General features: G+C 44.9%; 1 protein-coding gene across 2 annotated transcripts; it reads left to right on the top strand.

Annotated features, from left to right (window-relative positions):
- The first annotated feature begins 33,485 nt into the window (after window positions 1–33,485).
- LOC137541592 (tyrosine-protein kinase Src-2) lies at window positions 33,486–133,001 on the top strand. 2 transcript variants are annotated; one of them, XM_068262975.1, is made up of 13 exons: window positions 33,486–33,683; window positions 78,036–78,273; window positions 85,700–85,799; window positions 98,921–98,935; window positions 99,031–99,129; window positions 103,130–103,233; window positions 109,189–109,338; window positions 112,711–112,866; window positions 113,521–113,700; window positions 119,911–119,987; window positions 123,104–123,257; window positions 127,547–127,678; window positions 132,503–133,001. In XM_068262975.1, exons 2-13 carry the CDS (start codon window positions 78,036–78,038, stop codon window positions 132,709–132,711), a joined length of 1,614 nt encoding a protein of 537 aa, XP_068119076.1. In that variant the 5' UTR covers window positions 33,486–33,683; the 3' UTR covers window positions 132,712–133,001. The 2 variants fall into 2 exon arrangements, with proteins under 2 accessions (XP_068119076.1, XP_068119077.1); XM_068262976.1 differs by lacking the exon at window positions 98,921–98,935.
- Window positions 133,002–144,179: the final 11,178 nt, after the last annotated feature.

Below are 144,179 nucleotides of genomic sequence, written 5' to 3'. Positions count from 1 at the left end.
AACTGTCAGGTTAGTTGAACTCACGTACCTGAATCTTCGGATACCGAAACGTGGAGGACAGCTTCCCTTGCAGGTCACTGTCAATTGCCCCTGAGGTTGGAACAGGAGGCGCAAGGCAGCGAAGGGCAGGAGAGCCGGAGATGCAGATAATGATCCGTGTACTTCAGTGGCTGATGAAGTATATCTCTGATGAAGGAACGGTAGGCAGACTGAACCAGCACCAGGGAGTCTGTATGAATAAACGAATGGTCTCCGGAACAGCTCTTGGTCGGTGGGCGTAGCTGAGGTCTGCAACAGATCAGGAACTCAGACACAGCAAGGGTTGACAGGGAATCGAATCCTCAGACAAGCCAGAGTCGGTACCAGAGCAGGAAGTCGGACGGAGCAGAGGTCGGCAACAGGTCGGGTTCTCAGACGAGCCGGGGTCAACACCAGAGCGGGAAGTCGGACAAGGCAGAGGTCGGCAACAGATCGGATAGTCATACAAGCCAGGGTCATCAACAGGATTCAGGAATCAGGGCAGAGAATGATCAGGTCACGTAACAACACAAGCTGCAATACTACAGCAAGTTGTAAGTGCTGCTTCCTGGTTTATATAGGCCTCTAGGCGCCAAAATGGTGTACGCATGCGCATACGTGCTTACGCGTCACGCCAGCGCACGCGCACAAAGAATCCGCGTCCAACGCGTACCTCCATACGCATGCGCCAACAGACGCGACGTGCTTACGCGCCACGCCAGCGCATGCGCACAAAGAATCCGCGCCCAACGTGGACCTCCACACGCATGCGCCAGCGGACGCGATGTGCATCAACACACCCCCCGAAAAGAGAGCATGTCAACACACACACACGCACGCGCTGGACCCCCATGTGTACCTGCCGCCAGACCAGGTTAGTGACTGTGACAAAAACCTTTAGAACTAATTTTTGGGACTTGGGAAGCTCAGTAACCCCTGACCTACATATTCGGGTGAATCCAGTTATGAGAAAGAGTATTTAAGGTGAATTGTAAGTTTTCCGCCTCTCTTAATTTTCTCTGAAGAGTGGCAACATGGGGGCAACATCTCAAAACAACTCTCAAATGACCTGAAGACAGAGATTGTTCACCATCATGGTTTAGGGGAAGGATGCAGAAAGCTGTCTCAGAGATTTCTGCTGTCTGTTTCCACAGTTAGGAACATATTGAGGAAATGGAAGACCACAGGCTCAGTACAAGTTAAGGCTTGAAGTGGCAGACAAAGAAAAATCTTGGCTAGACAGAAGCAACGAATGGTGAGAACAGTCGGAGTCAACCCACAGACCAGCACCAAAGACCTACAACATTATCTTGCTGCAGATGAAGTCACTGTGCATTGTTCAACTAGTTGGCGCACTTTACACAAGGAGATGCTGTATGCGAGAGTGATGCAGAGGAAGCCTTCTCTCCGCCCACAGCACAAACAGAGCCGCTTGAGGTATGCTAAAGCACATTTGGACAAGCCAGCTTCATTTTGGAATAAGGTGCTGTGGACTGGTAAAACTAAAATGTAATTATTTGGGTAAAACAAGGGGTGTTATGCATGGAGAAAAAAGAACACAGAATTCCAAGAAAAACACCTGCTACCTACAGTAAAATATGGTAGTGGTTCCATCATGCTTGGGGGCTGTGTGGCCAGAGCCAGTGGCGTACCTAGGGCATTTGACACCCGGTGCTGGGTATTAAAAGACACCCCCCCCCCCCTCCAAAAAAAGTGGGTGTGGCTATAACCTGCGGCGAGTGCTATGGGAAAATGGCGCCTGAAGCCCTGCACTGCAGACTCAAAGTCTCCAGAGCAGGGCTTCAGACGCCATTTTACTGTAGCCCTGCTCTGCCGCAGCTGTGGGCTGCTGCTGTCAGTGAACTGACACGGCGTCTATTAGACGCCGAAAGTCAGTTCACGCTGGGGGGTGCTTTAGGGGTGCTTGGAGAATGGCGCTGCCATTGCCCCAGTATAGTTGCCCCCAATATAGCTAGTATAGTTGCCCTTAGTGTAGGTAATATAGTTGCCCCCAGTATAGCTAGTACAGTTGCCCACAGTATAGCTAGTATAGTTGCCCCCAATGAAGTTAGTATAGTTGCCCCAGTATAGCTAGTATAGTTGCCCCCAGACAGTATAGCTAGTATAGTTGCCCCCAGCCAGTACAGTTAGTATAGTTGCCCCCAGCCAGTATAGCTAGTATAGTTGCCCCCAGCCAGGATAGCTGCCCCCAGTATAGCTAGTATAGTTGCCCCCAGTATAGTTTCCCCCAGTATGACTAGAATAGTTGCCCCCAGTATGGCTAGTATAGTTGCCCCCAGTAAGGTAGTATAGATGCCCCCAGTAAGGTAGTATAGTTGCCCCCAGTGTAGTTGCCCCCAGTATGGCTAGTATAGTTGCCCCCAGTAAGCTAGTATAGTTGCCCCCAGTATGGCTAGTATAGTTTCCCCCAGTATGGCTAGTATAGTTGCCCCCAGTAAGGTAGTATAGATGCCCCCAGTAAACTAGTATAGTTGCCCCCAGTGTAGGTGCCCCCAGTATGGCTAGTATAGTTGCCCCCAGTATGGCTAGTACAGTTGCCCCCAGTAAATTAGTATAGTTGCCCCCAGTAAGCTAGTATAGTTGCCCCCAATGTAGGTGCCCCAGGAGTGGGAAGCAAGGCTAGATGGAGGGGCTGTGGAGGGGTCCCTCACCTGGGACCCCTCCTTCTGCCTCTCTCTCCCCTCTCCAGCATAGCGGCTACAAGTGCAGGGCGGCTGGAGGCGTACAGATAATTACTCACCTAATCTCCGCGATCCAAGCGTCATGACGTTACAGGTCTCCGCCTCCAATGCCGCCCACTGTGCTTCCGCTAATCAGGAAGCACAGTGGGCGGCATTGAAGACGGAGACCTGTAACGTCATGACGCTGCGCTCCACGCTTGGAATGCGGAAATCAGGTGAGTAATTGTCCATACGCCTCCGGCCGCCCCGCACTTGTCGCCGCTAATTTTTGGAGGGGGAGAGAGAGGCAGAAGGAGAGGTCCCAGGTGAGGGAGGGGGGGATATTTCCCCCCTCCCCACCGCTGCCTCCACAGCCCCTCCTTCTAGCCCTGCTTCCCCCTCCTGCTGTGCTGCTGTGGGGGGTCGTGGCGACACCCCCCTGGGTGTCTGTCACCCGGTGCGCCCCGCCCCCCTGCGCTCTATGGTAGGGACGCCACAGGCCAGAGCAGGGACTGGGAATCTTGTCAAAGTTGAGGGACGCATGGATTCCACTCAGTATCAGCAGATTCTGGAGACCAATGTCCAATAATCAGTGACAAGGCTGAAGCTGCGCCGGGGCTGGATCTTTCAAGACAATGACCCTAAACACTGCTCAAAATCCACTAAGGCATTCATGCAGAGGAACAAGTACAACGTTCTGGAATGGTAATCTCAGTCCCCAGACCTGAATATAATTGAAAATCTGTGGTGTGAGTTAAAGAGAGCTGACCATGCTTGGAAGCCATCAAACCTGAATGAACTAGAGATGTTTTGTAAGGGAGGAATGGTCCAAAATACCTTCAACCAGAATCCCGACTCTCATTGGAACCTACAGGAAGTGTTTAGAGGCTGTAATTTCTGGAAATGGAGGATCATATTGATTTCATTTATATTTTGTGGTGCCCACAAATGAACTAGAGCCTCTGACTTGGGCTATACTATGGGGGGAATTATGTAATATTGTATATTGGTGCAATGTGTAAGTTGTATAGCACTATGTAAATATGTATAGCACCTACTGAAGAAGCCGTCTAAATGAAATGTGATCATATAAAGGTTTATGTACAGCACTATGCACTCTAGTTAGCACCTCTTTTCTTGTTTTGCCACTCATACTATGTCAGTTGTTTGTGGGATAGTACTCTGAGGTGTCTGTATAGGAGTAACCACCAGTTTATAATACAGGCACATTCCGTCCCCCCAAACATCCAGTGAATCACAACCCACCTGTGGGATAGCTACACCACACGTGACAGACTCTCTCATGTGTAGGGGGATAAGCCAGGCCCCCATAAGTTCCATTAGGGGTTGTAGTCCTTATTAAGGACATTCACAGGAGATGTTTCACGATCAGTGACCTTTTTTAGTCATTATATTTTTAATAACAGTATATACAACTTTTTAATGTACCCATAGGGCATGTCGGTCTGACAAGTGTTTAATTTTATATGTAAAAAATGTCTTTTAATGAAAAAAAGTTTGTAGATGTAATTGTATTATTTGGCCACAAGATGACCTCATGAATAACTTTCCTGTGTGTACTATTAGTATGCAAACAGGAAGTAATGCATGGACGTGTAAGTATTGGTTCTTGTGAATGACGGCGCCATCTCATTGATGGCGGCAGTCATTCTCACGGGGGCTTAGATCAATGAATGAGAACTATGGACTGGATGCACATGTGTAACGATTGGTGTCAGCACACTGAATCTGATTATTGGTGATCTGCAGTATCACCAACAATACAGATATATACCCAAATATTGATGATCTGCATAATCACCAATAATACAAGTATGACTAACCTCTGGACACCTGATAAAGTGTAAGTGTTTTGGTGCAACAGTAGGCTGTCTCCCGTGGGGCGGGAGACGCAGATAACAATGAGCATGGACCACCTGAGGAGCAGGTGGCCCTTGGCTGTGTGTGAACTATCTCCTAGGAAAGGGGATAGAGATAACCTGCGAGACAGTGATTCCCTGCAATACTGGGAATCAGACTATACTGCAGCCAAAGGACTCCTAAGGGATAGAGCCCCTGACTGGACTGCAGAGAGACCTCTCTGAGGAACAGGAGGTCTCTGCAGCTACCTGACACTTGGCGGGGTAGTGTCACAGGTAGTACAAACAGACTGAACACTCAAGGTATGAGTGACAGCCAGAAGGGTCGGCCAGGCCAGGTCGGCAACACACGAGCAGATAAGGTACAGAGACAGAAGGCTGATTCGGTAACCAGGTACAGGCAGGGTTTGGCAACAGGTAGGCAGATAGGCATAGGTACCGAATCAGAAAGCAGGAGAGAGGTCGAGAGAGCAATTGGTCATAACAGATAAAGCAGAGGCCTAGTCTAGAGTGTGAGGTCCGTGGTCTCAACACCCTGGAACTGGTCTAAAGTATAACACAGCAATGACACAGTATTCCTAAGCTTGGGTGTGAGGTCCTTGGTCACAACACCCTGGAACTGGTCTAAAGTATAACACAGAAATGACACAGTATTCCTAAGCTTGGGTGTGAGGTCCTTGGTCACAACACCCTGGAACTGGTCTAAAGTATAACACAGTAATGACACAAGCGTAATCTGGCTAAGTGTGAATTCCCAGGTCCACCTGGTTCTAACACACTGTGGGATCTGACTATGGTCTGAGTGCTCACACGTATGTATTCGCAACGGCAGACAACCTGAGACTGACCAGCGAGATCTATATATAGTGCAGCGCTCCTCAGCGCCAACCAGCGCTACTCAGCCAATGACAGTCTGCGCTGGGATCAGCTGACCAACCTGATCAGCTGATCCCTCTCCTCCTGGCATAAAGATCCTGTCTCCCAGCGAGCGCGCGCAGCTCTCCATCTGTGTGCACTAGAAGGCTCAGACAAACCAGACGCATGCTGCTGTGCGGAAACCGCCGGTCTGAACGCGGAGACAGCCGCCCCGCCGCCAGACCGCGCGGCGGCATCTCCGCAATCCTTTACAAAATGCAGAAGGAGTTTGATTTCTTAGTGTCAAGGTCAGAGTGATCAACTTGGCTGAGGGGTGATGTTCAGTTCTCTATTGTCATGTCTTATGCTGAAGGTGTTTCTGGACACAGGCCATCCAGGCAAAGGCATGGGGCACCCTGTATGTGCTCTAGGTATAATGCTTCTACCTCTGTATGAATGACATTCTGTTTGGGGCAGTCGGCCATGCATAGCATAGTATATTCCAGCTTTTCCAGTGTCCATCCATCAAATTTTTGTGTGAGTTTGTGTGTGAATTCCTATTGATAAATCTTCCCTGCATGTTCTCCCCAAGCTTTACAGAAATTGCAGTCATGCTGTACTCACATTTTGAAAGCATGCTGATTGCGCCCACAATCGGGTTGGAATGTAAGTAGCAAAAATCGTGATCACATCGCACCATGTTCGTGATCTTCAGTGTGTACCAGCCCCCAAGAAATTGGGCTGTTATCTTTTCATAAATGCCAGCTTCATGAATCCAAAAAACCTTCTCCCATTCACGAATCAATCAGTTTAACTAAGTATTCATAATCAACTGTGACTGGGCGGACTTCTGCCGCAGTCAGCTTTCCTCCACCTTCACCACTCCACGCCGCAGATAGTATTGGAGATTAATTGCACATGATCACACAGTGCTACAGTTATGTGCAATTAATCTCAATTATTGCTGCTGTTTTAACTTGTACCATAGGGAAGGCATTGCTCCGTCTGTTAGTGATCAATCACAGTCCACCTACACTAAAAGGGATGTTACAATGTCTGCTTCACCTCTTAAATCTAAACTAGTTTTCACAATTCACACAGTGCTGTAACCCACAATAAAATTAACATTACTAATCAATGTCCTGAGTTCATTGTGGTGATTTCCATTAAAAGTATTTAAAGGAACTGCAGTGAAAATAATGTAATGAAAAAAAATGCTTAATTTTTACAATAATTATTTAAAAATGATTTAGTCAATGTTTGTCCATTGTAAAATCTTTCCTCTCCCTGATTTACATTCTAAAATTTGTCACATGGCGACATTTTTACTGCTGGCAGGTGATGTCTGTGGAAGGAGCTGTTGCTTTTGTTTGCAGTTGGAAACAGCTGTTATTTCCCACAATGCAGCAAGGCTCCCAAGAGTGTGATGTCAGTAGCTCGGTGCTGACATCACACTGTGGGAGGAGTTTTGCCACAATATCAGCCATACAGAGCCCCCTGATGATCCCTTTGAGAAAAGGTAATTATTTCTCGTGGAAAAGGGAGGATTAGCTACTGATTGGGATGAAGTTCAATCCTTGGTTACAGTTCCTCTCTAAATCTTTAAAATGTCCACTGCGCTCTGCTGGTCATCATTGTAGTAAAACATGAAAAACAGTGTTATACGTAGTGTGATATTGACTTCAAAACTTTCAACGTACACATTCCCACAGTGCAGTGCTCACACTTGTGAGCAGACCTGATCAGGCTTAGCTATTTCCACCAAAGCCCATTGAAAAGCCCCTACTGCACCTGTGGACAGCGTTGACAAGGATTGTTTTTGTCCCTGCCGCAGCTATCCTGTACCTAGCCACCCTTCACCCAAACCCAGCCACCCTTCATCCAGCCACATTGCACCCAGAACCAGCCTGCAACCTGCAACCACCCCCAAGCAAGCACCCTGCACCCAGCCAGCAATTGGGGGTCAGCTTTGGCTACCTAATATATAGGGGCTAATCTTTCTACCTAATACTGGTATATATGGGCACATGGTTACTTTATTATTTTATCTGGGGAGCATGGCTACTTAAATTATATTATGCATGGCAGACTTTGCTACTTGTTCTATGTTGACGCACCTGGCTATTTAATTTATTTATTGTGAGGCAACTGGCTACTTAATTATTTTATCTGGAGGTGTGTGTGACTGCTTAATTATTTTATCTGGATGATTGTGACAAACTTTATTTGTATTGGGCGGCATGTGAATACTTAATGAATTATCTGATGGCATGTGTCTAATTTTATCTGGAGGCATGAAACTATTTGAGTCTTTTATCTGGAAGCATGTGACTACTATATTTTATCTGGAAGCATGTGACCAGAGCCAGATCATCCACAAGGCAACTTGGGCAGTTGCCTAGAGCCTGGAGAGACACTAGGGGCCTAGTTAACACTAGCCTCCCTTCAAATCCTATTAAAAAAGCCAGGTGGCGATCAAGGGTAGGCCCAAAGGTGATACTTGTCTAGGGCCCCATTTAACCTTAAAGGAGTTATCAGGGAAAATAGCAAAAATGAGCTTTACTCACCTGGGGCTTTCTCCAGCCCCTTGCAGCCGACTGTCCCACGCCGACCGCTCCCCGCCGCTATCCCGGTCTCCGTGCTCTGTATTCAGGCTGACCGTGGGCTCGGCCTTACTGTGGCTGCGCAAAGTGGCGCTGTCAATCATGGGCACGTGGGCCGCGGCCTGCGTAGTTCGCCGCAGCCCACGTGGCCATGATTAACAGCGGCGCTTTGCGCAGCCGTATAGGCGCCATATTACCCAGATAAGCCTCTGCCCTCCAGAGGTAAGTACCCCTAGGGTAAATTTTATCGCTACAAGTGCGCTTTAAAAGAGAGAGAGATTGAGATTTGGTCAGTGTTTGCTCATTGTAAAATCCTTCCTCTCCCTGATTTACATTCAGACATTTATTACATGGTGACATTGTTACTGTTGGCAGGTGATGTCACTGGAAGGAGATGCTGCTTGCTTTTTTGGCAGTTGGAAACGGCTGTTATTTCCCACAATGCAACAAGGCTCCCTCAGTGTGATCCAAGCCAACAATATGCCATACAGGACTTGACCCAAATAGAGGATATTTATCCAAAGACTTACTTTATTCCATGATGCGGAGGTATCTCTAGTAAGTCTTTGGATAAATATCCTCTTTTTTGGTCGAGTCCTGAATGGCATATTGTTGGCTTGGAATGTATTCTGGAGGAATGATGGACCTCTCGCCTAACTAGGACTCCCCATAATATATTCCTACACATCCCTGAGGCTAGTGGACTAATTAGTGTGTGTTGACTGCATCCCTCAGTGTGATGTGAGGACCTCAGAGCTGCGAGGCGCCGACATCACCATGTGGGAGGGGTTTCACTACAAAATCAACCATACAGAGCCCCCTGATGATCCGTTTGAGAAAAGGAATATATTTCTCATGGGAAAGGGGGTATCAGCTACTGATTGGGATGAAGTTCAATTCTTGGTTACGGTTTCTCTTTAAAGATGAAACACCGCCCCCCCTTCCCCCTACATTGAGGCTAGGTTCCCAGTGGTCAGTTGCACAATGCACGCGTTATTATAATAAATATGCAACAGAGACCGGAGATAGATTTTAATATAAAGCCTGCATGCAGCGAGTTCGAATAATGATAAGTTACAACGCAGTACTGTGAACAAGTCCATAGAATTGTATAGGCAGTGAGCTAACAGGCAGAATTATTCTGCAACGCAACTGATGCTGCACTGTGAACTAGGCCTCAAACTTCCTTTATTTGTGTGTAGTCTGAGTTAAAAAAAAAAAAAGTCTATGCATATCTATGTGCATTAGGCCTATTACACACAGGTTGTTGTTCACATCCCATTGAATCCATGACCTGAAAAGATGATTGGATTGTTAGAGAATTAAACATGAATTTTTCTGCATCTTGATTGGAAACAACCAATAACTGAGTTTTCGATTCGTTACTGAGTGATCTCACATGCTAGTAGATATTGTTAAATCATACAGATGTTGTTCAGTTATACAGATGTTGTGCTGAGTGTATGAATGAACTGAGTGTATGTATGTGTGCTGAGTGTATGTATGAACAATTGACTGTCAATGAATAAGCACAATGTGACAGGAATAAAAAATCAGAAATAATTTATCAGATCTCCAGATTTCTAAATGTGTCAGTTAGTTTAAATGAATGTCACTGATGGACAGTTTTCTAAGATTAGCCCTTCACCACTATTTAACCTTTTGGGCACCAGGCAGAGAGGGGTTAAGATGAAACGGGGCCCTAGGCAAGGTGGTAGATTTGGGGCCCCCTTGTGGCACATTTGGTAAGCTGAAGTGTAGAAAGGCTAAAGAAGGTGGCAGGTGGGCCCCTTGACACCTATTAGGCCCCAAGCACCCGCCTAGGTTGCCTGGTGGATGATCCTGCTCTGGCTCCAGGCACAAGTTATAAGATAACATGGTGCAGCACCCCGCTTTTACCCAAGTATACTCGGAATGCTGTATGACCATGTGACTTTGGGCTATACAGGAATTTATAGCAGAAGTCTTCTGCTACCTCTCCTGCCTTCCTATACTACCCTCTAGTGGGGGATAAACAGTGCTACAGTGCCTACTTCTTTCTGATTTATTACTACAGTCCTTGTACTGTAGCTTGAGCCTTTTTTGTTGTTCCATCACAATGCAATCATGTGTTTATTAGTGATTTCCTTGCACGATCTTCCATTTTTCTTAAGATTCTGTAACTGTGGCAAACTACAATACAATTAGCAACGCATGTAATATGCAGGAAATAAAACAAAAGTTGTCCAATTTGCATTTATTTTTTATTGTGGAGAAAAGGCAAATACGCGAATGAATGGAAAAAAAATACTGAATCGCAACACATGGTTGGTGTGTTTGCACAGCAATCCTATTCATTACAAATTAATGAAACCGCAAGCGCATCTGGGAGAATTGCAATGCATTGCAGAGTGAGAGTGGAAACGAGGCCTCAATTGGAGTGAATGGAGTTTCTGATCACTGGTTTTACCCTGTCCTTAGCCCTGATCACCAGGGCACAAACCCTCATTGCCTATTCATAGATATGATTATAAAACAGGAAATCAGGTTTCTAAATTAGGAGAAGAACAAGTGCGACCCAATCTATTTTCACATCAGTCACCACTTTGTATTTGCAGTTAATTTTCTCCAGGTTCTGAACAAACAATCCGTTTTTATTGTGGCCTGCCATAGCGTTAACCACATGACCCCGAATACCGTCATGTTGAATTGTGAGCAGCGTGTATTTGCAGATGCCTGTGTGTGTGTGCCTACCAGGCGGATGTGTGACCCTCCATGAATCAGCCCTTGTATTCACCAGGAAAGAATGAGAGAATGAGGAACAGAGGCTGGGCAGCAGAAGAGATGAGAGAGGGAGGGGGTACACATAGGGAGGAGGAAGATGAGGGAAGGATGCAGACATAGAGAAATCCTGGCAAAGGAGGGGCACCACACATAAAGAAGGAATACAAACAAGCAGATTTGATAGTAATAGACAAGACACTGGCAGAGGAAATGGCTAGGGGAGGGTCAGACTGGGAAAGTGAGGAATATATTGGATGACAGGTGATGAAGTTGTTTGAGATCTCGTATAACAGAGGTGCCAGCCGACCAGAAATTTACAGGCAGTCTGTAAAAAGTGCCAGCCAAGGACATGTCTCTGTGCAGTCTATGAGGGATATAGTGGATGACAGATGATGAGGCTGACTGAGATCTCATATAGGCAGACTTGCCAGCCGTCTACAAATCTACAAGCAGTCTGCAAAAAGTGCCAGCCTAGATGTCTTCAAAGTCCTTCAAAAGCTAAATGTTACAGTTGTGGACTGTTGTTCACAATGCTGCTGTTGCATGTTGTTCTAGACTTGAAGAGGTTGTTATGTGCGTATGCCGGTGAGATGGGTGTCGGGAGACCCGAATGATGGCTCTCCCTGCATGCCGCTTCATGTTATATTGATGAATGTGGCCACATAGCCAAGGGCAGGTTCATAATTGTTGTCCCTCCCCCCTCCATGTGCAACCGCCTTATATGCAGACCAGTTTCGATTGACCGTGTGTGGCAATCCTCTCCTTTGATGTACAGTAACCTCCCTAATTTATGTGCAGGACCCCTTGTGTAGCAGCCCCCCTCAGGTTTGGATTTACCATAAGGCACTGTAGGCATGTGCCTGATGATGGAAAGGTTGCTCATTCCCCTTTCTAAGTGCCTCCCTCCCGCCTTCCCTATGCAGGGTCCTGAGCAGAGTGTAATTGAGGTTACTCACCTGGGTCTCGGCATTCCACTGACCTGATCTCCTTTCAGTTGGGGCCCTAGATGCGCAAAACTTGGGGGCACCTGGTGCTACTTAATACTGAGGATATCTCTGGCTACCTAATACTAAGGGGAACCTTAACTATGACAGCCAAGGGAAGTAAAGGAGGAGTGACAGCTGGGCCAACCATCACACTTGTGGTGTGTTCTGCGGGTCTTTGTAGGTTTATGTAGGGTGAAGTCTAGTGAGCCAGGACATCTGTGCCTATAGGCTCCTGTGCTGTAACTGTGCTGTAAATCCATGCCTGGACCCCTCGTCCATGTGTTTTAGCCCCCAGTTCATGTGGCGTGCACACTTCACACTAGGGTTTCAACTTCTAACCACATCATGCAAACTGGGCACATGTAAACATCCTATTTGTCTTCCTTATTTGCAAATGAACATTATTACAGCCAGAAATAAAGCAAACCTGTAAACAAAACAACTAAACTTTTTTTATACTTACCAGAGGCTTCCCTAATCCTCCATGACCCCTCTTCATCTTAGCAGCCCATTCATCTCTATGAACAAGCGTGGCCGCATTGCACAGGTGTCAAAAGGGTTCACGCCTGCGGAGTAGAACAAAGTGGCTCCATGCTGTTGCACAGGTGTGAACCATACTTTGCACCTGTGCAGTGCGGCTCTGCTTCTATTCTGAGGGAAGCACTGCGGCAAGAAATCAGCATTAACCTTTAACCACTTGCTGACCGCCTAACGCAGATTGGTGGTGGCAGAGTAGCTCTGTTGTTGCTCCACAATGCCATATGGCGTCATCTCGCAATGAGCGCGATTGATGGGAGCTCGCGATCGCACAAGCTCACGTCATTGTAAACTGGGCTACAGTCAGCCGAAAAACAAAAAAACCCCACTCATATAGCACTGACATCTTGCGCAGTACAGAGGATTGCCTTGTCACTTAACGGTCCCTCGGAGGGGCTCACAATCTATTCCCTATCATAGGCATATGTTTATGTATGTCTCCTGTAGTGTATGGAAGGGGGGGGGATAAAAAAAACATATTTTTGTTTCAAATATTTCATTTTTTTATGAATTTTTGAAAAAACTCGCAATTGCAGCAGCAAAAGAAAAAAGCTCTATTTGTGAGAAGAAAAGGGGGTAAATTTCAATTGGGTGCTAAGTTGTATGACGGAGCAATAAACTGTTAAATTTGTGAAGTGCCAAATTGAAAAGAATGGCCTGGTCACTAGGGGGGTATAAACCTCTGGTCCTCAAGTGGTTAAGCAGCCCCACCCGAGTTATCTTATTTTAGATAATTTAGTGCAGGGCAGCTGCAGCCGCCTAAACTCGGGCTGCCTAATGCAGAGCGGCAGAAAGCGCTTCATATTTACCTGTTACACTGAATTGGCTCTCCTCTTCCTCCAACGAGTGGCGCTGTAATGCTGACATCCTCTTCTGGGTCCCGATCACATGAAATGACGTGATCGGGACTTAGGGAATGATTTCAGCATTACAGCGCCGCTCGGTAGTGAAAGAGGGGTGATGGAAGAGACTCTTTCACTGCTGAGCAGTGCTGTAACACTGACATCATCCTGTAATTAATGAAAAAAAACACCCACAAAAAGGCTTATTTGTCTAGAAAAGAACAATATATAGATAATTTAGGTGTGATAAGTAATGATAAAGATATTGCTGAACAAATGAGAGCAGCAATAACAGGTGAAAATTGCTCTTGGTGGTAAGGGTAAAACAGCCTGTGGCATAACGAGGATACATTTGAAAATATTAATGTGAGAGTCTAGTGAAGTTCTATTTACCATTCGTACTACAAATACAATTATCTCAGACATATTTTCAGTTGGCTACCAAAGATCTCTGACATGCTAAGGGAATGCTGCCTAGATTGTGTGGATTCCAAAACTGCGTAATATCTCCCAGCTCTATGAGATTAGAAAATAAAACACTTTTTGCTATAAAAATATTCACGGAAAGACAAAACCGGCTCCCCTGTCCCAGGAGTCCAGGACAGTCATACCTTTATAGATGAACTCATTTAGGGGCTGTGTGTAAGTGTAAGTGGAAGCACTTGTAGCATTACATATAATATATTAATTTATACAAACATAAGAAGTAAAAGGGGTGGGGGACTGATGAGCAACAATTTGGTTAAAAAAACGTTATTAACCATTTGAGGACCCACCCTTTACCCCCCCCCCCCCCCCCTTAAGGACCAGCGCTGTTTGTTGGGATCTGTGCTGGGTGGGCTCTGCAGCCCCCAGCACAGATCAGCGGGCACGCAGAGCGATCAGATCGCCCCCCTTTTTTCCCCCCTATGGGGATGATGTGCAGGGGGGGTCTGATCGCTCCTGCCTCCAGGCATGTTGCGGGGGGGGCACCTCAAAGCCCCCCTCCGCGGCGACATTCTCCCCCTCCCTCTCCTATCTGTCTCCTCTGGGGATCGGGGCTGCACAGGACGCTATCCGTCCTGTGCAGCCAGTGACAGGACGTCCCCTGTCACATGGCGGCGATCCCCGGCCGCTGATTGGCCGGGGATCGCCGATCTGCCTTACGGCGCTGCTGCGCAGCAGCGCCGTACAATGTAAACAAAGCGGATTATTTCCGCTTGTGTTTACATTTAGCCTGCGAGCCGCCATCGGCGGCCCGCAGGCTATTCACGGAGCCCCCCCGCCGTGAATTGACAGGAAGCAGCCGCTCGCGCGAGTGGCTGCTTCCTGATTAATCAGCCTGCAGCTGGCGACGCAGTACTGCGTCGCTGGTCCTGCAGCTGCCACTTTGCCGACGCACGGTATAAGCGTGCGGTCGGCAAGTGGTTAACCACTTAAAGTGTACCTGTCATGGGAGAGAAAGTTCTAATTTACTTACCTGGGGCTTCTTCCAGGTCCTTACAGGCCCCTTGGTTTACTCCTGTTGTGCTCCGTGGTGAGTGCTGGCTCATCACCTAGGGCTCTTTCACACTAGAGGCTAATTTCGGCGTTTTAAAGCTAAGACCATAGTTTGCGTTTTCCAAGATAAAATAAAAGTCCATAGACTTTCATTTTACCTTTCACACCTAAAGCAGCTTTTTTGGGTGTTGCGTTTTGAAGCTCCCCGGAGCTTTTTCAAAGCTGTTTACAGCCGAAGTTGGCTTTTCGCGTTTCAATGATAGTCAATGGAAAACGCCAACTACAGCGTTTTCAAAGCATTTACAGCTGATTTGTTTACTTATTTTTAAAGGGAAAAAAAGGAAGTTTTCATATGAGCTGTAAAACGCTTTGAAAACGCTATATATTGGCATTAAGCAAAAGGCAGAGTTTCAGCCTTTTCTACCGCAGACTCTAGTGTGAAAGAGCCCTCAGGAGTTACTGAGCATGTGCGGACCCTTGCTTGTGCTCCTGTGGCCAGGAGCTTTCTGCAGAACATTTCCAGGCCATAGGAGTTCTTACTAGGAGGCTCACAGCCCGGGCCACGCATGCAATGTGTTCAAACCTTGCATGCAAAAGCTGTTACCTAGCATGTTGTATTCACTTATATTAAAGTGGATCCGAGATGAAAGACTAACTATGACAAGTAACTTGTCTTATTATCTTATCTAAAGTTTAGATAGTTTACACAGCAAATCTAGCTGCAAACAGATTCAACAGTCTTATGTTTATTTATTCCTGTGATACAATGAGAGTGGCTATGTTTTGTTTGTCACATTACACACAGGCAAGCTGCAACTGCATCTCCAGCCCTCAGCTCACTCCCCTCTCCTGCTCCCTCCTCCCCTTTGCCTCTGAAATCTCTGGCTAGTAACCTCCTCCTCCTCCTCCTGCCCAGACTGAGCTCCCACAAGTCCTTTCTACATGGAGTGCCAAGGCACTTTGAGCTGTGGGTGAGGCTTGTTTCGTTTATAGGGAATAAGTGTATTAAAACAAAAAAAAAAAAGTAGTATTTGGCTTGACGAATGCCCTATAAACTATATGTACTGAACACAATTATGCAATGAGTAAAAGTTTATCTCTGATCCACTTTAAAGAGGCACTGTAGTGACATAGTGGCCTTGATTCACAAAGCCGTGCTAACTGTTTAGCACTGGCGTGCTAAACAGTTAGCACGGCTTTGTGAATCAAAGCCATAGACAGGTAGAAGGCAGTAAATTATTCAGGATACCCACTTATACAGTATTTTTTTCTGATTTCAGCATCAGAAACACTTCCCAAACTATAACTGCCCTCCTAGTGATCTATGGCTATGGCTATGTCAAATTTTTCTCCCAGAGCATTCTGGGAGACCAGGCATTATTTGTACTGGCTTTGGAATTCTCATTAACAAGCATTCCATGGAGCTGCACCTGAAACTGAAAGGACTGAAGATGTCACCATCTGCGATAAATTTTAAAAAGTAAGTCAGGGAGAGGAAAGATTTTACAATGCTCAAACAGTTACTAAATACTATATAGATCGATATTGTAAAAATAAGCAATTTTATTAATTACATTATTTTCACTACAGTTCCTGTTTAATTAGAGAAACTAGAAAACATGTTTATGAGATGATATAGAAAATGTTGTGACAGTTGATGGTGATGCTTTTTTCACTGTTATGAAAATACATTAAAAGTTATAAAAAAAACCCTGTTTTAACCACTTGAGGACCTAGGGCTTTCTACCCCTTAAGGACCGGCCACTTTTTTTCCATTCAGACCACTGCAGCTTTCACGGTTTATTGCTCGCTCATACAACCTACCACCTAAATGAATTTTGGCTCCTTTTCTTGTCACTAATAAAGCTTTCTTTTGGTGCTATTTGATTGCTCCTGCGATTTTTACTTTTTATTATATTCATCAAAAAAGACATGAATTTTGGCAAAAAAATGATTTTTTTAACTTTCTGTGCTGACATTTTTCAAATAAAGTAAAATTTCTGTATACATGCAGCGCGAAAAATGTGGACAAACATGTTTTGGATAAAAAAAACCCCATTCAGTGTATATTTATTGGTTTGGGTAAAAGTTATAGCGTTTACAAACTATGGTGCAAAAAGTGAATTTTCCCATTTTCAAGCATCTATGACTTTTCTGACCCCCTGTCATGTTTCATGAGGGGCTAGAATTCCAGGATAGTATAAATACCCCCCAAATGAACCCATTTTGGAAAGAAGACATCCCAAAGTATTCACTGAGAGGCATAGTGAGTTCATAGAAGATATTATTTTTTGTCACAAGTAAGCGGAAAATGACACTTTGTGAGAAAAAAAAAAAAAGTTTCCATTTCTTCTAACTTGCGACAAAAAAAAATGAAATCTGCCACGGACTCACCATGCCCCTCTCTGAATACTTTGAAGGGTCTACTTTCCAAAATGGGGTCATTTGTGGGGTGTGTTTACTGTCCTGACATTTTGGGGGGTGCTAAATTGTAAGCACCCCTGTAAAGCCTAAAGGTGCTCATTGGACTTTGGACCCCTTAGCGCAGTTAGGCTGCAAAAAAGTGCCACACATGTGGTATTGCCGTACTCCGGGGAAGTAGTATAATGTGTTTTGGGGTGTATTTTTACACATACCCATGCTGGGTGGGAGAAATATCTCTGTAAATGACAATTTGTTAATTTTTTTTACACACAATTGTCCATTTACAGAGAGATTTCTCCCACTCAGCATGGGTATGTGTAAAAATACACCCCAAAACACATTATACTACTTCTCCTGAGTACGGCGATACCACATGTGTGGCACTTTTTTGCACCCTAACCGCGCTAAGGGGCCCAAAGTCCAATGAGTACTTTTAGGATTTCACAGGTCATTTTGCGACATTTGCTTTCAAGACGACTCCTCACGGTTTAGGGCCCCTAAAATGCCAGGGCAGTATAGGAACCCCACAAATGACCCCATTTTAGAAAGAAGACACCCCAAGGTATTCCGTTAGGAGTATGGTGAGTTCATAGAAGATTTTATTTTTTTGTCACAAGTTAGCGGAAATTGATTTGTATTGTTTTTTTTCACAAAGTGTCATTTTCCGCTAACTTGTGACAAAAAATAAAATCTTCTATGAACTCACCATAGTCCTAACAGAATACCTTGGGGGGCCTTCTTTCTAAAATGGGGTCATTTGTGGGGTTCCTATACTGCCCTGGCATTTTAGGGGCCCTAAACCGTGAGGAGTAGTCTTGAAAGCAAATGTCGCAAAATGACCTGTGAAATCCTAAAGGTACTCATTGGACTTTGGGCCCCTTAGCGCACTTAGGGTGTAAAAAAGTGCCACATGTGGTACCGCCGTACTCAGGAGAAGTAGTATAATGTGTTTTGGGGTGTATTTTTACACATACCCATGCTGGGTGGAAGAAATATCTCTGTAAATGACAATCTTTTGATTTTTTTTTACACACAATTGTCCATTTACAGAGAGATTTCTCCCACCCAGCATGGGTATGTGTAAAAATACACCCCAAAACACATTATACTACTTCTCCTGAGTACGGCAATACCACATGTGTGACACTTTTTTGCAGCCTAGGTGCGCTAAGGGGCCCAACGTCCTATTCACAGGTCATTTTGAGGCATTTGTTTTCTTTTTGCTTTCAAGACTACTCCTCGCGGTTTAGGGCCCCTAAAATGCCAGGGCAGTATAGGAACCCCACAAGTGACCCCATTTTAAAAAGAAGACACCCCAAGGTATTCTGTTAGGTGTATGACGAGTTCATAGAAGATTTTATTTTTTGTCAAAAGTTAGCGGAAAGTGACACTTTGTGGAAAAAAACCAATAAAAATCAATTTCCGCTAACTTTTGACAAAAAATAAAATCTTCTATGAACTCGTCATACACCTAACAGAATACCTTGGGGTGTCTTTTTTTTCCAAAATGGGGACACTTGTGGGGTTCCTATACCGCCCTGGCATTTTACGGGCCCAAAACCGTGAGTAGTCTGGAAACCAAATGTCTCAAAATGACTGTTCAGGGGTATAAGCATCTGCAAATTTTGATGACAGGTGGTCTATGAGGGGGCGAATTTTGTGGAACCGGTCATAAGCAGGGTGGCCTTTTAGATGACAGGTTGTATTGGGCCTGATCTGATGGATAGGAGTGCTAGGGGGGTGACAGGAGGTGATTGATGGGTGTCTCAGGGGGTGGTTAGAGGGGAAAATAGATGCAATCAATGCACTGGGGAGGTGATCGGAAGGGGGTCTGAGGGGGATCTGAGGGTTTGGCCGAGTGATCAGGAGCCCACACGGGGCAAATTAGGGCCTGATCTGATGGGTAGGTGTGCTAGGGGGTGACAGGAGGTGATTGATGGGTGTCTCAAGGTGTGATTAGAGGGGGGAATAGATGCAAGCAATGCACTGGCGAGGTGATCAGGGCTGGGGTCTGAGGGCATTCTGAGGGTGTGGGCGGGTGATTGAGTGCCCTAGGGGCAGATAGGGGTCTAATCTGATAGGTAGCAGTGACAGGGGGTGATTGATGGGTAATTAGTGGGTGTTTAGGGTAGAGAACAGATGTAAACACTGCACTTGGGAGGTGATCGGACGTCGGATCTGCGGGCGATCTATTGGTGTGGGTGGGTGATCAGATTGCCCGCAAGGGGCAGGTTAGGGGCTGATTGATGGGTGGCAGTGACAGCGGGTGATTGATGGGTGGCAGTGACAGGGGGTGATTGATGGGTGATTGATAGGTGATTGACAGGTGATTGACAGGTAATCAGTGGGTTATTACAGGGGAGAACAGATGTAAATATTGCACTGGCGAATTGATAAGGGGGGGTCTGAGGGCAATCTGAGCGTGTAGGCGGGTGATTGGGTGCCCGCAAGGGGCAGATTAGGGTCTGATCTGATGGGTAACAGTGACAGGTGGTGATAGGGGGTGATTGATGGGTGATTGATGGGTAATTAGTGGGTGTTTAGAGGAGAGAATAGATGTAAACGCTGCGCTTGGGTGGTGATCTGATGTCGGATCTGCGGGCGATCTATTGGTGTGGGTGGGTAATCAGATTGCCCGCAAGGGGCAGGTTAGGGGCTGATTGTTGGGTGGCAGTGACAGGGGGTGACAGGGGGTGATTGATGGGTGATAGGTGATTGGCAGGAGATTGACAGGTGATCAGTGGGTTATTACAGGGAAGGATAGATGTAAATAATGCCCTGGCGAATTGATAAGGGGGGGTCTGAGGGTAATCTGAGCGTGTAGGCGGGTGATTGGGTGCCCGCAAGGGGCAGATTAGGGTCTCATCTGATAGGTAACAGTGATAGGGGGTGATTGATGGGTGATTGATGGGTAATTAGTGGGTGTTTAGAGAAGATAACAGATGTAAACAATACATTTGGGAGGTAATCTGACGGCGGGTTTGCGGGCGATCTAATGGTGTGGGTGGGTGATCAGATTGCCCGCAAGGGGCAGGTTAGGGGCTGATTGATGGGTGGCAGTGACAGGGGGTGACAGGGGGTGATTGATGGGTGATAGGTGATTGGCAGGTGATTGACAGGTGATCAGTGGGTTATTACAGGGAAGAACAGATGTAATGAATGCACTGGTGAATTGATAAGGGGGGTCTGAGGGCAATCCGAGCGTGTGGGCGGGTGATTGGGTGCCCGCAAGGGGCAGATTAGGGTCTGATCTGATAGGTAAAAGTGACAGGTGGTGATAGGGGGTGATTGATGGGTAATTGATGGGTAATTAGTGGGTGTTTAGAGGAGAGAATAGATGTAAACAATGGATTTGGGAGGTGATCTGATGTCGGATCTGCGGGCGATCTATTGGTGTGGTGGGGGTGATCAGATTGCCCGCAAGGGGCAGGTTAGGGGCTGATTGATGGGTGGCAGTGACAGGGGGTGATTGACAGGTGATTGACAGGTGATCAGGGGGGATAGATGCATACAGTACATGGGGGGGGGGGTCTGGGGAGAATCTGAGGGGTGGGGGGGTGATCAGGAGGGAGCAGGGGGCGGGGGGGGGTATAAAAAAAAAATAGCGTTGACAGATAGTGACAGGGAGTGATTGATGGGTGATTAGGGGGGTGATTGGGTGCAAACAGGGGTCTGGGGGGTGAGCAGGGGGGGTCTGATGGGTGCTGTGGGCGATCTGGGGTGGGGGGGGGGAGAAAATCAGTGTGCTTGGTGCAGACTAGGGTGGCTGCAGCCTGCCCTGGTGGTCCCTCGGACACTGGGACCACCAGGGCAGGAGGCAGCCTGTATAATACACTTTGTAAACATTACAAAGTGTATTATACACTTTGTATGCGGCGATCGTCGGGTTAACATCCCGCCGGCGCTTCCGTATGGCCGGCGGGATGTTGCGGCGAGTGAGCGGCGACAGGCGGAGGCGGAGGATCGCGTCACGGATGACGCGATCGCTCCGCCCATGCCCAAACAAGGACCGCCGCATTTTGTCAATACGGCGGTCCTTGCGGCGTCTACTTCCCGGCCGCCATTTGTCTATACGGCGGTCGGGAAGTAGTTAAAGTGATGCTGAGCAGGTTCCAAAAACCAGAATTTGTACTTACCTGGGGCTTCCTCCAGCCCACCGTAGGCTGCGTGGTCCCCGGCATCCTTCTGGCTCCTCTCCCTGTCCCACCGGCTGCTCTGTTAATTGGCACCTCCCGCCTGAAGTCGCTAGTAGGAGTCCCTGCTACGCACATTACGCATCTACACGTCCTGCGCATGTGCGGTTCAGAGTTAGAGAACCGCGCTTGCGCAGGACTCTCACGCCAGCGGGTGTGTGATGAAGTGTAGTGGGCGGCATGATGATGCGTAGCGTGCGTGATGGGGACTCGTACTGGCGACTTCAGGCGGAAGTCGTCAATTAACGGAGCTGCCAGCGTGACCGGGAGAGGAGCCAGGATGCCGGGGGACTTCACGGCCTACGGTGGGCTGGAGGAAGCCCCAGGCAAGTACCAAATTCTGCTTTTTGGAACCTGCTCAGCATCACTTTAACCTTAATCACACACCTGAAACAAGCACGTGGCAAATGAAGTCAAACTTAAGTAAAATACCTGACCTACATTCTAGTTCAGGGTCTATGGATAAAAGTGGCTGTTAATGATCCAATCTTTTTCATCCATTTTTACCCAATTGTATGCAGCATAAGGGTAAATTGAATAAATATATGGCTAATGGCTAATTTACGGTTTCACAAAATTTCATTTTCTCGGCTCTAATGCATACTTAAAGTTAATGAGAATCGATAAAAAACAACCAAACAGCCAGATATCTAAGGAGAGGGAAGGCTCTAAGTCCTATAGAGCCTTCCTGCTCCTTTCCTGTTCCCTTCCATTAAGTGCTGGCTTCCCTGTTGGTAACCCCTGTCATGGGGGACTTCGGAAGTCTTCGGGAGCTTCCCCAGAAGACAGGTGGCTCCATACTGCGCGTGTGAATGTGCGAGAGAGTGCACTCCCAAAGACTTTCGAAGCCTCCATTGGCCGGCGGCAGAGAGAACATTATTTGACCAAATTGGTTGAATACTACCAGGGAGCCATTGTTGGAACGGGGACCAAAGAGGACCCAGAGCCATCCCTCTCTTTAGGTAAGTATCTGGCTCATTGACTTTCCCATTGACTTTAAAGGGATACTTAAAGTGAATCCTAGGTGAGAGTGATATGGAGGCTGCCATACTTGTTTACTTTCAAACAATACCAGTTGCCTGGCAGTGCTGCTGATCTATTTGGCTGCAGCAGTGTCTGAATTACACACCTGAAAGAAGCATGCAGCTAATCCAGTCAGTTGTGACAATATTGTCAGAAACACCTGAACTACTGCATGCTTGTTCAGGGTCTATGGCTGAAAGTATTAGAGGCAGATAACCAGCAGGACAGCCAGGCATCTGGTATTGCTTAAAAGGAAATAAATATGGCAGCCTCCATATCACTCTCACCTTGGGTTCACTTTAAAGGGGTTCGGTGGAGGGGTTAAAAAAACAAAAAGTGACACTTACCTGGGGCTTCTATCGGCCCCCTGCAGCTCTCATGTCCCACGCTGTCCTCCTACGATCCTCCGTTCCCCCGCCACCAGTCCCGGTCTAATTATGCATCTAACTAGACTGCAGCTGCACGGCCAAGCGCGTCATCTGGAGCTTACTACGCAGGCGCAGTTCAAAAAAACATTGTACTGCGTCTGCACAGTAAGCTCCCAATGACGTGCGCGTAGATGAATATTAGACCGGGAGTGTCGGTTTTTGTTTTTTTTAACCCCTCCACAGAACCCCTTTAAGGCAAACAAGCAGTTTTACTTACCTGGGGCTTCTTGCAGCCCCTTGTGGTCATCCTGTGCCCACAACATCTCTCTGAGTCTCTCCAGTGGGCAGCAGTGACCCCCTTAAAGCTCCTGTTGTCAGGAGCATCCTGCGCATGCTCAGTAGCAATTTTTCTTAATAAGGAGGCACGTGGCCGGCCAGCTTGTGCTCGTTGAAAGGACAGCATGGGCGCAGGATAACTGCAGAGGGTTGCAAGAAGTCCCAGGTAAGTAAAACTATTTTTTTTTGTCTGACATTAGATTTCCTTTAAAGAGAATCTGTACTGTCTGATTTGTACAATAAAAAACATACCAATCAAGTCACTATGATCTCCTGGATCCCTCTTTGCCGTTTCTGCCACTCCCCACCACGATCCTGCCTTTTAATCGCCAGTTTTAGGCAGTGTTTACAAACAAAAAACATGGCCGCTAACCAGGAAGTGATGTGTGTGTGTGTGTATATATATGTGTGTGTGTGTGTGTGTGTGTGTGTGTGTGTGTGTATATATATATATATATATATATCTATATATATATATATATATATATATATATATATATATATACACACACACAGTATATATATTTATTTATATATATATACTGTGTATATACAGTGGGATATGCTGTATATGCTGCAGGCACATATACCTGGCTATCCTATGCTGCAGGCACATATACCTGGCTATCCTATGCTGCAGGCACATATACCTGGCTATCCTATGCTGCAGGCACATATACCTGGCTAACCTATGCTGCAGGCACATATACCTGGCTAACCCATGCTGCAGGCACATATACCTGGCTATCCCATGCTGCAGGCACATATACCTGGCTAACCTATGCTGCAGGCACATATACCTGGCTAACCTACGCTGCAGGCACATATACCTAGCTAACCTATACCGGGGGGGGGGGCATGCTTAGCATTTGAGACGTTGGTAGATCGCCAGGCCTCGGCAAATTTTAAGTAGCTCGCAAGCTGAAAAAGTGTGGGCACCCCTGATGCAGAGGAATAAGTACAACGTTCTGGAATGTCCATCTCAGTCCTCAGACCTGAATATAATTGAAAATCTGTGGTGTGAGTTAGAGAGAGCTGTCCATGCTCGGAAGCCATGAAACCTGAATTAACTAGAGATGTTTTGTAAAGAGGAATGGTCCAAAATACCTTCAACCAGAATCCAGACTCTCATTGGAAGCTACAGGAAGCATTTAGAGGCTGTAATTTCTGCAAAGGAGGACCTACTAAATATTGATTTCATTTGTTTTTTGTGGTGCCCAAATTTATTCACCTGCCTAATTTTGTTTAAACAATTTTTGCACACTTTCTGTAAATCCAATACACTTCATTTCACTTCTCAAATATCACTGTGTGTGTCTCCTATATGATATATTTAACTGACATTTTTTATCGCAACAACCAACGATTTATACAGGAAAATCTTAATTCTATGTGGCATTAATTCAACAAGGAGCTGAAAGCATTCTTTAGAAATGTTGGCCCATATTGATAGGATAGCATCTTGCAGTTGATGGAGATTTGTGGGATGCACATGATCCAGGGCACGAAGCTCCCATTCCATCACATCCCAAAGATGCTCTATTGGGATCTGGTGACTGTGGGGGCCATTTTAGTACAGTGAACTCATTGTCATGTTGAAGAAACCAATTTGAAATGATTCAAGCTTTGTGACATGGTGCATTATCCTGCTGGAAGTAGCCATCAAAGGATGGGTACATAGTGGTCATGAAGGGATGGATATTCTTTGTAAACCCTAGAAATGGTTGTGTGTGAAAATCCCAGTAACTGAGCAGATTGTGAAATACTCAGACCGGCCCATCTGGCACAAACAACCGTCCATGTCACGTTCAAAATTGCTTAAATCACCCTTCTTTCCCATTCTGATATTCAGTTAAGAGTACAGGAGATTGTCTTGACCAGGACCACACCCCTAAATGCCTTGAAGCAACTGCCATGTGATTGGTTGATTAGATAACTGCATTATTGAGGAATTGAACAGGTGTTCCTAATAATCCTTAGGTGAATATATATATGTGTGTATATGTGTGTATATATATATATATATATATATATATATATATATATATACACACAGTGTACTACAAGTCTTTATTACATAGTGAATTATCTGCACTCCAGTCTGAGATTCTTACAGTTTCTCAGCATGTGACAGGCAGCCTTACAAACTGCATGATCACAGACAAGCTGAAACTGAGAGCAGACTGAGTAGTAAACAAAGCACACAGAGCCTGGAGGGGGCGTGCATAACGTGTATTCATTACAACAGAGGCAGCCTTTTCCTCCCTGGGTCGACAAAGCTTGACAAAGTAAAAAAGATTAGATATATTAGAGACAGTGCAACTAGAAAAGGCTGCAGTAATCCAGACCACATTAGAACAGGTATAGGTACTTATAGGATAGAAGAAATAAGGCTGAAAATTTTGTTACATGCAATGCTTTTGGTATAAAGTAGTGCTGCAGTGCATTGATATTGTCATCTGGAAGGTATATCTCAGAATTAGATGTTCATAATTTTGCATTTCGCATTGCATACACTCGCCAAGTTTCCCAACGGAATTGTTTGATATTTATAGTGTCTGCAAGCCCGAATTATTTGAATCCCACTGACCATCGGTATACAGAACACCTTTGCAGAAGCTGGGGCAATTCCTCTAAAAAAAGGCAATTTCACAAATATCTTACTTTGCACATTTCAAACAGTAATTAATTGTTCAGTTCTATAGTGAAGTGCTAACTTATTTAAGACACAAAAAATGTTTATTGCGCTTTTCTCCCTGCAGACTCAAAGCACTATAGGGCTGCAGCCACTTGGGGCATGCTCCACTAGTGATCATGATCATTATGGAACCTTGCCCAAAGACTCCTTTCTTTTTTTTTTACATACTGCTTTGACCAAGTATTTGAACCCTGGTCAAAGGCTCAAATCCCACATCAAAGGTATCAGTCTTACCAGTACACTAACCAGCTGACCCTTAGACCTTGTTTTCATTAGGCAACACAGTTGGCCATGCGATCGCATGCCATCTGCATTGCTGATCCCATTCATTACAGACAGTTAATGGGATCAGCGCTGTGCTTTGCCCAAAATGTGGGCAGCAGTGCAATAAGCGCATTGCACTGCTGCGCAGCACATATAGGGCTTGATTTACTAAACCGTGATAACTCATATCATGGCGACTCCCGCGTTTTCGCGCACAATCGCAATTTTTCACGCACAAAAATTTGCGGTTACATGTGGAAATTCGCAATTGTGTGCTCACAAAAAGACTGAACGTCACAAGTGCTGTCTATGCATTTCTGACATTCTTGCGTGTCCCCCACCATAAGCGCTGCCGAAATGCGCACAGCAGTGCATATAGTGTGACCAAGGCCTTAGCAGCATAGTTCTTCGCAGATTTTAGTTTCTATAAACCGTACAATGTTTTCTCTGGAAAGGATCAGACCGCTAAGTAAGATAGCCAGAGTGCGCTAAGTATAGTTCAGGGGCAAACGCAGGATTTTTAAGGGGGGGGATTCCTGAAAGGTCCCCGAGTGCTTCCGAATACAGGTGGCTCCATACTGCCCATGCACAAAAGTGCGCTGGCGTATTACGGAGCTGCCTATCTTTGGAAGTATTCAAGGACACGAGTGTTTCTGAGGGCTTCTGGAAGCAGCAAATTTGAACAGGGGACAGCGCTGGAACAACTCCCCGAGAGAGGAACGGGAGATAGACTTAGTTTGGACAATTCAGTGGAATATGTCACATAGCGCAAGCGATACCCATATGATGCAGGGATATATGCATCTGCGGAAGATGGCAGCGCTATATAAATACTAAATAATAATTTGCCTCACCAGGATTGCACTTTTATTTAGCTTTCCTGTATGACAAGAAGACACAGCCAGCACTAGGGGAAGAGGGAAACAAAGGTGAATGAGGGAGGGCTGGTGCACACCAAGAGGGCTTCTGAGCGTTTTTCAAATCAACATTGATTTGAAAAGCGCTTGGCTAATGCTACCCTATGTGGGTGTTCCCACAGCAGCGTTGTGATTTTTTTCAAAATCGCAGGTATACTGCATGTAGCATTTTTTTGAGCGATGCATTCAGAAATCGCTCTGAAAATCGCACTCACTAATTGCTAGCGATTGCTATTGTGATTTTGGCGTTGCATTAGCCCAGAGAGAAGAGGAGTGGAGAGAAATTGAGAATAGCCTGAGTTGGAGCATTATCTGTATTGCAGTCCCACATCACACAGAGGCTACTTGCCTGTAATAGGACTCCTGTCCCTACCAGTCTCTCACACAAGTCAGAAAGCAGCCCTCCTGGAGTCTAGGGACTGTCAAAAAATGTTCACCTTGTTTAACACCTTATCCACACATGCAGTCATTATAACACAGGGGAGAGACCAGACAGAATTTTGCCCACGGACCCTCCAGGCAAGCTCTGCATCATGCTGTGTATATTTACCAGCTTGCCTGCCCTTTAATTGCACTTTTATCAGCTATCCTAGTATTTTGCATTGCCTTATAACAACAAACCTGAATACACCAGACACCAGCCCTAAATCACTGAATGAAAGGGGACCTGGGGGGAGATTGCCCCTGGGTGGAGTGGAGAGACTGAGATAGAGCAGATCGTGTATCTGTATTGCAGTCCCACATCACACAGAGGCTACTTGCATGTACTGTGTCTCCTGTCCCTGCCAGCCAAATCCAAAAAAGCTTTATTGGCTGGACCAAATACATTTAGCATTGCCAAAGCAAAAACAAAACATTAACAACATGGTGGGGGTTGTGGGAATAGGGGAAGGATATAGGGGTGTGGAGGATGTAAGGGATGGTCAGCCTCTCACACAAGCTGCAGGCAGCCCGCCTGGAGTTTAGGGACTGTCAAAAACTTTTCAACCTGTGACATACCTTATGTAGCTGTCTGCATGCAGTCTTTACAATAGGGAAAGAGCTGAGTTTTTCCCACAGACCCTGCAGGCAAGCCTCTGTATATTTACCAGCTTGTCCGCTTCAGCGATTTCAGGGATTTTTTTTTAAAGGTACAGGAGTCTCAGGGGGGTGTTCCATACATCCAGAACCCCTGGCTGAATACGCCAGTGTAGTTAGCCAGAGTGACACCAGTACAGGTAACTTCCATAATTAAACCAGAGTGCGAGGGCACACCATCCTTACATTTTCAGTCCATTACTTACTTGACAAAGGACGGAGATACTGTCCAAAACGATGATAGTCCGTTGTTGGAACCACGCCACAATGTGATACTGCCCACTCCATCTGCTGGTTGATCCATTGCTTGGCAACATAAGAGCTATTTTACTTGAGCTATAATTACATCTGATGCTTTAAATGAATGTTGGCTACATTTTGTTTACTACTGGAGGTGAATAAAATACCTGTCTTCAAAGCCTTAGAGTGCTGGTCATCTTCTGCAATATACCCAGTACAGGTAACCAGAAAGTGCTTCCCCTCCCCAGTATAGATAGCCAGATAGGTCCCCAAATTATAGGTAGACTGAGGGTGTCCTTAACCCTTTTATAGGTAGCCAAAAAGTGATCCCCCCCCCATTGGAGGTAGCCCCCCTCCCAAGAGTGCCGATAGCCAGAGAGTTCTCCCCCTCCCCCAGTATAGGTAGTTAGGAAGTGCCCCCTCCCCGTATAGTTCACCAGAGGCCCCCATCTTGTAATTAGAGTGCACAACGGAACCCGTAGATCACTCACCTCCCGAGATCCAGCACATGCTACTAATCTTCCTCCTGTCCTGCGGGTTGCGCTGCATCTCGGCTGAGATTGCTCTCTATAGTCATGTGACAGATGGCGATCTCGGCATAGTGATGGGACCCCGGGGAGGACACAGAGAAGACGGGCTGCTACAGCTGTATCCCAGGGAGGTGAGTAATACTAGAGCTCTGTTGTGCACTATGCACATGGCCCTCCTAGCAGTATGCACAAGTGTAGGTTGAGGTTACGCTGATTTTTGTGAAAAACAAAAAAGACACAGGGAGACCGGGAGACCGATCTGGTGTATTATCAAAGGGACACCAGGATATGTATGTGAAACAGAGTTATACTCACAAGATTAGGTTGCTATAGAAAGCAACCACCTTTCTCGCATGTGAGGAAGTACCGTCCTCACTCTGCCTTGCTTCTGATAGTAAGTTAGGTCGCAACTCCAGGTTAAAAGATTGGTTACTTGGAAGACTTCCAGGTGTACACTCCCCTATTCAGGGGTGGCAGAGACTCAGGAAAAGTAGGAGGCGCCCATGGACATATATCAGTAGTAGGTAATATGATAATAGGAAGTAAAGTTCTCTTATTCCTACCTTATAGTAGTGAATCTCACACGTAAGGTAGTAGTAAATACTTCTTTAAATTTTATTAGGGCACAAATGACAACGCGTTTCTCGGCTACAGCCGCTTCATCAGGTCTGTGGGTGTGCCTTGGGATGAGTGTCAGTATCTTGGCGCACCTGTACACTTGTCGCTTGAAAAATCGCAGACCATTGGAAAAATTTTGGTTGGGTATGGGCCCTTACAATCACCATTACAAAGGGTGGGGATTTGTATGCTTGGCCGTGGCACTGTAAATACAAGTCTATCTCATCATATCTCGTCACGTTCACTGCTGCCCCCTGTGAAGGTCTGTGCCTTTGGAAGTCCTCGAAAGGCTTCAGAAGCACTCATGTCTCCAAGTGCTTCCAAAGATGCATGGCTCCATACTGCACATGTGAATGCTCACGCATTATGGAGCCCCTCATCTTCAGAGGATTCCAAGGACTACTGAAGGCATATTCGACCAGTTGGTCGAACAGGTCGAAATAACTTCAACAAGGGTGACGGTGGACTGATCTCATGGAGAGGACCGGGAAGGCTCTATGGCAGTGGCGCTGTAATGGCCGGATAGTGTAATGGTTAAGGGCTCTGCCTCTGACACAGGAGACCTGGGTTCAAATCTCGGCTCTGCCTGTTCAGTAAGCCAGCACCTATTTCAGTAAGGAGTTTTTTGGGCAAGTCTCGTTACTGCCTACTGAGTGCGCTCTAGTGGCTGCCTCGCAAGCGCTTTGAGTCCGACAGGACTCTGTCTCGCGCGCGTGCAACTAGCCATACTGCACAAGCGCACGCATTGACTCACTGCCGCAGCTGTGTCGGAAACGCCATCCAAGGCTGAAAACGCGGAAGGAGGAGTGGTCTCCGAACACTCTCCATCAGGTCTTATCAGGATGATCACGATGAAATTCATGAACCAACTGGTCAGCATGGACCTGACGGGCAGGAACCCAACATTTCTCCTCAGGACCATATCCCTTCCAATCTATCAAATACTGTAATGAATTGCGGATTTTTCTAGAATCAAGAATTTTCTCTATCTCATATTCAGGTTGTCTGTCCACTTCAATAGGAGGTGGTGGATCTGCAGATGACAATATGTTGGCAGCAGGTTTCAACAGTGAGACATGGAAGGAATAAACCCCTTTAATGGTTTGAGGCAATGTCACCCGATAAACCACAGGATCTTTTCCTGAATAGGATAAGGTCCGATACACTTAGGCCCCAACTTAGCTGAAGGCTGACGCAATGTAATGTTACAGGTGGAGACCCAGACCAGGTCTCCAGGAGAAAGCTCAAATTCACATGGCTATGCTGTGAGACACAGTGGACAGACGGGACACAGGCAGTGGGGTGCATGCAGTCAGATGCAGGGACAGAGGGGACACACAGGCAGTGGGGCACAAGTAGTCAGATGCAGGGACAGAGGGGATCTAATTGGGTGCATGCTGTGAGATGCAGGAGAGAGAGGACACAGGCAATGGGAGTGCATGCTGTGAGATTCAGGGGAGAGAGGAGGAGGGGGTTGCATACTTCAATATGCAGTGGATAGGACATAAGCAGTGGGGTGCATGCTTTGAGATGCATGGGACACAGGTAATGGGGTGAAATGCAGGGGAGAGGACACAGGCAGTGGGGTGCATGCTGTGAGACACAGTGGACAGAGGGGACACAGGCAGTGTGGTGCATTGGTGCATTCTGTAAGGCAAAGGGGACACAGATAGGCAGTGGGGCACAAGTAGTCAAATGCAGGGACAGAGAGGACACAGATAATTGGATACATGCAGTGAGATGCAGGAGAGAGAGGGTGCATGCTGTGAGATGCAGGGGAGAGAGGAGGAGGGGGGTGCATACTGCAATATGCAGTGGATAGGACATAAGCAGTGGGGTGCATTGTTTGAGATGCATGGGACACAGGTAATGGGGGTGCATGCTGGGGGTGAGATGCAGGGGAGAGGACACAGGCAGTGGGGTGCATGCTGTGAGACACAGTGGACAGAGGGGACACAGGCAGTGTGGTGCATTGGTGCATCCTGTAAGGCGAAGGGGACACAGACAGGCAGTGGGGCACAAGTAGTCAAATGCAGGGACAGAGGGGACACAGATAATTGGGTGCATGCAGTGAGATGCAGGAGAGAGAGGGTGCATGCTGTGAGATGCAGGGGAGAGAGGAGGAGGGGGTGCATACTGCAATATGCAGTGGATAGGACATAAGCAGTGGGGTGCATGGTTTGAGATGCATGGGACACAGGTAATGGGGGTGCATGCTGGGGGTGAGATGCAGGGGAGAGGGCAGAGGGGTGCATGCATTGAGATGTAGGAGAGAGAGGACACAGACAGGGGGTGCATGCTGTGAGATGCAGGGAAAAAGGGGACACTGACAGTGAATGTGCATGCAGTGAGATGCAGGGACAGAGGCAGTGAGGTGCATGCTGTGAGATGCAGGGACAGAGGCAGTGGGGGTGCATGCAGTGACAGAGTGGACACAGGCAGTGCAGTGGGGTGCCTGCTGTGAGATGCAGAGGACAGAAAGGACATGGCAGTGGGGTGCATGCAGTCAGATGCAGGGACAGAGGGGAAACGAGCAGTAGGGTGCATGCAGTCAGATGCAGGAACAGAGGTGACACAGGCAGGGGGTGCATGCTGTGAGATGAAGGGGAGAGAGGACACAGGCAGGGGTGCATGCTGTGAAATGCTGGGATAGAGGGGGACAAAGACAGTGAATGTGCATGTAGTGAAATGCAGGGGACACAGGCAGTGGGGTGCATGCAGTCAGATGCAAGTACAGAGAGGACTCAGGCAGTGGGCTGCATTAAGTCAGATGCAGGGACAGAGGGACACAGGTAATGGGGTGCATGCAGTCAGATGCAGGGACAGAAGGGACACATGTAGTGGGGTGCATGGTGCTGAGATGCAGGGACAGAGAGGACACAGGCAGTGGTGTGCATTAAGTCAGATCCAGGGACAGAGGGGACACAGGCAGTAGAGTGCATGCAGTCAGATGCAGGGACAGAGGGGACACAGGTAGTGGGGTGCATGCAGTCAGATGCAGGGACAGAAGGGACACAGGTAGTGGGGTGAATTTATTTATTGTATTTATAAAGCGCCAACATATTACACAGCGCTGGACATTAGTTTAGGTTACAGACAATATTTAGGGGTGACATACAGCAAAATGACAATACAGGAATACAAGAAAGGCCAGATCATGCAGCACAGTATGAGTACAAGGTAATGCTTAGTCACTGGAGGGGAGCATGGAGATTAGGCAAGTTAGGTTCACTCAGATGCATAGCATGGGTTCACAGTAATGGAGGTGCGTGATCAGGTAGGACACAAAAGGAGGAGGACCCTGCTCAAAGGCTTACAATCGAGGGAGAGGTAAGGACACGAAAGGTAGGGGACCAGAGTTCAGCTGTGGGTTTAGAGCACTTGTGATGAGTAGTAGGCCAGAGTGAAAAGGTGAGTTTTGAGGGCCTTCTTGAAGATGTTGAAGGATGGGTCTGCCCTAATGGGTGGAGGTAGGGAGTTCCATAGTGTTGGAGCAGCTCTTGAGAAGTCCTGGAGGCGTGCATGGGACTGGGTGATGCAGGGGGCGGTTAGGCGAACTTCATTGGAAGAGTGGAGTGAGCGGCTAGGTGTGTACCTCTGAGTAAGATCGGAAAATGTAGGTTGGACAGGTTTTGTGGACAGATTTGTAGGTCAGACACAGTATCTTGAATCTGATTCTGGACTGGATAGGAAGCCAGTGGAGGGATGCAAGGAGGACATCCGCCGTGGTGCATGGGGCTGAGATGCAGGCACAGTGAGGAAACAGGCAGTGGGGAACATGCAGTTAGATGTAGGGACAGAGAGGACACAAGTAGTGGGGTGCATGGTGCTGAGATGCAGGGACAGAGGGGACACAGGTAGTGGAGTGCATGGTGCTGAGATGCAGGCAGGGACAGAGAGGACACAGTCACAGGCAGCGGGCCTGCATGATCTGACATACAATGGGGTGTGTGCGGGCAGCATGGGAACAATGTAATTCTTCTACCCATCACCTCTGGGAACAGAAGGATAGAGACACAGCAAGGGGGCGGGGTTCACAAGATGAGTTACACACAAGGCAGCGGCTTCCAGCTTGAGTCACACGCATGGGGGCGTGCACTGACCGCTCCCCGCCTCTATGGGCGGGCTGAACGCAGTCAGGGGGGAGGAGGGAGTCGCCGCCGGCCGGGCGTGAACCTCAATCCAAGGAGAGGCTCAAACTTCCCGGGCCGGAGCATCACGGCTGTATTGGAAAGTATTGGGGAGCCTGTGAGGCACTGAACTCCAGAACACAGCCATCACCCCCCTCTGTACGAGGGGGGTCCCCGGGGATTAGAGCGCTAAGGGATACCCCCTTGTGGGTCACAGCAAGGTGAGCATCGGTCGGGTCATCTGTTAGGGGGTGGGGATACAGTGTATGCTATACATAGTAAATATCTATCTATCTATCTATCTATCTATCTATCTATCTATATCTATCTAATCACTGCTGCCTGACATTGGCTCCCAATCAATGAGTGAATGTGATCTGTGCATATATGTAGTGATCTGTGCATGTATGTAGTGTGACCAGCTCTGTCTCATGCATAGGGACCCCCAGGCACCGTGTGCTTCTATAGAGGAATCCTCATTGTGGCTCCTCTTGGATGTCAGAGTGATGAAGCCCTCTAATTCAGGGTATTCCAGTATTGATAGTGACAGCATAACCAACGCTGTAGACTTGTGCCGATCGTCATACAGCAGTAAGGGATGCAGGAGTGTGTGTAGCTCATGAAATCTATTTTTTTCATCCTTATATTATCAGGTGAAAGAATAGGAAGTTGTGTTGGCAACATACATCTCAAACTACAGTATCTGTATTATACCAATACAATGAAAGAACCAAAACACAGCACATTGGGCTCTATTCACAATCATTTTCCGCATGCGGAAATGCACTTGCGGTAAATTCCCGACTGAATAAAGACCATCTTGACATTCACAAATATTTACGCATGATTATTTACCGCATGTGTAAAATTGTACGTATTGTTTACCCGCATGCGTAAAGGTCCGTAGAAGTTGGTAATTCCCGCAAAAAAAAAAAAAATAATCAAAATTCACAAAAAAAAGGGGTGCCTTATTTCTGACTTTACTGAATTGTTTTTTTTCCCCCTTTAATCACTTACTAGTACTTGGTGATATATTTCGCTTCCCATTGACTTAAATGGAGTCTGGAGCCTTGAGTGCCATGTTTGCTGGACTTTAATTTATTTATTTAATTATTTTTTTGGACAAGTTTTTTTTTATGCCACTTTTTTACGCATGGTTTCCACATGTTTAATATGTAATTACGCATGTTTCCCAAATTATTTTATGCATTGTTCCCGCATGCAGGAAACACGCAGAACATTTTTAGGGAATGTGGAAAGAATGCGGAAATTATCACTGGTGGTAATATAGCGGTAAAAAATCTCTTACCGCATGTGTGATTGTGAATAGAGCCCAATGTTTATTTAATGTTACTGTAATGTTTTGTAGAGTACATGGTATTAGTCATGTCACTAATAATCCCTCAGCAGGACTCAAAACCTAGTGTTCCTATTCAAGATTTGGTCAACATATTTTTGGGGTATGGGAGGAAATTGTGCTTGGAGAAACCCCTTGCCAACAGAAGGGATTGCATATAGTTTCCTGGGACTCTACTGAACGGAGGAACTACTACCTTCCACCCCTAAACAACTCTTCAAAAAATAGTTTGGGGAATAGTGATTGATACACCTTTCAACCAGGTTTCAGAAGTAATCTGATTGGAAATTGAATAAATTACTGGCCTGCTAGCTTTGTACAACTTGATGAGGAATATAACTTTATAGCCGTCGCTTCCTTGCCACACTGTTGATGAAAATGCCCAACCTCTTCTGAGTAAAAACTTTATTAATGTCCAATCAATAATTGTATTACACTTGATGCAATCACATATATTCATTAAATATTGATAGTGCTTTAGTTTTGCATGGATGCAGTTACTTTTAGAAGTCAGTACTGTCTAGTATTTGACCAGTATAACTGTTGAATGTGATTTTGTCAACTGTCCACGATAGAACTGTCTCAGGTTCTGAACATTCTCTGGCTTTGAACATTAGTTGAATTTAAAATAGACTTAATTTTGAATATTAATATTTGTATTTTTTGTTATATAGTGGTTACAATAGTAGATTCCAATTGAAGATTAAATATATGTATATATTTTAAGCAGTTTTCAGGGTGTTAAGTATCTTAACTCTGATAGTGTTCTTGAAAGCTATTCTATTTTGCTTTATTTGTTAAATTTTATACCTCTGTACCAAACCCAGTATGTGCAATATAAGTTGCCACTAAGGCCTGGTTCACACTTGCAGGAAAAAATGGTCTGTTTGCGGAGCCTAAGGCCCGGTTCACATTAGCGGTTGTTTGCCAAACGGACCGGATGACCTGACCGGATCCGGATCGGAACCGTACGGTTCTGATCCGGATCCGATCCGGTTGCATCAGGTGGTAATCAGGATGCGATCCGGATCCGTTTGGCAAAGTTAACGTAAAAAAAAAAAAAAAAAAAATGTTGGGGTCTGGGAGGTCAGCAGAAGGGGGACCTGTGGAATCAGGCCCTCTGCTGTTTAGCACTCACCTCCACCTCCGACATGCTGCCAACATCCTGCCAACATCTCCAGCTCGTGCTGCTCCACTCCAAAATGCTTGCCCATGTGTCCCCAGCCAATATTGCCGCAAAAATCCGCATAGGAAGTGGGGTAGAACATCCGGATTTCTCAGCCAGTGTGTTGTGCGGCCTCCGGTTCCCATTTGTTTGTATTGGCCGGATGGTGCAGTCCGGCTCCGCCCCGGATACGGCTGCCGGAGGGGCCGGATGAAAAAATAGCGCATGTTGGAACGGAGGCCGGAGTCCGGATCCGGCCCGGATCCGGTCCGGCTCCGGTTCTGCAGAACGGACCCATGTGAACGGACGCATAGGCTTTAATTGCTATGCCGTGCGTCCGTTCTGCAGGCGGTGCGGCTCCGGCACGGCGATTCCGGAGGGCCACCGCAAGTGTGAACCGGGCCTAAGGCCTAGTGCACACCAGAGGAGTTTTTCTGAGCGTTTTGAGTTTTTAAATCTGCTGCTAATGTTATCCTATGTGTCTGTGCACACTGGAGCAATGAGGTTTTGTAAAAAAAACCCATAGCATTACGTTCTGGAGGTGTGTTTAGCTTCTAAGGGTACAATGGTTAATTTGCAATTTGTACACTGGAGCAATGAGGTTTTGTAAAAAACCCCATAGCATTACGTTCTGGAGGTGTGTTTAGCTTCTAAGGGTACAATGGTTAATTTGCATATATTCAGCAGTGGTGCTCTGGGAGACATCTCGAGCTCACTCCAACCTGAATTATCGCAAATTCTTTCTGTTTTAGGAAAGCAATTTTTTGTTTTTCTTAACATCTTAGTAAGGGGGCTTTTAGGACCATTGTAGTCCCTTACACACTCCAATGAGTTCTGGGTCACCATGAGCTTGCTGGTTAGTCTGTACCTCTCGGTTTACAAGCCCTACTCCATAGAGCCAAACTAATCCATGCCATGCACTGATGAGGATCAAACAATCCGAAATAGTCTGTATGCATGTTGGATTATTATGGCTCTGTACAATTTAACAAGCTGACACATCATTGCATTCCAGCGGTTCTGGAGGTGTGTTTAGCTTCTAAGGGTACAATGGTTAATTTGCATATATTCAGCAGTGGTGCTCTGGGAGACATCTCGAGCTCACTCCAACCTGAATTATCGCAAATTCTTTCTGTTTTAGGAAAGCAATTTTTTGTTTTTCTTAACATCTTAGTAAGGGGGCTTTTAGGACCATTGTAGTCCCTTACACACTCCAATGAGTTCTGGGTCACCATGAGCTTGCTGGTTAGTCTGTACCTCTCGGTTTACAAGCCCTACTCCATAGAGCCAAATTAATCCATGCCATGCACTGATGAGGATCAAACAATCCGAAACAGTCTGTATGCATGTTGGATTATTATGGCTCTGTACAATTTAACAAGCTGACACATCATTGCATTCCAGCGGTTCTGGAGGTGTGTTTAGCTTCTAAGGGTACAATGGTTAATTTGCATATATTCAGCAGTGGTGCTCTGGGAGACATCTCGAGCTCACTCTAACCTGAATTATCGCAAATTCTTTCTGTTTTAGGAAAGCAATTTTTTGTTTAGCATTACATTGGGAAGAGCTTTTGAAACCTCTAAAAGCTCTTCCCAATGTAATGCTATGGGTTTTTTTACAAAACCTCATTGCTCCAGTGTGCACAGACACATAGGATAACATTGGCAGCAGATTTAAAAACTCAAAACGCTCAGAAAAACTCCTCTGGTGTGCACCAGGCCTTAGGCCCGGTGCACACCAAAATCGCTAGCAGATCGTCAAAACGCTAGCGGTTTTGGGAGCAGAGAGCAGATATTTGTCCGGGTGCACACCAAGCGCATTTTGTATGCGATCCACCAGCCGCATCAGTCAGTGAAAACGCTTGGCTATTGTATTTCAATGTGTGGTGCACACCGGCGGTTTGAGGTTTTTTAGCAAACCGCAAACGCGCAGCAGGAGGCGCGTTTGCGGCTTGGCAAAAACCTCAAACCAATACATTAGCCAAGCATTTTTCCAGGCGGATGCGGCCGGCGGATCGCTCCAAAAACAGCTCGGTGTGCACTGGGCCTAACTGATGCAAACGGATCGAAAGTTAACCTATGGATTTGTTCACATTGGTGTGTTAGAATGGATCCGTTCTGCACGATCTGCTGAACAGACTGCAAATTAGGTTCTGCAGCAACCGCAGAGCCCAGTGGAATAGAAGCTGAAGCACTGCAATGGGGCAATGAGAAAACGTAATGTTTCTTCACTTTAGTAAAGAAACGTACCGTTCTAGACAGCAAAATCCACTTTGGTCATGTGGGTCTGGGAGGGATGTGGGGAAACGGAACTGAATCAGCTAAGTGGCAAGAGAGTGAAAACGGATCCAATTGACTGGTAATCAGATCGGTTTTCAAGGACCCATTTTCCTTTTAATTTCCAGTGTGAACTGGGCCTAAACATTACGTTTCCTCATTGCCCCCTTTACAGCTAGCTACTGTGTGCGTGTTGATCTTTGCATAAAAAATGTACTTTAAAATGGTTTCCATTTCGTGTACAGTTCTCAACCAATTATCTACATATATTGCTGTCCTCCTTACTGAAGTGCTGATAATTATGCAAACATGACAAAAATAGGACAATTGATGAGTGCAGATGAGAAAATTAAACTTGTTTGTAGATGTTTATGTAAACTGTGCATCGGCTACTTAGATGCTGGAACAATTAGCCCAGCTGATTAGCTAAAGGTGGCTATACACTGGCCCGATTTGCGCCCGTTTCGACAGCAGATTCGATCACTGGGATCGAATCTGCTGCCAATCGTTCACGCTACACGCCGAATTTCGATCCATTCCGTCCGATCCCGTCGATCGCGCCGTGCGGAAAATAACCGTCGATCGCCCGCGGGTAAAGAGCGCATCGCTAGCGGCGTTCGAGTGCCCGACGACCGACGCAATAGAGCCGCATACATTACCTGCTCCGCCGGCGCGACTCCCGGGTCTCCGCTCTTCTCCGTCTCTCCTCTCTGGTCTGGTCTCCGGCATGCTTCCCTTCTTCCTGTCCCGGCAGGAAGTTTAAACAGTAGAGGGCGCTCTACTGTTTAAACTTCCCCCAGACAGGAAGAAGGGAAGCATGCCGGAGACCAGAGCGGAGACGGAGAAGAAGAGCGGTGACCGGGGGCAGTCGCACCAGCGGAGCAGGTAATGTATGCGGGCGGGGGGAGCGGCGGCGGCAGCACCACCACAACAGATTGTGATCGGTTTCAGGCTGAAATCCGTTCACAATCTGTTTGCAGTAAAGGTAGCCATACGATCCCTCTCTGATCAGATTTGATCAGATAGGGATCTGTCTGTTGGTCGAATCTGATGGCAAATCGACCAGTGTATGGCTACCTTTAGTGGCAGCTGAAGCTGAATTTATGCGTCAGTTGAACTTTCTAATTTTCTTTTTATGCTGTTGACTAATTTTTGTAGTGTAAACCATGGCAGTGACAAACTTGTATTTTAGGAGTGAGGTAAAATTTTCGCTGCAGGTACATTGCATTATTGATCAGAGCATAATTTTGTTTTAAGACAAGACACACAACATTTATATGTAACCTCCAGGACAGGTCCACCCTGAGACGACATAGGCTCCTCCCAGGAACAGGAAACGTCCACATAGAGTACTCAATAAATTTTAAACTGACCTCCTCCACTCCAGTCAATAACAAGAACTGTTACTCATAAAAGAGGTGTCACTATCTATCTATCTATCTATCTATCTATCTATCTATCTATCTATCTATCTATCTATCTATCTATATATATATATATATAATTTTTTTTTTTTTTCATGTTAATTATAAGGGTGGGTTACGGACCTGTCCTGGAGGTTAATAAACAAAAAGTTACCAGGTAACTAACAATGATTTTCTCCTGGTGGACTTAGTGCTACGGCAGGCTCAGCAGGCAGTAGCAGTGTTAGGGAGTCTTGCCCAAGGTCCCCTTATTGAATAGGTACTGGCTTACTGAACAGGAAGAGCCGAAAAAAACATTGTTTCTGGTGTCAGAGGCAGAGCCCTTAAAGAGAACCCGAGGTGTGTTTAAAGAATGTTATCTGCATACAGAGGCTGGATCTGCCTATACAGCCCAGCCTCTGTTGCTATCCCAAACCCCCCTAAGGTCCCTCTGCACTCTGCAATCCCTCATAAATCACAGGCATGCTCTGAGGCTGTGTTTACATCTGTAGTGTCAGTCTCAGCTGCTCCCCCGCCTCCTGCATAGCTCCAGTCCCTGCCCCCGTCCCTTCCCTCCAATCAGCAGGGAGGGAAGGGATGCAGGCGGGGACTGGAGTTCTGCAGGAGGCGGGGAGAGCAGCAGACTGACACTATAGAGATAAACACAGCCAGCTCTGACAAGCTGTTTGTCAGCAGCGTGGCTGTGATTTATGAGGGATTGCAGAGTGCAGGGGGACCTTAGGGGGGTTTGGGATAGCAACAGAGGCTGGGCTGTATAGGCAGATCCAGCCTCTGTATGCAGATAATATTCTTCAAACCCACCTCGGGTTCTCTTTAACCAGTACACTGGTACTACATGTAAAGTGTATGTCTGTGCATCCGGTTTACTTACCTTTGCTGAAAAGTAGAGTAATTATGGGTAAAAAAAAAAAATTAAACCTGGATTTAAAAAAACTGTACTTCGCTAAATTTATATGTCGTCTGTGTCTTTTTGCTTTGATCCTGAAGTGTCAGTGCCATAGGATTGGCTGGACCAGACAGACCCTTAAACCGTCCTTAAAGGGATCCAAAAAATGCAATTTTAGTTACCTGGGGCTTCTACCGGCCCCCTGCAGTCGACCTGTCCCTGCGCCAGTACTCGAGGATGCTCCGATCAGTTTTGCTTTCGGCAACGAGATAATCTCCACTACGCCTGTGCAGGATGCTCCAGGTGTCGAGTGCACGAACGAGGATGTCATCGCTGAAAGCTAAACTGATCCGTGGCGGGTGACCGGAGCATCCTAGAGTACCGGCGAGGGCACAGGCCAACTGCAGGGGGCTGGTAGAAAATACATTTTTTTTCTAAGGTCCATTCACTCCTGAGCGTTTTGCCGGCGATTTCGGCAATACCCTCAAACGCTAGCGCTTTTCAAAGCGCTAGGGTAATAAGTCTATGGGCCTGTTCTCATTTGGGCGATTTGCGCTAATCGCTGCAAATCGGCCCAAAACGCAAACGCGTAGCCTGCACCATTTTCAGGCGATTTCCCGGCGATCATGTTTTAGTGCTATTGAAGCCCAAAACGCGATTGCTAAAAAAAAATTGGCAGGTGTGAATGGTGCTTTTTTGACGTTAATCGCCAAAAAAAGTCAGAGCAAAAAGCTAGCAAAATCGCTAGCGTTTTGCGATCAACAAGTGTGAATGGGCCCTCAGACTGACTGAGTTTCCCTTTAATGCACTCCTGAGCTGAGAGGGATATGGAGGCTGCCATATTTAAATCCTTTTAAACAATACACGCTGCATGGCTCTCCTGCTTATCATCTGTCTCCAATCCAATTTTAGCCATAGATCCTGATGAGCATGCAGATCAGATGTTTCTGACCAAAGTTTGACTGGATTAGCCCCATGTTTGTTTCAGGTATATGATACAGATTTTACTGCAGCCAAAGAGATCAACAGGATGTCAGGTAACTGGTATGGTATTACAATGTAATAGATATGGTAGCTCAATATCCTTCTCAGTTCATGTGTATAATAAATAATCACATTATTGTCTGCCCTGTCTCTATGTAACTACTGTTCAATCTGGATTGGTGCAGAAGATTTTGGGTGGGGATGGCAACTGCTGAGCACCACTGGACTGTGCCATGTGTGATGGCATTATGACAGGAGGCTATTAAAAGTAAGGAGGATGATGCTATGGCTACTTAGACATTGCCCTACCATACTTGTAAGGGAGATAGGTACTTGTTTATAAGTACACTAGCACTTTGAAGTATTCAGTTTTAAACAGTAAGTTTAAAATATGTATTTTTTTTTTTGATGTCTTGCTGTTGCAGAAGGACTGGCATTCATCCTGCTGTTTGCAGCTAGTGTTGATAGCTCCGTCTCCATTGCCAGCATTGTGTTGGAACATCTGCATTTCTTGTGCAGGTCTGTGAATATTATCTAGGCCAAAATATTCAGTGTACCACCTCCCCCTCACCTCTTCAGTCTTCACTTCTGGTTCCAGACGTGTTCCAGCCTGCTGCTTGCTCTGAGGAATCACATAAAATTCTCTTGCTCTGCTGGTTGCATGCCTTGCGAGGGCCGCTTTCAACTTGCCTGAATAGTGACGTTTTCTGCTATTATAAAGCACATATAGATAGACAGATCTCTAATTTGGAGCGTCAGTAAATGACTGCAAGGCCCGCTGTGACTTTCCTATGCCAAGTAGATGATGTGAAACTCTGCTGTTATTTGTAGTGAAGCAATGGTACCCTTAACTGCTATGACAAAATAATGACAGATTTAAGAGAAACTGGGGAAACCTAAAAAAAAAGTGTTTTTGTGTAGTTAACTAAAGATATTGTTATGCTTTTGCCTTTCTGTTATCTCTTGCATTTTCCTGCAGGAGTTTCTGAAGAAAAACAAATATGGCTGCACTTCCTGTGTTAGTATGACAATGGGAGTAATGTGTACTTCTACTTTTTCTGGGATCCACTATTGTAAAAGCTCTTGCTAATGTAATGCTATGAGGGATTAAAAAAAATCACATCCCTCAATTGAGATCACAGACAGCATTACATTAGCAAGGGCTTTCTTTTCAAATCAACTACCACACTTAGAAAAATGCTGCTAGTGTGGGTGCCAGGCCTTACAAGGGGCATTGTGTGCCAGCTTTAATGGGTCTTAATCACTCACAGCAGTGGTGAAGTAGAAAAGGGTGTGCTATCTGCTGTGCTTGCTGGCTTGCCATAGTTTTGTAGCAATGCAGAGTTCAAAAAAAAAAAAACTGACATGAGAGAGATATGGAGGCTGCCATATTTATAAACAGTACCAGTTTCCTGGCAGGCCTGATGTGTTTTTTGGCTACATCAATATCTGAATCACACACCTGAAATGTATGCATGCAGCTGATTTTGTCAGGTTTTTGTCAGAAACCACTGATCTACATGCTTGTTCAAGGGTCTATGGCTAAACATATTAGAGGCAGTGGATCGGCAAAACAGCCAGTTGATGTTCATTGTTTAAAAGGAAATGCCAGCCTTCATATTTCTCTTACTTCGGGTTCCCTTTTAGTTACCTGTAGGTATCAAGGAAAGTATACTACCCAAAAGGAAACTGGTGCAGTTCACAGTATCCGTTCATTCTTCCCAGTATGGTAAAAGACAAAAACAAATTTTGAACTTGCCAAGGTCAGTTTATTTTTTTGTAAGTTGGTGAAGGAGTCCCTGGTTCCCTGGTTTATAAGCAGGCAATGATTTATTAGTTAATTGGACTGGATGCTTTACTACCTCCTGCTTTGGGGCAGCTTACATAAAGAATGCAGGTATTTGAAGTAACAGCTTCACACACACACTCAAGCCATACTAAAATACTTAAGTTTCCTACTAAAATCTCGGGTTTGGGGGGGAGGGGGGATGCAGTGACTGATTCCATTAGGAATCTCAAAATTATTATTTTGTATTTATATAGTGCTGACTTCTTCCGCAGCGATGTACTGAGTATATTGTCTTGTCACTACCCGTCCCTCTTGGTGGGAGGCCAATTTAACTTATCAGCATGTTTTTGGGATGTGGGAGGAAACATACAAACTTATAAACATGTATGTTTGTACAAACTCTGTGCAAATAGTGCCCTGGCTGGACATGGAACCAGGGACCTAACATGGAGTCGGTACAAAAATAATCTGACTCCTCATTTTATGAAACCACAGTCTCCGACTCCAGGTACCCAAAATTACTCTGACTCCTTTGTCTAATTTTTACAAAGGCTATGGATTTGGTTCAAAAATCATCCGACTCCAACTCTGACGACTCAGTTTACTGAAACCACTGACTCCTACTCCACAGCCCTGCCTAGCGCTGCCAGACAAAAATGCTATCCTCAATGCCCCTGTGCTGCCTAATACAGCATGTTTTCCTCTGTGTTTGCTGTGTGATTTTTGGTATGATTGCAAAGTCCCATTAACTTGGACGAGACACCATTGCACCAAAAGTGCAGTGTGCTGGTGATTCCACAAGGATCCCATTGCATAGTGTTCTGTCTGCCACCAAATGTAAATCCTATTAAATACCCATTCCTGTTAAATAGTGCAGTTTCTCCTTAAACAGATCCGGAGGATGTCATTTATCATTGCCTTTATTTCTTTTAGATGGTTGTATTAAGATGGGAAATGAGGAAATTTCTCTTAGACGAGGACATTATAACCCGGGCACACTTTTAAAGGGCACCAGAAGTGAAGAAATATACTTCAGGTTAGATACATACCTAAGTTTTGGGAAGGCTCTGCATACTATAGTATTGAGCCTTCTTGGTTTTTCCCATCGTTCCTGCGTTGTCGTCGGTTGAAGTTATTTGACGTGCTGGGTAGAATGGCTCTTCAATACTTCTCGGGAAGCCTTCAGAACTACTTGCGTCCTTGAGTAGTTCTGAAGATGAACAAATCCATCTGTTTTCTGATTGAACTCGATGGACGTATCTTTTTTTTCAACCCATGTAACTATGTAACATCTGATAACATCTGAGCTGTGCATGCGCGATTACTGAAGAACTAGCAGTTCAAATTGAATAAACCTTGGAGGGCAAAGGAATGACGGAATGGGCCCAGGACTGGGAAGGCTCTGAGGTATCCAGAGCCTTCCCTCTGTTATAACACAGATGCAGCACAGAACCACTGGCAGAATAGTTGGCTCATAAATGAGAACTCCAGGTTGTAGAAAAGTATCCCTCTATTATATCAATAATTGTAATATAACTTTGAATACTGTTTTTCCTTGCTTATGATGGGCTTTTTATATTGGTTAAAAACAGCATTTACTGAAAATGCAGCGCATCATTGTGTGAGTTTAAAGCAGACCTGAACTCAGACCTCCTCTCTGCTCTAAAAGATACAAAACAGCATAATAACCTTCAAAAAACCCTCTTTCTTTGTTACAGCTTATACAGATCCTAAAATAAATCTGCACTGTTTCTACTTCCTGATTCATGGAAGCAGACATATTATTAACATCCTGTGCTTTCACATGAACTTACCTGCCATCTCTGCCATGGCAGTCATGTGACACGGGAGCGATGAAATTACAACTTGTGATTAGACACAAATGAGGGGGAATTAAACAGGCTAAACTCTCTAAATCTATACAGGGGGCATTTCTATGTTTTCCTTTTGTCCTGTGCAAGAGGTCAGGTCCACTTTAAATAGGCTTTCAGAAGCCTTTTTCCACACCCATGCTCTGTTTACAATTTATCTTTAAAGGGAACTTGAGGTGAGAGTGATATAGAGGCTGCCATATTTTTCCTTCTAACACAACATCCCTCTCACCTCGGGTTCCCTTTTTAAAAGCAAAGCAATTGCTGAAGTTGTTTGAAAATAAAAGATAACTGTATTTGAATTAAAGCTGTAATGCAAACCTGTATGGGTCGGCTTCCACTAGGAGCAACCGTTTTTTTCCGATTCGGCTGCGGTTTCTGTTTTGCTGCGTGGCCACAGCCTGAATGGCTAAGCTGTGCCATGCAACAGCTATAGGGATTCGGCTGCGTGCTGCAGAAATCTGTTGTATGCCGTCCAGATTCGCACCACAGTGCGTTCTGGACACCAAGCCATTACAGGGATAGGCAGCGTTTCCCTGGACCCACAGATATGCTGCAGATTCAGATGTAGTGGATATAGGCCCCTTCTCTGGTTCTCTCCACGCTCAAGTAGGTAGTCAATTAGTGTGTGTGTGTGTGTGTGTGTGTTTTTGTTTTTGTTTTTGTTTGTGTAGCTAATAATATTTGGAGGGTTAAATACGTTTTTTACTACAGATTTTATTCCAACTTAATACACAATCCTTTGATATGTTTCATGGAGTAACCCTTCCTCCAGCCAACTTAACAGTGTACCACCAGGCCCCTCCCATAAGGCGGTCTTCACTATCTCGGAGGACTAGCACAATTCTTTTTGCCACTTTTGCTCTGATCAGAACTGTCTGCATCACTTCCCAGAAAACCCGAGCTGACGTGAGACCACAGTGCCCCTGCCCTCCTCCCTCTGCTAATCCCTGTAGCCTTTAGCCCGTAACAGCTATGCCTACCCTTTATTTAGTGGTCGAGAGAGTGATTGGCTTGAGAACTAAAGGGACTCCAAGCACCTCTCTTGGGCATGCCTTTAAGACTCCGACCAGTACTACAAAGTACTTAAAGATGCATACCATTCTCTAGCTTTTAACAATCGCGGCTGCCATCTTGGCTATATTATAACTTCCAGGTCACCCCTGTCTTCTTAGTTAGAGAAGTGCATCACTGAATGAAGCAGGAAAAGGAAGTGACACGCATGGCCATTGCAAGAGGCTCCTCCAGAGGGGTCATAGCACGACTTTGTTGGAAGTCGTCTGTCTTAAAGGCATACCCATGAGAGGTGCTCGGAGTCCCTTTTTAAAGCCCCTGCTGAATGGGAAAATATTGGGTTGTCAGGCCGCTGTGATACCATGGGGACCCTTCTTCCAGAAGCAGCCTGAGACCTAAACAAGTCTCAGTGGTACCGCTATACTGAACATTGTGGGTGTAATTCAGCATAATGGGCTGGAGGCCTCTTCAATGTTGGGCAGAGAGCTAAAAAAAGATCTGCCTAAATGACTGGTTGGTAGAGGACATTAACAAGGCACTGTATTGATGTATTGTAAAATGCAATAAATTATTCAGGTTAACATCTTGTACTGTATGTATGTAGCCCCACCCTCCCAGTGATGCTTGGCCTAGGCTGTTTAGTTATGCAGCCTTCTCCTCCCACTGCACCCTGGAAGACCAGGTATATTTTTTTTTTTACTGGATATGGAACATTCCACAGAGATCACATGCCAGTAGTAAAGATGTCGCCACCTGTAATAAATTTCAGAATGTAAGTCGTGGAAAAATTTTACAATGGGGAAACGCTGACAAAATACTTCAGAAATATTGTAAAAGTAAGCAATACAATTAAGCTGTTTGCAATACAGTTTCTCTTTAAGATCAGAGCATTGGGGCTGCTGTAAAACATACAGCACACTCAGTAAAGCACCTTGGGTTATATCGGCAATAGAAAATATTTAGCAAAAAATGGGTGTTGTAACACTAAGATATAGTGAATTATAGCATGAGAAATAATTTTTGAAGTCTGCTATAACACTATATAGGGATTTCCGAAGACTTGCTATTCTTAGATCCAATATTCTATTTAGAGAAAATTTCAATTAGCAATCTATAATTGCGTATAGAATGTAAATGCCTATAGGATCCTAACTGAAAATGGATTCGCACACTGTGTATTGGCCCATATTAACCCTTTGTAGATTGTCACTGAAAACAAGGAAAATATATGCTAGCTCTGGTCTTATTCTGATATGGAGCCATGTTATACCTGCAGAAATCGGCATCCAGGCAGTGTCTGGTATCTTTTTTTTCTTTAACATCTTTTTAAGAGAAACTGTAACAGAGGGTTGCACTTCATCCCTGTCAGTAGCTGATACCCCTTTTCCCATGAGAAATCTTTATCTTTTCTCAGATAGATCATCAGGGACGTCTGTATGGCTGATATTGTGGTGAAACTCCTCCCACAGTGTGATGTCATGACCTAGGTCCTGACATCACACTGGGAGCCTCATTGAATTGTGGGACGAAAGTCTGCTTCCAACTGCCAAGCAACTAGTATCTCCCTCTGTGCATATGCATGTCTATATACAAAACAAAAAAACCCTTTTAGTAGACTGTATTCTTAGAGCTGTCACCTGCTGCAAATACATGGAGCATTTTTTTTTCCCCCTGCAAAATTAACTTTGCTCAAAACTGACTTCTCCCTATTCATTATCAGGAAGTTAAATTATTTCCCTATTGACATAGCAGTTCAATCTGAGAAGTGAATGCAGGAGTGAAACACCAGGTGTATTGGATGACTACCGTGTATAACTCGCAGATGGAATGTGCAAGATAAGCTACGTATACACTTTACATATTCCGTTCCTGAAATGACTATTCACGTTTATCTTGGTAGAACATGTAAAGTGTACAGTTGTCGCCCACTGTAGAAACCTCTACATACCCTATTGCAATGCCACTGAACACACCCCACCCAACTGTCATCACTATTAGCCACTCCATTGTGATGATATGCAGTTTGCCTCCAGAAGCTGACCCAGATGGAAGCCTCTGTGTGACATGAGCACAAGAGAATGGCTTTTTGGGTGGGGGTTCACCTAAAAGCTAAAAAAAAAAAAGAGGCCAAAAGGGTGCCAGTATGTATGTATGTATGTGTGATCGTCTTAACTCTTGCACAAAATAGCCAGCTTGTTTACCAACCCTGAGAACTGCCTAACTTCATATGGCAGGGGTGGTGTCACACTGGTGTTATCCTATGTGTAATGGACACTGTCTTGCATGTTATGAATTTTAACTTGCATAACACTATGTGGACTGGACTGAGTTACTTGTGATGTTGGTTTCTTTTAATCCACTGTGAGCAAGCCTAATGCCAATAATTACATGCTTGGCACAGTGACTGGCCTCAGAGCAATCCTGTGCACGTGTTATAACAACAAGCCAGTGCACAGAGGTGTCAGCATTGTGACCTGTTGAGGTGAAGTAGTCATTATTTTTACTACAGTGCGGACATTTTCCTGGGTTCTGCTCATTGGTTGGAGATGTAAAAGAGTAACTAGTGAAAATATCATAATGAATACAATGCCTATATCTATCCACTGTATAGTTTTTAGTTTTGTTTGTACATTCTCAATTGCCTTGACTGATTTAATTGAAACTTGGTATGGAGAACCCTTACTACCTGGGAAGGTATATTCTTAGTGTTTCACGTCCCCTGCACACCTGGGCGGAACCACAAACTATGAATCAGATTTCACCCGTTGAGGTCAATGGGAAAATTTTAGAAGACTGTCATTCTCACAGTAATAAAGCCTCATGCATGGCACAGTTGGTCACTTGGTGACCGAGGTTAAAAAAATAAGGGAAAGCATACAACACCCAATCAATTTTCAGACATTAATTTTAAATGGGAAAATGTAAACTGTAGCCATTCTTAGCCTCCTAATCGCAGGATTTTCAAACTTGGCACAGTTGGTTGCTGGGAATGACTGGGGTTAATATTCAGGAATGAGATTAATATTCAGCCAATCATAATTCACCTATTGATTAGGGAAATTTTACATTGCTGCCATTCTTACACTGTTCATGGCAGAGGCCTCAAATTTGGTACGGTCGGTCATTGTTACTGGGGTTCAAATTCAGTAAAGGGGCAGAGCTACAAACAGCTAATCAGAATTGTTTTATTTCAATGGGAAAATTAAAACTGCTTCCATTCTCACATTGATGCCAAGGACCCCAAAGATCCCAAACTTGGTCACTGAGTTACCATGAGTCAAAGTTAGAAAAAGTAGGCGAAACCAACAACAAAATACATCCAAGCGACCCCGGGTCTTTAGCTAGTTCATTTAGAAACTTAGGCAGTGGTTGCCCATTGTAAAAAAATGTCTTTAGTCCTGCCTGGTGATCTCTCCAGAATGTTTAGGAGTTCTGAAGCCAGGATAAAGTATAACTGATCTCCCAGAATGCACTGGGGGAGAGAATTATAGTACACATAAATAACCAGCCTAGTCTAAATATCAATGGGAAGGCAGGGCTACATACCAATATACAGCAATATCAGTATAGAAATAGGAAGTGTCACTATAGTGCCTATTTAAAGAAGTTTCATGAGGTGTCTGGTCTGTGCATTGAGTAGGAATGACCTTTTATGAGGGGCAGTGTTACATGAATCCTGACTTCTTTCTTATTTTTTTTCTGCATTGAGCAGTACAAAGCTAACAGCAGCACAATTATTGTTAGATCAAATTTCTTCTAAAATCGTATCTAATATCTACCTGGGATCTAACAGGTAAACTGCTTCACGATCTCTTATGCTGGGTACACACCATGCGTTTTCCCGCTTGATACGTGGGTCGATCGAGATCGATTCGATTATTTCCGACGTGCTCGATTTGGGTTTCGATCGTTCCTGCCGTCGATTTGGCATACTTAAAGAGACACTGAAGCGAGAATAATTCTCGCTTTAGAGCTCATAGTTAGCAGGGGCACGTGTGCCCCTGCTAAAATGCTGCTATCCCGCGGCTAAACGGGGGACCCTTCACCCCCAACCCCCCCCCCCCGCAAAATCAACGACCAAATTGGTCGTAGATTTTGCTGCTCCTAGAGGCAGGGCTAACAGCTGCAGCCCTGCCTCTAGTCGCGTCTATCAGCGGCGCATTGCCGCCTCTCCCCCGCCCCTCTCAGCGAAGGAAGACTGAGAGGGGCGGGGGAGAGGCGGAGATACACGCTGACAGATGCGCGTGGGGCAGGGCTGCGGCGGTTAGCCCTGCCTCAAACAGGAAGTAATCCCCTGCTGCACGGAGGGGATTTGGGGGGTCAGGGACCCTCGTTTAGCCGCGGGATAGCGGCGGTTTAGCAGGGGCACACACGCCCCTGCTAACTATGAGCTCTGAAGCGAGATTTATTCTCGCTTCAGAGTCTCTTTAACATGCAAAACGACGGCAGGAGCGATCGAAACCCGAATCGAGCACGTTGGAAATAATCAAATTGATCCCGATCAACCCGTGGATCGAGCGGAAAAACGCATGGTGTGTACCCAGCATTAAAGCTGAAGTGGAAGGTATATGGAGTCTGCCATATTTTTTTCCTTTTAAACAATGCCAGTTGCCTGGCAGTCCTGCTGTTCATTCTGGTATCGGTAGTGTCTGAATCGCTCACCTGAACCCAGCATGTGGCTTATCTTGTCAGATTTTTGTCAGAAGCATCTGCTTGTTCAGGGTCTGTAGGTAAAAGTATTAGAGGCAGAGGATCAGCAGGATAGCCAGACCACTTGTAGTGTTAAAAATTAAATAAATGACTGCCTCCAAATCGCCTTCACTTCATGTTCCCTTTACCAGGAGCCTTACCCTCCCACTTGTGCCTTAAAATAAAATTGGTGCTCCAGATTCTGCACTGCTGCATAGCCTACGGATAGCATACTTGGCATAGATACGTCACCTCATAGTAGGAAGCCTTTAACTACCTGCGTTCAAAATGGAAAATGACAGCCACACAATTGGTGTTCTCCATTCATGAGATTGCATGTGACAAGTAATTACCAAACAATAATAAAGCAAAATGGCACATTACTCATTATTTGGCAGCTTAAAATGGTTGTTACCTTTTTATTTGTGGATACCAAAAAATACTGTTTAAAGTTTTGGTGTTGTGTTTCTGTTAATTATAAAGCCAATATCACTACATACAGTAGCTAGTGAGCGCAAGTAGACATATCAGTCGTTATAAAAGCAACTTTAAGCCTTCAACGTCCTATCTTTTTCAACATCACTGTAGATTGGAAGAGGGCAGCATATTGCTCACATGTCATGTTTCCGATAGGAGAAAGGCGCTATACAAATGTTCAGGTTAACCACTTGAGGACCTAGCCTTTACCCCCCCCCCCCTTAAGGACCAGCGCTGTTTTTTCAGATCTGTGCTGTGTGGGCTCTACAGCCCCCAGCACAGATCAAATGACAGGCAGAGCGACCAGATCGCCCCCCTTTTTTCCCCACTATGGGGGGATGATGTGCTGGGGGGGTCTGATCGCTCCTGCATGCTGTGGGTGGCGGGGGGGGGGGGGGGGGCACCTCAAAGCCCCCTCCACCGCAAAATTCCCCCTCTCCCTCTTCTCTCTCCCTGCCCGAGAGAGATCGGAGGCTGCACAGAACGAATCTGTCCTGTGCAGCCTCTTAACAGGCTCCCCGCTGTCATGTGACAGCGATCCCCGGCTGCTGATTGGCCGGGGATCGCTGATCTAGTACAACGCTGCTACTGTAGCAGCGTTGTAAAAATGTAAACAAAGCGGATTATTTCCGCTTGTGTTTACATTTAGCCTGCGAGCTGCGATCGGCAGCCCGCAGGCTATTCACGGAGCCCCCCGCCGTGAAATGACAGGAAACAGCCGCTCACGCGAGCGGCTGCTTCCTGATTAATTAGCCTGCAGCCGGCGACGCAGATCTGCGTCGCTGATCCTGCAGCTGCCACTTTGCCGACGCGCGTTATGAGTGCGCGGTCAGCAAGTGGTTAAAAATCATCCGACTCCTCAGTATATGAAACCTCTGACTCCAGGTACCCAAAAATTGCTGTGACTTGCTCCACAACCCTGCTATAAACTCTCCCACCTTTTAACATTGGTCAGCTTGAAACCCCAGTTCACCAGTCATAGTCCATCTTAGGCTGCTTACACACAACTCCTGTTGCTCTTGAGCGACATCGCTGGGCCAGGCTGCACACACGTCTAACAGCTGTGTATCTGTTGACACACTTTTGGTTACAGAACCTTCAGTCATGCCGCTCCTACATTATGGAACTCCTTACCTCAGCAGTTCAGGATATCTCCATCCCTGAATGTGTTTAAATCCGGGCTGTGTCTGGGAGTTGGAACAATTTTTGGGTACCTGGAGTCGGTGGTTTCATCAACTGGGGAGTCTGAGTTGGATGATTTTTGTACCCACTCCATAGCCATGCAAGGGCTGTGAAGTAGGAGTCGAGTAGTCAGAGCAATTTTTATTCGGAGTTGGTGGCTTCACAAATTGAGGATTAGGAGTTGGATGATTTTTGTACCGACTCTACAGCCCTGGTTTAAATCCTGACTGAAAACCCACCTGTTCAGTTTGGCATTTGCAGAAATATAATTGTATCCTCTCTGTTAATACTTCGTCCTGCAACTAATTACTGAATCGGAGAGAGCCTAAGCGCTTTGAGTCCTGTGGGAGAAAAGCGCTATAGAAATGTTAATGTTAAGTGACTCCCGCATGAATACTTCTACTCTTACTATGCAGGTGGAGGTTGGAGCCCGTGGCGCATGACAGAGCGGGGCGAATCAAGTGAGAGATCAGTACAGTGGCAAATTATGGCTCGTGGGCGCTATGAAGGAGGCCCGACGATAGAGGGCTGCATTGCGCTCCTCTCTGCTTCTCCCTTCCGCCATTCTTTGCTCACCCCTGTGCTAGATTCTTGGAGGAGACGGCCTCAGCCATGAACTGCCGAGTGTGTAACCTCAAACTTTTTTTGTTTTGTTTGTTTTTCAACGCATAAAAAAAACACACTAAAATACTCTTATATGGGCCATTGACTTGTGTTATGTGCATTTTCCCTGCGTTTTTCCAAAACTCTAGCATTTCTGCTTAGTGTATTCCTACCCTGAAGCTTTTCATCTCAATCTGCTTTCATCTAGATTAGAATCTAGTCAATTAATCTGAGCACAGTACTAGGTACTTTGTACGTTGCCACGGAATATGTTGGTGCTTTATAAATCAATAATAGGTTTTAAAAAGCCTGTTCAGGAATTTGCACATAGCATGGTCCATTGGTCACCACTCCCATAGCACATTGTGTAATTAAAAGGTTGCAGATCACCTCAGAAACATTGTGTAACGTTTGCGGAATCGTTTTCGTGGTCAGCGCACAAGATGCGCACTGACACAGCGAAAACCCTTCACAAGCGTATAATTAGGTGAACCCAGGCTAGGTGCAATGCACCAGCAGAGGGCAATTCCCACCGGCAGATGGCGCTGTGGTGTGCAGACGAGCACAGCCTCTGCACGGCCACCGATGCCAGGTGGGAATTGTACAGATCTAAGACAATGAACAGCCCTTAAAGAGAAAGAGCATAGACACAGGATGAATGTGTGTCCACCAATCTAGTCGCCACCCAGCGACAGTGAACACACATCAGCAGAAACAAAAGCAAGAACGCAATCGCAGGAGATGCGATTGCCAAAAGTGACAGGCAGAACAGAACAGAACACGAGAATAGCAAAGGCACAGCAAAACAATAAGAAGATAATGAAAACAACAAATGCTAGCTAAACGCGAACACCGCACTCATTCGCAACAGCGAATGCGTTTATGGCGTGGTCTCCGCACGAAAAGCGCAACAGAGACAAGCACGCCACCCTGACTAACCAATGACAGACCAACACGAAAAGAGAGAACGTGAACGCTTGCTAAACTGTTGCCTCACAGAGCCTACAGCTAGCGTTCGTATCAAACAAGACAGACAAACGGAAAACAGGAATATGAGAGATAAGATCCACCGCTCTTCCACCAGAGCGAGAACGATCCAGGTTCAGGGACAGGACAAGAAAGATCCACTGCTCTTTCCGCCAGAGCGAGTGCGATCCGAGAACAAGCAGGAACACTAATCAGAAGGATCCACAGCCGCTACCGCTATGGGCTAGTGCGATCCAAGCGAGACAGACAGATGCGGTAGCCAGTAGCAACCGCTGCTCCAGCTTACACTCCAAGAATGTAGATCAGAAGGATCCACAGCCGCTATTGCTAGAGGCTAGTGCGATCCAGGCAAGACAGATTAACAGTAGCAGCCACTGCTCTGGTTAGCACCCCAGACAAACAGAACGATTTCCTGTCCACCGCTGGCGACAGGACAATCGCAGCAGAGAGGCAACACAGACAAAACAGATCAGTAACCTAACTGCACTAGAGAAGCTGCCTAGTGCAGTCCCAAGAATTACTCTAAGATAACTTTAACAAACCAACAGGAAAGGCTGACACTCAAGGAGTGTTTCTCAGTAACAAACCATGAAAGGATGACCAGCAAAGGATTCTGGGAAAACATGGCTTTTATACTGCCAGCCTTCAATGGAGGCAGCTAAGTGATTTGCATAACAAATGTTTGCAAATTCCTCAGCAGCAGAACAGGTCAGAAACTTGCAAAGGAAAGACAGGTCTCTCTTCCAGAGACCTGCAGCCCACAGACTAGATGAATGGTCAAACAGCTGTCTGCCTGTGCAGCCAGCTGAGCGGATCATTACACATTGCTTATGTAATAAATTTGTGTGTGCTGCTTTCCAGAGGAGCAATAATATGCCCCCTTGTGCCCCACTGACCAGTCACTGCGATGGATAGCTTTAGGCTGTTTGTGTGATAAGGTGCGAGCATTCCCTAGAATGTCACTTCTACTTTGGGTGGCGCGTGCTGGTGCCTGCTTTTGACACAGCCAGTCAATTTACTAATTGAACCTCCAATAGCCAAAACTATATACATGCCTGTTGAAACAAACTCCACCCCCATTCTTTAATTATTCCAGAGAGGTATATGGAGACTGCCTTATGTATTTTGTTTTACACAGTATCCGTTCCCTTGCAGTCCTGCTGATCTGTTTGGCTGCATTACACAACTGATACAAGCATGTGGCTAATCTTGACAGATTTTTGTCAGAAACATCTGATCTGCAAGCTTCTTCATTATGTATGGTCGTGGTCTAAAAAATATTAAAATTATTAGGGGCTGAGGATTAAAGGATACCCAAAGTGACATGATGAGATAGACGTGTGTATGTACGGTGCCTAGCACACAAATAACTATGCTGTGTTCCATTTTTTCTTTTACTGCCTGAAAGAGTTAAACATCAGGTATGTAAGTGGCTGACTCAGTCCTGACTCAGACAGGAAGTGACTACAGTGTGACCCTCACTGATAAGAAAATCCAACTATAAAACCCTTTCCTAGCAGAAAATGGCTTCTGAGAGCAAGAAAGAGGTAAAAAGGGGAATTTCTTACCAGTGAGGGTCACATTGAAGTCACTTCCTGTCTGAGTCAGGACTGAGTCAGCCAACTTACATCACTCTCTCAGGCAGAAAAAAAAAAAAGGAACACAGCATAGTTATTTGTGTGCTAGGCACTGTACATACACTTCTATCTCATCATGTCACATGTCACTTCGGGTATCCTTCAACAGTCCTGCCAGGCAACTGGTATTGTTCCAAATTAAATGAATATGTCAGCCTCCATATCCCTCTCACTTCAAGTTCCCTTTAAACTATTGGTCCTGGAGCTTTATCATTTCACTCCTTATATAGAAAAAATGCTTGTTTAGCGAGATGAAACACCAAGTAGGTGTTTGTGTGTTAGCTATGGGTTTAAAGGTGCATAAAACTCAATCGCTCAGGGATGGAGGGACATTCGGGAGAGAAAATAGAGGGTCAACATACACTAATACACACGCAAGAGTCTCTGCAAATGTGGTACAGCTAAGAACCATCTAGCGTGTGTAAAGCCTCATACCCACCCGACGATACTTGCAGCAATGTTATTCATCGTTGGGCAATATTGTTTAACACAGGTGGCAACATCCTTAGTCTTGTCAGAATGTTTGATTGTTCTAGAGCCAATAGAAAATATACCTGCTTTCCCAGAATGCTCTGGGGTTATTAATTGCACATATCAGCCTAGGCTAAGCATCACTGGAAGGGCAGAGCTACATATAATCTACAGCAATACATATAGGAAGTATTTCTGATGTGGAAACCATATGTGACAATACCCACTAATCCTGTCTTACCATGCCACAGTTGCCATTCAAGTCTTATCCAATAGAGGTTTCTGAAGGCAAATGCACTGAGCAAAGTAAGCTTTTAAGATTGGATGTTGTGCACTTACATGATACAATCTCGATTGTACGTACAGTTGTTGGAAAAAAAATTGATTTTGTGCTGTAAATTGGGTAATCTGCTGCCACCACTCTCCAGATTGAAACGAGGTTTAGAGAACTCAGTCAGCTAGCTATTCCTAAAAGGAAGAAAAGGTTATTTGCAACCCAACTTACAAAATACATAGGTGGTGACAAATACATAATTGATACAAAATACTGTACAGAATTGGTAATGACAGTGATAAAAGTAACATGATGAATACAATGTATAATGAATTCCAAGACACAGAAGGGGAGAGAGCCCTGCCAGCTCACAATCTAATGGATTTATAAGGATAAGACAATGTTGTAGTGTCTCTTCTGAGGACAGTTCTAGCATGGATCAGAATAATCAGGTAACAAGCAAAAACTGTAATTATTAAATCAATAGTTTTATTATATAAACTACACATAAAATATAAATTAAAACTGTCAAACAAATATATCATGCAGTTGAACAGAGGATTGATTGGAAATACAAAGAGAGAAAATAATGAATTATTTCTGACTGGTCGAAATAATGTGTTTGGCTGGGTTCAGTAAGTGGTAAAGTCTGTGCTGAATAATCCAAAGTAATGCGTTTTGGCCAGTCGGTAGATGGAATTTGACAAAGATGATAGACAAAGGACCCAGAACTGAGTGGGTCGCTCAATTTTACTCACTTTGCAGCTGGGATGGCTATGACAAGCAAAGTCCAGCCTTGCTCCAATTGTAACTGGGGTCAGTCCCCTATCCAAGAGGGAAGTCTGGCAGAATATCGGTACACCAATTCCTTAACGCCCATAAATCAGATCAGTAAACTGGTTGCATATTTGCATTCTGTAAGGCGTTAAAAATTCCGTGCAGCAGGAGGCACGTTTGCGGTTTACTAAAAACCTCAAACCGCTGGTGTGCACCATCTCATTGAAATACATTAACCAAGCGTTTTCACAGGCGGATGCGGTTGGCGGATCGCTGCTAAAACCGCTAGGTGTGCACTGGGCCTGAGAACTTGTATTCCTCAGACTCTGGACGTCTGATCTGCCTGGTAACTTCTCAGAATGTGTGTCAAACCGGGCTTAACTTCTGTAAAGATGGTTCAGCTAGCATGCATCTAGTGTCTAGAAAAGTATGAATTATTTCCCTACAGTGCCTCTTAACGTGACAGATCAGATGCAAAGAATTCTGAGGTCTAAATGTTGGCTCATCTTGGTCCAGGTACAACAGAAAATATTAAAATAGTAGCAGACACATTACTACTGAGGTAACCAACCTCTTCAGGGCCACATCTGTAATAGGTGGAGAGGCGTTGGTGGCAGCACTGTTATAGAGCAATGTGTTTAAAAAAAAAAAAAAAAAAAAATCACCATTGCAGCAAGACCTTTTGAAATCACTTGTGCTTTAAAAGGTGCTGTTGGTGTGAACTGCAAGGGCTCGAGCATTGCTCTGAAAATTTCGTGTGTGCCATAGCATTGTATTAGCAAGAGCTTCTGGTTCACACTTGCAGTGCAAATTGCAAATTTTTTTTTTGCTGCTATTTACAATTGTGATGAAAAATGTTTTGCAATTTAGGCAAATCACAAGCGCTGCAGTAAAACTGATCCCATAGGAATATATCTGCATAGCGATATTGCAGATCACTTGCTATCAGCAAAACGCTGAAAAGCGTCTCAGTGTGAACCAGCCCTTATACTTTTAGCCATAGAAGCATGCAGTTCAGATGTTTTTGACTGGAGTCTGATTGGATTAGCTGCATGCTTGTTTTAGGTGTTTGATTCAGACACTACTGCAGCCAAAAAGACCAGCCACACAACTGGTATTAGTTTAAGGATGCCAGATGCGAAATGCTGTGCCAAAACATAAATATGCAGTGGGTCAAAGAGCAAATACTTATTGCGCCTTCAGTTCCCCTCCGTCAGGCGCCGTTCTCCTGGAATCCTTCCTGGTCTCCTTGGACTCAAATGACTCTCCTGAATTGAGGAGCGTGCGCCTCTCCTGCTCTCATTATGCGCAGGCACGGGGAGCAGAAAGGACATACACTGCAAGCACGTCACACTATGTCTGGGTTACAGGTCAGGAGAACAGCGGCTGATGGAGGGGAGCGAAAGGCACCGTAAGTATTTGCACATACCTCCTTGCCCATTGCATATTCATTTTTTGGCACAGCATTTCACATCTGGTGTCTTAAATATGGTGGCCTCCATATTTCTCTCAGTTCAGGTGTACTTTAAAGAGACACTGTAACATCAAAAATATCTCCTGGGGGGTACTCACCTCGGGTGGGGGAAGCCTCGGGATCCTAATGAGGCTTCCCACGCCGTCCTCTGTCCCACGGGGGTCTCGCTGCAGCCCTCCGAACAGCCGGCGGCAGACCCGACTGTCAATTCAATATTTACCTTTGCTGGCTCCAGCGGGGGCGCTGTGGCTGCTTTCGGCTCCAAAGTAGACGGAAATACCCGATCTCAGTCGGGTCCGCTCTACTGCGCATGCACCAGAGACTTGCGCCTGCGCAGTAGAACAGACCCGACGGCGATCGGGTATTTCCGCCTACTTCGGAGCCGACAGCCGTCAGAGCGCCTGTGCAGGAGTCGGGAAGGTAAATATTGACGTCACCGATGTACGGAGGGCTGCAGCGAGACACCTGAGGGATGGAGGACGGCGTGGGAAGCCTCATTAGGATCCTGAGGCTTCCCCCACCCAAGGTGAGTACCCCCCAGGGGACGTTTTGACGTTACAGATTCTCTTTAAGGTGTTCTTAAACTGAGAAACTGTTTCAAGCAAAAGCTATGAGTAGTCTTCTCTCCCAAACCTTTTGTTAGCTGAACAGCACTCTTTCAGGAAACATTCACTCTTGATGCTCTCCGAGTCTAAGGGCCTGTGTCCACTATTGCGTTGCGGAATCACCGGCGAATCACCGCAGGCGAAATCGCATGCGGGTGCGATTCCGCATGCGTTTTTTGCTGCGATTTCGCATAGGTTAGGGTAATGCGATTTTAACTATGTCACTGCCTGTGTGAATTAACATGGGTACCTATGTGAAATCGCATGCGAATTCGTGGCAAAAAATGCATGCGATTTCCCTATTAAATACATTGCGTGCGATTCGCCTGCATTTCACATGCAAGCGAATTCTGAGGGCTGTGCCGTGCAGAAAAATCCTGCACAGCAAAACTGACAAGTGGAAACCGGCCCATCCACTTGCATTGGCTGTGCGAATCCGCATGCGGGCAACGCATGCGGATTCGCGATAGTGGAAACGGGCCCTTAGTGAAGTGGACGCACACCCTGCTCTCTCTCCAATGCAAATGCTTTTTTTTTTTTTTTGCGGGACAGGAATGACTCTAGTGTCTGCAACCTTACCTGCAGAACATCAGACTCACAACAGTGATCTTAGAACATAACTGAAGTGACAGCTAGGGTAGTAATGTAAATATGGCCCATGTAGAAGCATGCCTGTATGTATGGTTAGTGTTATCCATCTCCCCCTCTTTATTGGTATTGTCTGATTCCAAGAAAACCCAGCTGTCCGAGCACTGAGAGGAGAGCCATACTCCTGTTCCTGCCCACAGAGTGATGATAAACCAGGGCTGTGGAGTCGGTACAAAAATCCCCCGACTCCTCAGTTTAGGATTCCTCCGACTCCTCGACTCAGACTCCTCTAATTTGCATATTACAATCTTGTTGATTGAAAGTATGTAACATGAAATTCTTCTCTTATCTGCCAACGCTTAGGAATTTTAAAAGACAACTGAAGTGAGAAGGATGTGGAGACTGCCATATTTATTCCCTTTAGTCATAGACTAAAACTAGTCCTTGGTAAGAGTACTTGTAAAAGGTACAGACCGGAACAAAGAACATCTATCAGGCCCTAGGCAATGTAACTGTGGGTACATGTAAGAGTTATGTGCAGGTACTCTGCAGGGGAATAAGGAGATTCTTCCTCTATTACACATTCTTCATGCACAATCTGAGGGCTGGTGCACACCGAGCGGCTTTTTGGGCGTTTTCAGATCCGCTTGCGGCTGCGGATCTGCTTGGTCAATGTATCTCAATGGGGTGGTGCACACCAGAGCGGCAGGCGTTTTGCAGAAACGAAAAATGCCTGGGTGAGGCATTTTTTGGATTTCGGATGCGTTTCTGCCTCAATGTTAAGTATAGGAAAAACGCAAACCGCTCTGAAAAACGGCACTTCAGAGCGGTTTTGCAGGCGTTTTTGTTACAGAAGCTGTTCAGTAACAGCTTTACTGTAACAATATATGAAATCTACTATACTGAAAACCGCAGCAGCAATCCGCAAAACGCTAGCAAAACGCCTCATAAAAATAAAAAAAAAAGCGTTTAAAAATCTGCTAGCATTTTGCGGATCTGCTAGCGGGTTTTGGTGTGCACCAGCCCTGAATCAGGTTTATGGGTGATAGACAACACCTCTGTGTTCAATGTACACAACATTCTCAGTGGATTGCCTGCAGCTCTGTGGAGAGTGCATATGTAGAGTATAGTACTACTGTGTACCAAAGTAAACCTGAGACAGATGAAATTAGTTTTATACATACCTGGGGCTTCCTCCAGCCCCCTTCAGGCTAATCAGTCCCTCACTGTCCTCTTCCACCACCTAGATCTTCTGCTATGAGTCCAGATACTTGAGCCAGACTGGCGTAGTGCGCATGCACTCACTCCGCCGCCGTGAGCGTACTACACCTGCACAGCACTATTGCGCAGGTGCAGAATGCTCCTGGCTGTGGAAGCGGCATGCGGCCGGACTGCGCTGACTGGTTGAATAACCAGGACTCATAGCAGAAGATCCAGGCGGTGGAGGTGGACAGTGAGGGACTGATTAGCCTGAAGGGGGCTGGAGGAAACCCCAGGTATGTATAAAACTTTTCTTTTCATCCTTCTCATCAAATTATTTGATTTCATGAGCAAAAAGTACATTTGCATAAATCAGAATCAACGCAGAATTATTTCCATCTCATTGACCATCTCTATTAGTGACACGGCTACACATCAGGTTTTATACTTACAGCATAGACTATATTTATATATATATATATATATATATATATAAGAGATTCCTGTGTACACATCATATATACAGTCACAATCAGATGCAGTGTTCTCCCCAGGCTCTTTTAGCCCGGTGCTCCACCCGGCTAGTTTTTCTGAGCACCCGGCTGTCATCGGCTCACCACCTCCTCTGCTACAAGCAGAGTTGATCACAGAAGCACCGGCCCTGCATTCTCTCATTTTGCCCCACCCGGCTACTTTTTCATGCCACCCGGCTGGAAATAAATTCTGGGGAGAACACTGAGATGTGTATATCTGACTTTAAAAATACGGGGACTGCTTTATTGAAGCAGCACAAGTAACTAATTTTGATTGTTTTTTTTTTCATTTTTGTGGACTAAGCACAGTATGTATACATTATTTATGATTATTATCTGAGAAATAGAAAATGTTATCATATTTTCTATTTTTATTACAGTTTAAATTCATTAGGGGTCGGAGTCGGTGCATTTTTTTCCCCGACTCCAGGCACCCAAAATTGCCCCTACTCCGACTCCACGACTCCGACTCCACAGCCCTGTGATAAACCCCACCCACTTTCCTCTTGCCAGTACATACACTAATGCTGCAATAGGAGGGTAGGCGGGGACATATGGCATGGCTGTATACAGGAGGTCCAGGTCAATCTCTGGGTGATTTCTCTGGCAGCTGGGATATACCCACAGACAGAGTAAATCTGACACTACAAAAATGCAAAGTCCCCAGAATTTGGGTCTAGTGCTCTCTATGAAATTATTTGGCTGCATTTCCACTTGTGCGGTGCGAATCGCCGCGGTAATTCGCATGCGGATGCGAATTTTCGCATGTGGGTCTATGACGATGTGTGCGAATGGGATGACGATGTATGCGAATTTAACCATGGCAGTGCTGGTGTGCTTTTCCATTGTTTGTATGCGAATTCGCATGAAAATTCGCATACCCAAACCTCATGCGAATTTCCTATTAAATACATTGTATGCGAGTCGCATAGCGGTATGCGGTTTGCGAATTCTGATGGCTCTGCCATGCGAATTTTTTCTGCACAGAAAAACGCAAAGGAATCCTGACAAGTGGAAACAGTCCCATTCACTTGTATTGCTATGCGAATTTGCATGCGAAAAACGCATGCGAATTCGCGATAGTGGAAATGAGCCCTAACTGTGTTGTACAAAAATGATTCCTTTGTTATAGTCCTAACCTTGCCAGTGAAATTAGCAGGTGAAATTGTACACACAGTACACTTTTATGTGTGATGTTTAATACTTTACTAATTCAAAATATTTTAAATGGCTAAACCTAATTAGGCAGAAAGGGAGGTGGGATCCATTTACATTATACATACGGTACATTTTCAATGTGTGATAACCTGTTTGTAAAGTTTTGTACTGCAGTATAGCAGCACATTATGAGCATACGGAAGCTACACTGTATGCCCTTTACATGACTGACTGCTAACAACCACTTAGTACAATGATTTATTTCTCCCAACACGAATGGTCACATGATTTTCCACACAGACATTTGTATTTTGATCTTACATTCCTGCAGTAAGTTTTTACTAGTTTCCCTTCTAAACAAGAGAAGTTATCAATTATTTTTATATTATTTGTATACATTTTGAGTTTTTTTCAGCTGTTGTGATTTCATATGAAAGAGACTTTGTCACCAGTTGGCATTGATTAGAGTCAGAACTACCAATTGTATGCCTCGTACACACGCGGGAGGCTTCTCAGCCTATCAGGACTGTCTCTGCCGTGTATCTCATGCTAGGTACACACAATAGATTTCTGCCAGATTTACTGTCAGATCGATTATTTCCGACAGGTCCGATCTGATTTCCGATTGATTTTTCCATTCACTCCTATGGAAAATCGATCGGAAATCAGATCGGACCTGTTGGAAATAATCGATCAGACAGTAAATCTGTCAGAACATTTTATTGTGTGTAGCTAGCATAAGGTGTGTCAATCCTGATGCTTTGACAAGAGAACTGGAGTGTTGAATCCTCTTAGCCTGGCATTGTTCTCCTCATTACCCATCGCTCTCGCATCCACTCCATTGTGCACTGTGCTGTTTTTCCTCCTCCCACCTCCATAGCAATAAAACGTGTTGTTAACTTGTATACTAGCGCTGTTTGTATATCATTCGGCTCCGAACTGTTGCCTTAGGACTCGGGGGTCCCGACGATCCCGGTGTCTGGCACTAATTGTGCGTGCTGCTTGGTGCCACCTACTCCCCTATGGGACCTTGCCTCTAACCTGCTTTATTTCCACCCCCAGACCAATCTTTCACCTGAAGGTGGCCACACACCATACAATAAAATTATCCGATTTTATGGCAATATGATAAAAACGATCGGATGTCTCAGAAAAAAATCGAAAGCTTTTTTTGTATTTGACTGAAAAATCTTTCCTGTTTTCTCTGATATTTATCGATCCGGAATGCCAAATATTTTTCTTCAATCTTTCTAAAGATTGTATGGTGTGTTTGTCAATTTATTAATATACACACCCTAGCGATTATCTGTTTCCAATCATTTTTATCATAATTGAGGAAAAATTTAAAGTGTGTGGTACATTGGTCATATTTTTGAAATGTTACAATCAGTCAGAATAATTGATTGCAATTCTTATATTGAACAGATATTTAAAAATTGTATGGTGTGTGTTTGTGGCCACCGTTACTCTCCCCTCCCCCTGTGAAACAATGCCTAACCCTAATTTTTAATAAATGAGAAGAGGGGATCTCCTCCATATGATGAGAATGTCAAGAGTGTCTGAATATGGAATCCCAGAACATCTGTATCTCATTAAGGGTGTTCCTCCAGGAGGAACCTTCCCAGCTAAGCTGGTGGGATGGAGTACCACTCTTTTTTTGAGTTGGTGGGCAGCTTCATGATTATTGAGAAAATGTAGGGCATGCACTTCCCCTGTAAGCTTGCAAAAGATTTGGTCATCCTTCAGCCTTATAGACTGAATGAAGGTGCTCAGGTAAGAATGTAGCTCAGGTAGTTGTCACACTGTTTCCATGTGCTGCTGTATTTTCACATGCAGCTGTCTCATCTCACCATACTTCATGGCAGGGCTGTGGAGTCGAAGTCAGAGCAATTTTGGGTACCTAGATTTGGTAGTTTCATAAACTGAGGAGTCAGATGATTTTGCACCGACTCCATAACCCTGCTTCATAGTATAATATTCCTAATCCCTTCTTTTACCTCATGACTTGCTATGCTAGGTACACACTGAGATTTTTTTTGGGCAGATTTATTGTCCAATCGACTATTGCCAACATGTCCAATCTGATTTCCGATTTCTTATTGAAGTGAACGGGAAAATAATTGAAATTCGATCGGAAAATGGCCGCAAATCAGATCGGACATCTTGGAAAAAATCGATCTGACAGTAAATCTGCCAGAAAATCTGTGTGTACCTAGCATTAAACTGCTGTCTTATCTGTGCCTTGTGCATTATCTCATGTCCTCCTCTGTACCTTATGTCTTATTCTCTTGCCCTCTCCTGTACTTCTTGTCTTATTATACCTCCAAAAAGGCATGATTTCAAGCACATTGGTTTCCTCCCACAACCCAAATATATACTGGTCGGTCTGTTGGATTCTCTCAGGTTTAACCCTGGACTATGGTGTGTATATTACACTGACTGTGGTAGGTACTTTAGGAGGAGAGACGGTAATAGGACTTATTCAGTGTACTGTGCAAAGCGCTGTGAATTATCATTGTAATATTCTCATTTACAGGCAAGCTGAAGGTGCAAGAAGACATCTTGCACTGAGATATTAGGTTTTTAAAACAATATGTAGTGTTGAGGCACCTAGCTTATACACCATAATTATGTCAGTCAACAAAGTTGAAACCTTGTTTTATAACCTGCCGCGTTTGTCGATTGTTTCTTTTGGAAATGCTTTCAGTTTCACAGCTGTGTAGTGTCACAATGGCATTTCGCTGGTGCATGCTGCTCCATGTGAGTGCCTATGCAATGTGAATACATATTCTCCCACATGAGGGTTAAGGCAAGCCCAGAGCATGAGTGCTGTGACACACCGGCAATCGAGGAGGAAGGATTATCCCATGACTCAGGCTCACACCTCGGCATGACACAGAGCTGTGTCACTGTACCATCATTCATGGCACTGCTCGAGTCTCTGTTACTAATCTAATATGCATTCTAAACTGATGCAAAGTATTTCTGTGAAGGAAGTAATGTGGAGTGTGCAAACAATAGCACCGACGGTAATGCCGTTGTGTGTTACATAGAAGTTTCTGGTAGTTATTTAAAAAAAACCAAAACTGGTTGCAGTACCTGATACGATGCTGGTTGTTGTTTATTAACTATTAATATTACTGTGCTGTCCTCTATTGCAGTGCTTGTGTTTCTAACTCTCCCTCGAAGGAGCACCTGATCTAATTGCTACTATAGTCTTTTGTCCCTGTTGTAGACTACATTACATTTTATGTGTGTTTTGGGGCTGAAACTGGAGAGCCCAGAGGAAATGAACCCAGGGAGAACATGCAAACGCCATGGAGACAGGTTAATTTTGAGAAGGAAACTGTTTCCTTGAGCTATGATTAAGGGGTGAGTTTGTGCTCCAGTATGCGTGAGCTTTTCGTCCAACCTGAGTGGAGTCTCAACTGTCTAAATGGTTGGTGTTCGAATTTGGCTTAAAGAGAATCTGTACTCTAATATTCTTACACTAAAAAGCATATAATTCTATTCCTTATTTTCTCCTGTGCGCCTCTGTGCTGTTTCTGCCACTCTCTGCTGCAATCCTGGCTTGTAATTAACAGTTTTAGGCAGTGTTTACAAACAAACTAACCAGCTTGTGATAGGCTCACATAAACAGAGTGTGTGAGTCATACAGAGTGTGCAGGGGGCCTGCAGAGGGTATGTATCACTTCTATCCAATCACAAGCAGCCCTGCACATTCCACACATTCAAGCCTTAGCCCGACAGACACGACAGAGTAAAGGAGATGAGATTTATTACAGAGACAGTGCAATTAGGAAAGGCTGCAGTAAGCCAGAGCACTTTAGAACAGGCATAGGAACTTATAGGATAGAAGAACTAAGGCTGAAAAATTTGTTAGAGTCTTTTTAATGAATTCGGAACACCCAAATACTGCTGACCACCACATTTCAGTGCCATTTCAGCACCTAACAAGCTGTCAGGGGCAGTACACTACCTGCGCTTCACGGTGTGTTTTTACGTGACTCTAATACTTCCTCCTTCCAAAGCTGGAACAGTCAGTGAACTCCCCCTGACCCTGTCAGCTTATTTGGTACTAAAATGATGCTGAAGTGTGGTGGTCGGCAGTATTCGGGTGTTTCGATTATGCTAAATTCTAACCCCAAGACTAGGAGCAGCAGCACCCGTTTACGATTTGGCTGCTGCTCCTGTCATGCTTTGAAGACGCAGCTGGAGTCGCTAAGTCGTGTCATGCAGAGCTATAGGGATTCGGGTGCGTACTGCAGGAATCTGCAACCTGCCGTCCAGAATCCCACTTCAATGCGATTCGGACGGGCAGCCCATTGTAGGTATAGGCAGTGTTTCCCCACCCCTCTCGTATGTGGGGAAATGCTGCAGATTCGCACTAAATTTGGCCTTACGATTTTGTCTGAACTTGGCTTTTAAACGTTGCAACTTTATAGTCCATGAAATTTGGTTCATAACTATTCAGACTTCTGTTGATATGTCTTAACCAGTTCCTATATGTACCGTGTGGTCACCACCCCTGATCAGCCAAGGCTTGTATTTCCAAATTACTTTTTACCACATCCAACCAGAATCAGACAAATTCCGATTTTCTTGTGTTTGAGCATCATGTGTCCAAACTGATTAACCAATTTCTCCTTTGATACAGTATACGTATCTACGTCAGCTGTGGCTCTCTCCAAGCCACAGCGACGTAGATATACTGACCTGCTTGCAGCCCTGTTGTGCAGGAACAGGTGCGCTTCAGAGCGCACCTCCCGGCACGAACAGCTGCAATACTAATTGGTGAAAGGGAAAATGTTCCCTTGTAGCCAATTAGTAACCCCCCCCCCGCGGATGAACGATCACCGCTGTAGCAAACAGCGGGGATCCTTCATCTCTCCCCTCGGTGGCCAGATCTGTAAAAAAAAAAAGGATTAGAAAGCAGCCTGACTCACCTTTTTCCTGTTCCAGCGATCAGCCTGCAGCCCGAGCCTCCGATCGCCGCTCTGCACGCAGCCCTGTGATGCTGAATAACCGAGTCCCGGCTTGATGACGTCATCAAGCCGGAACCCGGCATCACAGGGCTGCGTGCAGAGCGGCGATCGGAGGCTCGGGCTGCAGGCTGATCGCTGGAACAGGAAAAGGTGAGTCAGGCTGCTTTCTAATCCTTTTTTTTTTTTTTTACAGATCTGGCCACCGAGGGGGCTGTCTGGGTGGGGGGTGGGACATCTGGCTGGCCCTTATGGGGGTTGTTGAACCCCTGGTGGGGGGGTGGGGGGTAAAATGTGCAGCTGGGGGGGGGGGGGAGGATAAAGTAAGAGGGGATACAATTTCAATTATGTGCATAATTTTATACTGGGCGCAGATCTGGCTATAATGGTGGGGGGGCCCTAATCCAGGGTGCACCCGCTAATCCTGAGGGCGCATCTGGCTATAATGGGGGACCACTATTCCTGGGGACACATTTAGTTATAATGAGGGGCAGTAATCCTGGGGATACATCTGTCTATCTATACTGGGAGGTGCCAAACAGAGGACACATCGGGCTATACTGGGGGTGACTGATATTGGGGACACATCTGGCTATAGGGGGGGGGGGGGGGGGGTCTGATACTCGGGACACATTTTGCTATCTATACTGGGGGACAGAATACAGGTGACATGTTTTTATCTTCTGTGGCACTTTTTATTTTTAAACTGGAATTGATAAAAACTGAGCAAAAGATTTTTTTTCATTTTTCACCTCTTTTTCCCATTAAAATGCATAGAAAACTTTTTTGGTCTAGGGACAAAATACCCGCCAATGAAAGTCTAGTTTGTCCTGAAAAAAACGATACCTAGATCATTTAGGTGTCGTGAGTAGGGATAAAGTTATGGCTGATTAAATAGGGACATAGCTAAAACGTCAAAATTGCTCTGGTCAATAAGGGGAAAACAAGGTCTGGATGCGAAGTGTTAGCGCTTTTGTCCCTTTGTAGGCCAGGGACATAGGCTCTGGATACAGTGTTGCCAATCGCCTGCTGTCTCCTTTTGATTGCAGGATAACTCCGCCTTGGTACTTCCAAGTGTGGTCTCCAAGCTGGCTGGTACTTGTAGTCTTCCCGGTTTGGGGATAGGTGGTGGAATATGCGGAGTAATAAAGCAGAGAGGGGAAGAGGAGGGAATGGATAGTCATGTGGCACAGGTGACTAAGCGCCCAGTGCCCTTTGTAGCCAGGTATATGCAGCCTCACCTGTGGAACGGCGAGAGTGGTGTCCTGGCTGGTGGGGCACACGTGCGGTGTCACTGGCCGTGGAAATATGAGGGAGAACTGGGGTATAGCGGCCCAGAGAGAGCTGGTCACATAGGGGAAGAGCTGGTGCGCTTGCAGGTCAGGCACTCTGTGCTGCGGCGACTGTGTGAAACCGTCACACAGATGAGTGCTGTACTTCAGCGCTCCAAGTGGAGGTGGTTGAGCAAAGCAAGACACTGGCACGCTAACTGTAGTTGTCACTCACCGCTGCATGGGCTGATCTCAGATGGTCCTGCAGATGAGTATTCTACTAACGTGCCAGAAAAAAAAAAAAAAATTGGTAACCACCTCTTATGCTGCCTGAAATTAAGCGTTATCGTATTGGCAACCATTAGTGAAGGTGGGTACAGGCCTGTACACTAACATTTCAAGGGACTGCCTACTGCTACCTCACTATGAAGCAGATTATAAATTCCCCTCACATTCTCCCCAAACTTTACCAGCAGTGATAAATGGTTCCTGAACCACTTGCTTTTTAAGAACACTGAACCAAAACATGAAAACTATCAGAGATGGTTTAGACCCTGAACAAGCACAGAGACCAGATGTTTTTGTCAAAAAATGTGCAAGATTGGCTGCATGCTTGTTTCAGGTGTTTGAATCTGACACTACCGCAGATCAGCAGGATGCCATGCAACTGGCATTGGATAAAAGAAAATAAATATGGCAGCCTCCATATACCTCTCAATTCAGGTTCCCTTAAAAAAAATTACAAATGTAAGTGCAGAAGACACTACAGGAATCACTAACGGGACTGCTCTTGTTTCCTGAGAAAGGGACACAAAGGCAAAAAAGAATATCTCACCATGTCTGAAGATACTACAGGTCTTTTGTGAACCAGTGCATGGCCCCACACATTGCCAGCAGTGTCCTGCTGAGCTCATGCTGACCATGGCAAACTTTAATAGCAAGGAGTTAGTGGTGGATGGATCACCAATTTCATGGGCCAAATGTGTTTCACAAAATTACCTTTAGCTGATCTCCTCACCTCCCTAGATTCAGCCAGTGGACAGGTTAATGAAATGTGACACCAAAAGTAGGAAGAACACCAGTTGCTTTACTACATTTACCTGCATTACAGTAGAAACCAGGCATCTAATGTGTGTGGAGAAATCAGAAGATCTAAATCTACTCACAGGAAACTGCTTGGACACTCAAGGTTCACATTTTTGATTTTGTACTGTTGGTGAATAGGAGATTGTTTTTATAGTTATAGCTATTCCAGAGAGATTCGCTTTGGAAAAGTCTGTCTCGTGGCCCAGATATCCATTCAGAAAACATGGTGCTGGCAGGAGTTGGTGTTAGCTAGGGAGAAACCTGCACAGTTGAGCACCCCGCCCACCTCCTCCTGCTTCTTAGGGCCTTTTTCCACTACCCTGCGGTACATTAAACTAATGGAAACTGCAGCAGCAATTTCCATTAGTGCGATCCGATTGCGATGCGATTTTGGTCAAAACGCGATTGTCGTCCTGCTGCGTTTTAGATGCGATTGAGCTTTACTATACTGAGTATAGTAGCTCAATCACAATCGCATGGTGGAAATTGAAACGCGATTTCGATCGCAAGCGCGATCGCATTCCATAGTGGAAAAGAGCCCTTAGCGATGAACTCTTTGCAGCCGTGGTAGGCTCTTATCTTTGTAGTAGTGGAGGCCATAAAACATGAAGCTATCAACACATAGGCTGGGCCATGTCATCTATGATGACAGGAATGCACTACCTGGTGCACCCACCCATCTCCTCTCACTATCTCATGTGGTTGATGATGGGATAGGGGGAGGAGTCAGGACAATTGTCCAGTAAAATTGCACAAAATGGAGCTATCGGGGGCAGCCAGTCAGATTCTTTCAGTAAATGTATTGCAAAGAAAACTTAAGCTCCAAATGTAATAAACTGACATGTAGAGTAGAGTTTGCATTGCTTAATTTTTTTTTTGGTATAGTTGAACTTGAAGTGATGCATTATGGGTCTTTCATTTATGACCGGGGGAAGGGATCACCTGCAATTACCTTCTGTTTAACCACATAATGCATGTACAGTATAGAAGATCATTCAAGAGTAGGCAGGTTCCCCCTGAAGATTTCCTGACAGAACTTGCTTGCCACACTTTGTATGCTGCAGGGCTTTTATTGGCAGGGTCTCAGCAGAGCCTTTAAATCCACTGATGTGCTAATTCAGTAGGTGAAGGAACGGGTTTCCTTGCTGCAGTTATCTCGCATGCCAGCCTTCCGTCTGTTGCCAGATACAGTGACTCTGTGACTTGTCACCAGCAGAGGCTGCGCTCGCCCTCGCCTCATGACTGCATCTGGCATTCATCGCATAGTACTCCAGCTTCTGGCCATAGAAAATAGTCTGAATCATAGATGTTTTTGTACCCTCATACATTTTAATTTTATATTGTGTACTTAAATAATTGGGAGACAAGTAGTTTATCAAGCATTAAACTGAACCAAAAACCTAAATCTTAAAGCAATCATGGGACAGAGGGAACAAGTTGTATTACTTACCCCTCCTCCCCCCAGTAGCTTTATAGGTTCCTTGCTTTGCTTCCGTTTCACTTTTGTTGGGATGCTATGCACCTCCAAAAGGTCAGGCTGCGCATGCATGGCACTTGCCTCTTCGATCAGGGCTGTGGAGTCGAGTCGAGGAGTCGGGGCAATTTTGGACACCCGGAGTCGGAGTAGTTGATTTCATAAACTGGGGAGTCAGTCGGATGATTTTGGTACAAAATCCACAGCCCTGTTAAGTATTAGACTAAGGAAGCTGAGTCGAGGAGTCGGAGCCATTTTGGGTACCCGAAGTCGTGGTTTCATAATCATAAACTGAGGAGTTGGAGTCGGAAAATTTTTGTACCGACTCCACAGCCCTGTCCTCGATCATGCATGTGCAGTTTAAGTCTTAACGTACAGTGCACACACAGAGTACTCCCGGCTATGGGAGCCTGATCAGGGCTGTGTAGTTGGAGCAATTTGTACCAAATCCATAGCCCTGGTAAGTATTAAACTCAGAGTCGAGGAGTGAGAGCTATTTTGGATACCTGGAGTTGGAGTCGGTGGCTTCATAAACTGAGGAGTCTGAGTTGGAGTCGGATTATGTTGTACCAACTCCACAGCCCTGAGCCTGATGGGGGTGCTCAGGTAGCCTTTCAGGTCCCTCTCCGTGTCTGCATGAGTTTCCTCCGATCACTACAGTTTCCTCCCACATCCCAAAAATATACAGATAAGTTAATTGACTTCCCCCTAAGGGCCCGTACACATTCCCAACTGATGTCGCTCGTTGGGGATCAGGACCCAAACCCCTTGGGTGACATGGCTGGGCCAGCACACACACACACACACACACACACACACACACACACACACACACACACACACACACACACACACACACACACACACACACACACACACACACACACACACACACACACACACACACACACACACACACACACACACACACACACACAACGAGCATGACGTCACCCAGCAGCCTGGGAAGCAACAGTACCATTGGGATCGGCGGGGGGATCAGCGGCGCTGGGAGTTGAGCAGATCCACTGGGTAGATCACTCGCGGGTCGCCTGCTGCCGTACACGTCCGATTATTGGCTGAGGCGGTTATGTCCTGCCTCAGACGCTTTAATGCATGTGTACGAGGGTTAAATTGGTCCTGGACTACAATGGACATATAAGTATGGTAGAGATTAGATTATGAGCCCCTCTGAGGGACAGTTAGTGACAAGACAATATTCTCTATACAGTGATGCGGAACATGACAGCACTATTTTCCAAAGGGAAATGTGCCATTAAAGAAGAATCTGGGAGTGTGAACTAGACCTAATTTAAGCTCAGTTGGATCAGTTATTGGGGGCAATTGTCACTACAGAATGTTCACTTTAAAAGAGCATATTATATGCTTTTTATTTAGAGTAACCCTTTAAATGAAGGCATGAGGATGATCTTGGAAACCAATGTATTTGTTGTTATGCAAGCCTGGCAGTTCCTCATGCTTGATATGGATGTTTCCTGTATGAGTGTATTGAAGCCTGCAGCATATCTCAGAGGGGGGGGGGGGGCTGCAGGACGATACCTGTCTGATTGGAATGTAGCTGTGTGGTTGTAGTGACGCTGCTGTGTGGATGAGATCTTCATAATTCTTCTAGCTCTTATTACTATGCTATGTTTTCGTCCTTGTACGTAATTACATGCGGCTGCCCAGCAGTCTGCCCTCCTCCCTTAGCCAGAGTGACCCTAATAAGCTGTTCCAAGGTCTACTTCCTCATTTTTGTGGCTCCTGTGGTGATCCATGACTTGTCTGTCTTGGATAAGAATAGAGGAAAAGACAAGTAAGTGGAAAGGAAACAATGGACAAAATAATGTAGAAGTCTGAATTTAAAGCAGAATTCCATGGTGTCATTGAACCATGAAATGGCAATTTATATCTAAAATTTCTGAACAATGTTCACACATCTCGTGCACACAATGGAGAAAACGTGTCCAAGACAATTGTTGTGGGTCTCCTTAGCTGCCTCATAAAGTCGTTTAGTGGTTTGCCACAGTGCATTGCTAAACTATAAGGAGCACAATGTTTTTTCTTTAGTTTCCTGCTAAAATGTCACCCCCAATCCCCCCCCCCCCCCTTTCCAGAGAACAGAACTCGTTGCTCTGCTATAGGTGAGCAGTATGTCTGTACAGCACGCTTTCCCCAAACTGTTTGCCTAACTATTTATGAAAGGTTCTTATGCCTGATATACCCTATGCAATTTCCTGTCAGATCTCCAGGTCGAAACAATAATTTACGACAGGTCAAATCTGATTTTCAAATGGTTTTTCTGAGCAATTTTGAATAGAAGGGATTGGAAAATCAGATCAGACCTGTTGGAAATTATCGTTTAAAAACCTATGACAATAGTGGAGTATATTGCTATAACACTGACTGCGTATAAATATTAGCTATCTCATATGATGGTAAATATTTAAGAGCGGTTTAAGCTCTGACAAAATTTTCAATGAAAATGTGTTTTGCTACTTTTTACAACCCATACAATTATCATATTTGCTTTTGTGCACAAGTATTTATATTTATTTAGATATTATAACTTCCCAAAGTTCCGTTAATTTACTTTGAAAGCTGCTGGTGCATTTTATTTATGACTGTTGTCATTCTGTTTTAAATGCTGCCAGCAGTTATTTCTGATCTGTTTTTCACTTCAGCCCTCATGAGCTGAAGTCCTGCACAGCCAGAGAAAGTTTGCTTATAATCCTATCTTGTGTACACATTCTTTACTTGATACATTTATGTAGTTTGGATGCTTTCTCCCTGCAGTAGAAAGTCAGCCCTGTGATGTAACCCTTTGAATGCTGTTTTACTAAAAAAAACCATTGTGTTAGCTTATTATATGCTGTAAATAATCTTTTAGAGCAAAGAAGAAATTCTGGGTTATATTCCGCTTTAATCTGTCTCCGGAGATTATTACACCTCCTCACATTCGTTCACGCATTCACCCTCTGAATAGCAGTTCCCGGGTAAATCACAGGACAATGGATTCCAGTGGGCTAAAGAACTGAATAGCCTGCTTGATCTTCCTGCTGCTTATAGGCAAATTATGACATAGATGAATCTCGCCCCATGTAGAGTTGATCTGCTGATGAACGGTGATTTCATCGGATGCAGTGGTAACAAAGTCGCTGCCTCCTTGATGCGCATAAGGATTCCAATTAAGGATGCGGACATACTCAGGGTATGTCCATAGTTGCACAGAGTTCGCCAGCCAGGGATCCCAATGCATGTGGTGTGGAAGATGCTGCATCACACATTAGCTCCGCCCACCAGCACATTTCATTTCATTTCTCTATTGGACGTTTCATCAGGGTGTGGCCAGCCACGTCAGTGCGCTTATTTTGTATCAGCCCAACTCGCACCCCTTCTCCACTGCCATGCCAACCTGGTAGTTTACTACACGGCGCATACGGGGGCTGAGCTGGACATCTAGCGCATTAAAACTGTATGCATGTTTCCTTACTGGCATATGTAAACATAACAAGGACAGTCTAAATTGTTAGACACCGGCATACTACAGTGTGTTGCACAGTGATGTTCAAGCGACAGTTTTTTCTATGTCTCCTATATGATTATATTTATCTGACATTTTTTTTTTATCGAAACAACCAATTATTATTTATACAGGAAAATCATGACGATTAACAAGGTTGTCTAAACTTTCGATTCCCCACTGTATGTAAGACGATTACAAATATACCCTGCTAGTGAGCGGGAACCAGATCCTACAATGTCTTTGTTGGCACAGAAGCAGGAATTGAGGATAAATCTGTGGTGGAGACACCTTTCTTGGTGATGGCTGTGAGGTATGACTTCCTCTTCCAAGGCAAATAATTCCTACAGCTGCCTGCCATGTTTGGGGGACAGTAAGGTTGAGGATATCCAATACCTGCAGCAGTGTAAACTTCACAAAAGTTCTATCTGCTCCCATTTTGCCTAGAAATAATGATTTAGTTGAACCTTAACTACTTTCGCCTTTTGGACGTAGCTGCTACTTACAAAAGTCTGCTAGTGTGCTGCTGCGCGCTCCCGTGCTGCTGCCCGTTAGCCCAGAGATCAATGAATGGGAACACCGTTCCCCTTTCATTAATCGACGTCACCGTTAGAAAGGCAGACTGCTTCTTTCAGAAGCCGCAATCTTTCTAATGAAATAGTTTTCCGTCCTCCCTTCACTTCCTGTAAGCGAAAGTGCTCGCTTACAGGACTGAAAAAATTTTTTTTGACTGCCGCCAAATAGTAAAACTACATCTGCATACATTTTTTTTTTTTTTTTTTAAATAAATACAATTTATTACACTTAAAATTAACAGTTTACCCACCACACTCCAAAAAATACCCTAATTTTTTTAATCAAAAAATTTACAGTAAAAAACAAAACCTAGTTACCTAAGGGTCTGAACTTTTTTTAATATGCATGAGAAGAAGGTATATTACTATTATTTTTTTGAATTATAAGCTTGTAAATTCTTAATATTCCCGTTAAAAGGCATTTAGAAAAAAATAATTCTTAGCAAAATGTTCCACCCAAAGAAAGCCTAATTAGTGGCGGAAAACAAGATATAGATCAATTGTGATATTAGTAATAAAGTGATTGGCGAATGAATGGGAGGTGATAATTGCTCGGATGCATAAGATTAAAAACGACTGAAGGCTGAAGTGGTTAAGGGCTCCTTTCCAGTAAGAAAATATGTTTCCACTATCCATAATCTGCTGCGATCTGACTAGTGTGCAGCACAATTGCGATTGGGAAGGGAAAAAGGCAGGTGGGGAAAAAAATTTAATGGGCACATCATCAAGAAAGTACTGCAAAAGCATTTGCAAGAAAAATGCAGCGGGACAAACCATTGCGATTAGGAGGAGGGGGATGGCGGCGGCATTCCTCTGACCTGTATAGCCGTTCCTGTCCCTTGCAGTGGACCTGAGCAGCAGTGGTGGATCAGAGGTGACAGAAGGGAGGTGAGTAAAAAAATTGCAGAAACCTATGCATCGAACGGCCTAGTGGGAATGCACAGTCTATTGTCAGGCCTCTATTGATTTCCGCTGCATCTATGATGTTAACAATCAATATCCGCTATTTCATGTCCTGCAGGGCCTTCAGTTCCACTCATCAGAACTGGAGGAAGGGATCCAGTCTGAACTGATAGATGTGAATTGATCCTATTGCCTTGTATAGGATCCATTTGCAGATCTGATGATCCTCTTTGCTCCGATAAGAGGAACGTTAAACATGGCAGTATGAGCCCAGCCTAAAGGTGCCCATACACTCGTCAGATTGGCAGCAGATAGATACGAAATGCATCTGATGATCTATCTGATGCGTTTTTAGAACATTTTTTACCAGGATAGAATTCCAATAGATTTCAGTTTGAAATCTATTGGAATTCTATATGATGGCATTTTTTTTGCCATCAGATTTCCATTAAGGCCAATGCAAACTGATAAGCAATCTCATCAGATCGACCTAAATTTTCCATCCTGCCAGCTCGATGGAAATCCATCGAAATCGGCCATCGATCGGTCGATTGGCCAACCGATTTGCAAACGATCAATCGATCGATCGGGATCGATCGGTCGGCCAGAAAATCGGCTGTGTGTATGGGCCCCTTAAGATTGTAAATTATTCATGCTTTAGGTTGAATTTATTTACAGTTTATATCTCCATATAAACCGACATAATCTTTCTTTTTAGTGTGGGTAAATGGATGCCATTTGTTGCGTGCCTTGCTGATCCTGTAGCATGTTGGGAGAAAAGTCTAGTCACAGCAAGTTAGCTTTAGCTCAGGTCAGCTGAACACACGTTATATTAGCTTCACATCCTCTGGGTCCCACAGCAGCCGACATATCCAGTATCTCATTGCTGCTTCCAGTCTGAATAGTTCACTGTTCCTCCTCCATTCTGCTCCCTAATCACGTCTCTTTTACCACCTGTTGTTCTTTCATTCCTCCTCTGCCTCTTCTCCTTCCCATGCCAACCTCCCCCCTTTTTCTTCCCCTTTTATTCTTCTTTCCCTCCCATGTTTTGGCGTCACAGCACATTCCAAGACACTCAATTAAGTCCCCCCCCCACCTTCACATTTCTGCTTTGAGCGCTGAGGGAATGTCACATTTAGCTTATTTCAGCAGGCAGGTCGTGACCTCATTTAGGAGACCAAGAGACATCCACCTCCTTTAAATGACATAAATTATATGTTCTATTAAGTTAATTAACCTCCAGAGGTCTGGGCTTGTACTGTTAACAAATTCCTGTTCGGGTAAAATGTTTTGCTGACCTGTCACAGCACTGACTGTCCCACCTTGTACTATTCTCAGATGGGCGGTACGAAGAGTAAGCCACGAGAAGCAGGCCAGCGGAGCCGCAGTTTGGATATCGCTGAAGGGTCCCATACGCCTTTCTCCTCTCTGTCTGCTTCCCAGACGCCCAGCAAGAGCCTGGACTCCAATCGGCCTGCCAATCAGCCATTTGGAGGCAACTGTGACTTAACACCTTTTGGAGGGATAAACTTTTCGGATACCATCACCTCCCCTCAGAGAAGCGGAGCACTAGCAGGTTAGTACAGGGGATGGCACAAACTCATTGGTTAGCACAGAATCTAAAATCTAGCTACCTAGCTACAGTTCCTTGAATGTCATAAACTTGTCTTTACAGGTTTCATTTGTAGTGGTGTTAAATATTTTTTCTAAGTACTGTAAATGGGAACAAGTGCAGTGAGTTGGTGATTTAAACCTATTAACCGTATATATTAATGAAATTTAGGTCTGACTCTCTCTAAGCATGGAGGTCCACTACTAAATTTCTGACTCATAGCAGTGGAACACCCAGCCACCACCTCCCACCCCCCCACCCCCACCTTCCACAAGTGCCAAGCTGCTACAGCAGAAGTCACATACCTCTTCTAGAGCCGGGTGCTGTCGTCTCAACTCCTCTTGCCTCCTCTTCACTTATCAGCCTCCCTCTGGCTCCCAATGCATTTCAATTGACATAGCTTCTATTTTTTTTTTTTTCACAGAGGACTACTAACAAAAAGGCTAATTTACGGATCACTTTTTATTTATTTTTTTTATTTCAAGAAATGGGCTTTAGTCTAAACAGTATACAGTGGAGAAAATAATTATTTGACCCCTTACTGATTTTGTAAGTTTGTCCAATGACAAAGAAATGAAAAGTCTCAGAACAGTATCATTTCAATGGTAGGTTTATTTTAACAGTGGCAGATAGCACATCAAAAGGAAAAATCGAAAAAATAACCTTAAATAAAAGATAGCAACTGATTTGCATTTCATCGAGTGAAATAAGTTTTTGAACCCCTACCAACCATTAAGAGTTCTGGCTCCCACAGAGTGGTTAGACACTTCTACTCAATTAGTCACCCTCATTAAGGACACCTGTCTTAACGAGTCACCTGTATAAAAGACACCTGTCCACAGAATCAATCAATCAAGCAGACTCCAAACTCTCCAACATGGGAAAGACCAAAGAGCTGTCCAAGGATGTCAGAGACAAAATTGTAGACCTGCACAAGGCTGGAATGGGCTACAAAACCATTAGCAAGAAGCTGGGAGAGAAGGTGACAACTGTTGGTGCGATTGTTCGAAAATGGAAGGAGCACAAAATGACCATCAATCGACCTCGCTCTGGGGCTCCACGCAAGATCTCACCTCGTGGGGTGTCAATGGTTCTGAGAACAGTGAAAAAGCATCCTAGAACTACACGGGAGGAGTTAGTGAATGACCTCAAATTAGCAGGGACCACAGTCACCAAGAAAACCATTGGAAACACATTACACCGCAATGGATTAAAATCCTGCAGGGCTCGTAAGGTCCCCCTGCTCAAGAAGGCACATGTGCAGGCCCGTCTGAAGTTTGCCAATAAGCACCTGAATGATTCTGTGAGTGACTGGGAGAAGGTGATGTGGTCTGATGAGACCAAAATAAAGCTCTTTGGCATTAACTCAACTCGCTGTGTTTGGAGGAAGAAAAATGCTGCCTATGACCCCCAAAATACCGTCCCCACCGTCAAGCATGGGGGTGGAAACATTTTGCTTTGGGGGTGTTTTTCTGCTAAGGGCACAGGACAACTTAATCGCATTAACGGGAAAATGGACGGAGCCATGTATCGTGAATTCCTGAACGACAACCTCCTTCCCTCTGCCAGGAAACTGAAAATGGGTCGTGGATGGGTGTTCCAGCACGACAATGACCCAAAACATACAGCAAAGGCAACAAAGGAGTGGCTCAAGAAGAAGCACATTAAGGTCATGGAGTGGCCTAGTCAGTCTCCGGACCTTAATCCAATAGAAAACCTATGGAGGGAGCTCAAGCTCAGAGTTGCACAGAGACAGCCTTGAAACCTTAGGGATTTAGAGATGATATGCAAAGAGGAGTGGACCAACATTCCTCCTAAAATGTGTGCAAACTTGGTCATCAATTACAAGAAACGTTTGACCTCTGTGCTTGCAAACAAGGGTTTTTCCACTAAGTATTAAGTCTTTTATTGTTAGAGGGTTCAAAAACTTATTTCACTCAATAAAATGCAAATCAGTTGCTATCTTTTATTTAAGGTTTTTTTCGATTTTCCTTTTGATGTGCTATCTGCCACTGTTAAAATAAACCTACCATTGAAATGATACTGTTCTGAGACTTTTCATTCCTTTGTTATTGGACAAACTTACAAAATCAGTGAGAGGTCAAATAATTATTTCCTCCACTGTATGGTGCAGCACTTGATGTAGGGAGCTGCACATGGAAATGAATGGAGCGGGCGGGTGCATAAAGAGATGCTGTTGCACAGTACGAGGAAAGGAAAGTTGTCAACTGGGGGGAGAGAGAGGCAGCCTCCCCTTAGAGGGGTGTGTGTTTAGTTTCAGTCTTGTAATACTTCCCAATGAAGGAAACGGAAGTCAGTTGGGTCTACTTGAGAACCCCATAACATCATGTTGAAGCCCCTGCATGGTCATAGAGTTCAAGGCATCTATGCCCAACAGCTTGGTGTCAGTTGTCAACGAGTAGGTGAATAGCATCTCTTAAGTTTGGTTTTGTAAAGGAATGATGAGCATTGACCTCCAGAGGAATGAGCTAATGTATAATCTGGGTACTTAGAGTGCCAGTGAGCCCATTAATCAGTTGGGTCTAAATTTTAATGCAACCCTCATATGAGCCTTGAGACAGTATATCTACGCCCTCGTAGACTTTGTTAGGTCCAGGGGCATAGATCTATACGTATCTCCCCACCGGCTGCGCTCCCACATGCGTTCACGTCTCTGCCCTTTAGTACACAGATCAGTGAATGGGAACAAAGTTCCCATTCACCGATCTCGGTGCAAGTGATCAGTGATCGAGATGCCAGTAGTCCTATGACATAGATTAAAGTGAAAGTACCACATACATACACGCATTACTACTTCCTGTTTACTCAGGAGGAATAAACGGGTGAGGGGAACATCTAGTGGCCAAATAGTAAACCACACCCAAACCTATTTATTAAATAAAATGCATAAATCCCCTATTAAAATTAACCCCTTACCTCCCATAGTTAACAAAATAAAACACTTTTATAAAAATTAAAAGTGACATTAAAAAAATACATAAATAGTTACCTTAGGAGCTCAACTTTTTTTATATGCATGTCACAAGGGTATATCACTGTTCTCTTTGCAAAAATAAAAGTTTGCTTTCCTAAAACAGAAAGAATTTGCGATAATTCAGGTTGGAGTGAGCTCGAGATGTCTCCCAGGCACCACTGCTGAATATATGCAAATTAACCATTGTACCCTTAGAAGCTAAACACACCTCCAGAACCGCTGGAATGCAATGATGTGTCAGCTTGTTAATATGTACAGAGCCATAATAATCCAACATGCATACAGACTGTTTCGGATTGTTTGATCCTCATCAGTGCATGACATGGATTAATTTGGCTCTATGGAGTAGGGCTTGTAAATCCGAGAGGCACAGACTAACCAGCAAGCTCATGGTGACCCAGAACTCATTGGGGACTACAATGGTCCTAAAAGCCCCCTTACTAAGATGTTAAGAAAAACAAAAGTTTGCTTTCCTAAAACAGAAAGAATTTGCGATAATTCAGGTTGGAGTGACCTAAAACAGAAAGAATTTGCGATAATTCAGGTTGGAGTGAAATTTTTTGCAAAAATGGGCTTGTAATTTCTGATTGCTGCAAAAAGGAAAAAAATACACCTTTATTTCCAAATGAAATATTGTCGCCATACATTGTACAAGGGACATATTTTAAACATTGTTATAAACGGGACAAATGGGCACATTATTTTTTCCATTTTCTTATTATGCCCATTAAAATGCATTTAGAATAAAATCTTAGCAAAATGTACCACCCAAAGAAAGCCTCATCGATGGCAAAAAACAAACAAACCAAGATACAATTTCATTGTGATTAGAAGTAATAATCACTATTGGTAAACTGGGTAATACCTGGTGTACACAGATATTACTTTCATTAATTTCCAATTGATGATCAAACGGACTTCAGTTCCTGCTCTGCTTATGCATGTTACTGGGAAATTAGGGTTCATCGGAGCTCAACAATGACTCATTTGAAGACCATGTGATGAACTGAAGTCAACCTGACATCAAAGGTCCATGTACATTAGGCCTAAATGTGGAGCGTAGGGAATAGATATGCATAGGAACCATAGTGATGCCCTAAGTGGTCTACATACACGTTTTTGTAGACCTGGTGTGACTGACTCATAGTTACTCTTAGTTTTTCTTTTAATTTGAGCTTTAACTGAAATACATGTGTTTTGAGGTCCTTTTCTCCCGGTTAGTCTGTCTGTAGTATGATAAATACTGAAAGTTTGTAGTTTATCTAGAGCAGGCCTAAACAGCCTGAAGTTAGTAATTGTTTGTATGGGATGAAGAATGCAGTTAAATGTCAGATGGGGAAAATTGGGTCATCTATATTTTTTTTTTTCCTTTAGAAATCATACCCTTGGCTGATTTTTCACAAGCTCTTGAGGCATGTTGAAGAGCACAACACCTGGACCTGTCAGAGCCAGCCAAGTGTGTTTGATGTTAGAGAGTACATGTAGCCAGTTACTGTTAATCTGTAATAATGTAAATCTCAAGCCATGCCTCCCTACCAGAGACTGACAGGCCGGCCATAAGGGGCTCTTGGTCAGTGAAGAGGATTGGTTTCAGCTAACTGCAGTCACTCTTCCCCCTGCTTGGCCATGAGAAAGAGGCAGGGAAGCTATCTGACCAACAGGTAGGACCACAGCTATGCGTGCTGAGGGAGAGTGTTGTTGACCCTTGAACCACATAAGTGGATTGTTTTGACATGGACCCAACTTATGGGTCCGGTTCTTTGCACATCAGGAGCTGCTTTGGGTTCTTCCACCTCCCTCCAGCTGCTGACCATGGGCTGGATTTGTGTTCCTGGCTTAGAGCTTGCATCTTGTGTGCATTTATTTCTTGTTGCCATTCAGTAAAACTACTACCTTTGTTGTTACACCCTGTTTTCTTTACCCCGGCGCTGCAAGTGTATACTAGTGTAGGATGCAAGAGGTCAGGGCAAAATTGGGTGCCCAATTTCGGCAAGTAGAATATCAGTAAATTTACTGATGGTCTACTTTTTGAAATTGGTAATTAAGATAGTAAAATATCATTGAATAACACGGGGCTGTGGAGTCGGTACAAAAATCCTCCGACTCCTCAGTTTAGGATTCCATCGACTCCGACTCCTCTAATTTGCATATTACAATCTTATTGATTGAAAGTATGTAACATGAAATTCGTCTCTTAACTGCCAACGCTTAGGAGTTTTAAGACAACTGAAGTGAGAAGGCTATGGAGGATGAAGGATATTTATTCCCTTTAGTCATAGATTGAAACTAGTCCTTGGTAAGAGTACTTATAAAAGGTACAGGCCGGAACAAAGAACATCTATCAGGCCCTAGGCAATGTAACTGTGGGTGCATGTAAGAGTGATGTGCAGGTACTCTGCAGGGGAATAAGGAGATTCTTCCTCTATTGCACAATCTGAACCAGGTTTATGGGTGATAGACAACACCTCTGTGTTCAATGTGCACAACATTCTCAGTGGATTCCCTGCAGCTCTGTGGAGAGTGCATATGTAGAGTATAGTACTACTATGTAACAAAGTAAACCTGAGACTGATAAAATTAAAGTTTTATACATACCTGGGGGTTCCTCCATACCCTTCAGGCTAATCAGTCCCTCGCTGTCCTCCGCCACCTGGATCTTCTGCTATGAGTCCAGGTACTTGAGCCAGTCTGGCGTAGTGCGCTTGCACACACTCCGCCGCCGGGAGCGTACTACACCTGCGCAGCACTATTGTGCAGGTGCAGAACGCACCTGGCTGTGGAAGCGGCATTCGGCCGGACTGCTCTGACTGGCTAAATTAACAAGACTCTTAGCAGAAGATCCAGGTGGTGGAGGTGGACAGCGAGGGACTGATTAGCCTGAAGGGGGCTGGAGGAAGCCCCAGGTATGTATAACTCTTCTTTTCATCCTTCTCAGGTACCATTTAATTCGTAGTCACCAAACCAAATTTTAACATATCAAATTATTTGATTTCATGAGCAAAGAGTGCGTACATTTGCATAAATCAGCATCAACGCAGAATTATTTCCATCTCAATGACCATCTCCATTAGTGACACGGCTACACATCAGGCTTTATCCTTACAGCATAGATGTTATTTAGTATATATAACAGATTCCTGTGTACACATCATATATACAGTCACAATCAGATATATTTGTATCTGACTTACTAAAAATACGGGGACTGCTTTATTGAAGCAGCACAAGTAACTAATTTTGATTGGTTTATTTTATTTTTGTGGACTAAGCACAGCTATTACTGTATGTATAAATTATTAATGATGACTATTATCTGAGAAATAGAACATTTTATCATATTTTCTATTTTAATTACAGTTTAAATTCATTAGGAGTCAGTGCATTTTTTCCCGACTCCGACTCCAGGCACCCAAAATTGCCCCGACTCCGACTTCACGACTCCAACTCCACAGCCCTGGAATAATACTTAACCTTACTCTCACACAGAACCCTCCCTTTACCTATATGTCTAACCATGACCACCACCCTGCAGATGCCAAACCTTAAATTCCCCCTCCCCCCCCTTTCTTTGGCCTAACCTTAAGGACATTCCTCGCTCAGCGCCTAACATTAACCCCCTACCTAACCTTATTCTCCAAACACCCCCTCCCACTGACACTCTCCCACCACAAAAAACTATAAATATTAAGTACCCCGTAGGAAAATATTGAATTAATGTATGAAATTTGGACACCTATAAAAATACAGCTTCAAATAGCAGGTGCCCAAATTTCACACTTTAACCGTTATTTTCTGTGGGTGTCAACAAGGCACACTGCTTCCCTACTGTATGCATACAGACTGCTGCCAGGGACAAAGCGTGTTGCAAACATGCAACCAAGAAATGTTCAAATCTGGTCAGGGAGCAAAGTCCGTAATGGTTATAATCACATTATTGATCAGAGAGTAACAAGGATCAGAGAGGAACATCCATTGAACTGAAGATGTTAATAGGTACTCAGTCTCTGGTTGCCCATTGCATGGGTCCTTCACCATCCTCTGTATGGTGGTACTGGGGTAAGAGTGTCAGCTAGTATACCACTACTGTCCATAGATCTCGCCCCCAGGCACCATCATGTAGTGGCAATACACTGTGTTTGCTGTATGGTCTTCCTGCTGAATCTTAGATACAGAGAGATGGGCACCTCACCTCTGGCTGCGCTTGATACTTTGAATGGCATGGAGGACAGTGGGGCAAATATAATTTAACATAAGGCATCCTTTTAATAAAATCCTTTTTTTCAAAAGGAGAAACTCTACTTGAAGTTGTATCTGTAAGTTTAATTTAGGGAAGCTGAATAAACTAGTCAAACTCACATGTCCTCAGTTCTCCTCTTTTTTTACTCATCTCTACAGGGGGCGTCACCACCTTTGTCGCACTATATGATTATGAGTCTCGCACAGAAACAGACTTGTCCTTCAAAAAGGGAGACAGGCTGCAAATTGTCAACAACACGTGAGTAAGCTTTGTGTGGCTGCTTGTACTTTCCTTCGAGAACCGAACAAGAAGTAATTGCAAGACGAGTAATAATCTGCAGCACCCAATCAAAATGTGTAGTAACATAGCTTGGATTAAAAATGACATCCGTCCATCAAGTTCATCCAGGAAGAAAACAAAACAACACTGTCCTGAACCTGCATATATCCCAGTTGATCCAGGGGGAGGTGAAAAACTTTACATGGCCTGGACCAGTTAGCCTAAAGGTGGCCACTAACAGTCCAACTTCTAGCGAAAAATCGTTTCGAGTGATCAGAAATTCTGATTGGATTGGTTGAAAATAATCTCAGTTGATGGGCACAATCGATTACAAACGATTATAAAAATAGTCGTCCGATTGGATTTTTGTCAAACCAAAATTTGGATTTTCTTGTTGGTTGAGATAATAGGAAGCAAAGATTGGTTCGTTGATGGTGTAGTGATCGATTTTTCATCCGATCAGAATTTGATCGCTTGAACGATTTTTCGCTTGAAATTGGACCGTTAGTGGACAGCTTTAAAAGGGAAAAATTCTTTCCAGATGACAGATAAATCCATGGATCAACTCTCCCAGGAATTGCGCAGTAATTATAGCCGGGGATGCCCTTCAATGCAAGGAAAGCATCCAAGGCCTCTTTTTATATGCATATAGAGTTTGCCATAGCTACTTCCTGAGGTAAGATATTCCAGATTTTAACCACTCTCACTGTGAAGAACCCCTTTCTAAATAGATGGCAAAAACTTTTTTTTTCCCTCCATTCGCTGTCCCCTTGTTTGTTGCACAACCCTAGGGACAAAAAGATCATCTGCCAAGCTCTTGTATTGACCTTTGATGTATTTATACATGTTAATCGGGTCCCCTTTCGGTCGCTTTATTTTCCAAGCTATACAAGCCCTTTTTGGACAACCTTTCTTGGTGAGATCTTCCATCCCTCTGATTTAATGTCAATGGGTCTGATTCATCAAGCTAAGCAGCTTAATGTGAAGCGGCGCTTTGCCTCCCTTACATAGCAGCGCGCCTTATTTATGCGCATTACATATACAGCAATAGGCATAACTTTTACTGCGGCGGTCCTGTGAAGTATCGATATTGCGATGCTTGCCTAGTTTTCTTCTTTTCCAAGATGGCCACGCCTCTAAGGCCACAATGCTGCATCATCTCCACTGTCATAGAGGGCAGAGGGGGCAAAGAGAGGCAGGGACAGGGTGTGTCTAATGCTGGAGTGGGCTTTCTGCAGGAGTGCCTTTCCTGCAAAGGATGCTACTTCCCCCATTAGGATTTGGGGAGGGGGGATGCACAGCAGAGAGGACACAGAGGCATGTCATTGAGCTAGGAACATGCCTCTGTGTCCCATTTGTAATAGAACATCTGCATTGGGTACGCCAGTAGCCACCTTACAAAAGAAAAAATAAAAATAAAGGTTACGTACTCTCCTAAGAAGGGTCTGGATCCCTTAGAGCAGGGATGTTGCATTCCATTCCTCAAGGTCCAGGGTCCTTGCACATTTTTGGCACAGCTCAAGTTGATAAGACTGAATCAGGAAAGGTGTGGTTTATCAAGTAGAACACTTTTCTCTGTTTCTCAGTCCATCCTAAACACTGACATGGCTATGGCCCTTGAGGACTGGAGTTCGACACCTGTGCATAAGACAAGACAAATAACATTTATATTGCGCTTTTCTCCTTGCGGACTCAAAGCGCCAGAGCAGAGCAGCAGCCACTAGGGTGCGCTCTATTGGCAGTAGCAGTGTAAGGGAGACTTGCCAAAGGTCTCCTACTGAATTAGTGCTGGCTTACTGAACAGGCAGAGCCGAGATTCGAACCCTGGTCTCCTGTGTCAGAGGCAGAGCCCTTAACCATTACACCATCAGCCAACTGCCTTCCCGGTACACTCTGTGTTCCCTCGTTCCAGTGCTGGGTCCCTGTTGCAGCGATCTTTGATTTTCATGACAAAGAAGCCTTTGGGTCTCCTCTGAAGGCTTCAGAAAAATCTGAGTACTTCCGAAGATGAGCAGCTCCATAGAATACTGCACATGTGCAAACCTTGGAGATCCGAAGATGCAGCTGGTGGAAAATTTTGTTTTGGGACAGCAGCTGAGAGGGGGGGGGGGGGGGGGGGCGACAAGGAGACTGAGAGATGACCAGGTAGGCTCTATAAGATCCAGATCCAGACCCTGGCTACAGGTATCATTTAGAGGGCTGTGACATTTTCACAAAAAAAGTGAAAGGTGTGGGCTCTGTTCTCCCCACACCTGAGCACAGCCAACGTCAGTGGCACTACCTAAACTGGATGTGCCTTTCTCAGTGTCACTGCTGCAGCCTACCCACTGTAAGCAAAGATGGCAGCTGCCCCTATGGCGCGTCTCTCTGGTAGTTGAGCAGGCAGAGTTTGCAGCATTATGGCCATAGAGAATGATGAATGCTGTTCTTCCTCTCATCTGCTATACAGTGGCATCTGTGCTTGTTTACAAGTGCTGGGTGGCAGGGGGTAAGGTGGGCATCACATCAATGTCTCCCAACAAGGCACAACACATGCAGGAAGCCCTCACAGCCATAATGGACAAATCAACAAAAAAACTTTCTAATCGCACATTACCCCTTGCACCTGGTAAAGCCTTGGAAGCTGGTGACCTGCATCAGTAGATGAGGTTTGGAGTGTGCTGTTTTTTCTAGGGTAATTCATGGCTGCATTCCTGAGATTCCAGAGCTTGCAGAGGGTAATCTGACATGCTGCATAGTTTTAAGGTAGCCCTAGGATCCTTTTAAAGTCCAGTCCTACCACAGAGCAGTAAGATCGCAATTAGATTTTTGTACTAATCTAATCACTAGCTATTTACTACCCTGCTTCCTGGTTTTTGTTTTAATATAGCAGAAGGTTAAAAAAAAATCCTGAAAGTCCCTTAAAGGGGAACTGACGTAAGAGGTATACGGAGGTTGCCATATTTATTTCCTTTTAATCAATACCAGTTGCCTGGCAGCCCTGCTGGTCTATTTCTCTGCAGTAGTATCTGAATAACACCAGAAACAAGCATGCAGCTAGTCTTGTCAGATCTGGCTTTAAAGTCTGAAACACCTGATCTGCTGCATGTTTGTTTAGGGGCTATGGCTAATAGTATAAGAGGCAGAGGATCAGCAGGGCTGCCAGGCAACTGGTATTGCTTAAAAGGAAATAAACATGGCAGCCTCCATATACCTCTCTCTTCAGTTCCCCTTTAAATACCCAGGCCATGACGCACATTTTTTTCAAGGACAGAAAATAAGGCTTCTTTCCTTCTTTTTTTTTTTTTTTTTTTTTTTTTTTTTTTTTTTTTATTCCCATACATTTCAAAATGGATTATAGTGGAAGGTAAAAATGCATTTAAAGAAACTCTGTATAATAAAAAAAAGCCCATGGGGTTACACAGCTCGGAAGGGGAGGCCTCTGGATCCTAAAGAGGCCCCCCTCCTGCTCAGCCATCTGGCTCCCCCGGACGCAGAGCGGCAATATTTACAATTGCCGCTGTGCACATATGCAGTAGCGGCTCTCTGCTTGAGCTCCAACTGAAAGAGCCTGCACAGCAATCACTCAAAAAAAAAGTTTTCCTGTACAGTGAAGAATCACTTTGCAATATGCTAGTGATTTTGCTAGTGTTTCGCGATTCCCAGTGTGAAGGAGGCCTAAAAATAAACTATAGTAAGGCCTCTTTTACACAGGCAGCTGACTGTTAGCTGCTCTCCTGCATCGGCTGGGCAGTTGCTAGCACTCAGTACCGGCGCTGGACAGGTGGTCCTCCCATTGAGCAAAGCTATGACCGTGCTCAAGTGTGACTCTGACTCAACATGTCACGTTCCTCTGCCACCCTGTAACACAGCCTCATGTCAGTGCTTGGCACACGTTCAGTTCAGCCTTTGTGTCTAAAAGAGGCCTAACCAATATATATTGGGATATTTTATTTCTTTGGTGCAGCTTGGAATTCTTTAAACTTAAAGGGTAACTATAGCGAGAGCCACATGGAGGCTGCTATGTTATGGGTTTTTTTTTACCCCCTTTAAGCAATACCAGTTGCCTGGTTATCCTGCTGATCCTTTGCCTCTAATACTTTAAGCAATAGACCCTGATGCATGCAGCAGATCAGGCATTTGTGACATTGGGCTCTATTCATAAAACATTTGCGGTAAAAAAAAATCTTTGAGGGAAAACACCGCATCAGTATTTTAGACTTTGTCAGATCTGACGAGATTGGCTGCATGCTTGTTGTTGTTATTCAGATGCTAGTGTAGACAAGTAGATCAGCAGGGCTGCCAGGCAACTGGTACTGTTTAGAAGGAAGGAAATCTGGCAGCCTCCATATTCTTCTCACTTCAGTTGCCCTTTAAACCATGGCAGTCTTTTGAAAGGATGGTTTGTAGTGATCTTTAAAAGCAAATGATGATAAAGGAGAATGTTATTTGTGTTAATATAATGCATTATAGAATTACTAGTGACTTAGCCCGTTTAAAAACGGGCTAGGTCTGTCACTAATGCCACTGCGCATATGTTGTAAGCTCACAAGGGCAAGGTTCTCTCCCCTTTTAGTCTTTGAATTAGCTATAGTGTTGCTATAGATTTTATTTAGCCTGTTAATTTGACACTTTCAGTATGTCTTCCAATACAGTATTACGTACCAACGTCTATATTTTGTGTATTGTTCCTTACTTTATACAGTTTCGGTGCATTTTAAATTATTTTAATTTTGTTTATGCATATATTTTTATTTTTTTTTACAAGCTGTTGTAGTTTTTGCTAAATTTGGAAAAGGAAATGTCTGCTGCACCAGTTCATAGGTCTTTGTGTCCTCCTCAGTGATATACAGCTGTCTGCTCATACTCAGTAGGACTTAAACAATTACTTTAGGGCCCATTTGAACTAGTGAAAATTTGCTGCATTTCCACCCATGCATATTTAAACAGGGATACGCAGCTATTTAAATCAATAGGCTGCCGTGTGATTTGCATGCGTGAAGGAAATTGGATGGCATGCTGCATTTTTTGTATCGCCCATCTGAATCCCTACAGCTGTGCCTTGCATCGCAGCTGTGCCGGAATCGCTTCAACGCATGCTGGTATACAGTGGAAAATGGCCCTGAGTATGCACTGGATAGAGTGATTGCTCTGTTGGCTGTAGTCCTGCCTCCCTACTGAATGTGCAGCACCTTCCTCCATCTGCCCCTGCCTATAGTTTTTTTTAGGCATCTGCTTGGGAAGCAGGAAATTTGGGCGCATGAGGCAGGTGGACAAAAAGGGCGCCGCCATTCACTCCCATAATAAATATCGTTTAATCGGTGCCCAACAGGAAAAAAGGGGCGCCTGAGAAAAATAACGTTTTAAAATCGGCGCCCGGAGACTTTTAATGTTTTATAACTGCTTCTCATGATTACACGTTATTTAATGATTTATAATTTTCTAAACATTATTTTTAAACGAAAAACAGTACAATATTTTTAAAACATTATTTATAAACGAAAAATTATAAAAAAAAAAAAAAAATTAAATCATTATTTTTAAACGAAAAACCGCACAACATTTTTTAAAACGTTATTAATGCTTATCACAGGGGGTCTTAGGTTTAGGCACCACCAGGGGGGTCTTAGGTTTAGGCACCACCAGGGGGGTCTTAGGTTTAGGCACCAACAGGGGGGTCTTAGGTTTAGGCACCAACAGGGGGGTCTTAGGTTTAGGCACCAACAGGGGGGACTTAGGTTTAGGCACCAACAGGGGGGTCTTAGGTTTAGGCACCAACAGGGGGGTCTTAGGTTTAGGCACCAACAGGGGGGTCTTAGGTTTAGGCACCAACAGGGGGGTCTTAGGTTTAGGCACCAACAGGGGGGACTTAGGTTTAGGCACCAACAGGGGGGTCTTAGGTTTAGGCACCAACAGGGGGGTCTTAGGTTTAGGCACCAACAGGGGGGTCTTAGGTTTAGGCACCAACAGGGGGGTCTTAGGTTTAGGCACCAACAGGGGGGTCTAGGGGTTAGGGGTAGGTACAGGGAGGGTTACTTAGTATTTTTTTTAAAACGTTATACGTTTCACTTTTTAAACGGAAGATTAACGTTTTTATAATTGTCGATTTCATACACATTATTTAATGATTTATAACTTTATAAAACATTATTTTTAAACGAAATATAGCACAATTTATTTTTTAAACGTTATTCATGCTTATCGTTTAAAACCATGCGCCCTTTTTTCACGGCGCCCTTTTTTAACGTACGCATCTGCTTGTCCTCACCCCCAAAAACGCAGAGTATATTCAGCAAAGAATTAAAGGATACCCGAAGTGACATGATGAGATAGACGTGTATGTACAGTGCCTAGCACACAAATAACTATGCTGTGTTCCTTTTTTTTTTTTTCCTTTCTCTGCTTGAAGGAATTAAAGGGAACCTAAACTGAGAAGGATATGGATTTTACCTTTTAAAATAATACCAGTTGCCGGACTCTACTGCTAAATTGGTGTCTCTAATACGTTTAGCCACAGCCACTGAACAAGCATGCAGATCAGGTGCTCTGACTGAAGTCAGACTGGATTAGCTGCATACTTGCTTTAGGTGTGTGATTCAGCCACTACTGCAGCCAAAGAGATCAGCAGGATAGTTAGGCAACTGGTATTGTTTAAAAGGAAACCTCTATATCCCTCTCGAGGCCCATACACCTAACGATTTTCCCGCAGAAATACGGCAGAAATACGGCCGTTTCGATCACAGTGATCGAAACGGCCGTGAAATCGCCGCGCACACCGTTGACAGAACGAAATCCGAAATCCATCGTTCCCGTCGACTCGAATCGATACATCTGTGCGGAAGATTTTTCTCGGTCGCCGGCGGGTCGGGAGTGCGTCGATGTCGGCGTTCCAATGCCCGGCGACCGATGCAATACAGCGGGTATACATTACCTGCTCCGTGGCGCGAGTCCCCACTGTCACCTCCCGGCTGGCATCTTCTCCGCATCACGGCATCCGGCATTACTTCCTGTGTCACTGCAGTGACAGCGGAAGTACAAATTGAGGGCGCTCTATTTGAACTTCCGCTGTCACTGGAGTGACAGAAAGTTATACGCGGATGCCGGTGATGCGGAAGGTGATGGGAGAAGATGCCAGCCGGGAGCCGATGCGGAGAAGATGCCGGGACCAGGCGGAGAAGAAGACAGCAGTGGACCAGGGGACTCGTGTCGGCCGGAGCAGGTAATGTATACGGGCGGGGGGGCAGCAGCATTGGCAGCTCCACAGATTGTGATCGGTTTCAGGCTGAAATCGATTCACAATCTGTTTGCAGTAAGGTGGCCATACGATCCCTCTCTGATCAGATTCGATCAGAGAGGGATCTATCTTTTTGTCGAATCTGATGGCAAATCGACCAGTGTATGGCCACCTTCAGTTGAAGTTCCCTTTAACTATCAGGTATGTAAGTGGCTGACTCAGTCCTGACTCAGACAGGAAGTGACTACAGTGTGACCCTCACTGATAAGCAATTCCAACTATAAAACACTTTCCTAGCAGAAAATGGCTTCTGAGAGCAAGAAGGAGATATAAAGGGGAATTTCTTATCAGTGAGGGTCACACTGTAGTCACTTCTTGTCCTGAGTCAGCCACTTACAAACCTGATATTAACTCTTTCAGGCAGAGAAAGAAAAAAGGAACACAGCATAGTTATTTCTGTGCTAGGCACTGTACATACACATGTCTATCTCATCATGTCACATGTCACATCAGGTATCCTTTAAGAAGAGAGGTTGTTAGTTTCCTCTCCTGCTTTCCTAGTCCCTCCTTTCTTCCTTTGCCATCTCCTGATGTTTTCCATCTTCTCCGGGTCCTGCTGCAGTGCCTTATGAGCTTCCAGCCTCACTCTAGTCCTTATTGGAAGTAGGGATCAGGACAAACCGAGATGGGAGAAGATGCAATGTGCTTTTTGGGGGGACACCAGTGGCTGCAGATCACATGAGGGGGGCGCTCTGATGTCCACAACTACATCGTGCTCTGACCTGAATATGATTTGAGATTTGATGTGAACTAAACTTTGGCCTAAAAACATTGCATTAGTCTGTGCTAATTAAAGCACACCTGAAGTGAGAGCGATTATAGAGACTGACATTGATTTCCTTTTAAACAATACCAGTTGCCTGGCTGTCCTGCTGAGCCTCTGTAAGGGCTGGTGGACACCGAGCGGCTTTTTCAGCGTTTCTGCAGCCGCTTGCGGCTGCAGATACGCTTGGTCAATGTACCTCAATGGGCTGGTGCACACCAGAGCGGGAGGCGTTTTGCAGAAACGCATACTCCCAGGGTGAGGCATTTTTTGGATTGTGGATGCGATTCTGCCTCAATGTTAAGTATAGGAAAAACGCAAACCGCTCTGAAAAACGGCAGTTCAGAGCGGTTTTGCAGGCGTTTTTGTTACAGAAGCTGTTCAGTAACAGCTTTACTGTAACAATATCTGAAATCTACTACACCAAGAACCCTTCACAAAACCGCAAAATGCTAGCTGAAACGCTACAGAAGAATAACAAAAAGCGTTTAAAAATCTGCTAGCATTTTGCGGATCTGCTAGCGGATTTTGGGGTGCACCAGGCCTAATACTTTTAACCATAGACCTTGAAAAAGCATGCCCATTAGGTGCCCTGACTGAAGTCTGACAAGTTAAAGTGAACCTCCGGACTAAAAATCGACTCAGCAGCACTGAAAAGGCCTGGTGTTTCTTTAACCACTTGAGGACCTAGGGCTTTACCCCCCTAAAATGCCAGGGCAGTATAGGAACCCCACTAATGACCCCATTTTAGAAAGAAGACACCCCAAGGTATTCCGTTAGGAGTATGGTGAGTTCATAGAAGTTTTTATTTTTTTGTCACAAGTTAGCGGAAATTGATTTTAATTGTTTTTTTTCACAAAGTGTCATTTTCCGCTAACTTGTGACAAAAAAATAAAATCTTCTATGAGCTCACCATACTCCTAACGGAATATGTTTGGGTGTCTTCTTTCTAGAATGGGGTCATTTGTGGGGTTCCTATACTGCCCTGGCATTTTAGGGGCCCTAAACCGTGAGGAGTAGTCTTGAAACAAAAATGACCTGTGAAATCCTAAAGGTACTCATTGGACTTTGGGCCCCTTAGCGCAGTTAGGCTGCAAAAAAGTGCCAATCATGTGGTATCGCCGTACTCGGGAGAAGTAGTATAATGTGTTTTGGGGTGTATTTTTACACATACCCATGCTGGGTGGGAGAAATACCTCTGTAAATGACAATTGTTTGATTTTTTTTTACACACAATTGTCCATTTACAGAGAGATCTCTCCCACCCAGCATGGGTATGTGTAAAAATACACCCCAAAACACATTATACTACTTCTCCCGAGTACGGCGATACCACATGATTGGCACTTTTTTGCAGCCTAACTGCGCTAAGGGGCCCAAAGTCCAATGAGTACCTTTAGGATTTCACAGGTCATTTTTGTTTCAAGACTACTCCTCACGGTTTAGGGCCCCTAAAATGCCAGGGCAGTATAGGAACCCCACAAGTGACCCCATTTTAGAAAGAAGACACCCCAAGGTATTCCGTTAGGTGTATGGCGAGTTCATAGAAGATTTTATTTTTTGTCACAAGTTAGTGAAAAATGACACTTTGTGAAAAAAAAAAACAATTTCCGCTAACTTTTGACAAAAAATAAAATCTTCTATGAACTCGTCATACACCTAACAGAATACATTGGGGTGTCTTTTTTCTAAAATGGGGTCAGTTTCTGGGGTTCCTATACCGCCCTGGCATTTTACGGGCCCAAAACCGTGAGTAGTCTGGAAACCAAATGTCTCAAAATGACTGTTCAGGGGTATAAGCATCTGCAAATTTTGATGACAGGTGGTCTATGAGGGGGCGGATTTTGTGGAACCGGTCATATGCAGGGTGGCCTTTTAGATGACAGGTTGTATTGGGCCTGATCTGATGGATAGGAGTGCTAGGGGGGTGACAGGAGGTGATTGATGGGTGTCTCAGGGGGTGGTTAGAGGGGAAAATAGATGCAATCCATGCACTGGGGAGGTGATCGGAAGGGGGTCTGAGGGGGATCTGAGGGTTTGGCCGAGTGATCAGGAGCCCACACGGGGCAAATTAGGGCCTGATCTGATGGGTAGGTGTGCTAGGGGGTGACAGGAGGTGATTGATGGGTGTCTCAAGGTGTGATTAGAGGGGAGAATAGATGCAAGCAATGCACTGGCGAGGTAATCAGGGCTGGGGCCTGAGGGCATTCTGAGGGTGTGGGCGGGTGATTGAGTGCCCTAGGAGCAGATAGGGGTCTAATCTGATAGGTAGCAGTGACAGGGGGTGATTGATGGGTAATTAGTGGGTGTTTAGGGTAGAGAACAGATATAAACACTGCCCTTGGGAGAGGATCTGCGGGCGAACTATTGGTGTGGGTGGGTGATCAGATTGCCCACAAGGGGCAGGTTAGGGGCTGATTGATGGGTGGCAGTGACAGGGGGTGATTGATGGGTGGCAGTGACAGGGGGTGATTGATGGGTGGCAGTGCCAGGGGGTGATTGATGGGTGATTGACAGGTGATCAGTGGGTTATTACAGGGAAGAACAGATGTAACTAATGCACTGGCGAATTGATAAGGGGGGTCTGAGGGCAATCTGAGCATGTAGAGGAGAGAATAGATGTAAACACTGCGTTTGGGTGGTGATCTGATGTCGGATCTGCGGCCGATCTATTGGTGTGGGTGGGTGATCAGATTGCCCGCAAGGGGCAGGTTAGGGGCTGATTGATGGGTGGCAGTGACAGGGGGTGATTGATGGGTGATTGACAGGTGATCAGTGGGTTATTACAGGGAAGAACAGATGTAAATATTGCACTGGCGAATTGATAAGGGGGGGGTCAGAGGGCAATCTGAGCGTGTAGGCGGGTGATTGGGTGCCCGCAAGGGGCAGATTAGGGTCTGATCTGATGGGTAACAGTGACAGGTGGTGATAGGGGGTGATTGATGGGTAATTAGTGGGTGTTTAGAGGAGAGAATAGATGTAAACCCTGTGTTTGGGTGGTGATCTGATGTCGGATCTGCGGGCGATCTATTGGTGTGGGTGGGTGATCAGATTGCCCGCAAGGGGCAGGTTAGGGGCTGATTGATGGGTGGCAGTGACAGGGGGTGATTGATGGGTGATTGACAGGTTATCAGGGGGGATAGATGCATACAGTACACGGGGGGGGGGGGGGGGGGGGGTCTGGGGAGAATCTGAGGGGTGGGGGGGGTGATCAGGAGGGGGCAGTGGGCAGGGGGGAGATAAAAAAAATAGCGTTGACAGATAGACAGGGAGTGATTGATGGGTGATTAGGGGGGTGATTGGGTGCAAACAGGGGTCTGGGGGGTGGGCAGGGGGGGTCTGAGGGGTGCTGTGGGCGATCTGGAGCAGGGGGGGGGGGGAAACCAGTGTGCTTGGTGCAGACTAGGGTGGCTGCAGCTTGCCCTGGTGGTCCCTCGGACACTGGGACCACCAGGGCAGGAGGCAGCCTGTATAATACACTTTGTAAACATTACAAAGTGTATTATACAGTTTGTATGCGGCGATCGCGGGGTTAACATCCCGCCGGCGCTTCCGTATAGCCGGCGGGATGTTGCGGCGGGCGAGCGGTGACAGGCGCCGGCGGAGGATCGCGTCACGGATGACGCGATCGCTCCGCCCATGCCCCTACAAGGACCGCCGCCTTTGGGCATGAGCTGGTCCTTGCGGGGTCCACTTCCCGGCCGCCTCTGTGCGTTAGGCGGTCGGGAAGTGGTTAACAGTTTCACAGCATCAAAACTTTGTTTCTCTTATACAAGCCTCATTTTTAGCTGCACAGAAGAAAACTGGCCAGGCTTTTTTCCCCTGATGCTGTGCAAAGCATGATGGGATTTCTGATGTTGTTGTTCTTGTTCTGCTGTTTTGGTGCAATTTTTTTTTTTTTACATTTTTAATTTGACATTTGAAGCCTAGCGTGTGCAGCTGGAAGGGGTTATCAGGACACAGGACAGTTGGAACTGGGTCTCCTGCTCCTTGTCCCCTCCTCTCAACCAAAAAGATGGCTGCCCCCATGACAAAGATGGCAGCCCCCATGAATCACAAACATTTGCCTGTTCTTTTAAAACAGGGTGGGTAAGAGATTATATTACCTATCTATTCTAATTAACATAACTAATGTAACTTGATGACAAGATCTTTGTTTAGGCTGAAGTTCCCCTTTAATCTGCATGCTTGATTCAGGTATGGGATTCAGACTCTATTGGATGGGATTCCAGGCGACTGGTATTGTTGAAAAGTAAATCTTTATGGCAGCCTCCGTATCCCTCTGGCTTAAGATGTACTTTCATTTTAAAATGTGTGTCTTTTAAATGCATACATAAAGACTGTCTGAAATGGGGAATTAACAGTGTAGCTCCCGGCAGTGCTGTGTATCCTCTTGTTCCTGTGTGTGATTTGCCTTCTTAAAACAGAAGGTATTTGTGATAATTCAGTTTTAAGTGAACATCTGTGGTTACCCACAATGCACTGCTACTGAATATTTTATCTTTATTTCCCTGAAGCCAGGCTTACATCCAGAACTGCTGGCGTATAGCAAGCCTATAGCCTTACATTTTCATTGCTTTAAAATGTAAAGCTATAGGCTTGCTATAAATATACACCAGCGGTTCTGTATGTAAGCCTGGCTTGAGTGGCATAAAGAGATTATTTGCATATTCATTAACGGTGCATTGTGGGCAACCACAGATTTCACTTAATGCTAGATTATGGCACATACCTTCTGTTTTAAGAAGGCAAATCACACTAAGCATTGCTTTTTATAAGAGGCATTTTCAGGCTCTTTTAGTCCTCTATGCTTTCCTAGTGATTTTGGGTCCCCCCGAGCTGCTTAGGTACTCTCTTGTTTCTATGGTGAGCACATTCTTGCTGCAGCATTTCATTTTCAGCAGTGTGAAGTAAAAATGGTTATCACTCCTTGATTCATTTCTGTTAGATTGGGCTGGCATTGCATGTTGTATGGCCTCTATTATTCTCCATCTTGTACTGCTTGTTCCCTCTGACCCTGTCTGATCCTGAGTTCTCTGCTTTCTCTCACATGCTGCATTATAGGAGGCCAGACATCAGGTATGTGTTTACATGATCATTGCGTGTCATGGCAATCATGTAGTGTGTGTATTTGTGGTGCTATGTCATCTCACCAGTGCTGTGTGCCTCTGCAGGGAAGGTGACTGGTGGTTGGCGCGATCCCTCAGCTCTGGGCAGACCGGATACATTCCCAGCAACTATGTGGCACCCTCTGATTCCATCCAGGCAGAAGAGTGAGTAATTGGATGTGCTGATTTTAACAAAACTTTTATGACTAACGATATCCCACTCATTGTGATGCCGCCCTCATTCTATTTAGGATGTCTGATACATGACTAGATATTTGTTGGCTTCCAAAACAATACATCCTACACACAAGCTGAATTTATCAGAAAAGGTCCTTAATGTCTGATGACAGGTGTATGCATAGCTACATAGAGAAATGACAAGGAGTATGCATAGCTACATAGAGAGATGGCAAGTGTATGCATAGCTGCATAGAGAGATGGCGGGTGTATGCCTAGCTGCATAGAGAGATGGCGGGTGTATGCATAGCTGCATGGAGAGATGGCGGGTGTATGCATAGCTACATAGAGAGATGGCGGATGTATGCATAGCAGCATAGAGAGATGGCGGATGTATGCATAGCTGCATAGAGAGATGGCGGGTGTATGCATAGCTGCATAGAGAGATGGTGGGTGTATGCATAGCTACATAGAGAGATGGCGGGTGTATGCATAGCTGCATAGAGAGATGGTGGGTGTATGCATAGCTACATAGAGAGATGGCGGGTGTATGCATAGCTGCATAGAGAGATGGTGGGTGTAGGCATAGCTGCATAGAGAGATGGTGGGTGTAGGCATAGCTGCATAGAGAGATGGTGAGTGTTTGCATAGCTGCATAGAGAGATGGTGGGTGTATGCATAGCTGCATGGAGAGATGGCGGGTGTATGCATAGCTGCATGGAGAGATGGCGGGTGTATGCATAGCTGCATGGAGAGATGGCGGGTGTATGCATAGCTGCATGGAGAGATGGCGGGTGTATGCATAGCTGCATGGAGAGATGGCGGGTGTATGCATAGCTGCATGGAGAGATGGCGGGTGTATGCATAGCTGCATGGAGAGATGGCGGGTGTATGCATAGCTGCGTGGGGAGATGGCGGGTGTATGCATAGCTGCATAGAGAGATGGCGGGTGTATGCATAGCTGCATAGAGAGATGGCGGGTGTATGCATAGCTGCATGGAGAGATGACGGGTGTATGCATAGCTGCATAGAGAGATGGCAAGTGTATGCATAGCTGCGTAGAGAGATGGCGGGTGTATGCATAGCTGCGTAGAGAGATGGCGGGTGTATGCATAGCTGCGTAGAGAGATGGCGGGTGTATGCACAGCTGCGTAGAGAGATGGCGGGTGTATGCACAGCTGCGTAGAGAGAGGGCGGGTGTATGCACAGCTGCATAGAGAGATGGCGGGTGTATGCACAGCTGCATGGAGAGATGGCGGGTGTATGCACAGCTGCATGGAGAGATGGCGGGTGTATGCACAGCTGCATGGAGAGATGGCGGGTGTATGCATAGCTGCATGGAGAGATGGCGGGTGTATGCATAGCTGCATGGAGAGATGGCGGGTGTATGCATAGCTGCATGGAGAGATGGCGGGTGTATGCAAAGCTGCATGGAGAGATGGCGGGTGTATGCATAGCTGCATGGAGAGATGGCGGGTGTATGCATAGCTGCATGGAGAGATGGCGGGTGTATGCATAGCTGCATGGAGAGATGGCGGGTGTATGCATAGCTGCATGGAGAGATGGCGGGTGTATGCATAGCTGCATGGAGAGATGGCGGGTGTATGCATAGCGGCATGGAGAGATGGCGGGTGTATGCATAGCGGCATGGGGAGATGGCGGGTGTATGCATAGCGGCATGGGGAGATGGCGGGTGTATGCATAGCGGCATGGGGAGATGGCGGGTGTATGCATAGCGGCATGGGGAGATGGCGGGTGTATGCATAGCGGCATGGGGAGATGGCGGGTGTATGCATAGCGGCATGGGGAGATGGCGGGTGTATGCATAGCGGCATGGGGAGATGGCGGGTGTATGCATAGCTGCATGGGGAGATGGCGGGTGTATGCATAGCTGCATGGGGAGATGGCGGGTGTATGCATAGCTGCATGGAGAGATGGCGGGTGTATTCATAGCTGCATGGAGAGATGGCGGGTGTATGCATAGCTGCATGGAGAGATGGCGGGTGTATGCATAGCTGCATGGAGAGATGGCGGGTGTATGCATAGCTGCATGGAGAGATGGCGGGTGTATGCATAGCTGCATGGAGAGATGGCGGGTGTATGCATAGCTGCATGGAGAGATGGCGGGTGTATGCATAGCTGCATGGAGAGATGGCGGGTGTATGCATAGCTGCATGGAGAGATGGCGGGTGTATGCATAGCTGCATGGAGAGATGGGGCGGGTGTATGCATAGCTGCATAGACAAAACATAATTAATACTGCTTTGCACACACAGTGCACGGGAATATTACCTTTGCTTCCGTCTGCTGTACCGCAAATTATGCTGTTAGCGCGAGTTGTGGTATTTGAGAAGCGCAACTGTTGCTATGGTAATGTACATTGCTATATGTGAATAGCAGTATTACCAATGTTTTATCCCTCAACCCCAAAAGGTGTTGCACGCCATGCAATTTTCACTTCAGAACCTAATTCTGTTCGAGGAAAATTATCGGATTGGACAAACAAATATACAGCCTAATGTTGGCCAGCTACAGAATACCAGCTCAAAATTTATCTTTCTCACTTCGGAAGCAGATCGGACATACTGTAAAATATTGAACAAAATACTGGCTATTGTTCCATGTGTATCAGAATTTGAATCGTTCATTTTTCGCCAAGCACTGGGTCCTGCCCTGAACATCCAACATGATCGCTCGAGTAGGTTTTGAAGTAGAAATTGCATGGTGTTTACCAGGCTTAAAGGCCTGGCAGTTTGGTCCAGCACAGTGGTGACATGCGGGCTGTTGCTATAGAGATGCATCTATTAAGCAGAGGCGATGGAGACGCACAGTGAGGAGGCTGGGCAGAGAGACAGAGCGTTTCTTCTGCTTGGCAGTGATTTGTACACAGTTGTACTGCTCTCAGGAGAAAAAATAAATCTGGGGAACTGTTTAAAAATGTATGTACCTAATAGGTACTGACATTTTAATGTGGCTAGTTTAATACCACTTCAAAAATAAACCTTAGATAGGTGCAGCACTATTAAAAATGATTGTTCCTATCAGAGGCAAAACTCAATCATCCTGGGCCACCCCTTCACTCCTCACATTCCTTCCCTCCCGTAGAGTAGCGCGATAACAGGGCTTCATACTGTACCTAGTTCCAGAAGCGGACAGGTTCTCTTCTCTTCCTCTCAGTTCCTCTTCAGTGTAACCTCCATATCGTGAGCCACTAGGTGATTGACTGCACGGCGGCTACACTGAAGAGGATGTAAAGAGGACCTATCCATCGCAGGAACGAGATACATTATGAAGCTCTGCTGCTGTGCTACTCTGCACCCCAAGCCCAGGCCCCCTTAGCACTCAGCTCCCCCTTTTGACTGTAGGGGTGATGGAGGCTATTGTTACAGCCCAGGTTCTGTCCGACTAGAAATTTCAAAAATGTAACTGCTAGTTCAAATTTGTTGTCTTGCAGCCATGGCAACAGTTCTGTTTGGAATACACATTGCTCAACATGAATTCAGGTATGCCCCAATGTTAGCTTTGTTTGATGATCCACAGTGCTCGATGCATAAATCAAACCATACTTCAAATAGGATTGGGAGTAGTTTTGGTGGACTCCTTAGCCAGCCATTATTCATCCACTCCTTAGTCACAGCTAATCCTCACTCTGATGTGCTAATAGCAGGGCTGTGGAGTCTGAGTCGGGGCAATTTTGGGCACCCGGAGTCAGAGTTGAAGTCGGAGTCGTGGTTTCAGAAACTGAGGGGTCGGAGTCGCATGATTTTTGTACAAAATCTACAGCCCTGTTAAGTATTAGACTAAGGAGTTGGAGTCGAGGAGTCAGAGTCTGAGCAATTTTGGGTACCCGGAGTCGGAGTCGTGGTTTCAGAAACTGAGTCGTTGGAGTCGGAAGATTTTTGTACCGACTCCACAGCCCTGGCTAATAGTTCCTCAATGCGTAATTTCTCTTCTGAACTTTGGTTCTCCGTCACTCTCCTCCACACAGGTGGTATTTCGGGAAAATCACACGAAGGGAGTCGGAGCGCCTGTTACTGAACCAGGAGAATCCAAGAGGGACCTTCCTGGTGAGAGAAAGCGAGACCACTAAAGGTGAGCAGTGTGTCATTTCCTGTAGGTCTGCATCACAGTCGGGATTACACAGGTAGTTGGAGGAGATGCTAAATCACAGTTTATTGGGGGAAATCCTGTAATTCTGTGCTTCTGTAAATCGAGTCATAAATCTGTGCTTTGTTTAGGGCACAAATTCTTGGACAATGTTTAGGTTTTCAGTATTGCTTTGTTTACGTTTGTATTAAAAAAAAAAAAAAAAGTCAGCACGTTTCTTTTGAAAGTATCAGTAAATATTTCGTGAATATAAATTATGTAAGCTATATAAACAGTTTCCCAGCCTTTTTTTTTTTTCTTCAAAGGTGTGATAACTGGCTGAGCAGTTCTGCAGCAGTAGGAGGGGCCAGACCAGTGTAGGAGGCCCACATCTTATCTTCCCTCTGATACAGACTTCCCCTTCCAGAGCAGCTGTTGTGGCCACAGTTGTTATGGATGAGGGAAGTCACCCTTTCATTATGATAGTGATCTGTGTTTCAAAGAAATTACTTGTGGGTGGATTTAATCCTTGTGTTGTAGCACACAAGGAGGCAATGCAGGATGTATGCCCTTCTCTTTAATAACTTCCTGTTGGAGCTTTTAGTTTTTCTGCTGTCTTCCTGTGTTTGTGTTCATGGACAGACAGGGTTTTTGTGTGTGTGTGCAGTTCGGGTCTGGGCACATGCTCAAGTTGCTCTGCAATGCGGTGGTGGGGGTGGGGGGGGGGGGGTACAACACCTGTGTTGGGGACACACAACAGTACATTGTCAGAACTCAGTGTTGCACAGAGCATAAGTTTGCCCATCAGACAGCACTGTCTGATGTTCCTGCACATTGCACACTGAGACGCGTTTCTGAAATCTGCTCGGTAACAGGACAGTGTGCCCAGGCCTTTAATCGCATTTAAACTGCATAATGGAACTACAGTCAATCACAGGTGCTTTGGGCATAATCTAATAAGCCATTGTTAATGGGGGTGTTTGAAGGCTCCATTAGCAGTACTAGAAAGATGTTCTGTAAATTTACATAAAAATGGTGAATGGTTTTAGGTAATGCAGCACTGTTTCTTGTGAGATTTTATCCCTAGTAAACGTGCACTAAGCATGTTTTGGATCACTGAAGTGGAAAACCTATCCAAGCAGTTGTAGTGTCACTGACTAGTGGAGCAGCCTGATTCCTTTAAATTGGACTCTTTAGGGCCGCTTCTCATGGAAATTTTCACTGCGGCTGCGACACGCTTCGTTTAAGGGCTGTCCATTTAAGTAACTGGACAGCTGCTGGCACCATCCTATACTGTGGTTTCCACTAACACTGTCCTCAATTGCGCCGTTTCCCGTCTCCTTTTTCCCTGCGTGATAGCTAGCGTCTAGTATCGAGTAACCAAGATGCTTCCATGTCCCCTGTGGGGTGAAAAAGCGACGCAAAAATCAAATGACGGAAGCGCCGCAGGAAGTTGCCAAATACTTTTGTGCTTGCTTACAGAAATGTATTTGAAGCAAGATGCTGGGCGGCTGGTTCAGGCATCCATCTGAACTAATCCTAATGATCATCATCGTAATAATAATAATAATAATAGGTGTCAGAAAACCAATTACTACCCAAAACCCAGCTGTGTAGTGAAAATTATGTCATGAGCTATCGTGTCTCTCCCCTCTTTGCTCTCCTCGTTCTGTTTCTCACAGTCACCCCCTCCTCCTCCTCTCCAGTCAGCCTCCCTTTGGCTGTGAGGGGAGGATAAAACCGTTTGGTTGGGGAGGGGGAGTGGCAATAAGTGGGTCAGTGAGATGAATATCCATGTTACCAATAGCAACTAGTAGCAATGTGCCTGCTGGAGGCCTCAGGGCTTCTATTCCTCCTGAGCATGGAACTGGGAGGATGGATGCTGTGTATGTAGGCTGGAAGTCCTATAATGTTCCTTTTCATTCTGCAGCAATGGAAGCCACAGGCAGACAGGCAGGCCTGAAGCCTGCGGCTATTCCTTTCCAAGTCCCTGTTTCTCTCATAACTTCAAATAAGCTTGTTTGTTCCATTCCTCTGTCAGTTACTTCAGTACTGCCGACCGTCTTTTTTTTTCTGTTACAAGCAAAGCAGACCTGTTTCTCATATTTTTCGCAGTACCATTCCTGCTGTGGACTATTTTTGTTTCATACTTTGTCATGACGGCCTAATACCAGAAAAGGGCAATGGAATCAAATAGAGGATGCAATAGACAAAATCCTAGAGATGATTGTGATCTATCTACTAAGCGTATGATAGGCCCAGGTGTTCTCTCACGTGCTTTATGTTCCTGGCTGCTTGTCATCGAGAGCATGAGGCATTCACCCACACAGTAATGCTATTAATTACAAATGTTTGTACTCCTATATTTGATACTCGCTCAGCCACCCACGTCTCAGCTTCTTTGGGCACCGTGTGTAGAGGTGCATGCTGTGCACACTTCTCAGCTAGTTATGAGATAGGATTTCCAGATGTTTGTTTTTAGCAGAAACATCCCACATTTTCTGATTTCTCTCATTTTCTTCAGCCGTCACGTAACAATGGCATCCATCACCTGGGGAGTCTGCAGGCTGCTAGTGTTCATTATGAGCTGATGACTTGCCAACTCTCCTCCCTGTCTTCTAATTTCAAGTAGGAAGTCAATATATTCCAATGCGCTGGGCTGGAGCATTTTGGAGACTTTAAAGTGAACCTGAACAATATAATGTGAGCATAGGATGTACAGGGAGATCTCATTTGTAACTGGTTTAGTTTACATGAGTTTGGCACTCTGGCGAGAGAGGCTGGGATGTGGCGCTCTGGCGAGAGAGGCTGGGATGTGGCGCTCTGGCGAGAGAGGCTGGGATGTGGCGCTCTGGCGAGAGAGGCTGGGATGTGGCGCTCTGGCGAGAGAGGCTGGGATGTGGCGCTCTGGCGAGAGAGGCTGGGATGTGGCTCTCTGGCGAGAGAGGCTGGGATGTGGCGCTCTGGCGAGAGAGGCTGGAGATGTGGTGCTCTGGAGAGACTAGCTTTTTTCTCTTCAGTGTCACTTAAAAGTGTACCACAGATGAAAAGTAAAAAAAAAAATCATATATACCTGGGGCTTCCTCCAGCCCCCTCTGGCCTGATCACTCCTTCGGCGCTGTCCTCAGCCTCCTGGATCTTCGGTAAGGAGTCCTTGTATCTTCAGCCAGTTGGCGCATGTGCAGTGGGGTTGCGCGCGCTCCCCCGTCTCGCTCCTGAGGCCAGGAGAGTAGTACAATGCAAGCACAGAAAGCTCCTGGTTACGGGGGTGGGTGCACAGCCTGGGCTGTGCATTCGCAGTAAGCCACAACTGACCTAGATACCGGAACCTCCTACCGAAGATTCAAGTGGTGGAGGATGGCACAGTGGGGAGCGTTCAGGCTGGAGGAATCCCCCCTCCGGCCTCTGGTTTCCTTTACTTGTCCCCTCATTCTCCATCTCTGTAGCTGCTTTGTATGGTTTTAGACTAAAGTTAACCTCCAGACTAAAAAATCTACTCAGCAGCACTGAAAAGGCTTGGTGTTTCTTTAACCGTTTCACAGCATCAGAACTTTGTTTTTCTTACCCAAGGCTCAGTTTTAGCTGCACAGAAGAAAACTGCCCGGGCATTTTTCCCCTGATACTGTGCAAAGCATGATGGGATTTCTGATGTTGGTCTCATTCTGCTGTTTTGGTGCAATTTTTTTTTTTTTTTTTTTTTTTTTTTTTTTTTTGAATTTGAGATTTGAAGCCTAGCGTGCACAGCTGGGAGGGGTGATCAGGACACAGGACAGTTGGAACTGTCTTATGCTCCCTGTCACCTGCTTTAAACCAAAAAGATGGCTGCCCCCATGAAAAAGAATGGCAGCCCTCATGAAATCACAAACATTTGCCTGTTCTTTTAAAACCGGGTGGGTAAGAGATTATATTACCTATCTATTTTAATTAACATAACGTAACTTAATGACAGTATGTTTGTTTAGGCTGAAGTTCCCCTTTAAGCCCAAGATTGGTTACGGGGGCTTTTCAGCACAGTATTTTTGATTAAGTCATATATACATTTATATTGACCATATGTGTTGGCTAGTGAAATGCAGTATTTCAGCTATAACAGATTGTCTGCAAACATCAGACAACATTTAAGGACCTTTATCCCTGAAGAGCCTAAAACAGCCTGCTTTTACATGCTTCCCAAGATCCACAAAGAGGGAAACCCAGGCAGGCAGGCCCATAATCTCAGGGAGCGGAACTCTTACAGAGAACATCTCAGGGTGGCCAGCTTGTAAACTAACAGGATATAAGCCCGACGAAGGCTGCAAGGCCGAAAGCTTGCTTATTTTTATTCATTTTTCGTTAGCCAATAAATGGTATCATCCTGATTTAAAACTTCTTATAATTATTCAGTCACAGTATGCTGTGCTGTGTGTGTGTGTTAGACATTTGACTGCAGGTAAACTGAGCCTTAGTTTTCATTGATCAGATGTTTCAGCTTTTGTTTTTCAAGCACTGACAGCTCATCAGCACTCAGCTGTGTACACAGGTGGTGCTGAACACAGGGTGATGCAGGTGAACACAATACATGTTCTAACAGGATTGCTAATGGTCCCATGGAGTTCCTAGGATGGCTTGCTAAAACATACTATATTCTTAGTTAAACCATTGCCTTGCTGGCAAGCGTAACCCAGCTTTATTCTGCTGTATGTATGGTTATGTTTACATCCTTGTGAGGTAGACCTCATAATATGCTTACTATTGGCATTATGCATGTTACAGGGCTAATGGTAGGTGCACATAAATGTATAGTGAATTTTTTAAAATAGTTTGATGCCTATGAGAGGGAAGACTCTGGATCCTAAGCAGCGTTCCCGTTCTTCTCACGGTCCCCACGTATCAGCCCTGTCCCTGGTGCTTCCAAAGATGTGTGCGGTTTGTGCTGCACGTAAGCCAGTGCCTACTCACGCATGCGCAGTACAGAGCTGCCCGTCTTCACAAAGCACTGGGGCGGAAGGGCTTCCAAGGGTCCCCAAAGGCATATTCGACCAGAAGTACAACGGGGGTGACCGTGAGGAAAATGGGAAAGCTCTCTCTCCTGATACAGAGGATCCAGAGCCTTTCCTCTCCATAGGTGAGTATCGCTTAATTATTATACTCTCAACTAAATTTGACTTCCCCCATTTAAAAATATATTTACTCCCCTTTGGAAATCTACATATATTTTGTAAAGCTGAGAATCTTGAATTTGGACCAACCAAATGCACTTCCTGTTTATTTTGTTTGGCCAGGCGCATAGGATTTACATGCACTCTGGCATTATTTTGATATCATTGGCCATTTCTATTGAAGTCTGCAATTCTTTCCTATGCGCCAAGTCGCATTTCCCTGTTCCTTTTTTTCGTTACAGAAAAGTTACTTCTGCTGCATGCATTTTTCCAAGCCGTGAACCTCGTTGCCATTGATTTGATGAATGGCGCAAAGCCTCCAGTGGAGGCATGTTAAATGGGTAAAGTGCATGCTACTCGCACTGCCATGCCACCTCAGCAGTGCAAGCTGTTCTCCCGAACAAGGCATTGTATACTCATGGTGTTTGATTGGATGACTGGAACCCCAGTCACACCCTTTCCTACTAATATGAATAAAAAATACTTCACCTCTGTACGTAGAGATCTGGGTAGTCATCTAATATTACCTTTACTGCTTATAGTAGTACATATCAAACACAGAATATTTATATCGCGCTTTTCTCCTGGCAGACTCAAAGCGCCAGAGCTGCAGCCACTAGGACACGCTCTATAGGCAGTAGCAGTGTTAGGGAGTCTTGCCCAAGGTCTCCTACTGAATAGGTGCTGGCTTACTGAACAGGCAGAGCCGAGATTCGAACCCAGGTCTCCTGTGTCAGAGGCAGAGCCCTTAACCATTACACTATCCAGCCACCTATACACACAGTATTCTAATGTATATTTTTCCTTTCCTTGTATCTGCCAGGTGCTTATTGCTTGTCTGTATCAGACTATGATCCCAACCGCGGGCTGAACGTCAAGCATTACAAGATCCGGAAACTGGACAGCGGTGGCTTCTACATCACATCTCGGACTCAGTTCACCAATCTCCAGCAGCTGGTGGCCTACTACAGCAGTAAGAGCTCAGGGCGGGTGCTACTTTGGTGCAGTTACTGGAGAGAGAGAGGCTGGAGGAGGGGGGCAATGGCTGGAGAAGAGGTTAGAGGGGCTGGCAGAGGCCAGGAAGTGTCAGTAATTTGTTGGCTTTGAAGGTAGAAGGTAATTATAGCAATAAGAATCCGCAGCCTTTGTTTGGTGGTGATGCATGGAAGTCTAAAGATCTGTAGATTCACAGGTTAACAAAAAGGCTTTTTGACTTTTAACCCAACCAAGAACTGCATGTTTTTTTAAGGGACTTCTTATAAAGACAGTTGTCAGTCACACTGCTGCACAGACAGAATGAGCCTAGCAGCCCTCCAACTTTGTGAAACAGCTGTTGATGTGGCTAGCTACATGTGTCCCAGCAGCAGTCACTGTGACATGATGGCCATGTGTTGTCTTTATCAGTATTGCTGCTTGGGAAGCAAGCAGCAGTTTGAAGTTTGTCTCTCAAGGTCTCATGTTACTTTTGAAGTTCTAGAGGAGCAGCTGTTTTTCATGCTGCTTTGCCATAAAAGTATCCCCCCATCAATATAAACACAATAGGGGTATTTCAAGTGCATAACTCCATTAAAACTGTGACACATTGAAATGCGTGACTGAGGGTGGTGAAGCAGGGTTTCTATGGGTGTAAAAAAAAAAAGAGGAGAAAAAAAACGAGAAAAAAAAACACTCCTCAGTGTGACATTTGGAGCATACGGCCAGTGGACACAGAACACTTAAATCTTAAAAAGAACCTGAAGTAAGAGGGATATGTGTACAGGATAGTTAATTAACCTATAACTATTGGTGGCCACTAATGATCCAGACTTTTTGGTCAAATCTTAAGACGCGTACACACGCTGTATTGTTACAAACTGGTCCGTCAGACCCTCCCGCAGGGTGGTCATTCTGCCGACAGTAGTACGTGAATACAGGCTGTCGGCAGACTGATAAGACTGTTTTTTGACTGATCTGCCGGGCGTCGTTTGTAACAATACGGCGTGTACGCGTTTTTTCACTGAATCTATGCAGTACAAGGGTAAACTGAGTGAATATATTGAATGGATACTTTAGGTAGTCACTTTTATAACATAGAAATGGTAAGCTTATGTTTAGACAAAAAAAGACTATCATAAGTGGGCATTGGATCATGGTGTTTTTTTTTTTTGTTTTTTTTCAATCTCTTTATTGTTTTAAAGACAACCGAAAACAAACCCCATTCAATTGACAGTGACAGTCAAAAAAGGAAGAGCTCACACTATGCAAAATGCAGAAATGTACAAAATCTGTTGAGGTTCAATCAATATGATATAAAAGTAAACTACAGATACCATACGGCAGGGGTCCCCAAACGTTTTGGGTCGAGGGCCAGGTCAACATACTTCAGACTGCTCGGGGGCCGGAGTATACATAAAATTGTCTTTGTGGGCCAGACAGTAAAGCATACCCAGGTGACAACCTGAAGTCCAATTGGACAGCAGTGTCACTTGATATGGAATTTGATTGGAAACCAGCAAAATTGCTGCTTTCTGGCTTCCATGTGGATGGGTGGTGCCAGCACTGCTATTCTATATGTGGACCACCAATATTTAAAGATGTAGCTGACCGCATCTATAAGTAATACATTTTGTGTGTGGGGGGCCGGTAAAAAAGCTCCAGGGGGCCGCATTTGGCCCGCGGGCCTTAGTTTGAGGACCACTGCCATACGGGATACTCTTGATAGACTAGGACATTACGAAGTTGAACATGATATCATAACAGACATTAGTTTGTATGGTTAAGCATAAAAGGAAAATTTCATGTGAGAGGGCAGGCAACATTCAAACATCAGTATATGGGTAATAATAAAGTATCTATAATACTATGGGAAATATCAGGAATGGAGAAGAATAATCGTCTCAGTATTTTTTTATGATCATCATATGGAAAACTTTCTACTATTCCCAATTAACCTATCTTAAAGGAAACCAGAGTAGGGATACAACGTTTCATAACTTTAGATACTTGCCTTCCTATAGGAGAAATTAAACTTCCAAATTATTTCCTTTTAAGTGTACCAGAGACGAGTAAGGCTAAAAAGTTTTATACATACCTGGGGCTTCCTCCAGCCCCATCTGCACGGATTGCTCCCACGCCGCTGTCCTCAGTCTTCTCCCTCTTTGGCACCGGGTCCCAGAAAAAGACTAAAGGCTTAGAAGGAAACGTAAACAGAAAATAAAAAGAGCAGTATAACTTACCTGGAGCTTCTTCCAGCCTCCTGCAGTCCTTCTGTGCCTTCACCATCATTTTGTGATCCTCTAGTTAGCTGTATGTGTGGCCCTGGGTCGCACACCTTCTGATCGTGCTCCCATGCATGTAAAAATTGCTACTGCACTTGCGCAGAATGCAGATTGCTGAAAGAAGTCCCAGGTAAGTTACTTTTTTTTTTACTTCACATAAGTTCCTCTCTAATACCATGCATCTATTAATAGTAAAAGAAGAAATAAAGTCTGGCAGTAAAAAAAACAGTAAGATTGATAAGGTTGTAGTGATCGATTCTAACATCTTGTTATTATTATTATTATTATTATTATTATTATTATTAATATAGCACCGTCATCTTCCGCAGCACTTTACAGAGTACATATTCATGTCACTGACTGTCCCTCAGAGGGGCTCACAATCTTATCCCTACCATAATCGTACATCCATCGAAGTCTTAAGGTGGCCATACACTGGTCGATTTGCCATCAGATCGACCAACAGATAGATCCCTCTCTGATCGAATCTAATCAGAGAGGGATCGTATGGCTGCCTTTACTGCAAACAGATTGTGAATTGATTTCACTATGAAACCGATTCACAATCTGTGTCTAGATTTCATGGAACAGCTGGCATTGTAGCACTCATGTTGTGCAGCCGCCAGCGCATTGCTGCTCTTCTGTCCTGCCCGCTAGACATACACAATCACCTTTTCAATGAGTTAACTGCCGGAAAGTGACCAAATTGGCTGGAAAAGTGATAGGATTATGGCCAGCCTTATGCTGGGAATACACGGGTCGATCTGGCAGCCGACTAGCCGCCGGATCGACCCCAGCTGCGTCCCCGCCGGCGCTCCTCATCAGCCGCTCGATTCCCTGCCATTGTCCGCCGGCGGGGGTCGAGCAGCTTGATCGGACCAGCTGAATATTATCAGCTGGCCGGATCAGCTGCTCGATACACGGTACAGAAACGTACCGTGTATCCCCAGCATTAGAGTAATGTTGAAGCAAAGACTCAGATTACAGATGTCTCTTGAAAGCCCATCCTCTAGCACCTGTAGGCTGACTGTAGGTCTATATTAACAGGTTTCCTGTGTTTTTTTTTTTTTTTTTTTCCTCCCCCACAGAGCATGCAGATGGTTTGTGTCACCGGCTTACCACAGTGTGTCCCACATCAAAGCCGCAGACTCAAGGTTTGTCAAAAGATGCCTGGGAAATCCCAAGAGATTCTTTACGCCTGGAGCTCAAGCTGGGACAAGGCTGCTTTGGGGAAGTGTGGATGGGTGAGTATTCTGTGCTATTTCTGAGGATTCTAGCGTCCAGCTGGATGTGCAAGCATCCCGGTGTGTGTCCGAAACAGGTGTTGTCTATCTGATCCTCCCACCGCTTTTATCACTGATAAAAAAACACCCAAGACTTACAGGTTATTGCCATTTGGACACTATATTTAGTTTTTAAGTTTTGAGAAGAGCTCTTGTCCTTGCTGCCTCAAATACTGTAAACTGAGCCTCCAAAGATGCACTGCATATACATGAACGCTTTTTCCAGCAAGACCATGGAAGGGGCAGTATGATGACCTCATCAGTGTGCTCAGCTCCTCAAGCATGCAAGATGCAGGCTGAGACTTCACGTGAGGATCATAACTGTTGTACGAAAAGCCAGCAGTCTTGGAGCTTAGTGGAACATTGTCGATGAGCAGTTCCAGCGCTACTTTTTTATCAGATTTAAAAACTACAGCAATTCCAAGGGTAACCTTTTTTACTTTTATAACAGACGCTGCCCACATTTTTAAAGGTAACTTAATTTTCGTGTCAGCAGTGAGGAACTGGCCTAAGTGAATGCAGTTTATGAAATGTTACTGAACAGAAATATACATAGCAATGTGTATGAACTTATGAACTGTGGTTTGTGTAGCCCTTACGCTGTTGTGTCTTTAGGTACGTGGAATGGTACAACACGAGTGGCCATTAAGACCCTGAAGCCGGGCACCATGTCCCCAGAGGCCTTCCTTCAGGAGGCACAGGTCATGAAGAAACTGAGACATGAGAAGTTGGTGCAGCTATATGCTGTGGTGTCAGAGGAGCCCATCTACATTGTGACCGAGTACATGAGCAAAGGTGAGTTTTGTTGTCAGTCGTTAAATAGTATCTCATAAAACTTACATTCTGATGCCCTCAAATCAGACAGGTACACAGAGTAGGGCTAGTTTTATGGAGATCTAGTTAAATCCCCTGATGTAAACATTTTTTTTAAGCGAATTAAGAAGGTGCTGAGTAAACCCATGCTTCCATATGGCCCTTGACCTCTACATAAGGTCTTATCAGTAAATGTGGAGGGGGGAGATTGCTATTGACTATGCTTTCTCACAGCCAGGACCACAGCACCTTGTCAGTTGCCAGTGCAGCATCCTATGGTTCTTAGGTTGTGTGCGTATCCTCATGTTAGCCGCGGCAGCCAGGATGGCATGGAAAAGTGCTGGCACCTTTTTAGTGCAGCAGAGAGCGGCATAACAGTACCACTAACTTACCAGAAGCTGTTGCGACGTGATAGCCGTGTGGCAGTGCTGTGCTAATCAGCACCAGCCTCATACAGACAAGCTAAAGCCCTACTGAACCCATAACTGCATTAGGAACGTTCTAATAGCAATTATGTTCACAAGAGACTATAAACCAGTGTATGCAAGCAGATTGGTGGACAGAATACCTACTTAATGGGCCAAATATGCTTACACACTTCACTATGGACATTTTGCTCCCTTTGGTTTCAACCAATGGGTTAGTCAGTCAATGAATCGTGTGACCATGTAACTCCCAAATTATGAAAGACAATACATTCCAGACTACATTTCCTGCATTGCAACAAACCATATCCTCTAGGTAGGTGAGAATGCTTATTGTGGTTGAGTAGTTGTAACACCAGGATCTGCTCACAGGAAGCTGCCTAGGCTCTAGACATACTGGCCACACACCATACAATTTTTTTCATGCAATCTGACCGTACAATTTTTATACAATCTTACCAACATCCATGTAATATAACAGCACTTAGTGATTGATTGCACAGCCAGATTGCATGAAAATTGTATGGTGTGTGGCCACCTTAAGACTGTGTGAATAGGTGCACAGATTGGGAGTACAGGCCAGTTCCAAATGTAAAATACTTATAATCTACAGTAAATTGGCATGATTACTTTGTGAAAATATCTTGTTCTATTTTGGGTGTAGTTGGACATAAAATCAGACCCGACAGCAGAGTCTCATGTGAGGGTAACTTGCTGCCTGAAAGTCACATGATCCACCAAAGGGGCAGGCCTTAAACATACTGTTTTCATTTTGTTTTTAAGTACTTTTCAGAAATAAATTGATGGAAAAATTACTCCTTTCTAAAATTCTGGTAGAGAATTGAGTTTTGATAGAAAGTACATCAGTATAAATGGATAAATAATAAACAATGTACAGTAGAGTCCTGGTTATCCAGAACTCAACTAACCAGCATTCTCAAACAACCAGAACAAATTGCAGGCAGTAGTGACAGTGATGAAGTCCAACTTCTTAGGCTATTTGTGGGCTCTGCTGTGCTTAAAGGAACCCTGAACAGACCTAAAAAAAGCAATACTGAACTTAACTGGACCTTCCTGTAGCCCATGAGGTCTCTCAGCGTCCTCTGGGTCCCCTCCGTTCCCCTGTTGGCGGCTCCATTAACAGCGTAACCCATTTGGGAGTCGTGCACAATTGCACACGACTCCCGGCCAGGTTGCAAAATTAACGGAGCAGCCAACGGGAGAACAGAGTGGACCCAGAGGATGCCAGGGGACCTCACGGGCTACGGGGTATTGGGGGAAGCCCCAGGCAAGTTCAGTATTGCTTTTTTAGGTCTGTTCAGTGTCCTTTTGAAGGGAACGGACTTCAAAGGACATGCATCTGCAGCTTGCTCCTGGCCGCAATGCATGCCGGAAGGTGTACATGGCATATCTCCCTGGCAGGAGATATACACACATCTACAGACTACAGCTCCCGTCATGCATTGAGGCATACAGCTCCCAACATGGATTGAGGCCGGGAGCAAGCTTCAGACATGGGTCCTTTGAAGTGCATCTGGCTGTGGACAGGATTGCGACAATCACAGGGATGGGGGGTGCTCCTACATGAGTAGGTAACTAATCGTGCTTCCCCTAACCCCACATCCCACAACATTCAGTGTTATGATCTTCCCTTATGGCGAGGTTCAATATAATATAACAGGAGGTGAAAATAAACTGATGAGGTAAACAAATGGCTCTGTCTTCTTACTCCTTTAATTAACCACTTCAGTGCCATCGGTTTCTGGCCCCTTAAGGACCAGAGACCGCTTGCACCAGAAACCGCCGCATACTGACAAATTGCCTCACTGAATCGCTGCTATCGCCGTACACTTGTCACCTTAGCCCACCCGCTTTGCTATCTCTACGACAGCAGAGCTCTGTGAGCAGGTCAGGAGCTGATTTCATTGGCTCCTGACCCTGTGTTAAATGTAAGCCAATGGGATTTGCTCACATTGATGACTGGGTTAGGATCCAATGAAATCTGCTCCTGACCGGCTCACAGAGCTCTGCTGTCATACCGACAGCAGTGTGAGTGAGCTGCGGCTGGCAGAGAGTGACTCGATCGACGAGGGCGGCAAGAACACACGGTGGTGAGGTGAAATCTACATCCTGGCAGGAATGACATCCTCCAAACAGGGCGCAGATTTCATTCACCACTATCCGGAAGCAGTTAAGATATCCCATGGTTTTATTGTATATTAAGTATTTACAAAGTAGATTTCATGGTTTATTGTCTCTTCTCATTAGCAGTGTCTCAAAAATTCCAGACCTAAAATGAACTATTAACCATTTTTTTTATCTATCCCCGCCCTCTGGAGTTGTTCTGTTCAGGAAAGATTTTATGGCTATAATACCTTAGAAGTGAGGGGTACTGATAAGAGAGAAGCTGTCACTTGCATGCTTGAAGATAAGAGAACCAAAGCTGACAATCGTATTGAAAAAAAAACCTACCTGATCCAGGGGGCTAACCAAATTAGGAGGAGCCACTTGCCGCTGCTCCCTGCCATTCTTGAATTTTTTTTTTTTATGCTTCAGTTTTGTTTGGAAAAAAAAAAAAACTGCAACCCCGGGGTCATGACTTTGCAGTTTCAGCTCCGTGCGTCTCATCCAAGAGCACACAGGCTTTGAGGGGGTATGGAGAGGCGATAATGGGGCATTCCTTATGCTAGAGTGGGTGTTTTGCAGGAGTGGCTTTCCTACAAATAATGCCACTTCCCCTGTCAGTCTACCAACAAGCTGCTGTTGGTGGTTTTGGGGGAGACAGAGCAGCCCCAAGAGGACACCGATATGTGATTTAGAAGGGAACATGCCTCTGTCCCATTTTGTCCACCAAAATCCGCCTTGGGTACACTTTTAGGCAGGAAAAGAAAAAAATACACAGCCTAGTTATTAACCACTTCCGGACCTCTGTCATTGGAATCTATGCCCTGTTTTGATCCGCTTACCGCTAGAGATTTCAATCATCCCACCACACGCTACTTCCGATCGTGTCACTCTCTCCCCGCCGCAGATCACGTGCCCTGCCGTCTATATCATGGCAGAGCTGTGTGAGCCGGTCAGGAGCCGATTTCATGGGCTTCTGACCATGTTATCACTGTAAGCCAATCCCATCTGCTTACATTGTTGTGTCAGGAGCCATTGAAAACAGCTCATGACCTGCTCACTCAGCTCTACTGGCAGAGAGGTGCCTGAGGGGATTGAGGAACAGCAGGACCATCAGGTATGTGCCGGCGATTCATCGGGAGGTGATGTTCTTTGGTACCCAGCAGTCTCTGGTCCTTAAGGGGGCGGAGACTGCTGGTACGGAAGTGATTAACCTGTTCGGCACAGTACATACACGTTTATCTCATCATGTCACATGTCACCTTGGGAATACTAAAGACTGAGTTCCACGGCTCCCCCAAGATGAATCTACTTTCAGTTACTGTATTTTAACGTAAATCCAAGCACCTCTCATGGGTATGCCTAGAGACTCCGACCAGTACTGCAAAGTACTTAAATGCATACCATTCTGTAGCTTGTTCTCTCTTCTTTCATTTGATCCCTGAATCCTCGTTCTACACCAAATAGTTTTTGTTCAATTTAAAAATCGCGCCTGCCATATTGGCTATGTTATAACTTCCGGGTCACCCCTGTGTTCTCTGTTAGAGAAGTGCATCACTGAAGGAAAACAAGACAAGACAAATAACATTTATATTGCGCTTTTCTCCTTGCGGACTCAAAGCGCCAGACCAGAGCAGCAGCCACTAGGGCGCGCTCTATTGGCAGTAGCAGTGTAAGGGAGACTTGCCAAAGGTCTCCTACTGAATTAGTGCTGGCTTACTGAACAGACAGAGCCAGGATTCGAACCCTGGTCTCCTGTGTCAGAGGCAGAGCCCTTAACCATTACACCATACACAGGAAGCAGAAAGAGGAAGTGACACGCATGGCCATTGCAAGAGGCTCGTTCAGAGGGGTCATAGCACGACTTTGTTGGAAGTCATCTGGCTTAAAGGCATACCCATGAGAGGTGCAAGAAGTCCCTTTAACATTTAATACAGAGTTCATGATATGTATATAGAGCGGGGAATAGTACTGTATTATGTAGGCATATTTTTAAAATTCAATCTTAAAGGATACCTGAAGTGACATGATGAGATAGACATGCGTGTGTACAGTGCCTAGCACACAAATAATTGTGCTATGTTCCTTTTTTTCTTGCTCTGTCTGGAAGAGTTAAATATCAGGTGTGTAAGTGGCTGACTCAGTCCTGACTCGGACAGGAAGTGACCACAGTGTGACCCTCACTGATGAGAAATTCCAACTATAAAACACTTTCCTAGCACAAAATGGCTTTTGAGAGCAGGAAAGAGATAAAAAGGGTCAATAGTTCATAGATGTTAGCTCTGGCATACTTCAATGAATGTGTCATTGAGCAAAAACAATAAAACAGTTAAAACTTAAAAAGTAGATTTAAACATAAAATAAAACTGTGGAATACCTTAAAGAGACTCTGAAGCGAGACTAAATCTCGCTTCAGAGCTTATATTCAGCAGGGGCATGTGTGCCCCTGCTAAAACGCCGCTATCACGCGGCTAAACGGGGGTCCCTTACCTCCCAAATCCCCTCGTGGAGTCCCGGGGATCTCTTCCTGGTGAGGCAGTGCTAATGGCCGCAGCCCTGCCTCCACGCGCGTCTATCAGCGCGTATCTCCGCCTCTCCCAAGCCCCTCTGTCTTCCTTTGCTGAGAGGGGCGGGGGAGAGGCGGCGATGCGCCGCTGATAGACAGCGCTTAGAGGCAGGGCTGCAGCCGTTAGCCCTGCCTCAAGAGCAGCAAAATCTACGACCAAGTTGGTCGTGGATTTTGCAAGGGGGGATTTGGGAGGTAAGGGACCCCCGTTTAGGGTTTAGCAGGGGCACACATGCCCCTGCTGAATATCAGCTCTGAAGCGAGATTTATTCTCGCTTCAGTGTCTCTTTAAAAAGTCATTTTTAGGAGAAGGAAGATGGATACAATAGTTTATTTCATTACTTTATTTTCACTTCGGGTGTCCTTTTAAGCAACCAGAAAACCAGTTCTCACATTTTTAGTTGCTTATGTACATATGTTTGCACCTTATATCGATATCTGTGCACTTTATATCTTCTATTACACACTGCACTTTTGGTACTCGCTGTACAGCATAACAGACCCGGGTCCTAGATTCAATTCCCCACTTAGGCTCTAACAGAACCCTATGGGGGGTCACTCTCTTGCAGCGGTCAGGGTTATTTGTTGATTGAGGTTTCTATTGGTGTCTTCTAGTACATAATTGCAATCGAGTTTATGATTTATTTATTTTATTTTACTCTGTTTAAAAAAGCAATAGAATCATAATTATTAGTGGCACAGCTTCTTTTTTCCAGGACTTCTTGTTTATATTGATAGTTTGCAGTATCCGTCCTGGGGGCTTGCACACCTTACACTACCACTGGTGTAAATTTTAGTGATGTGGCAGAGATGGAAATGTGTATGTGTAACTGATATATGATGCAGTCCTGTTTCATCATTAATCTTTGTCTTACTGCCCACTGGAGGCCCTCTGAACTTGCCACCATAATTGCACAAGGGATCACATACATTCTGTGGATGGTTTGGGCAGTAGCCAGTTACCCTACCTGTATGCTTGTTGACTGAGAGAGGAATGCAGAGCCTCAGGAGGAATCCCACACAGCTATGTGATTGTTCTATTGATTAATGCATTTTCCCCTGTCTCTCCCCACGCAGGCAGCTTGCTGGACTTTCTCAAAAGCGAGATGGGCAGCTACCTCCGACTTCCACAGCTCGTAGACATGGCAGCGCAGGTAAGCTGTATTATTGGTATTCAGAGTTCAATTGAAATTCCATTTCTGCTCGGGGGGGAATCATTCCTTTTGGCAGGGAACACACTTGACTGTTTTCGTGCGCGTTGTCTGCACAGAAAAACTGAGAACTCATGTTAAACAATGGGCTAGTTCACACTTAATATGTTGGCGCGCAGAAAAAAAACTGACATTCTGCATCCTGATTCTGCACATTTGGTCAGTTTTCTCTATCCACTACATCAGCTGCTGTGAAAAAACGCGCGTGTTTTCCTGCATAGAAACACACTTCGTGTGCAGAAAAAGTATGCAGGAAAACGCGCGCAGAAAACTGACAAGTGTGTTCCCTGCCTTTGAGTTCATAGAGATAAACACACACCTGTACGTACGTTAAAGTGAACCTGAGAAGAGATGCATCTCAGGTTCCATACTTACCTGGGGCTTACTTAAGTCCTGTTAGGGCTGCTCGTCCCTCACCGTCTCCCTGGGTGACTCCTGTCACCCGCAGTTGTTCCTGAAAGCCTGGCTGAGTCGCGCTCTGTCACGCATGCCCGGCCAGGCGTGCTCCCCTGCCGCTCTCCAAACCCTGGGAGTGATCTGTGCTTGCGCACTCTGCGTGGCGCTGGCCCAGATGGATTCCAGGGACAGGAGCGCACTGGGCCACACATGCACGACTCGGCCAGGCTTTCGGGGACAATGGCGGGTGACAGGAGTCGCCCAGGGAGACGATGAGGAACGAGCAGCTCTATCGGGGCTTAAGGAAGCCCCAGTTAAGTAGTGTACCAGAGACGCTTCTTGTCTAAGGGACACTTTAAGACTGACTAATTGGTAGCAGTAATGAGCACCCTGTTGCATAGACGACCATATTCTGAAGGTATTCTTACAGTACTACGGACCAGCCCCAATAAGGGAAGAAATGTAGCAATGACTGCCTATGATGTCCAGTATTGAGTGGTAAGGCATATTCTAAAACTTTGGATCTGGCTTCTTGGTGAGCACAAGTTACACATTTGTGCTCCACAGAGCCAGCTCCAAAGGTTTGGGCAATAGTTTGGCCCAGCTTTAACATGGAGCCTTGCAATGGGAGGTGTGACTGGTGAGACACTTGGCCGTACTACCTTATCTCATTTAGCGTGGCTACAGTTGTGCGATTTCCTCGGTTTCAGCAAGAGACTGGGGCTTGCTCATTAGTGAAGTTTGTATGAAAACCTAGGTGATATTATCTTTTGCACCCTGATATCTTTTTACATCACTTTTGTACTTTTGCAATGATAATGCCACTGCTGGTTTCTACAACGAGCACGTAACTGCTGCCTGTTACCAGGGCTTTCCAATGATATGCATGCCACTATTGACACACATTTTTGTTAAGTACTAAAACTATTGGTTACCACAATAGCTGCTTGCCTTCTCCTAGTGGCGCTTATTGTGTACATGTAAAAAGGTGCAAAGGCAGCTATTGCACAGGATACAACATTAAAATAATGTTGATAGTATATTGGTATTTTTACCTATATTAACCTGTCATCTTCCCTAATCTTTACCTAACACTTATCTCCCTCTTACCTAACACTAACCTCCCATCTACCTATGCATAACACCAACCCCCCTCCCCACACACACACGCCTACACTAACTTCCCCCCTACCTATGCCTAACACTAACCTCCCCCCCTACCTATGTCTAGCAGTCTTCCTATGCCTAACGCTAACCCTCTCCTCTACCTACAACTAATGTAACCTCCTTCCTACCTACAGCTTGTACTAACATCCCTCTACCTATGCCTAACATTAACCCTCCCTCCCTCCTACCTACACCTAAAGGCGCGTACACTCACCGTATTGTTAAAAACACAGTCAAAAACAGTCTTATCAGTCTGCCGACAGCCTGTACTCTCGTACTACTGTCAGAACGACCACCCCGCAAGAGGGTCTAACGGACCCGTCGTTTGTAAAAATACGGCGTGTGTACACTACTTAACACTTACCGCCACCCCTACCTACAGCTCAGACTAGTGCCGTGCAGAAGCCACTCTGGCTTCAGCTTCCTACTAGCTGAATCTCTGACCCCCAAGAAACCACTAGGGTTGCTTACTCTTCCAACATCACTATTTTTGCAATTATCCAAAGTTCAGATGCACAGTAGCCAAACCTCATGCACTGCTCGTACACCTTTGTCGCTGTAATAGCCGAACCCCGGTGCCAAAATTACATTGTGGTCTATAGTGGCACCAAATATAACGAACAGGTTATAAGCCATTATTACCTGCCTTACCTACACCTAACCTCCTCCCTATCTACACCTAACATGAACCTCCCCCCTACCTACACCTAACACTCACCCCACCCCCATCTGTACAAAATGGCACTTTCAGAATAAATTTGTCTGTGAAATAGGTTTTCATTTTTACCGCCAACCTATGCTCCTAGTCCATCCTGACTTTTTAACTTATCAATTCACCATTTCTATTGTAGTTTTCATTACAATCTACGTAATGTAGGCTTTGTACTCCATGTAGGCAAGAGAGACCAGTCTCAGTTTCTTGCGTTCTCCAGCATACAGATTTTGTTAACAACTGCTTACAACGACCCTGGTCTGCCTTAGGAGACAAGAACCATAAGTGTATATCATAAAGATCTACTCTATTTTTTTGACATTGCTAATGAAGTATTTTTAAATCTGCCCCAAATGTTGTTTTGTTTTTTTTACCTGACCTTTGCCCGGCATTCCCAAACAAGTGTAAACTAATGGTACTGCTCCTCCATTACCTGAAACATTATCAGTATTCCAGCAAGGAAAGGCGTAACATTACCACCAACACTGGTGAGAAAGCTGGCTGTAATATTCAAGTCTACGTTTGTTTCCTTTACTTAACTACCATATATTTTCTGCCATTTCGTTTATCTGATATGTTGCATCATAAAACTGCTTCTTCTATAGCACTGTAAAGGCTGCTTGGCAAAGAGCCAATCAGATGTTTGTGCAGAAATCGCAAGTGCAGTGTCATCCAACATGAACATGAAATATTGTTGTGGGCAACATAAATATAAATTCTGTTGCTGTACTGCCCAGATCATTGTACTGTACTGCTTGTGTCCTCACTATTTCTCCTCTGATAGATTGCCTCTGGAATGGCCTATGTAGAGCGCATGAACTACGTACACCGTGACCTCAGAGCGGCCAATATCCTTGTAGGCGAGAACCTGATATGTAAGGTGGCTGACTTTGGACTGGCCCGTCTGATAGAAGATAATGAATACACGGCGAGACAAGGTATGGCTGCATTCTGCCAATCTCCATCCACCACGATCTGCGCATAATTATAGATGTACTCTGCTTAATTATATGGAGGGGCTTGTTTATGTACAATATGCGGCTACTCTCTTTCATTATACTGTGGCAGCTGTTTCTGTTTACACAGCACTGTAAGCCAAAATTACTATATTACTGCCTATCCTCATGCCTAACTTCAGACACAGATGTTTTCTGGTCCTGTGTAAGCATTTATTGGGAAGACTTGTTTTATCTTAGTGTACTCTCATGGATTAGTGGATGTCAGATTCATTCATTTAAAGTTTCTGGTTTGAAGCCCCTTAATCGTCACTTCCTGAATCACAGACCTGCATAACTATAGGCTGCAGTCCTTACGGAAGGCTTAGTCTGTGCCACGCCTTCTTGCAATCTCGGTACAAAAACCCACCTCCCTACTGTCAGTCCTCTGTAACCATGCCCCGGCCAATGATCGGAGTGTAAGGGGCAGGTTAATCGCTGTAAAGGCCACAACCCATCCAATAGAGGCGAGGTGTTGAGTGGGAAATGTGCCAGGCTGCTACACTAATTTGGACAACACCCCCACCCCCCACAGTCAGATGCCACAGCTTGACCTTATGACTATAGTCTAGAACAGGGTTACAGATGGACTCTAATGTTTGGGAGCTTCCGTGGTGCTAAGAGAGGGTAGTGGAAGGAGATGAAAAACTGTGTATATGGTTTTTTGAGGTTGTGTTGCGGTAACTTCCAGGCAAATGTAACTCTTACTCAAGAACAGCGGTGTCAAAATCAAATACAAAGTGGCCTAAATTGAACACTGGGATCAAGTTTTGGGCCAACCTCAAAATCTAGTTGCAACCTCCGTCCCTTATAAAGTTCCCAGGTGTCTAGTGGCTCCACTTCTAACCCTATACAGTTCCTTGGTGTCTTGTGGCCCCCTCCCTCCCTTATACTGTTCCCTGGTTTCTAGTGGCACCCTCCTTCCCTTATACAGTTCCCTGGTGTCCAATGCCTGCTCCCTCGCCTATGCAGTTCTCTGGTTTCTAGTAGCCGCCTTGCTCTCCTATACAGCTCCCTGGTGTCTGATGGTAACCCCTCCCTCCCCTATATAGTTCCCTGGTGTCTAGTAGGCTCCCTTCTCACCCCTAAATAGTCTCCTGGTGTCTAATAGTGACCCCATCCCTCCCCTATACAGTTGCCTTGTGTCTAGTGCGTTCTCCTTTCTGCCCCCATATGGCTTTCCCAGTGATCTAATGCTTTGGCCCACTCTAGACCACCAGAGAAGCTATACTGGAGGTAAACAACGCTGAGTGCGGAAACCAGTTGGCGGCCAAATTTGATGACTTCAGGCCAAATTTGTTCTGGGGGCCAGAGTTTGACGGTTAGGCTTTAGAAAGTCTTATGCTGGGAATACACGGGTCGATCCGGCAGCGGATTAGCCGCCGGATCGACCCCAGCCGCGTCCCCGCTTGTCCGCGTGGATCGATTACCGCTCGTCTCCGCCGGCGCTTCCTTATCAGCGCTCGATTCCCTGCCGTTGTCCGCCGGCGGGGATAGAGCGGGCTGGGGTCGAGCGGCCTGATCGGGCCAGCTGAATATTATCAGCTGGTCGATACACGGTACAGAAACGTACCGTGTATCCCCAGCATAATGCTTGGGGATACACGGTACGTTTCTGTACCGTGTATCGACCAGCTGTTCTGGCCAGCTGATAATATTCAGCTGGCCCGATCAAGCCGCTCGACCCCAGCCGGCAGACAATTGCAGGGAATCGAGCGCTGATAAGGAAGCGCCGGCGGGGACGAGCGGTAATCGATCGGCGCGGATGAGCGGGGACGCGGCTGGGGTCGACCCGTGTATTCCCAGTATAAGAGTCTTTAGCTGAGAATACATTCTTCCTGAGCCAATGATAGAAGTAGAGAAATGTGAAAAATTGGGCTCTACTGTGTGGACTGCTGCCATGACTACAAGGAAATATAAATGTAAACTTTCAGCAAGCTTCTAAAGGGAAAGGTGGTTTTAAAGGGAACCTTAACTGAGAGGGATTTGAATGTTTCCTTTTAAACAATATCAGTTGCTTGTCAGTCCTGCTGCTCCTCTGGCTGTAGTAGTGGCTGAATCACACACCTGAAACAAGCATGAAGCTAATCCACTCTGATTTCAGTCAGAGCACCTGATCTGCATTTTTATTAAGTGGCTATTATGAGTCTGGCAACTGGCATTATTTTGAAAGGAAAAATATACAGTGGATTGCAAAAGTATTCGGCCCCCTTGAAGTTTTCCACATTTTGTCAAATTACTGCCACAAACATGCATCAATTTTATTGGAATTCCATGTGAAAGACCAATACAAAGTGGTGTACATGTGACAAGTGGATCGAAAATCATACATCATTCCAAACATTTTTTACAAATAACTGCAAAGTGGGGTGTGCGTAATTATTCGGCCCCCTGAGTCAATACTTTGTAGAACCACCTTTTGCTGCAATTACAGCTGCCAGTCTTTTAGGGTATGTCTCTACCAGCTTTGCACATCTAGAGACTGAAATCCTTGCCCATTCTTCTTTGCAAAATAGCTCCACCTCCAGTCAGATTAGATGGACAGGGTTTGTGAACAGCAGTTTTCAGATCTTGCCTCAGATTCTCGATTGGATTTCGATCTGGACTTTGACTGGGCCATTCTAACACATAGATATGTTTTGTTTTAAACCATTCCATTGTTGCCCTGGCTTTATGTTTAGGGTCATTGTCCTGCTGGAAGGTGAACCTCCGCCCCAGCCTCAAGTGGTTTGCAGTCTCTAAGAGGTTTTCTTTCAAGTTTGCCCTGTATTTGGCTCCATCCATCTTCCCATCAATTCTGACCAGCTTCCCTGTCCCTGCTGAAGAGATGCACCCCCCGAGCATGATGATGCCACCACCACTATATTTGACAGTGGGGATGGTGTGTTCAGAGTGATCTGCAGTGTTAGTTTTCTGCCACACATAGCGTTTTGCATTTTGGCCAAAATTTCAATTTTGGTCTCATCTGACCAGAGCCCCTTCTTCCACATGGTTGCTGTGTCCCCCACATGGCTTGTGGCAAACTGCAAACGGGACTTCTTATGCTTTCTGTTAACAATGCCTTTCTTCTTGCCACACTTCCATAAAGGCCAACTTTGTACAGTGAACCTCCGCCCCAGCCTCAAGTGGTTTGCAGTCTCCAAGAGGTTTTCTTTCAAGTTTGCCCTGTATTTGGCTCCATCCATCTTCCCATCAACTCTGACCAGCTTCCCTGTACCTGCTGAAGAGATGCGCCAACCCCCCCCCCCCCCCCCCCCCTGTTTTTTGTTTTCCGCCACACATAGCGTTTTGCATTTTGGCCAAAAAGTTTCATTTTGGTCTTTTCTGACCAGAGCACCTTCTTCCACATGGTTGCTGTGTCCCCCACATGGCTTGTGGCAAACTGCAACCGGGACTTGTTAACAGAATGCATAAGAATGCCTTTCTTCTTGCCACTCTTCCATAAAGGCCAACTTTGTACAGTGCATGACTAATAGTTGTCCTATGGACAGAGTCTCCCACCTGAGCTGTCGATCTCTGCAGCTCGTCCAGAGTCACCATGGGCCTGTTGACTGCATTTCTGATCAGCGCTCTCCTTGTTCGGCCTGTGAGTTTAGGTGGATGGCCTTGTCTTGGTAGGTTTACAGTTGTGCCATACTCCTTCCATTTCTGAATGATCGCTTGAACAGTGCTCCGTGGGATGTTCAAGGCTTTGGAAATCTTTTTGCAGCCTAAGCCCGCTTTAAATTTCTCAATAACTTGATCCCTGACCTGTCTTGTGTGTTCTTGGACTTCACGGTGTTGTTGCTCCCAATATTCTCTTAGACGACCTCTGAGGCCCTCACAGAGCAGCTGTATTTGTACTGACATTAGATTACACACAGGCGCACTTTATTTAGTCATTAGCACTCATCAAGCAATGTCTATAGGCAACTGACTGCACTCAGATCAAAGGCGGCCGAATAATTATGCTCACACCACTTTGCAGTTATTTGTAAAAAAAATGTTTGGAATCATGTATGATTTTCGTTCCACTTCTCATGTGTACACCACTTTGTGTTGGTCTTTCATGTGGAATTCCAATAAAATTGATTCAGGTTTGTGGCAGTAATATGACAAAATGTGGAAAACTTCAACGGGGCCGAATACTTTTGCAACCCACTGTATATCCTTCTCAGTTTATGTTCCCTTTAAACATATTATAGAATAGTGTATCTGTTGCCATGTCACTGATACCTGCTTCTATCTTACAGGTGCCAAGTTTCCTATAAAGTGGACTGCTCCAGAGGCTGCCCTTTATGGCCGATTCACTATTAAATCTGATGTCTGGTCATTTGGAATTCTTCTAACAGAGCTTACCACTAAAGGAAGAGTGCCATATCCTGGTGAGCAAGACCTGCAATATCAGAGCCTTCCTACATGTTACCATAATGCTAGTTACATGACCTTGTACCAGTTTTGAAAACTCCCTTGCATTTGCTTGCTGGAAAACTCCCTTGCATGTCGTTGACCATTCCCAAGCTCCTGGTTCCTGCTTTTACTGTCTGGACCACACAGCTTCTGGGAGTCTAGTTGCTCAGAGTAGTTGGATCAGGGTTTGCTTGCTGTTACACTGCTCCTTTCAGCCTCTAAAAGACACTGCATTATAACAAGTTTATGCCCTCTCTAATCACATTGGAGAGACTGTCTTAACTTATGTAGTGGAGAGGCATGGGAGTATGGTGTTTATTAAAGCAAGGCTGAACATGTTTTTGAGAGTAAAGCTGCATCGCCAATGTCTAAGGCCTGGTTCACACTGCAAGAGCTTTTTAAGAGCTCCCGTAATGATTTTAAAATCTCTTGCTAATGCAATGCCATGGGTAATTTTTACAAAATCACATAGCTCTAGTAAAAACACACTCTTAGGATTACTTTAGCAAGAGCTTTTAAAATCGCAAAGTGTTTAGAAAAGCTCTTGTAGCGTGAATTGGCCTGAAATGTCCATGTTTTCCTGCTTCTAATACTGTATAGATTCCCCTGTGGACAGCCGTGCAATATGCAATGCATGCGTGATGACCTCATGCCCACATTCATAATGAGCATGATGGCTGCCCAGCTTCTTGCATGATCCAATGGTCTTTTCCTCCAGTATGGAAGCAGTAGAGCAAAGATGTGGAGGAAGGGGGGCAGAGGTTGGCAAGGCCTGTGTGGGACTTTACGGCCACTGAAGGCAACTATGATTTACTTGGGTGAGTATGCATTTTTATTATGCAAACATTATCCCCTCCAGCGCTATTACCTCAGCAGTTATCTCTACTGGTAAGCAATGCAAGTTCAAAAACAACAAACTGCGCACTTTACAAAAGTTCAAGGTTCTAGTCCCGAAAAGAGCTGTGCAGTCCTTTGCTTCCACCCACTGGGACTATGCTGTTCCAAGTGTCGGAGTGCTGCCTCCCCACTCACTGTATATGCTGGGCTCTTTGTGATTCTTTTAGAAATGCATTAACATTACTCCTAGTAATGTCGGTCTATAGGTCACTGCAGGTTCCATAGTACTGTTGCCAGGAATGATGCAACCTGAATGTCTAGCTAAGATTTTAACCTTTTCACTGACTTTTTTTTTTTCTCAGTACAGGTGCTGCCGCGCCACATACTTGTGTGTCTCCCCCAGCCTGCCAATGTGCATCTGCCAGCCTGCCAGCCTAATGCAGAGCGGCACAGGGAGCAATTATATATTTACCCGATTTGGAGGCTGGATTGGTTCTCCTCTTCCTCCACCAAGTGGCGCTGTAATGCTGACATCATCCGATCATCTTATATCATGTGATTGGGCACGGAGGATGTCACTCGGTGGTGGAAGAGGAAGCCCAATCCAGTGTCCGGATCAGGCCATAGCAACAGAACACTTCAGACTAGTGATGGGCCTGTACGGTGTCGGCCATTCAATGTTGCCTGAGGGATGGAGTCTCGATCCCTGCCCGGCGACATGCCCCCTACATGTGTACGAGGCTGACTTCAGTAGACGGAGAATAGTGAGCAGAGAGTCAGTTTATAAATGTAGAAGCATCAAGGATCATTTCAAAGTACATTTTCAAGAAGAGATCAGCACATACTGCAGCTATATTACTATCAGGATAAGCACAGATTTACTGCTTATACTGCATATACGCCTGTTCACACTCCTATTTCTTAAAAGGAGAGGGTATAACCTAAATAATGCTGTATTATTGATTAGTGCTCAGTCTTCTAAAGTTTTACAAACACTTTATTGATAAAAGCACTTTATAAAAGCAATTATCTTTTATGTCTCTCTCACCACTACTTCATCATACCCTATAGCCCCTGTATCCTTGGTCCATACCCCCAGGTCCTGGTTGCCAGGTGATCCAGGGAGCCTGGTCTTTCTTTTGTTTACATCCACCACTGCTGTGCTGTCCTGGCTGCTGGATTTTATTTGCAGTACAAAGTATAGGGCTTATCCATTGAAATCAATTAATTAAGGCTGTGTGTTTCCTACTCAGCAGTGCTACTTAGTGGTCAGATGAAGTAGTGGCCCAGAATTTAAACAAGAGTCTAGCTTTTCAGGTAAAATGACCTCCAGCGCCTGTAGGTACAGACTAAGTGCATCAAGTATCTGACATTTGGGGAGGCGTTGTGGAGATACATTTTGGGATAATTATACTTGGTAAGTACAATTACAGTGGGATGCGAAAGTTTGGGCAATGTTAATTGTCATGATTTTCCTGTATAAATTGGAGGTTGTTACGAAAAAAAATGTCAAATATATTGTATAGGAGACAAACACAGTGATATTTGAGAAGTGAAATAGTTTATTGCATTTACAGAAAGTGAGCAATAATTGTTTAAACAAAATTAGGCAGGTGTATACATTTGGGCACCACAAAAAAATGAAATCCATATTTAGTAGGTCCTCCTTTTGCAAAAAATTACAGCCTCTAAACGCTTCCTGTAGGTTCCAATGAGAGTCTGGATTCTGATTGAAGGTATTTTGGACCATTCCTCTTTACAAAACATCTCTAGTTCATTCAGGTTTGATGGCTTCCGAGCATGGACAGCTCTCTGTAATTCACACCACAGATTTTCAATTATATTCAGGTCTGGGGACTGAGATGGCCATTCCAGAACATTGTACTTGTTCCTTTGCATGAATGCCTTAGTGGATTTTGAGCAGTGTTTAGGGTCGTTGTCTTGAAAGATCCAGCCCCGGCGCAGCTTCAGCTTTGTCACTGATTCCTGGACATTGGTCTCCAGAATCTGCTGATACTGAGTTGAATCCATGCGTCCTTCAACTCTGGCAAGATTCCCAGTCCCTGCACTGGCCACACAGCCCCACAGCATGATGGAACCACCACCATATTTTACTGTAGGTAGCAGGTGTTTTTCTTGAAATGCTGTTGTTTTTCCTCCATGCATAACGCCCCTTGTTATGCCCAAATAACTCAATTTTAGTTTCATCAGTCCACAGCACCTTATCCCAAAATGAAGCTTGCTTGTCCAAATGTGCTTTAGCATACCTCAAAGGCTTCCTCTGCATACAGCATCTCCTTGTGTAAAGTGCGCCGAATGGTTGCCCGATGCATGGTGACTCCATCTGCAGCAAGATGATGTTGTAGGTCTTTGGTGCTGGTCTGTGGGTTGACTGACTGTTCTCACCATTCTTTGCTTCTGTTTATCCGAGCTTTTTCTTGGTCTGCCACTTCGAGCTTTAACTTGAACTGAGCCTGTGGTCTTCCATTTCCTCAATGTGTTTCTAACTGTGGAAATAGACAGCTGAAATCTCTGAGATAACTTTTTGTATCCTTCCCTTAAACCATGATGGTAAACAATCTTTGTCTTCAGGTCATTAAAAAGTTGTTTTGAGACCCCCATGTTGCTACTCTTCAGAGAAATGTAAAAGAGGGAAACTTACAATTGACCCCCTTAAATACTCTTTCTTATAATTGACCTGTGTATGTAGGTCAGGGGTCACTGTGCTTACCAAGCCAATTTGAGTTCCAATAATTAGTTCTAAAGGTTTTGGAATCCATAAAATGACAACCGTGCCCAAATTTATGCACCTACATAATTTTATTTAAACAGTTATTACACACTTTCTGTAAATTCAATAAACTTCATTTCACTTCTCAAATATCAGTGTGTGTCTCCTATATGATATATTTAACTGACATTTTTTAGCGTAACAACCAACGATTTATACAGGAAAATCATGACCATTAACAACGTTGCCCAAACTTTCGCATCCCACTGTATCTGTCAAGTTTGGAGCACTATAAATATACCGGGAGTAATAAATTTCAGATATTATGCTAGGTACACACAATGCAATTTTCTATCAGATTCAGTGTCAGATCGACTATTTCCAACTTGTCCAATCTGATTTCCTATGGATTTTTCCATTGATTTCTATGGAAAATCAATCGGAAATCAGATCTGACATGTTGGAAATTGCAATTTTCTGACAGATTTAGTGTTAGATCGACTATTTCCAACATGTCAGATCTGATTTCCGATTGATTTTCCATAGAAATCAACGGAAAAATCCATAGGAAAATCGATCGGAAATCAGATTGGACAAGTTGGAAATAGTCGATCTAACACTAAATCTGTCAGAAAATTGCAAAGTGTGTACCTAGCATTAGTGTTCCACTTCCATTACTGTATTCCAGGGGTCTTTCAGGCCTGCCCCCTGTGCATCCTCTGTGTGCGTGCGATAATGTCCTCCTATCCAGCACACTCCAAAGGCTTTTAGGTTGTAGGCACTACTTCAATCTACAGCTAGGATCACCAGTCGGAGGGGGGAACAGAATATTGTGGGTGAGAAGTAGCTAGCAAGGACAAGTTGGGCAAGAGGGCAGAGCCACACCACAGTTCTGCTCGACTTATTTGAACAGCATTGACACCTGCAAACAGATGGCTTCAGGGGGAGGAACCATGAAGAAATATTGCTTTAATTAGGTTTTGTTTTCACCCTCTCTGTTTGTTTGCAGTCCTTTGCCTATAAACATCCTGCTTGCTATCAAAGGCATTTAAACAGGATGAGTATAGGTATGCTAAGGCATTATTTGTCCCTCCTTTTTTTGTCTTTTTACTGGTTTTCCATGTTATGGTTTTTGAAATACTTAAGTACTGGTACTCCACGCACTAGAATGTGCACTGATCTTTGCTTTTTTCTTTAATCCTTCTGATGTTTGATCTCCCCTCCCCCTTAGGTATGGTGAACCGAGAGGTCCTTGATCAAGTGGAGCGTGGTTATCGGATGCCATGTCCTCCAGACTGCCCAGAGTCACTCCATGATCTAATGTTGCAGTGTTGGAGGAAAGACCCAGAAGAGCGGCCAACGTTTGAGTACTTGCAGGCCTTCTTAGAAGACTATTTCACTGCCACGGAACCCCAGTACCAACCTGGGGACAACCTCTAAAGGACATGAACAGAGCTACATGATGATCTCTAGCAACTTTACTGGACAAACTCTACGATGTGAGACAGATGCAATACGGTCCAGATCCTAACAGGCTGAGGTAGAAATGCTGGTACAATCTTACTGGTGGCAACTCAAGAAAAAACGCTTTCTGCTCAAATGATGCTTTGCCTTCATCTTTGCTCCGCCGCAGAGTTGATGTCCATTGCATTCTGGTCTTGGATCAAGACCCCTGCTGCTCCTGAAATGTCACCTGCTGATTCCTTTTGATAAAATCATTCATTCCTTTTTTTCAACATGCCTAAATGAGACTGGACCACCCTGACCTCGAAGACCAATCTTATCCAGTTATTTGTGTCAGAACAAGGACTTTGTATATAATTTGCTCAGGAGGCAATGCCACTCCTTTTTGTCATTTTATGTTTTTTCTTGGTCCTCCATGCAATTGGGAAAGATGATTGCAGATTCCATGTTTTTATGTCCAGTTGTGGGTGGTTTGGGAGGTCTTCCAGAACACCACAGACCTCTTTCTGAGGACCAAAGTCCCGCTTCAGTCTTCCACCCCTCACGGACCTCCTCATTATGGGGAGAACCTGGGTTCTGTCTTCTGTTTCTTTTATATATAGAAAAGCGGTTACTAGACTCTCTTAGCTTTCTTTGTACCATGACTAACACGGACTATCCTTCTGCCTTCTCCTCTTACTGCACCCTGATCTAAGTTATTACAGTGCTCAGTTATCCGTCCCTACTGCTTCCGTAAAATCCCATCCAAATTGGCAGCCATTTAATCATTACTATTTTGTATCCTCCGAGGTAACCTGATTTTCCTAAATGGATTTTGCTGCTGAAAGTTCAGGAAACAAAAGGAAGCAAAGCTTTTTTTGTATTATAAAATTCCAGAGGGATAAGGATAATGAAATTCAGAACCACACTCTCATGTAAATCTGCCATGAAATAAATAGGATATGAAGTTATCAGCACACCAATGGTTACTTGAAACTTTGAGTCAATTTGTTGACTCAGGATATTGATGATAATGTTCTAATCATTGAAGGGTTCCGCAGAGCCAAAAGGCATCTGCTGCTTGGGTATGTTTTGCTACACAAGCTCACAACATACCAAATGCAGCCTGAACACTTAAGGTGCCCATACATCTACTGATTTGGCGGCTGATCGACCATCCGATTCGATAATTATTGAATCGGCTTAAATCAGTACTTCCAAAAGCATTCCTGATCGACTATTTGATTTCGGCCCAAAATTGGTTGACTGTATTGATTGGACATGATGCAAGATGTTGGTCGACATGCTTGATTGGTTGCGTGGCGGTAACGGCGTGTGATAATCACAAACTCGCCGGAAACGCCCAGCCTCTGTCCTTACTAGTATAAATGTATCTCCTCTGGTGCCCCTGCATTATCACTTTACCTCTTCGCCGCCCACTGGACTCTTGCCGGGTTCTTCCAGGTTGTTGCCTCGTGTGGTTGGTGTCACAAGGTTGATTGCTGAAAGATTTCATGCTGAAATCTGGTGGGAACCTGCCTGCAGTTTATGGCCAAATCGCTAGAAGTATGGCCACCTTAACGCGTTTTACAAACTGTGCTTAATCATGCAGTTAAGCACGTGCTGTGTCAAATGAGTTAGAGTTCAGGATACAGTCTGTATGTTTATATATTAACCAATTCCCAAACTGCAACGCTAAAAGGTTTGGTGCGCTTTGTTTTGTTTCTGGACATTGTGGTCTTCATGCTAAAATTCCATTCTTGATCAGATCAGTTAATTTGTCTTTGAAACATTCTTCAGTTACACGCTACATCTTTGTGTGCACCATTATAATACAGCAAAGTCCCTGTTATCCGGAACTCTGGCAACTGGAAGTCTCAACTAACCAGTATGTCTGAGTAGGATAACAGGGCTCAGCTTTTCAGGGATTTGGAGCAGCAGAAACTACTCACAGACATCCAGGCGCCTTCTTCTAATCATTGTGCAGCTACCAGCAGATTTCCAGCATCCACACTCTGCTCCCGGCATGTTACCTGATCCAATGAGGGTCATATGGCGCGCCAAGAGCCGCACACTGAGGATGCGGGAAAGCCCGAACGGAACTGCAGAATGCATAGAACATGACGCTTGGATGTTTGAGTAGTTGCTGCTGCTCCAGGTTTGTGCTATTTAAAGGGGAACTGAAGAGAGAGGTATATGGAGGCTGCCATGTTTATTTCCTTTTAAGCAATACCAGTTGCCTGGCAGCCCCGCTGATCCACTGCCTCTAATACTATTAGCCATAGCTCCTGAACAAGCATGCAGCAGATCAGGTGTTTCAGACTTTAAAGTCAGATCTGACAAGACTACCTGCATGCTTGTTTCTGGTGTTATTCAGATACTACTGCAGAGAAATAGACCAGCAGGGCTGCCAGGCAACTGGTATTGATTAAAAAGAAATAAATATGGCAGCCTCCGTATACCTCTTACTTCAGTTCCCCTTTAATGCCGGTTCAAGCAACCAGCAAGCACATGTATCCGGCATCAGGCAATTCCTGCATATGCCGGACACTGGGGGTCTTGCTGTAGTAGCAGTCCCAAAATGTGATTTTTGACTCCTAATTGAATGAGCAACCCTAATGTTTCTAGGATCATTTGGTGTGGTGATGATTTTGTTTAAAGTGGAGTTGCATATGATGCCCAATTGACCATCCTTTAATTATTACAGTCCCCTACGGATAACTATCATGTGCTGTTGGGAATGCCATGTGCCCAGTTGGAGTATAGGAAGTCCAATGAAGGCTGCCACAGCTAGCCTCTTCCTGAGAGATGCAGGATTTCTCTGAAACCTTTTGCGCTGTGCTCCTCTTCAGAGATGGTCTGGCCAGTCAAATTCAGCATTTAATTGGTCCAATTTAAAGTTGCAAACTATTTGCATTTTGCCAGAATTATGAAGTTAGGCGTCCAGTTATGAAGCTGATGTCCAAAAAAAAAGTAGTGTATGGCCAGCTTCACATTGCTAGTCTTTCTTTTGTCTTCACTTCTTATGTCTCTGAGCTGCGCCTTTTCAGCTCACATGGAGTATGGGAGTGCATACTAATTCCTCAATAACCATCTCTGCTAACTATTATTAAGCAGTCTTAAGGGAGATAGTTCTGGGACCAAGTGCTGTATGGACACTTTGCCCAGCTGTAGCCAAACTGTGTGTACTGCTCTATACAAAAGGGAATGAGGGACAACGGGTGATGACTGTGCAAGTTTCCTCTTAAGGCGCATGCTCATTTGTCGTTTAGTGATCTGCTGCCGTGGATCGCTAAGCAAAATTGTAGGGCAGCTGTGCATGTTGTGTTCTCTGATATCACCCAAAATTATTGAATGACGAATATCTAGTTTGTCTGTAATGGTACACACCATGTAATTTCCCATCAGATGGGTCGATTAGATAATTTCTGACATGTCCGATCTGATTTCTGATAGTTTTTCTGATCCAGTAGCAGAAAATGGATCAGAAAAACGGTCGGAAATCGGATCGGACTTGTTGGAAATAATCTGTTTGACCCGTCTTAACGGAAAATTGCATGGTGTGTACCATGCATTAGACTTTAGAAATTTAAATTAAGTTGACCCGTTGTGTGGCTACAGGACAGGCGTCAAACTCTAGTCCTTGGGTGCCATAGCCATGAGAAATGTTTTACTTGATGAACCACACATTTCCTGATTCAGTCCCATCAATTCATTTGAGCTGTGCCAAAAATGTGTGAGGACCTCAGCCCTTGAGGACTGGAGTCCAACATCCCTGTGCTAACGTTTAGATGAGATCTTTACGAAAGATGACTACTGCATGCACATTGTTTACTACAAGCCAAAAGATAAACATACAGTAGTAAGCATACTACACATGAACAGACCCACACTTCCCAGTCACTAATTGATTATATGGGAATACCAAATCAAGGTGCATGTGTACTATGCTCCGATGGCTGTTTTTTCCACCGGTACTTCCTGTTCCCAGCACATTGACCATTTGCACATGCACACAATGATTGCATGTCCAATCGTGTACTAACCCATCAGCGAAAACAATCGGCCGCAGTGTTTATTTCATGGCAGCTGGGGCATCTTTGCATAATTGAGGCCTGACCAGTGCACGAGTTTGTTCTGTTTATGTCATGCTGTTGAAGGGGTTCAGTCATTCATGTGCTGCACGATAGAGGCAGTGGACCACCATGGCAAAATATCTTCAACAGGGCTTTTGATAATGGTACGAATGCATTTCAGAGTGTCTGTATGGGAGGGTACTGACTGATATGTTTATTACCACTGGCAGAAACTGCCAGAATGGGGTGGGGTTATTCCTATATATTTCTCAGGGATGGGAAGGTACAGAATTTGTGTTGCTAATTTCGGAGCATAATGAAAAATGTGCGTACTGCTGTGTTATTGAGTTACTACGCATCTGTCAAGGTTTGCACGGTTTGTAAATACTGTTCTCTACAAGCACCTTGGTTGAGAGTGTAAATGTTTCTCATGTGCCCACAGTCTTGTGTCCATGTTGCCTAGAGAGGTTTTGTCTTCTGTGAACTCTATTCAGTTTTTCCTTTCCTGCACTAAGGGCTTGTTCACACTACAAGAGCTTTTCTAAGCGAATTGTGATTATAAAGAAAACCTGTAATGAAAAAAAAAAAACTTCTTGGGAATACTTACCTCAGGAGGGAGAAGCCTCTGAATCGTAACGAGGCTTCCCCCATCCTCCGGTGTCCCAGCGATGCGACTCCCCGAACAGTGGTGAGGTAAATATTTACCTATCGCGATCCAGCGCAGTAGTGGCTCTTCATTTGGGCTAAGGTGGTGCACAGTAGTGCGAACAAAGAGCCGCTACTGCTCCGGTACTGGTTTGCGGCAGGTAAAGATACGATCAGGCTCGGCTATTTCTGCCTTAGCCCAAACGAAGAGCCGCTACTGCGCCAGTGCTGGATTGTGGCAGGTAAATATTGTGCCGCTTGTCGAGGAGGTTTTGGGGGAGCCGGTGCTGGATTCCCCCAAGCTACAAAGGATGGGGAAGCCTCATTGGGACCCTGAGGCTCCTCCCTTTTTTTCCCCCTAACTGAGTCTCTTTAACCTCCTTAGCAGTATGCTGTGTCAGGCATACCGCCGGCTGTCCCTAGGAGTCCCCAGTATAATTTTAACCGATTGTATGGCTGTAATAGCTTTCCCCCCCCCCCCCCCCCAATTACTGTTAATCACCTCCGATCGCCCGCTAAATACATTGCCCCATACATTTTAAAGGACACCCAAGGTGAAAAACGAATGAAACATACTATTGTATTTATCCTCCTGCTAAAAATGACTTTTTAAGATATTCCGCAGTTTTATTTTATATTTAAATCTACTTTTACGTTTTTACTGTTGTATTGTTTTTGCTCAATGACACATTCATAGATTTTAGGTAAGGCATACTTCAATGAACTATTGAGCCTTTTTATCTGTTTCCTGCTCTCAGAAGCCATTTCCTGCTAGGAAAGTGTTTTATAGTTGTAATTTCTTATCAGTGAGGTTCACACTGTAGTCTGACCCAGTCCTGACTCTAGTATGTTTCATTCGTTTTTCACCTTGGGTGTCCTTTAAAATCTCTAGCGTTTAAAAAGCTCTTGTAGTGTGAATCAGTCCTTAGGATGCATACAAACATCTAATTTTGATTAGCCAATCACTGGCCAGTTTTAACACCTCCATGTAGTACCCGATTTTGAATACTGTGAAAAGGTTGTGTAGGTGATCTCTCATACCACATAGAAAAGGTAAAAATGGCCAATGATTGGGCTATTAATATTGGATGTGTACCAGGCTTTACTAAAATCAGGTACACGTGTGAATTTTGATTAGCCAATCACCAACTAATTTTACCACCTCCATGCTATGAGAGTTTATCTACACAGTCTGCGCATATTGTTCAATATCTACTTACCCTCATACGACATGGAAGTGGTAAAACTGGCCAATCAAAATTGAAGAAGTGTAGCAGGTTTAATGGCTTGTACATATTTCGCTGTAGAAACTGGCAAGTCAGCAGCGGTGCGCAGGAACATAATGGTGAGTAGAAGGCTTGTCAAATGGAAGAGACCGGTGGTATTTGGTGAACTTTTTAGTTGGCACAAAACCCATTGAAAATGTTTTCTGTTTCCAGTACTTGAAAGCAGTAGAGGTAGTAGAGAGAGGTAAGTCATTTTAACTCAAACCAGTTGCTTATAAAGCTATTTTACTTTCCGTACCCTTCTGTGTTTGATGTATGGCTAGGTTAAATATTTCCAGCCTGTCTAACGATTTTGCTTTCCGATCGACCATCTGATTCAATAATTTAATTGAACTGGATGAAAAGCTGTGCCACAACATGCATGCCCAATTGTGGATTCAACTGATTTAGCCCAAAATCAGTGGACTGTATCGATCGAGCATGCTGAGCAATATCAGGTAGACTTGTTCAATTGGGTGCATGGCAATAACGGCGTGATATCGCAATGACTGTGCTGGAACCCTCTGGCTGCTCTCCCCCTAAATGTAAATGTGCTCCCCTGGTGCCCGTGAATTGTAAATTTCACCTGTCCAGCTGCCTCCTGGTCTCGTTCGTTGCCAGGGATGTGTGACACACGCGGCAGGTGCTGTCACATGGGGGCGTAGCCTATGAGATCGGGAACAGGTGAGATTTGAATGCACTAACACCGAGAGGGAGGGGCATATTAACATGGGGGGGGGGGGTGTCAAGGCCGATTCTCAAAAGATTTCATGCTGGAATTGATTGGGAATTGGCCTGTGGTGTATAAGCAGCCAACAGACCTTTCTCTAATTAGATTTGATCAGAAAGAGATCTGTCTCTTGGTCAATTTGCTGATACATTGCTAGATGTATGGGCACCATTGTTTTTTTTTTTTTTTTTGTCCTTTAATCGGTTTGCCTCTTTCAGTGCAGGCTCTTGTGCCCGACAACATTATTGTGCAGACATATACCATGATGATAGGGGTTGTCCCCTTGAAAGCAAAGATTACTGTTGATTATGACCAGCTGGGGACAAGTAAAATATACTTCTTTTCAGCTGACTACAAGTGACCAGGGGAAGCTACTTGAGACATTTACATCTTGTTCCAGGCAGATGCAGGAAGGCTGGGCTTTGTGGACAATGGATAAATCGAGTTAATGGCAAGTGCCCGATTCCACCACTAACCAGAGTCTGCACTGAAATTTAAAAAAAAAAAAGTCAGATTTAATTGCAATTTGCCAGGTGCATGTAGAGTTTACAGTAAAATAGTTTTGATAGTGTCATTTTACAAACCATGCAAACAATGGACTTGGTTAACATGTACAACTGAAACTGGAGCAAGTGGAGAAGATGGTCAGAACAACCAATCAGATTTCAGCTGGGATTGGTTGCTTTCTGCACCACATTTGATCCAGTTTTCTTTGCACTGTCTTGATAATTTTGCCTCACTGATGGGTCTGCCTCTAACCCAGGTGCTGTAGGAGGCAGTAGTCAGCTCAAAGCAGGTGCAGAGTGAATAGAAAGACCCCTATGTAATGGTGCAAATCTTGCGTATCTGCCTGACTATAGATACATTTGTGTGTATATATACATGTTGATTATTTTTTTCTAATGGTACATGCCACACAAGGGCAGAACTTCGTATTGTGATAGCTAATCTGGATACACTGTATGTAGGTTTATGTTCTGGATCAGTCTATATTATGAGGGACTTTTTTTAACATGTTAAAGGGTCATTTGATAAGAAGGTACGATAACTACTTTACAAGATGATCAGACTTCCTCTTTAAAGCAGGTTACTGATTAATCCAATATTTTTAATGGCTAAGCTGGTATTATTTAGGTGGTTATTGATAATAAGTAACTGGATCTAAGGTACAGTTGTCTTGCATGCCTCCGGGCATCTTGACTTGCTATTGGCTTGGTTTTGCTGTAGATAGAATTTTCACTGTACTATAGGGACCATTTTCTTAGACCAGCAAAGATAAACGCTAAACAGAACCAGTCACAATTTGGCAACATGAATCTAAACCTAATTAGAGAGAATTGGATTATGTACACGTTTTTTGTTTTCTAAATAAAGCGTGCAATTTTTTTTTATTGTAATGCCCCCATTCTAGCCCAATAAAGAATAAATTCCATCTCCTGTACTAAGAGGAATACGCTTCCCATTATCCCTAGCAGTGGCTGATAAGGGGCCCATACACTGGTCGATTTTAGAGATTGATCAATTTTATAGAATCGATCAGAAATCAATTCTATTAAATCTATTTATCGATTTGTGGCCAATTTTGATGGATTTGAACTATCTGACAGGATGGAAAAATCTAGGTCGATCTGCTGCTGGTAACAAATCCATGACCCATAGAGTTGCATTGGATGTAATGGTCCAATAATGCATTTAGATAGATGCCTGTCAATTTTATTACTAGGAACAGGAAACTGTGTATCTGATGGTCAAATCTGCTGCAAATCTATAACTGTATGGCCACCTTTAGCTGCTATACCTCACTTTCTGGATCGTGTGGCTGGAAAGATTAAAGTATTGGCTGAGCAGTTCTACTAGGAGGATAGTATGGACTCATAGCAGGTATTTCAGAGTGCCATCCTAACACAGGAAGCTTGGCCAAATAGACTTTATAATGTAGAAATAAGTAGAAAATATTATAGATATAAAATATAACAAGTAAATATTTAACAATACCTTAATTTAAACGTTACGGTTTTATGTGTTTGAGACTATCCCATTTTTTTTTTTAATATCTACTGTATCTACTGGCCTTTTAGTGTGCAAGGGATCAGCTAATGCCTGAAGCACACCATGCAATTTCCCGTCAGATAGACGGGGGTCGAATAGATTCTTTCCTGACAGGTTCAATCTGATTTCTGATTGATTTTGTATAGAAGTGATCGAAAAATGATCGGACTTGTCGGAAATACTCTTTGACCCACCTATCTGATGGTAAATTGCAGAGTGTGTACCAGGCATAATACATAGCTGATGCACTGACTGTCAAGATGTTACCCCTCTCCCACTGTTCAAATGTGAGCTAACTTATTACAAATGCCCAATCCTGACTGGTTCTCTTCAAGCAGAGATTTGTTTAATTGTCCTGTAAGAAAGGGGATGTGTGGTCAGCTTACCTTTATTAACACAAACACTGGCACTACTGCTTTTATCTCCGTAGCAATAATATTAATGACAACGGTAAGGTGAATAAAGACCAGAGGTAAATCTGTGGCTCTGTGTGCTTCTTTCTTAGCTTGGCCACATGGTGCGCATGCTGCTTCAGTTATAGGAATTAGGGATAAATGGCAGTCTTTGGCTCCATCTAATGGCAAAAACTCAAACTGCACCATTTTGTTCTTGGGGGGGGGGGAGAAACATGAAAACCGTTTAGGCTAAAAGGCGCGTTCACACTATGCGCGTTGCTTCGTACTCCAGTTGTTTTGCATAACCGCTCTGCCCATACAGTCGTATAAGCATGTTCTCACCACTGTTATAATGGACCACGTTATTCAAATGCACTTTCAACCGTGCATTTCTGGATAAGGTGGGTGATAACACCCCCATGTTACATAGCAATTTTTAGTCCTCTTGCATAGTACATGTAATTTCGATTTTAATGCTATTTTATGATGTTTTGATTTGCAATTTTGAATCTGTACTGCATGCTGCGTTCTTTGTTTTGATAGCATCCAGGGAAAGTCTGAATCACAAATCGTAATTGCAGTGGGCAGGGGCCCTTAACGTGAACTTATCCCCATATAAAAAAAGTGTTTCACTTACCTGGAGCCTCTACCAGCCCCCTGCAGCCATTCTGTGCCTCGCAGTTACTCACGGCTCCTCAGGCCCCATGCCGCCAGCTAGTTACGTTTTTGCCCGCCACGCTTATCTTTGCACGCTTTTCTGCGGGTGCAGGATGCTGTTGCGGACATCAACAAGTATCTTTGTACCTGCAGCGCGTACAAAGATGTGTGTTGACGCCCGCAATAGCATCCTGCACCCGCGGGAACGCGTGCAAAGATACGCATGATGGCTCGCCCGACTGTACACAAAAATCATGCATTTGTTACAGCATGTTTTTTTTTTTTTAAGGTTATTATGCTGTTGTGTATCTTTTAGAGCAGAGAGGAGTTCTGAGTTCAAGTCCACTTTAAGGCCTCTTCCCCAGGCTGTGAAATGCCTGTCAAACTCTCACAACTGCTTGCTGCTGCTGTAAGGTGCTGCATGTCCATTTGATGACTAGGAATGGCTAATAAGCAAAGCTAAATTGATGCACAATTATGCAAATTTTGTATGCAAATGAATGCAGCTTGAAAACATCAATCGAACCCGACCTCAGCAGGATTCAACTGGTCTAGTTTCAAGATGCATCTTTGCATAATCCTGCATCAATATGGATTAATTTGCATCTTATTGATCAGTTCTACTGAGTACATGGCTTCCACGTGTGGATGTAAGGCTGTATGGGTAGGAACACACTAGGCAGAATCGTATATGCGGTTTCCACTATGTGCTATGGAAAACACATGTGATTCTGCCTAATGTGTTCCTACCCTAAGGCCGGTTACACACTGAAAGCGTGCAGGAGAACGGCTCCTGCACGCGTTGTGGCGTGTCGTCGGGAAACTCCGGTGCGACGCTGAGTAGCGGCGGTAGTAGTTAATTAACCCGAAGGGGAAACGGCGATTCCCGGCGATAAAATGCGCCGGGACGTGTCGTACCGCAACGTATCGAAACGCAGCGTCGAGTGTGAAAGGTAAAAGGAAATTCTATGGACTTTCCTTTTACCATGGTTAACGCAAAGTATAGACTTTGCGTTAAAACGCCAAAAGAGAGCTCTGATGTGAAAGAGCCCTTAGTCCGCCACAGCGGTATACATGACTAATACTGTCGAATCACAGCTATCCTCAAGTCTGAAAACTACTACAAATCTAAATTGATTTAAAAAAAGATTCTGGATGATTCCCAAAGCTAATTTTTTGTAGTATGGTGTAAAGTATTACCCCTTAGTAACCTGGTAGCTTGTGTTTATGGTAGTGCTCAGAATTGTACAGTAATGGGGCTGTTTTTTCTAATAACTAGCAAGTAATCTGAAAACTCATTTATCCAGCTTCTACTACTAGGTGCACACAATGCTGTTTTCTGGCCGATCTAAGGGAATTGCACAATTATTTTTATGTCTGATCTGCTCCTATTCAATAACTGGCTCAATTTCCCCATGATAGCTACAGAAAGAAAGAATATTCCGTTATTGACAGGGCTGTGGAGTTAGTACAAAAATCATCCAACTCCTAAGTTTTTGAATCCTCCAACTCTGATTCCAGGTACCCAATATGGCACTGACTCAGACTCCTCGACTCCTTAGTTTAATACTTACCAGAACTAAACATTTGGTACAAAAATCATCAGAGTTCTGACTATGAAACCTCCGACTCTAGGTTATTGATTGTG

This window comes from Hyperolius riggenbachi, chromosome 12 (genome assembly GCF_040937935.1).
Source record: "Hyperolius riggenbachi isolate aHypRig1 chromosome 12, aHypRig1.pri, whole genome shotgun sequence".
NCBI classification, from domain to species: Eukaryota; Metazoa; Chordata; class Amphibia; order Anura; family Hyperoliidae; genus Hyperolius; species Hyperolius riggenbachi.
This window is presented reverse-complemented; position numbering and strand designations above follow the sequence as displayed.

What these genes read in the sequence shown, in the direction of transcription:
- LOC137541592 (XM_068262975.1), top strand. Translation starts at nt 78,036, where the DNA reads ATGGGCGGTACGAAGAGTAAGCCACGAGAAGCAGGCCAGCGGAGCCGC. An exon ending in AGAAAGCGAGACCACTAAAG is followed by an intron (nt 103,234 to 109,188) that starts GTGAGCAGTGTG and finishes TGTATCTGCCAG; the next exon opens with GTGCTTATTGCTTGTCTGTA. An exon ending in TCGTAGACATGGCAGCGCAG is followed by an intron (nt 119,988 to 123,103) that starts GTAAGCTGTATT and finishes CTCCTCTGATAG; the next exon opens with ATTGCCTCTGGAATGGCCTA.